This window comes from Cynocephalus volans, chromosome 16 (assembly GCF_027409185.1).
Source record: "Cynocephalus volans isolate mCynVol1 chromosome 16, mCynVol1.pri, whole genome shotgun sequence".
NCBI classification, from domain to species: domain Eukaryota; kingdom Metazoa; phylum Chordata; class Mammalia; order Dermoptera; family Cynocephalidae; genus Cynocephalus; species Cynocephalus volans.
This window is the reverse complement of record NC_084475.1, coordinates 25,498,979-25,643,157: the sequence shown is the minus strand read 5'-3', so window position 1 is coordinate 25,643,157 and position 144,179 is coordinate 25,498,979. Positions and strand designations below refer to the sequence as shown.

The window sequence follows — 144,179 nt, the reverse complement described above, 5'->3', positions numbered from 1 at the left end:
GAAGTTTGTGGAAAAAGAGAAATAAAAGGTAAAACGAATCTTTTCTATGAACTTTTTGGAGTACCCTCGTATATGTAAAGAAAGCAGAAGAAGCTGTTCCAGTAGAATTCCTCAAAGGATCCCAACACTCTTGATCAATGCAGCTTTCTTGAACTTCCCAACACCACAGAAAGACATTTATTTATAGTGATCTCAAACACGACCTCTGTTTCACTGCTATGAAAAGAGATGTCTGCTCAACAGTGTACCCTAGGGTGCAGGGTCTCCTAAATGCCCAGGCTCTCACCGCTGCTTAAAAAGTTCAAAACAGAAAGTGACCAGTCGTAACCCTTTGTTCTGAGTTTCTGTTGTTGCAGGAGGCGGCAGGAAGTCATGAACCATGAAATACTAGACTGTCCTCAAAATTATCAGTTGAAACTGAACTATGGGCCCCAGAAATGAACTGTGAGGAATCTCCACCCAAAGAGGATCTGAGATCTCCACACCTACCTGTCCCAGTTTTATGTCATGGGTCAACCATGACATTAAGTCATGGACTGTATCCTATCCTAGCCAAGGGCTCAAGGTTTAGCCCATGTGACGACTTCCTGAGGTTGCACTGTTGCCCAAAGGTCACATTCCTTCCCAGGTCCAAATGCACATTTAGCTTCAGAACTGACCAATGAACTATGTCCCATAGTCAATTAATCCAAATTGAATAGGCTCGTATTCATCATTTACAGGAGAGAACCTCAATGAGAACTTGGGCGGAAAGTAAGGCAGGAACTCAGGGAGACACTGCTTTGTGAGAGATCCCCAGTATTCTCCTTGCTGGCAAGTAGTAAAGTCTTTTCCTCCTACCCTGGTCTTGGTGGTACAAAGTAAATATCATAGACACCATATTAGATCCCTAATAATTTCAAAATAACAGAAGGAGAAAAGGAGCTAACATTAAGCACCCAACATTTCGCCAGAGATATGTCCCCTGTACCTTACACACGTTATCTTCAGGAATTCTCTCAGAAACTCTTCACAATAGGCATCGTTATTAATCTCATTTTATAAAAGGAGGAACTAAGACTCAGAGAATTTAAGTAACTTGGCCAAGGCTGCCAAGCTCCTAAAGAGCAGACTTAGATTCAAATCTGGGATTGCTTTGCTCCAAAACCCAGAGTTGTTCCACTGCACACGTATAACAGCTCCTTACATGGCCCTGGGCTATTAGTGCCTTTGACTTTCACCCATAAAACCACCTCATAAAAATTTGTGCCTCATAAATATCTCATATAAACAAAGTAGCCCGAGGTGATTTCTTAGGAACATTATTGCATTATGCTCTGTTGCCATTTACAACCCAGAAAATGTCCCACAGCCTTTACTCCTAATAAGGAAAAAAAATGGGATACAAGTTCTCTGACTCCCAAATAACGTTGAATTGCCCGTGACAGTCAGAATACAGCCAAGCCACCCCCAAGAAGCCCTTCAGCAAGGGGGAGCTACCAAGGCCAACTCTTTTAAAGTTTTTCTTATCACAGCTGTTTTATTATTCATATACTTTTAATAGCATCTCAATGATTGTTTTATAGGCCTACTATAGCTTAAGTTAATGCTAAAGACATTACAAGTAGCTCCCTTTTAAATTTTTAACAGGAATAAAAGTTTACAAAAAAGTACATACGCTGCTGAAACAGAAAGACCTGGTACCCAAACAGAGATGAGGAAACTTTTATAAGTCGGCTTACAGATTTTATTGGGCCCACCAGTATTTGATGTCCATTACAGCTACAAAAACTGAAGTCTTGGTGACTATCTAAAGCCAAGTAGGTTATGTTTTCTGACTTAAAGGCCATTTTCAGGAATTATTATAAAAGAAGATGAAAAAAGAAAACATTGCATTTTTCTCCTTTTCATTAGACAAGATAACCAAATGGATCCACACTTGGGGAGGGAAGCCCTAGACAGGAGGACACTGTCAGTATCAAAATGGCACAACTTTTGAATAAATCTACTTAAACTACCAGTTGACGTGCTTAGTTTAGAAAGGGCTAATTGTTACCTCTTACTGAAGGGAAAAGAGTTTTGTTAAATGTATCAATAGTGCTCACACACTAATAATTGAACCCTAAATCTTTCCCGTGGTTCCATTAGACATAGTCTGTCATACACGATGATGAATTTAATGCCTCTAGCTTTTATGTATGGGAACTAATAGCAGAATCCCTCCCAGATCGAGATGGTTGGGTTCCTGAAGACTTTTCCTGGTAGGAGAATTCCCAGCTGTACGACTGGAAGACCTTTTGAGAAAAGCGGGTCTCAGAGAATAAGATCCTGAGTAAATCTTTTATACATACTTTTAAATTTATTAATATACCATGATAAATCCAGCCAGCACACTGTAGTCAATAACATTTTTACACATCTTAAATTAGTAATAATGGCCTCTGTTCAATTAATCTTCATTCCCTGTCTCTGGGCTCCATCAATATTTATTAGGACCTCCTTCCTTCAAGTTTCAAAGGATGCTAATGAATTCAGTGTGCTCCTTCAGATAAACTCCAGGCTAAGGGGCGGCTTTCCCTGTTGGTAGTTTTCCAGCCAGATGCATTTCTACCCTTCAGATTTTATAGCTCAGAGCTGTGGTCATCTCTCTCCCCCAAATGGTTACCTGTCTTGGCCTTAGAAATGCAAGGACTTGCTTTTTAATAGAAAACACCCTAGAAAACCTGAATTGCCTTGTTCGTTACAGCTGATGAGGTGGTTCTTTATTCCTCCCCAGTCTCAGAATTATGGATCTGACGTCCGTATGTGCCCTCCTGCCTCCTCACTACACCATAACCATCTGTGGGGGTCTGTCCAGTTTTACTTTCCCTGTTTCCTTCTGCCTCACCGTGAAAACTCCAGCTTTACCTACTGCGATGGTTAGTTCTATGTATCAGCTTGGCTAAGCTGTGGTCCCCAGTTATTCAGTCAAACACTAATCTAGGTGTTGCTGTGAATGGTAGATTGTTTTGGAGATGTGGTTAACGTCCGCAGTCAGTTGACTTTAAGTAAAGGAGATTCCCCTCGACGGTAAGGGTGGGCCTCATCCAACCAGTTGAAGGCCTTCAGAGCATAAACTAAGGTTTCCCGAAAGAAGAAGAACTTCTGCCCTAAGACTACAGCATCAACTCCCGGCTGAGCTTGCAGCATTCCAGCCTGCCCTACAAACATCAAATTTTGGGGGTTTTTTTTGTTTTTTTTTTTAAAGATGACCGGTAAGGGGATCTCAACCCTTGGCTTGGTGTTGTCAGCACCACGCTCAGCCAGTGAGCAAACCGGCCATCCCTATATAGGATCCGAACCCGTGGCCTTGGTGTTATCAGCACCACACTCTACCGAGTGAGCCACGGGCCAGCCCCACAAACATCAAATTTTGAGCATGTAAGTCCCCACAGCTGCACGAGCCCTGGCCTGTGCATACACCTGCCTTCCTACCTTCTCTATTCTTACTGCTGCCAATTATCTCAAAGCAAGGAACCCAGGAGTCGCCCACCTCCGAAGGGGAATCTCAGTTATTCCGTGGTAAATTTTATATACAGATATTTCGTGAAAGGGGAATTTTAAGTTGTGTAGATATTGGTATCGTTTAGCCTCATTTCCTCCGTTTCCAAGCTGGCTTTCCATTAGAACAGACTGCCTCATTACTCGAATGTAAGGCAACACTGAGAGGATTTGTGTTTGTGTCACTCAGCTGAGACAGGTGCCAGCTCAGCCAGAAACCTGTTTTCTCCGACCAGAGTAGAGCACCTCTGGGGAACCCTAACCAACTTCCTCGTCCAAAGAGCAGCGGGAAAAGCCGGCCCAGCTCTGGGGCTACCCCACCCACAGGCAGGAATTCACCGGAGGTGGCTGGGGCTTCTGGAGCTGCACCCCATGCTCCCACGTTTGCAACAGAACAGCTCAGTAGTCCTAGGAGCACCTGCGAGACGTAAGCCTGAGACCGGGTCCCACATGCAGTCCCGTACTTCCCACGAGAAAGACTGGCTACCAAGCACGTCTCCAACTTGCTCTCAGAAATCTACAGAACATGTAGCTGTGCAAGCAGAAGTCGCATTTCTCATGCATTTGGACGGGGCGGGGGGGGGTAATGATAGATCTTCGAAATCTAAACCCCTACTCAGAATTTAAAGGATTTCCTATAGGAAAGAAAGAAAATAACCCAGAAAAATGTCATATTGTTCAGGATTCAAGCATTTTATCAAATAGTTTGGTTACCGTTTCTGATAATATCCTTTTCTTCAAAATTCTTAAGGCTACTAACCAGAAAGGAAAGGAAAACATAAAACTTGGCTTATTTCCAACAGAAGAATGCCTACGAATAATTATTATTACCAGGGCATTTAGATGAGTGATTAGTAACTTGAAAACCCACCAATAGCAAATATCACTAATGAGAACATTCCACCGTGATGTCACTTGTCAGGTCTTACAACCAGAAACTGTCAGGAGAGTCTCTCATGGGAAGAACCATCGGTCAACCCCAGTTGACTAAAAGATCCTTCACAGAACTGACCATATTGAATACCAGTGCCACCGGTCAATGTAAATGAAAGGAACTTTTAAAAACTCCTTCAGTCATTGGTAAGAACAAAATATCACAGAGAAACAGGGCAGAGGTGAAGGACTCATAACCTTCAGTCCCCTGAGGAAACGAGTGTCCACACCGGTGACCACCCCTTACTGCAGCCTCATATACGCCCAACACCATCCCCCTGGAGACCCCTGACCTCTACGGGGACCCTTGACAAATGGACTTTCTGTGCCCAGTGTGGATGCCCTGATGGGGGAAGAGGGGCAATCCTTCACCCCCACCCCACGACTATTGTGGATACTACTGGAAAAGGAAGGAAGCACAGGGCTGCAACAATGAAGTCTCAGGTCTCGTGCTGCACTTTCCTCCATCATTTTCCTCACCGGGAAGAATCTCAATCAGGAACTGCTTAAGAATCCAACTGGCTTGCACAAGGCTGAAGAAACCGCCATGCAGGAATCAAATGCAATTGTTTATCTGCAAAGCCCTGAGCTTTCAGCAATCCATGTAGCATGATTTATATGAATCATTACTACGAGTGAAACATTATCCTTTGTTATCCAAACACAAGTAAGTCAAGCTCCCCAACCTCAGGGGGCTTATATCTGGTACAGAAGACAGACAAGTCCACAGCTAAAACATGGTGGGTCAAATTTGCTTAATTTAGGAAGACGAACCCGTAGAAAACCGCAGGTGGAAACCGTTAATTTCAACGAGGAAAACTGAAACTGAATTTGGATGGTTTCCCCTAGAAATTCAAAAGGAAAGAAGTTTAGGGGTTACTTGGAACTCAGGGAAGAAAACAATGTAAAGAGGCTACACGGAAGGTAGAATGACCCCAGCAACGTGGCAGCAGGTAGAGGCCCCAGGAGAAAGACAAGACAAGACTGAGCTTGCTTTCCTCAAGCCCTCAGTAAAAGACCAGAACACACAGCAATCTCCCATAACGTGCTCTGGGACAGAAAAAGAAATGAACTGGACAAATGCTTAGGGCAAGCAAGACTGATGGGGCCTTTTTATTTCCAGGATATATAAATCTTGAGAACTGAACTTGGAGGACCGCATTTGGATATTAAAGAAACGGAGACCTGAGGACTTGGCAACATTTGGATTTCACACATAAAAATGGTAAAGTAATAAATGTTTAAATGACAGTGGGAAAAAAAGTATGGAGTTTCGAGTTTCAAGATGGCGGCGGCTGCCGCGGCTGGCGCGGAGTAGCTGAGGTGGAAAAGGGGGCCACTGGGCCTCAGGCAGCTGGGAAACTTGTGGACCTTCCTCTGGCCATCTCCTAAGGGAGGACTGCTGCTGCTGGCCGGTCGTGGGGGCTCAACGCCACTTTGCCCCCGGCAGGAGAGGCTGCCTCATTTACAGACAACAGCTTTGAAGTGTGGAGCAGGAAAAGAACTGTTTCTTAGCTGCAAAAGCGAGTCTTGAAACAGGGAACACGGCGCCAGGGCTGCTGTGGATGCAGCCAGGATCCCGGAGGCTGGGGCTGCACTGAAGGCGGCCAGCTGCCCTATTCAGGATTCGAGGTTTCAGGCCGGCATTAAAGAAGATTCCTGGGAGCGCCCGAGCGGCGCCGCGACTGAACAGCCCGAGGCGGCAGCGCCGAGAACACGGAAGGCAACAAACCAGAGACAGAGCGAGCGCCCGACCTGGCACAGCACTGTGAGTGATCCCTGGCACAGCTCTGTTCGGGGGGTGGATGCCCACGCGGCTCCCGCCTGCACCACCAGGCCACTCACTGCCCCGGTGCTGCCTCCATTTTCCCAGGTGCGGGCAGCTCCGCCCTGCTCGGCCATCACTGAGCCCATTTGCTTGGCCTGGCGCGGGGCTTTCCGGAGCCTGTGGGCCGGCCTCCTCTCCCACTCCCTCCGCGGTTCTCTGGCGGGGCTGGGGGTGTGGGGCGTCCCGACCAGTATTGGGAGGGCTAGGAAGTACGGGCCGGCCGACTGTCACTCCACCACACCCTGGACCCCGCCCCGGTAAACTTCCTGTTACTGGGAGGCAGATACCATCTCTGCAACCACCAGTTTGGAAAAAAGCCTAACGAATTTCTGGTTGGGAATAGTGTGGTAGGAGAGTTCCCAGGTCCGCTTGAACCTGCCGGAGAGCAGGCTGCAGGCGGGCACTAGACTCGGTTTATACCGGGGGGATACAAAGGTGAACAAGACCCGAGAAAGATCTACACAGTGCTACAAAGGCACCCAGAGAGACCGGTCGTCTGTGCCTAGCAGAAACCTGGTAGACTTCCTGGGCGAGGCGGTGCTGAGCAGGGTCTTGAAGGCCCAGCTGATAGACGAGGGGTGCAGAAGACACGCCCCAGCCCAGCACAGTGTGCACAGAGTGGGGAGACGTGCGGCCAGGGAGGTGGAGACTCGACAGAAACCACACACCCGGTGGGGTCGCCACTGCACGATCTGACATCCTGGGCCAGAGCACATGGAACGGGGAGAAGTCCTGTACAGAAAGTGAAAGCTCAACAGAGATCACACACCCTGTGGTACGTGATCCACCAGCCCAGCAGAGTACAAGCTGACCAGAAAGGTGGATCCCCGGAGAAGCCCAAGACCCGAGGCAACCACACACACAAGACACTAGAGGCCGACTGAGCAGTCACGGCGGGAGCCATACCAAATTGGCAACGACAGCAACATCCTAGTTAGTCATTAGTCTCAAACCGGTGGACTGTGAAACCCCCTGCCACAATGAATAAACACCAAAAAAAAGACACCAGAAATACAAAAAATCAAGAAAGTACACCACCAAAAGTTAATAAATCTCATACTCTAGATCCTATAGAACAAGAAGCCCTTGAAATAACTGACAAGGAATTTCGAGTGATAATTCTAAGGAAACTGAATGAGATACAAGAAAACTCAGCTAGACATCATGATGAAATGAGGAAAAGTATACAGGATCTGAAAGAGGAAATATACAAGGAAATCAATGTCCTGAAAAAAAATGTAGCAGAACTTGCTGAACTGAAGAAGTTATTCAGCGAAATAAAAAACACAACGGAGAGTTTAACCAGCAGGCTTGTCGAAGTTGAAGAGAGAACCTCTGAACTTGAAGATGGGCTGTTTGAAATAACACAAGCAGACAAAAAGAAAGAAAAAAGAATCAAGGACATGGAAGAAAATCTGAGAGAGATATCAGACAACCTCAAGCGCTCAAATATCCGAGTCATGGGTATTCCAGAAGGGGAGGAAAATGGAGATTCCATTGAAAACATATTCAACAAAATAGTGGCAGAAAACTTCCCAGGTATAGGAAAAATCACAGATCTTCAGATCCAGGAAGCTCAACGATCTCCAAACGTATTCAACCCAAAAAGGCCTTCTCCAAGACATGTCATAGTCAAATTGGCAAAACTCAGAGACAAAGAGAGAATCTTAAAAGCTGCAAGAGAGAAGCGTCAAATCACCTATAAGGGAGCCCCAATCAGGTTAACATCAGACTTTTCATCACAAACCCTAAAAGCGAGAAAGGAATGGGATGATATTTTCAAAATACTAAAAGACAAAGATTGCCAGCCAAGAATACTCTACCCTGCAAGGCTATCCTTCCGAAATGAGGGGCAAATAGTATATTTCTCAGACAAACAAAAACTGCGGGAGTTCACTACCACAAGACCACCCTTACAAGAAATCCTCAAGGGAGTACTGGGTTTGGTTCCTGAAAAATAACTACCACTGCCATAAAAACCTAAGAAAAATCTAAACCCGCTAGTACAATAAAAATGGCATTCATGAAGAGAAAACAAGCTAACAAAAACACTATCTACAACCTAAGGAACCAACAAACAAAGAAACCAAACAGTAAATCAGAAAGCAAGAAACAAAAGTACACCTAAGACAACCAAACAACCAATAAAATGCTAGGAATAAATCAACACCTTTCAATAACAACTCTTAATGTTAAAGGCTTAAATTCCCCAATTAAAAGACACAGACTGGCTGACTGGATCAAAAAGCAGGACCCAACTATATGCTGCCTACAAGAGACCCACCTCACCCATAAAGATTCACACAGACTAAGAGTGAAAGGATGGAAAAAGATTTACCATGCAAACAGAAAAGAAAAACGAGCTGGAGTGGCTATTCTTATATCTGACAAAATAGACTTTAAACTAAAAACCATAAAAAGAGACAATGAGGGACACTACTTAATGATAAAAGGACTGATCCATCAAGAAGACATAACAATCATAAATATGTACGCACCCAATGTTGGAGCAGCCAGATTTATAAAACAAACTCTATTAGACCTAAAGAAGGAAATAGACACTAATACCATAATAGCAGGGGACCTGAACACTCCACTGTCAATATTAGACAGATCATCTAGGCAAAGAATCAGTAGAGAAACACAAGATCTAAACAAGACTCTAGACCAATTGGAATTGGCAGATATCTACAGAACATTCCACCCAACAACCTCAGAATATTCATTCTTCTCATCAGCACATGGATCATTCTCCAGGATAGATCACATATTAGGTCACAAATCAAGTCTCAATAAATTCAAAAAAATTGGAATTATCCCATGTATCTTCTCAGACCACAATGGATTAAAACTAGAAATTAATAACAAACAAAACTCTGGAAACTATACAAACACATGGAAATTAAACAGCATTCTACTTAATGACATATGGGTCCAAGAAGAAATCAAGCAGGAAATCAAAAAGTTTATTGAAGCTAATGAAAACAATGATACATCATACCAAAACCTGTGGGATACTGCAAAAGCAGTATTGAGGGGAAAATTTATTGCATTAAACGCTCACTTCAGAAGAATGGAAAGATGGCAAGTGAACAACCTAACACTTCACCTTAAAGAACTAGAAAAACAAGAACAATCCAATCCTAAAGTTAGCAGACGGAAAGAAATCATTAAGATCAGAGCAGAACTGAATGAAATTGAAAACCAAAAAACAATTCAAAAGATCAACGAATCAAAAAGTTGGTTTTTTGAAAAGATAAATAAAATTGACAAACCATTAGCATGGCTAACAAAAAAAATAAGAGAGAAGACTCAAATAACAAAAATTAGAAATGAAAAAGGCGATATTACAACTGATTCATCTGAAATACAAGGAATCATTCGAGACTACTATAAACAACTATACGCCAACAAATTTGAAAATCTGGAGGAAATGGATAAATTTCTGGACACACACAAGCTCCCAAAACTGAACCGTGAAGACGTAGAAAATTTGAACAGACCAATAACAATAAAGGAGATTGAAGCTGTTATCAGAAGGCTCCCAACAAAGAAAAGCCCAGGACCAGATGGATTCACAGCAGAATTTTACCAAACATTCAAAGAGGAATTGACACCGATTCTTTACAAACTATTCCAAAAGATTGAAACGGACGCAAATCTCCCAAACTCATTCTATGAAGCAAACATCATCCTGATACCAAAACCAGGTAAAGATATAACCAAAAAAGAAAACTACAGGCCGATATCCTTGATGAATATAGATGCAAAAATCCTCACTAAAATACTAGCAAACAGAATACAGCAACACATACGAAAAATTATTCATCACGATCAAGTGGGATTCATCCCAGGGATGCAAGGTTGGTTCAACATACGCAAATCAATAAATGTGATACACCATATTAATAATCTCAAACACAAGGACCATATGATCATCTCTATAGATGCTGAAAAAGCATTTGATAAAGTTCAGCACTCATTCATGACAAAGACCCTCTATAAGTTAGGTATAGAAGGAAAGTATCTCAACATAATTAAAGCCATATATGCCAAACCCACTGCCAATATCATCCTGAATGGGGAAAAGCTGAAAGCTTTTCCTTTAAGAACAGGAACTAGACAAGGATGCCCACTCTCACCACTCCTATTCAACATAGTGTTGGAAGTACTAGCCAGAGCAATCAGAGAAGAGAAGGAAATAAAGGGCATCCAGATTGGAAAAGATGAAGTCAAACTGTCCCTGTTTGCAGATGACATGATCCTATATATCGAACAGCCTAAAACCTCTACAAAAAAACTGTTGGAAGTGATAAATGATTTCAGCACAGTAGCAGGATACAAAATCAACACACAAAAATCAGTAGCATTTCTTTTCTCCAATAGTGAACATGCAGAAGGAGAAATCAAGAAAGCCTGCCCATTTACAATAGCCACCAAAAAAATAAAATACTTAGGAATTGAGTTAACCAAGGAGGTGAAAAATCTCTATAATGAGAACTACAAACCACTGCTGAGAGAAATTAGAGAGGATACAAGAAGATGGAAAGATATTCCATGCTCTTGGATTGGAAGAATCAACATAGTGAAAATGTCCATACTACCCAAAGTGATATACAAATTCAATGCAATCCCCATCAAAATTCCAAAGACATTTTTCTCAGAAATGGAAAAAACTATTCAGACATTTATATGGAACAATAAAAGACCACGAATAGCCAAAGCAATGCTCAGCCAAAAAAATAAAGCTGGAGGCATAACACTACCTGACTTTAAGCTATACTACAAAGCTATAATAACCAAAACAGTATGGTACTGGCATAAAAACAGACACACTGACCAATGGAATAGAATAGAGAATCCAGAAATCAACCCACACACTTACTGCCATCTGATCTTTGACAAAGGCACCAAGCCTATTCACTGGGGAAGGGACTGCCTCTTCAACAAGTGGTGCTGGGATAACTGGATATCGATATGCAGGAGAATGAAACTAGATCCATACCTCTCACCGTATACTAAAATCAACTCAAAATGGATTAAGGATTTAAATATACACCCTGAGACAATAAAACTTCTTAAAGAAAACATAGGGGAAACACTTCAGGAAATAGGACTGGGCACAGACTTCATGAATACGACCCCAAAAGCACGGGCAACCAAAGGAAAAATAAACAAATGGGATTATATCAAACTAAAAAGCTTCTGCACAGCAAAAGAAACAATTAAAAGAGTTAAAAGACAACCAACAGAGTGGGAGAAAATATTTGCAGAATATACATCTGACAAAGGATTAATATCCAGAATATATAAGGAACTCAAACAACTTTACAAGAAGAAAACAAGCAACCCAATTAAAAAATGGGGAAAAGAGCTAAGTAGGCATTTCTCTAAGGAAGATATCCAAATGGCCAACAGACATATGAAAAAATGCTCAACATCACTCAGCATCCGGGAAATGCAAATCAAAACCACATTGAGATACCATCTAACCCCAGTTAGGATGGCTAAAATCCAAAAGACCCTGAATGATAAATGCTGGCGAGGCTGCGGAGAAAAAGGAACTCTCATACATTGTTGGTGGGACTGCAAAATGGTGCAGCCTCTATGGAAAATGGTATGGAGGTTCCTTAAACAATTGCAAATAGATCTACCATACGACCCAGCCATCCCACTGTTGGGAATATACCCAGAGGAATGGAAATCATCAAGTCGAAGGTATACCTGTTCCCCAATGTTCATCGCAGCACTCTTTACAATAGCCAAGAGTTGGAACCAGCCCAAATGCCCATCATCAGATGAGTGGATACGGAAAATGTGGTACATCTACACAATGGAATACTACTCAGCTATAAAAACGAATGAAATACTGCCATTTGCAACAACATGGATGGACCTTGAGAGAATTATATTAAGTGAAACAAGTCAGGCACAGAAAGAGAAATACCACATGTTCTCACTTATTGGAGGGAGCTAAAAATTAATATATAAATTCACACACACACATACACACACACACACACACAAACCGGGGGGTGGGAAGAAGATATAACAACCACAATTATTTGAAGTTGATACAACAAACAAACAGAAAGGACATTGTTGGGGGGAGGGGGGAGGGGGGGGAGGGAGAAGGGAGGGAGGTTTTGGTGATGGGGAGCATTAATCAGCTACAATGTATATCGACAAAATAAAATTAAAAAATAAATAAATAAAAAAAATAAAAATAAATAAAAATAAAATAAATAAATAAATAAATAAATGACAGTGGGAGTGCAAAAGAAGGAAATGACTTTGACGTTCTGTAACCCTGAGCTAATAGAACAAACCAGGATCCGCGCTTTCTTTCCTGGTCTTGTGGTTAACTCATGCTAGTGCCTCTGCTTAACACACTTTCTTAGAGTTCACTCACATGCTACAGCCTTCAGGAGGACTTTCTAGCTATTCCAGGAAGGCTTAGGCAATTGTCTTAGGCAGTGCATGCTGCTGTAACAAATTACCGTAGACTGAATGGCTTAAATGATAGAAATGTATTTCTCACAGTTCTGGAGCCTGGGAAGTCCCAGGTCAGGGCACCACAGTAGTCACAGTCTGGTGAGGCCCTAGTTCTGGTTCCTATGGCATCTTTTTGCTGGTGGAAGGGGTGAGCAAGCTCTCTGGGGCCTCTTTTATAAGGACACTAATCCCAGTGATGAAGGCTCAGTTCCCATTACCTAATCACTTCCCAAAGACCCCACCTCCTAACACCATCGCATTAGAGGTTAGGGTTTCAACATAGGAATTTAGGGGGGACACAAACATTCCAAAATTGAGACCAATGCATTTAGACCAAAGCAGTACTCCTCCTATGCTCTCAGGTACTTACCTTAATTAATTCTATTATTCAACTGTCTACAAATGCTCATTCACTGGACAGTCTACCCACTAGACTCAAGAATAGGAGCTGTGTGTCCTTTTATGTGTAACCTCAATGCCAAGCACATTAACTAGCGCACAGCTGGTGCTTAATCAAAGTTTCTGTAAATAAGGGATGGGAGAGAAAAAGATTTCAACTGGACTGTGAAGGAGGGTTATGCTCTGATTTAAAAAGAGATCAAAGACATTCTAGGGGGAGCACAGGAAGGAAGGACATAAAAGGAATGGCCAGGTTCAACTTGGTGGCCTGAATAAATAAACTTATCTCTGCTCTCTTCTGAAATCCCACTGAATGCAAGAAATTTAAGAAATTTTTAAAAGAAATGTTTTTAAAACTATAAAAACACACAGGACAAATACGAGCAGAGATGTCAACACATTTTTTGGAAAATGAGGAGTAGGTGAAAAAATTAATGTCATTGGAAAGGATGAAGACCAAGACGAGAGAGGGAGACGCCAAAGAGCAGCAAGAAATGCTTGTCTTAGAAACGTGGCCCTGAGGGAGAGAGCCTGGAGATCCAAGGCCCAGAGCATCAGGGGAAGGTGGTTTGAGTCTGAATATGGAGCTGCGAGAGCCCAGAACCTTCCTCCACCCAATGACACCATCTACCCCTGTGGCAGGAGATTAGAGAGTTGTTCTGCAGAGATTGTGAACCAGAGTCTCCAAACCCTAGGACACCAGACCCTCAGTGGTCATGCTACATGCTTCTTTGATATACCATATATCAACTCTGTGTACACCATACCCTTACAGCCCCATCATACCAGATCCTTCAACACCTTGAGCCACAGATCCAGAAGTTCCCCAAGGGAAGGGTCTCACTAGAGGCCAATCACCAGTAGAACCACCAGTTGGCAAATCCACTAGGTATTCAAGTCCACCCAGAACTTTTAATCACCTTTCTAGTGACTCACTATGAAATAAAATTTTTGAAAGTAAATGCTCTGTTTATTCCCCCTTTTAATGCAATCTAATTTATTTACAACCTGCAGATGCCTAGTATTAGTTTTAAAATATGCCTTAAAGACTGTAACCAAACAGAGAAGACATCCAGAGAAAACAGGAGAAGCCTGACCTGAAACGATTTATTGTGGGTCAAGTATCCCCAGGGGAAAGCACAGAACTAGAGTCCCAAATAGAACAGGAGATAGTTTGGTTTGTAATAAGGAAATTCCCGTAATCAAAAACCAGAGTTTACTTTCTAAAAAGCTTAGAAAACCTCTACAGAGACTATAAAGTATCATCTGTGTAAAGATCGATCCTTCCCTAATTCTTAATAAAAAAAAATAAGAATTTTTTTAAAAGATCAAAAGAAAATTAATCCAATTCCAATCAAGGAAAAGTGATACAACTTTCTGCACTAAGTTTCAAAAGTGGCAGTAAATGAAAGAAACAGAAGATTCTCAAAAGACTTACAGAGTCTCTGGGTCAATTGGGAAAATGCTCCCAACTCTTTAGTTCCTCCCATTTATAGAATTCACAGCCTTGTCTTTTGCCAGGTGATGCTGCTGTACCTTGGAGTTAGGCTTGGCCCCACAATTTGCTCTGGACAACAGAATATGTTAGCAGATGTGATGCAAACAGAGGTTGTCAGTGTGCTAGTGTGACTTGGCTTGGCCTTTCATGGTGTACTGATTCCACCTGGTGGCAGGTCCCTTCCATCCAGGACCCTATAGAGCAGATACGGAACATCCTCAAACCAGCCAAGCCCAGCCTATACCAGACAAACCATAACTTTATTGCAGACTCCTAAGCATGAAAATAAATATTTATTGTAAGCACTGAGATTTTGTGGTGGTTTGTTGCACAGCAAAAGCTGTTACAAGCTCCTAACTTAATCTCCATCTTTTGGAAGCAATACCGGGTACTTCGAGAAGTTCTTGGACAAACAGGATTAAAAAATAATGCAAATCTTTCATGAGCTTCTTGAAGTAAGTACCTCGCATTAGGGAAAGAAGGTGGGCAGACAAAGTTCTCAAATTCTCACTTGCGCCTGCTAATTTGGAGAGAAGCATATTGAATGCGGGTGTAGATAGCACAGGAAAAGGTAGGGAGGAAGCCCTCGAGAGGAGCATTTACCTGCCCCCATAAGATGTACAGAACCTCAGGGAAGGCAAGTAGCTCTGAAGCCTGGGGCTTTCACCCTCCTTGGGAATGGAACACCACCGGCAGTCAGTGCTGGCATAGGACAAGCCAAGACTACAAGAGCAGCTTTGCACAACTGCAGAACGCTCCTCTGTCCCCCAGCCACGTCCCCCAACCCCACACGCTCTGGCTACACAAAAGTGCACAGAATACAATTTTCAGTCTTCAGACTACAAGTCAGAGAGAAAGACAAGCAGGTTTAGAGGAGGTAGAAAGCTTGAGAGCATTCATTGATACTATGTTGATATTGATGAGAAAGCGGACAGAGCCATTCATGCCAAGCTTGACTCAGATGAAAAGAAATGGTGCAGCAGCCAAACCTACAGGAGAGCACGAGAAAACAATGCAAAAAAAAGGAGCAGGACAGGGAAGGGGAAAGAAGAAAGGGGGAAGGAGAGGCAGACAAAGAACACAATTGAAAAGAAAATATAATCTAAGGCAGAGAGAACTAATTCTCTGTGCTTCTTGCCACAAAAGAATTTAAGAAAAGCATGAAACAATCCAAAGTCAAAATGAATAAATAACGGAGTGAAGTGAAAGGGAGGATTGTGGAACTAAGAAAACAAAACGGGGATCAAAGCAATATCATTATAGGAATAATAAGTGGGGACGGTGAGAAGAGAAACACCAAAAACCAAACGGCCCACACAGAACAAAGGCCTGGGTCGGTCACAGCAAATGAAGGCAAAGCCACAAAAGTAATTGAGAAGATTCCACAGAAACAAAGACAACGCTGTGTGTCCTTAAGATAAAGAACTTGATAAATGGAACAAGAAAAGATAGTAAAAAGCAAAGTAGAAGAAAATTCCCGGAGCATAATGGAAGAACTAAACCTGAGGTACGAGGGGCACAGACTGATAGAAAATGATTCCCACTGTGACATGTTCTCAAGAAGATGTGAAATTCCAGCAATGACAGCAGTTCCTTCAGGCATTGGGGGTGGGGGCAGGTACCCCTGAGTGATGACAACGAAGCCGTGGTCAGGCTTCCCAGAAGCAATGTCCGTAGGAAAAGACGAAGGGGCAAGGCCTCGAGGTCCTGAGGGCGAGGGGCACCTGCAAGCCTGATGTCCACAGCCACGTGATTCCTGCAGCATAAGGACGAAGATGGACCTTCTCCAACAGAAAGTAACAGGAGGAGCGTAGCACCCACTCATCATTGGGGGATGAGAAAGTGGGACCACAAAATGCAACCAGTCAAAAAGATAGATGGAGAAGCTGGAGTTGAAAATGATGCAACATGAGAGAAAGTGTGACCCAGGGATCCTACAACTAGACAAGTTGTCCCTGGTTTTCTGTGAGGCTACGAGGAGAATCAGGGAATAAAACACTCATACGTTCTTCCTGAAAAAGGAAGCACTAGGCAGAGAATCCAGCTCAATAGGAGAGGAATCAAGATTTTTAATACAAGGGACAAGAAGCCTTGATAAAAGAGCTGGCGGTGGGCCCTGGCCCGTCTACAGGCACCGCTCGGAGATATTGTGGCTCGGTTCCCGACCACCCCAACAAGGCGGATATCGCAATAAGGCCGGTCACATGAATTTTCTTTTGTTTTCCAGTGCATATAAAAGTTATATTTACACTATAACTAGTAGTAGTCTATTAAGTGTGCAATAGCATTATAGCCCCCAAAAAAGAAAAAGTACATGCCTTAATTAAAAAACACTTTATTTTTTTTTTTAAAGAAAAACACTTTATTGCTTAAACAAATGCTAACAATCATCTGAGCCTACAGCAAAAATCTTTTTGCTGGTGGAGAGTCTTGCCTCAATGTTAATGGCTGCTGATGAATCAGGGTGGTGGCTGCAGCGATTTCTTAAAATAAGAGAACGATGCAGTTTGCTCCGTCGATTGACTCTTCCTTTCACAAGAGACATCTCCGTAGCGTGCAGTGCTGTTTGATAGCATCTTACCCACAAACGTCTTCCAAAATTGGAATCTATCCTCTCACACCCTGCAGCCGCTTTATCAACTACGTTTATGTAATATTTTAAATCCTTTGTTTTCATTTCAACAGTGTTCACAGCACCTTCACCAGGAGTGGACGCCATCGCAAGAAAACACTTTGTTTGCTCATCACTGAGAAGCAAGTCCATCCATCAAAGTTTTATCATGAGATTGCAGCAATTCTATCACAGCTTCAGCTCCACTTCTAATTCTAGTTCTCTTGCTATTTCCATCCTATCTGCAGATATTTCCTCCTCTGAAGCTTTGAATCCCTCAAAGTTATCCTCAAGGGTTAGAATCAACTTCTTCCAAACTCCTTTAATGTTGACATTTTGACCTCTTCCCATGAATCACAAATGTTCTTAATGGCATCTAGCATGGGGAATTATTTACAGGTTTTCGATTTACTTTACAGATCCATCAGAGGAATCACTATCTATGGCAGCTATAGCCTTATGAAGTATATTTCTTAAATAATAAGATTTGAAAGTCAAAAGTACTCATTGATTCATGAGCTGCATAGTAGATGTGTTAGCGGCATGAAAACAGCACTAATCTCCTTGTGCATCTCCATCAGAGCTCACGGGTGACAAGGCACATTGTCAATGAGCAGTAATATTGTGAAAGAAATCCCTTTTTTTTCTTTTTTTCTTTTTTTTTTTTTTATTTATTTATTTTTTTAGCAGCAGGTCTCAATGGTGGGCCTAATACATCCAATAAACCAGGCTGCAAACAGATGCACTGTCATCCAGGCTTGGTTGTTCCATTTATGGAACCCAGGCAGAGTAGATTTAGCATAATTCTTAAGGGCCTTGAATTTTTAGAATGGTCAATGAGCATTGGCTCCAACTTCAACTCACCAGCTGCATCAGCCCCTAACAAGATGATCAGCCTGTCCTGTGAAGCTCTGAAGCCAGGCACTGACATCCCTCTAGATTTGAAAGTCCTAGATGGCATCTTCTTCCAATATAAGGATGTTTTGTCTACATCGAAAGTCCCTTGTGTTCAGTGTAGCCACATCCATCGGTGGTCTCAGCTGGATCCTCTGGATCACTGGCTGCAGATTCTGCACCAGCACCTGCTGCCTCACCTGGCACTTGTATGTTATGGAAACGGCTCCTTTCCTTAAACTTCATGAACCAACTTCCGCTAGCTTCAAGCTTTTCTTCTGCAGCTTCCTCACCTCTCTCAGCCTTCATAGAATTGAAGAGAGTCAGGACCTTGCTCTCAATTAGGTTTTGGCTTACAAAAATGTTGTTTTGATCTTCTGTCTGGTTTGATCTTCTATCCAGACCACTGAAACTTTCCCCATATCAGCAATAAGGTTGATTCACTTCCTTACTGTCCATGTGCGCACTGGAGCAGCACTTTTAATCTCCTCCAGGAACTTTTCCTTTGCATTCACAGCTTGGCTCAGTGATTGGCACAGAGGCCGAGCTTTCCACCTATCTCAGTTTTCAACATCTTCATCACAAAGCTTCATCGTTTCTAGTTTTGATTTAAAGCAAGTGACGTGTGACTCTTCCTTTCACTTGAGCACTTAGAAGCCCCCGTAGGGCCTAATTCCACTATCGTTGTGTCTCAGGGAAGAGTGAGGCCTGAGGAGGGAGAGAGACGGGAGGCGTCCAATAGTCAGATTAAAGACCACTGATCACAGGTCACCATAACAGATACACTGGTAATAAAGAGGTTTGAAATATTTCAAGAATTACCAAAATGTGACACAGGGACATGAACTGAGCACCTGCTGTTAGGAACGGGGCACCCAGACTTGCTGGAAGCAAGGTGGCCATAAACCTTCAATTTGTAAAAAATGCAACATCTGCAAAGCACAGTAAAGTGAAGCACAAGTGATGTGGTTACAGAAGAGAATGTGACTAGTCGGCCTGGACAATTTAAAGGCAACTGGATGAGTAACGAGAATTCAGCGGTGGTGTGAGGTGCGGAGGAACGCATTTGTCCTCATGCGTCACAGCGGCAAGTCCACGGCCCATCCAAACCTGAAAACTGGAATTCGAAAAAGCAAAAGGAGCCCAAACTTTTCATCGTCTTTTTTTCCCTTAATTTCAGAAAAATATTTTAGGAACTGTAATCACCAGTGGGAAAGAAACATGGCTCTAAATTTCAGCAGTTCCTGCAGTCTCATTTTAGTTCATTTTCTTCTGTTAAATTCAAGTAAAATTAAATTTAAAATATTTTTAAATATAACTTTTAATTTTATAAAAGTACTTTCGTTTATATGTAGTTATTTCTCTCTTTTCTCTGTGAATATAACCACAAAGACGTGAGGAAGAAAAAAAAGATTTGGAAATGATGTGCACCTAATATAAATGAGGGTTACTTTAGATCGAGGATTGGCAAAATACAGCCTTCAGGCCAGAGCTGGCCCTAAATAAAGTTTTATTGGAACCCAGCCATGCCTGTGTGTTTACACAGTGTCCACGGCTGCCTTCTGCCTACAACTGCAGAGCTGAGTTGTTGTGACAGAGACCACCTGGCCTGAGAAGGCTAAAATATTTACTATCTGTACATTTACTAAAAAAGTTTGCTGACCCCTGCACATAGATGGTGAAATGTGGGGTGTTTGTTTTTTGTTTTACTTTCTTTGTTATTTGTTGCATAACATTTTTTAGTGATCGTTATAATTTATAATAAAGCAATTAAAGCCATTTTCGTATTTTAAAAAAATCACCCCTCACTTGCATATCGAGGTACTATTCTGCATGCACAGGACTTAGGCCTCAGGACTAGCTCACGTGGAACTTCATTCCCCTGGAGAACAATGACTTTGCATCTGAGAAGTGGCTGTTTCTGTGGAGAAGACTCAAAACAAAGAAATATGACAGCTCTGGAAATCTGGGACAGTCAGGTGCCCGTCTGAAGAAGCCAGTTATGTCACTGGTTTTGGCAAACAACTTGAGAATGCTGTCCAAATAATAAGACGATGGGTAGGGAAAGGCAGGGGAGGAAACAAATCTTTTTTCTATTTAGCATTTGCTAAAGTAACAACCTTCAGCAAATATCACATAACTCATTAAAAAATTCCTCATTTACTGAAACTAAAATGGAAGTGGCCCAAGAATCAAAAGAAAAGCAAAGCTAACCAGTCCTGCTCATGTGTTTAAAATCTATTTCTTAACTGCATGCTAATTTTCCCTTGCCCAAATAAAGGCCTTTTCTCGAGGATTCAAATGATAAAATGTTTCAGTCTACGAGATCCAAAGAAGGGTAGCCAGAGTCTGTGAGACCCCATCTGATCCATCTGGGAGGGACCCTGTCAGACTGAAAACTGTGAGACAAGAAAGAAGCTTCCCACAGGGGCCACCACTCTGACCTTTGCCCTTCAGCCTCTGGATCACCCTCTCCACACAGCTTGTCCTCCAGGAAAACCTCCCTGACGATTTCAGCAGCCAAAGCAATCCCAGCGTGGGATGAACACCCATCTCTGTTCTGCATACCATCTCACCCAGTATAAATTATTAATTAATCACAGAGCACTCCAAGGACACAGAGGCATAACTCTGCAGGATCAGCTATCAGCCCTTAGAAACAAGGAGAAAGATTAAGACCCATGAATTAAGACCTTTCATAATTCAAGATGTTTTCTGTCTTAAGATAATTAATAATGTTGATTTTATTCTCTCATTGAATAAATGTGCTTATTTCAAGAACCGTAAATCTCTCCAAGTCCAATAGCAATCAGAATTAAAAGGTTTCCAACAGAAACCTTCTGCTTCCTTTCTGATTAGAAAGCAACTTTATTTTTTAGGGAATGGAAAAATCTATATTAAGGACTATTTTTGCTAAAAATGCTGACTGATCAACTAACTCTATCTAATATCAGAGAACTACAAACAACTTTTCTTCATACTTCTCCAGCTTCTTACACAATCGAAAGGCTTAAAATCGGTTTTAACAGATAAAAATTAGGGCCGGCCAGTAGCTCACTCGGGTGAGTGCGGTGCTGATAACACCAAGGCCACGGGTTCGGATCCCATATAGGGACGGCTGGTTGGCTCACTAGGTGAGCGTCGTGCTGACAACACCAAGTCAAGGGTTAAGATCCCCTTACCGGTCATTTAAAAAAAAAATAGATAAAAATTAAATTAAGTTGAACATGCAATACAAGTTGAAGTTGTCTATGAAAAATGCTTATAAATTCTTACCACAGGGCTGGCTGGTTAGCTCAGTTGGTGAGAGCCTGATGCTGAGAACATCGAGGTCTCCGTACCAGCCAGTGCAACCCCCCCAAAAAAAATCTTATATGAATCAAAAAGATAGAAGATATTTCTTCTGAAGATTTTACAATTTTTGCTCAAGTATTACAGTTTCTCTTTATTTTTTCATTCGTCATCCAGGTGTTCAGTGAAATCCAGGATATTCTCTCAAATACACATAATATTCCACCACTCGTTCCAATGTAAAACTCCTACTAACAAACAAAACAAAAAACCCTAGACCACGTGACAATTAATCTTTTTAAAGAATAAAGAAAGGAAACCTTAGACGTATTATGAAATGGCTTCCCCTGACTGATGCACAAAGTGCTGCAGTCCAGTTAGGGAGCCGAGTCTGTCTACAGAGACACATTTTCCCACCAACAGTCAGGGAAGACCAGCTAAGACATTGAGAGCAATTCAGATGCAAACAACCTGTGAACCATGATCAGAAACGTAATCCCATTGCTAAAGCCCAGACAGTCTATGTCCTGTTAATCAAAGAAGTCAAATTAAAACATCCCCAAAGAAAAAAGAAGCAATGGAGAGAGGCTTTGGGGCTTCAAGTTATAAAGAAGGTCTACATATTTAATTCGATTCTTCACAGATCTAGACTTTTTTATTATATGCTGCTGTGGTTTGAATGTATGAGTCCCTCCACAATTCGTATGTTGGAACTTAATACCATTATAGTAGTATTAAGAGGTAGGGACTTTGGGGAAGTGATTAAATCATGACTGCTCTGCCTTCATGAGTGAGATTAGTGCTCTTACAGAAGAGGCTGAAGGGAGGACCCCAGTCCCTTTTCTGCCCTTCTGCCCTTTTCCTGTGTGAGGACACCACAGCAAGGCTCCGTATGAGAAACAGCTCCTCCCTCATCAGACACCGAATCTGCCAGCCCTTGATCTTGGACTTCCGAGCCTCCAGAACAGCGAGAAAATTAATTTCCGTTCTTTATAAATTACCCAATTTCAAGTTGTTGGGTTTTTTTACAGCAGCACAAATGGACTAAGACATATGCTGAGAATTTGGATGATGTGCTGTAGACCCTGTATTTTGTTGTCTTCCTCTAAAAAGTGTGACATTTTATTCTTATAAGCACTTACCAAATTACTAACATGTCTTCTTTATCCTATCAAACCTTGGGTTTTGGCTTTGTTTAGGCAGGTGTATTTTACCTTTGCTCTCAGTCCTACAGCATGTCACTTATTCCTAGGACATAGTTCTTCCTCCTAAGGTGACTCTTTCTGGGGTCTCAAATAAATGTCTAGCTCTACTTTTGCTGGATCAGAACTCTAACATCTCCCTAACAGATATAACTTCTAAAATTGCTGTTCGCCTCTCAGTCCCCAGCTGTTCTCAGCTGGACTCTGCAGATTCGCATTCATTGCATATGCAACTAAAGATCTGGCCAAGAAGCAGGAGACTCCTAGATAGATTTCTGGTGCGGTTTCTCCTCAACTGCCTCCTGCCTGCTACCTGCAAGTTCCAGCAGTCTTGCAGAGCTCACCTTCTGTCTTCCTTCCCTCCACCCTGCCAGACTGCCACTCTCTGCCTGGGCTCCACTTCCCTACAGTTGGGAAAATGTCTCAGGTAAACAGTCAGCATGGGCTAGCCAGTTGTTCAGTTGGTTAAAGTGCAGTGTTGGTAACACCAAGATCAATGGTTCAGATCCCTACACCAGCTACCAGCCAAAAAAAAAAAAACAGTGAGCGTGGACATGAACCTCACCTTTTCCCTTCTCCTGAGAATCGCAGTCCTGTGACATCCATTGTCCAATGCCCGAAAATAGATGTTCAGATATTCTGCCCAGTTTTATAGCTGTTAATGGCAGAAAACTAAACCTGTCTTGGCAAGAACTGGAAGTCCTATGTATTTTAACACTTGAATAATTTTCCTTATTCTAAGAATAACAAAGACCCCTAAGCAAAATTTTTCAACAACTTGCTTGAAGTGGGTCCTGGGCTGGGAACGAGAAGATCAAGTTACTCCTTCAGTTCTTTCACTGCCTAGTTGTCATTTAAGGTCCCCGAGTCTTGGTTTTCGACTCTGTGAGACAAGCTAAGCTACGTGATCACCAGTGTCTCTTTTAGTTCTGCTCCCATTAGAGACGTTGCAGTAACGACACGCACTGCTCCCGGCATCGAATCAGCAGCTCCTTGTGAAGGGAAAGTCATTTCCAAAGCTCTGAGTTCATGAGAAACTCGCAGACCTCCGGGCTCTCCAGCCGTGCTCTCTGAGGCTCCAACGGCAGCGCCAGGAGGTTCCAGTCAATGCAGAGGGCGACAGCCCAAGAGCAGGACACAGGAGCACGGCATGGTGGACCTAGTAAGACTCCAGAGCCCAACTGGCCCAATGTCTACAGTCACCTGCAGTGTGGTCCTGTCACTTCTGAACCTGTTTCCTCAGCTGTGGAATAGCTACAATCCTGCTGCCTCGCAGGGCTATTCTGGGGATGAAATGAATAACGTGGAACACCAACCTCTTCGCTACACGGATAGGGGGCAGCCTGTCAGCAGCAGCGTCCCCAGGGTGGCACTCACGGCCTCTTCCCTTCCTGAGGAAGTAATCAGATTTTCACTGTAAGTCAAGAAGAATTGGGAAGACCTTGATCAACTAACATCATCTCACGGAGGGATGGAATACATCTTTCAGATTTTGAAAAATGCAAAGAAGCATCCTGACCCTTGCCTCCTCAGTCTCTCTGCCTACCTTCCAAAAGTATTCTCAGAACTAGAGAGGCAGGGTTTTAGGTCCTGGGGAGGTCCCCAGAGCCACTCACGTGGCTCAGCCACAGAGAGAACTGAGAACCTCAGCTGCCTGGACTGAGCCACAGTCAGATAGATGTATGGAGGAGAATCTGGGTGCGGCAGCGCCCCGCGTGGCCAGAGCAGCAACTGCAGAGCTGCCCACGGACACCAAGATGCTCTTCCCCACGTGAAAACAGAAGGTTGCAGAAATTTCCTTTTAGACTGCAAAGGTTTCAAAAGGCTCATGGATGGTCCTTAAAGGAGATTGGCTGCAAGAGCGTGATAATGAGCTGTTTGCCAGTCTAGTGGGTGGGCACCTGAGCTTGTGTTCTAGATAAGTCCATGCTTCCTCCCATGGGCCTGCAGACCAGAAACAGGGCTCAACAAGTAAGGACTCAGTTAGGAAGTTTCTCCTCCTGGGCTTCACTCGGTCCAGGGTGGTCCTCAGGGGGGTCTCCGGAGTGGTTCTTAGTTCTCAGTCATTCTCTCTGGGGCTGATTCCCATGAGTGGCTCCGGGGACCTCCCCCAGGACCTAGTTTTGAATAAATGTGAGATGAATTCAATGAGGACAGAGGTACACACGATGGAGGCATGACTTCTTAGACAAGAGGGTGTCCACTGAAATGTAAGCTCATAAGGGTGGGATTTTTGTCTGTTTTACCCACTGCTCTATCACCGGCATTTAGAACAATGCGTACCATGTAGAACTTAATAAATATTTGCTTAAATTGAATATATTTGCTTAAATTGAATGTTAAGTGAATTGGGCGGAGGGGGAGCAATACCTCTTGAAATGTGTCACATGGCTGTGTCCCAATCCCTTTACCAACATATATTTACCAACAGCTCGAGGAAAGACCTAGAAGGCTTGCTTACCAAGTTAGCCGACAACACCAAGCTGGGAGAAATAGTTAATATGCTGGCTGACTTGTACCAAGATACCAAAAAAAAGGAACACAAGCAAGAATACTGGGCTGAAATCAACAAGATGAAATGTGATTCACACAAATTCCCACACATGTTCTTTTAAAAAATCAAATGTACAATGTCAGGATGGAGAAGGCCTGACTTTGCAGCAGTCCCCAAAGAACGCCTCGAAAGTTTAGTTGGCAGCAAGGCCTGGATTAGCAACATGTGACATGGCTGTCAAAAATACGCACTCAGTGGCAGATCACCTCAGCGGAAGGAAGCGTCCAGAATAAGGGTAAAGTGACGGGACAGTCTCAGGTGCCACATAGAGAATGTCACACTTATCTGGGGTATCACAGGGGTCATGTGGAGTGGGCCCAGAGAGGAATGGACAAAACCATGAGTGAGGAACCAGGAATATGTGTCACAATAGGGACAGCTAAAAATAAAAACACTACAAGGCCAGCCCCGTGGCTCACTCGGGATAGTGCGGTGCTGGTAGCGCTGAGGCCATGGGTTCAGATCCTGTATAGGGATGGCCGGTGCGCTCACTGGCTGAGCGTGGTGCGGACGACACCGTGCTGAGGGTTGCGATCCCCTCACCAGTCAAAAATAATAATAATAATTAACAATAATAATAATAATAAAAAACACTAGGGTTGTTGTCAAGAATAAGAGACTCTCAGAGTGCAGCCTTGTAACACCAAGATTAAGGGTTCGGTTCCCTGAACCAGCCAGCCACCAACGAATAAATAAATGAGACACGTGGAGGGACATAACAGTTGTCCTCAAATATGTGTGGAACTGCCCCTGGTGCCACGTACATCTGATCCACAAAACTAGGACTCACAGGTAGAAACTACAAGGAGGCTTTGGAAGAGCTTTCTAATGATCTAGAGCTATTTAGAAACAGAATTGGCTGTCTTAGGAAGCTGTGGTTCCTCACCATGGACACGAGACAGGACAATGACAATTGATATCTGTCAAGTGTCTTCTGTACCTGAGGTGCCAGACCACGAAATTCACGTAATTTCATTACTTTCTCACAATCCTCCTTGAGATAAGTATTTATTATTAATTCAGAATTTTTATATCCAACACCATCTCTACCTGTAGACGTGTGTTGTATTAGTCAGTTTTCTGTCACTGATAACAGAATACCTGGCTAATTTATAATTAAACCAAATGAAATTTATTTCTTACCATTTTGGAGGGTGGGAAGTCCAAGGTCCAGGTGAGGGCCACCTTGGGTCAGAACTCTCTACAGAGTCCCATGACAACACAGAGAACCACATGATGAGGGCTGAGCAAGATGGTGTTAGCACACGCTCTCTACCTGTCTTTATAAAGCTCCCAGTCTGCTCCCTGATAACCCACTAATCTGTGCATGTATTGATCCATTCATGGCAGCATAGTCCTCGTGATCCAACCACCTCTGAAAGGCCCAACCTTTCAAATACCGTAGTCGGATTTCTCACCCTCTTATCAATGGGGATCAAGCTTCAACATGAACTTCGGGGACATTCAAACCATAGCAGATGGTTAATTGAAAAAAGTAAGTTGAAGCAGGGAATCGTAAAAGATGATACATACATACCTTAAACATTTAATTTTAGTTTAACTCATATGAATGTTCCAACCTTGATGTGGAACCAAGGCCTTTCTTCGAGAATAGACCTGCTGGTTGGAGTCTACATGGTCTTTCATAAACTCCACCTCTATGCACAGACCATGATTTCCAGTTTCCATCTTTAAAGTGGAGCGAGAATTTAAACTCCTGTAAGCAACCCTCTGAATGGAGACTTACCAGGCTTTTACCATTTTTCCCAGGTCTTTACAACCATACCCTCATGCAAAAGCGAGCTTTTTTGTCAATTCACATACATCAAGTCTTTACATTGCATTCAATCATTATAGAGAATGTAAACACAAGTGCATTTCTTTGGGTTTTCATATTTTATCAACTTACATAATGTCTAATTGAATTGTGTATCATATTATCAAGCAGAGCTGGCATGGACAGGTTTGGGGAAAAACACGACTGTGGGTGGGCCTGCCCCTCAGCCGCCGGCTGTGACTGTGGTGGCTCCCCTGGGTGCTGTGGACTCCTATCCGCTCACGGGGTGGACGCAAAGTGGGCAAGCTGCAAGATGGCTCGGTGGAGACCTGTTAAGACATCACCCACACTGTTGTTTAGTGCTAGAGTGTCCTGGCCTCACAGAAGCTAAGTAGTTCACCAAATGTCAGAGAGCGAAGGAGCCTCTCTGCTCCAATCTACGCCATCTCTGCTGGGGGCCACGGCAGGGCGTGAGGAAAGGCTGGGTGTGCAGCTGTTCCCTCGCCCTGTGAGAAGCCTCCAGAACGCGGAGGCAGCTAAATGATGTCCAAGGCTCCCCCAACTCGGAATCTGTGAGATTCTCTGCTTTGTTTTTCCGTAGGGTTTTGTTGGGGGGGCGCTGATAAGTTGCTCTGTGTTTTAAATGTCCCATCCCATCAGTGTGTCTGCATGTGTTGGGGGACATTAGGGGACAACATCAAAAGTCTAGACCTCAGGGCCGACCCGTGGCCCACTCGGGAGAGCGTGGTGCTGACAACACCAAGCTAAGGGTTCGGATCCCCTTACTCTCCAGCTGCCAAACAAATACATAAATAAAATATTTCAGCAAAAATAAAAATGGAAAATATGAGTAGGTGAAGCAACTAAAGCAAAATCTTGATAGCCGTTGAGTCCAGGTGATCGATACATCAGGACTCATACTATTCTCTTTTCTTTTGTATATATTTAGGTCGTTTTCATTACGAGAAGAGTTCAGACTTTAAATGGGAGCCCCCGTGGTGATGACGTGAGGATCGAAGGCCATGCAGAGCCCTCCCGTCGCCCGGGTCAGCGGTGGGGCCTGGACGGGAAGGACGGGCCTTCCCGGGCACAGAACCTGCTTCCTGCCCAAGAAGGTCTGGCGACATCTTGAGGAGAGGAGCACAGACAAAGCTCAGAGCTCAGAGGAGGGGACCCAGGGCCGTGAGCTCCATGCCCAGTCGTCACTCCCGCTGTCACATAAGTCCTCGCGTGGAAGGAATGAAACAAGCCGTCCCTGGCCGCTGGGATTCGAGCCCACAGGGCTCTCCTGGGCAGTGCCCTGGACTCTGTTTCCCCAGTGATGCTGGGGCAGCCTTGAGCTGGGGGCCCTGGAACCTTCGAAGTGGAGCAACACCCCCATCTCACAAATGAGGAGCGTGACTGGAAGGGGCCCGTGACCTACCCGGTCCCGTCCCTGCGGCCACCCCTCCCTCTTCCCTGCCTTGCCCTCTGGCAGGATCCATGTGGAGGGAGCTGCCCTCACCCAGAGACCCCTCGGAAAACACGGGCCTGGGGCTCCAGCTGGCTCAGAAGAAAAGAGCCACAAGCTCCACCAGTGAGCCTGGGAACTGTCACCGCCGCGGGCCGTCCCTGGCTGGGGCAGCCTGGCACTGTGCCTCGGGCAGCCCCGCTCCTGCCCCGCGGTACTGACCCTGCCAGCAGCCGAGAGAGCAGCCCTCAGAGGGGCACATTCTAATGGGAAAGACAGGGAGGAGCCCGGAAATCCCCAGCGGGGAGTTCATGACAAGGAAGACGGGACGCCTTGGGCCGATCATAGTGACATGCTGCCACCAAGTGACCGCTCTGCACCATCACAGGCTGCTGCCCCTTCCTGAGCACCTGCCTCGGCCAGAGACAGAGGTAGCACCACAGAGCAGGTGGCCACACACAGCCCTTCCCTTCTTTTACTTAAAACTGTTGTCACTTAAGGGCCGGCCCGTGGCTCACTTGGGAGAGTGCGGCGCTGATAATACCGAGTCAAGGGTTAAGATCCCCTGACCAGTCATCTTAAAAAGAAAAGAAAAAAACCTGTCAGTTATATTAGTATAAATACATTCACATGGCACCAAACTCATAAGGTCCTAAGTGGTCCTTGTTGCTGCCTCCAGGGCTAATGCAGATTCAGGTAAATGCTCAGCTAGGGTCTCTACCAAGTCCTTAACCCCATGCCTGCAGACTCACCAGCATGGCCACCTATGTCATAAGGGGCTCTGTTCCCAAATGCCCAGCTCTGAACCCCGCGCCCCTGCATTTACCACAAATCCGGGCTGATGCAGCAACACCTAAGACCTAAGACTAAATTCTGCAACTCCTAGAACCTGCCTAGTTCTGAACAGTCCTGAGCACCCGCCCATGGGGTGAGTCGTGACCAAATCAGCCTCAGCTGCTCTGAGAGCCCAGGTGTTCCTGCATGTGAGAAATTTGAGCTGGACAGACACAAAAACGTCCTCCTAATGGGCAGAATTGTTACAACCCTGAAATGGTGGCCAAGGGAACTAACAGAATTTCCTCTGGAAATCTTTGCAAATTGGATTAAGTTATAAAAGTATGCCATGTGTAATAGTGCATCTACAATGCCATGAAAGACAAGGCAAAATCTAATTAATATGCGAGCCTGCGGACTGCCTTGCATTTGAAACGAACATTGACATTGCCTATATGCATTTTGCTGTGAATAGTCTATTAGTTTATATAAGGCGTGCATAGTATACACCTATTTAGGTGAATGCTATGTGCCATACTTTACGCTGCTCTTAACATAATGGTAACTTGAAGATAATTAGTCAAAATATTTAAATTTCCATTTCATGTTAAAGGAACCAAAATATTACCTGTTTTTCATTAATTGATAGTTTACATAATTAATTGGATGTGTTGCAAGTTTTAACTTTTTTCCTCATTACATAATGAGCCATTTTGAAATCAACCAAGGAGCTGTCCTTTTGTTTTTAATAAAGTGCAAATGGAAGGAATGCTAGTTGGCAGTATTTGCTTTTAGGAATCGATCAAATAATTGTCTTAGGAAAATTGAAAATGGAAAAGCCAGAATATGTACAGGAAGGAATCTAGGATTGCAGAATGTTAGAGCTGATATCTGAGAACTGAAACCCTAGCACAACTTCCTTATATGTGTGATAGGGAAACTGAGGCCCAGGGAGCTGGTGTGGCTTGTCAAAGGCCCCCCTCTGGTCTCCGCTCCACCACACACCCCCTCTGGGGTATTCTCTGATTTCTCATCATCACACAGCAGCTGCCCGGCTGTGAAACTCCAGGACATCAGCCTCTCTCCAAGCCTCAGTTTCCTCAGCAGGAAATGAGGAGGTTAGACAAGAGGACATCCGTGATGCAACAATTTCCCCAAAACCTTTCCCACAACGTGTGACACTCGGCACGCCATATGCATGATTCAGCACACAGATTTGCAGTAGCACCTGTGAAACAGAAACCAGCCGCGCCCTCTGGGCACTGGTGTTCAGCGGGGACCTTCCCGTCCTCATCAGTCCGACCATGACCACGGCTGCAATGCAGTTTCCTCCCCAGCTGGGCGTGACCCCAGGCCGCCTTCCCAGAGGCAGGTCCGCGTTGGTGGGAAGGAGCGAGAGTCTCTGCCGCTGGCTGAGGCTTCTTGCCCAGGTAATTCGCTTCTGCAGGTGTGTGCGAGGACATTCAGCAGCTCGTCGTGCAGTTGAAGGAAAGAACCCACCCCGTGAGTGGCAGCTGTCTCCAGCAGAGCGGGCAGAGGGCCAGGCAGGGCCCACACCGCCAAGGCCCACGAAGGAGCTCAGGCCTGGCTCCGCTCCTTCAGGGCCGCCTTTGCACTGCCAGAGAGATGCGGGAAGCCGAACTTCTGCCTGAGCAAGTCTGGAGTGACATGTTCCCCACCGGCCCTGCTGCGAGTGGCAAACAGCCCCGGAGCAGCCCGGCACTCTCAGCATTTGAAAGGGCTCCCACCTACCACCCTAATCCCACCCAGCTCTGCCGTCCCTCCGCGCACATCCTCCCATCTTCCACCACCTTTCCCCTGACCTTGCTCCCAGCTCCCACAGTTAAAGAAAAAATTATTCAAGACACTTGTTAAGGACGGTCGACTTTATTTAAGAGGTACAGGGACAACTGTGATGGGGTCTTGCCGTGGAGGAGAGACGGTAGGCTAGACCCTGATTGCAACAGGGACACGTGGGGGGCTATAGCCAAGGCGCAGGGAAGCCGTCAGTGGGGGGAGAGTTAGCGAAAGGGAACACGAGGATGAGGGTTTCTGGCTAAACTGACTTGACAGGATTATTGCTGAAGGTGACGAGATGTTGACGGGAGCGATAAGAACACATTCCAAGGGGGCAGGGTTTCTGATGAACCAATTTAGCAGGATTCTTGCTCAAACTGGATCCTACAAGGACAGAGAGGGAAGCCCCAGGTCGGGCTGGTCAGAAAGGACTCCGGAGGGAGGGCAGGTTGACCAAAGTTTTGGTCAGAGGACAATCTTTGTCACCTCCCTACCTTTCTCCCAGGTTTGACTGCCCTGCCCCTCTCCCAGGGATTTTTGCCTGAATTGCCAAAGGATGGTTGAGACCCATAAACGCCAGCTTTTACTAGCCAGTGCCTGAATGACAAGGGTAATGGAAGCCACCAGCAAACGTGAAACACAGGATGCTGGGGTGACTCACTTTCTGTCGCCAGAACCAGGGTTACCCCAAGCCTCAGGCCTCCCTGGGGACAGGTACTTGGCAGTGCTGAGTCCTCCCCAAGGTCTGAAGGGGCCCCGCATCCAAGAGTACATCCGTGAAAATCTGTGACCCCACCCAAAAAAGGGAGCAGGTCCCATTGCCCGCAGACTTTTGCCATAAGTGGGACAGACAGCCAGGAGGTGGCAAACCAGGAAGAAAGCGTGCCACTGGATGTGGACTTGTGGACGGGGGTCTGCAGCTCAGAGCCCGGTGCCCCGGCCAGGAGAGAGAACCCTTCCCTCCGGGCAGGCGGCACCTTCCCTCTGCCCAGAAGAGACCTCCAAAGCTGCATGCTCTGGGGCTGCAGCGGCCCTTTTGAAATGTGTTTGTTTGAAGGGACACTTTCCCAAAATACACACACAGAGGCCTGCGGCACCCTCCGCCCACAGGAGCCTCCTGCCCCTAACCTCGGTGACACTGCGCCCCCCAATGACCGGAGCCCTGCAGGGCTCACAGACCCATTCCCAGGGTTCAGCTACCTGGAAGTGAGCCGCCCCCAGGCACACAGGCAGGTGGTGGCCTTAGAGTGACCTGAACTCAGGTCCTCCCCCCTGCCCCCCTCTGGCAGATTTCCTGTGACATCTGCTTTTCAGACCAAATGCATCTTCATCACGTGGGGCAGGTGGGAAACGGAGGGAGGAGAGGTTTCTGGCATCCGTCCCCACATCTGCCCCATGCCCGGGTTCTGCCCGGGGTCCTTCCCAAGGCCACCAGCTTCCTCTCGCTTCCTCTCGTTTCCTCCACCACCATGGTCCTGGCCACCCACATCTCTTGCTTGGAAAACTGCAGCGGCCTCTTCACAGGTGAAAATATATGTACACAGTACACAGTTGGGTTTACCTCTCAGAGTCACTGGGCAGGCTAAACACAATAGCATGTGTGGGGCTGGCAGATTGGCTCAGTTGGTAGAGCCTGGTGCAGATAACACCGAGGTCCAAGGTTGAAACAGCATGTGCGAAATAACCTATCCGAAGGCCTGGCATTTCTAGGTGCTCAAAAAATGTCCTTTTGATATAAAAGGGAAACAATACCAAAGGTCTGTTAAATTGTGAAATTCGTCAATGCAATACAGCAAAAAGAAAGTACACTGCGGCAGCCTCCCGACCCGTCTATCTTCATGCTCTCTAGTATCCCTGTAGTTTGTTCCCACACAGCCGCCAGGACCAGGTTTTTCAAAACATGAGTCTTGGGCCGGCCCGTGGCTCACTCGGGAGAGTGTGGTGCTGAGAACACCAAGGCCCCGGGTTCGGATCCCATATACGGATGGCCGGTTCGCTCACTGGCTGAGCGTGGTGCTCACAACACCAAGTCAAGGGTTAAGATCCCCTTACCGGTCATCTTTTAAAAAAAAAAAAAACATGAGTCTGATCACACCTATCCTAAGAGGAGCAGATTAGCTGCACCCACCACTGCATGAACAGGATGAGGACCCAGTGGCTCCATCCCGTCAGGGGACCTGAGGCTTGTGCCATGAATAGTCCTGACCCAGCCATTGGTGAGAGGATTCTACTTACATGGTGCATACAGAGTTGGCCAATTCTTACTCTAGACCACTATTGCACCTGTGCCTCCGAGCCCTTCAGGCAAGGTGTGGTTGGAGCACGCAAGCAGTCAGAGAGCCGGGGCATTGTTGAGCTCGCAGGTGAGGTTGTATGAACTGATTTGCACCTGCTTGCTAATAAATGCACGGTTAACAAGTGTCTATGTGGGGCAAAATTTGGTCTGAGCCCACATTACTTATCCACCATTGTCCACCATTATCCACCCCCAAAAAAGAAACTAACCCTTGTACGTGACCACACAAAAGGTCGTGTTTGCAACAGAGCTGGGGGAGGCCGGCCTGTGGCCCATTCGGGAGAGTGCAGTGCTGATGACACCAAGGCCACGGGTTCGGATCCCATATAGGGATGGCCAGTTCGCTCACTGGGTGAGCATGGTGCTGACAACACCAAGTCAAGAGTTAAGATCCCCTTACCGGTCATCTTTAAAAAAAAATTTTTAAAAATAAAAAAAAACAGAGCTGGGGGAGATGAGGGTCCCAGGAAACCCCTGCTGCTGACGAACCTACAGTTCCTGGAGGAAGTGCTACCCAGAGACAAGCATCTAAGATTTTAAGTTTAAGATTGTAAGTTCGTGACTCCAGGAAAAATCAATCGTGTCATAGCTACACTTTTCAACTCTCAAAAACTCTCTTGGGAGTGTAGCATGTGAACACATGCTGTGTCTCCTGCTCTGCCTGTCTCTGTCATTCATCCGTCCAACATGTACATCGTGAGTCCCTACGCCGTGTGGGCTCAGTCTTCTCAGAAGTAAGTCAGCCATGAACAAAACAGACCAAATCTCTGCCCGCGTGGAGCTTATGTTCTAGTAAATTCTGCAGGGTTTCTTGGGTTATACGCTTAACCTAATTGCACTCCTTCCTGTACAGCTGTGATTAGAGCAGAGCTCGGTCAGTGTCTACAGTGGACAGTGTCGCTCCACCCAGATCCCTTCAGACCCTTTTGATTTTTCTGTGCTCCCTACCTTCCCCTTGGGTGGCCAGTGATCAATAACTATTGGACCTAAGTATGCTAAAGCACAGCGCTAACCCTCGTTTCAGATTTGCTCCACTCTGAGATATAACCTACACTCCAGAGCTGCCCCCCTGGAAACCGCTCCACTCCTCGGCTTCCTCCTCTGTCTCGTGCCCTCTACCCCTTACTGGTCTCCCCTGGAAGCACTTCCAGTCACTTGAACACAAATTCTCATCTCAGGTCTTTTTCTAAGAGCCAATTTAAGACAATATCAATTTTAAATCTATTCTTGCCTGCAGCAAATGCACCCGTCCCGTCACACCAGCAGAATTACTCAATGCCTGATATGTCTAAGCATCAGGCTGAGTTTGGGCAACACCAATATGAACATGTTGGGGTGAGCAGGACTGAAGCCATGTTGGGACCTAAAACCACATAGGCTTTAAAAGATTTTAAAAGGACACAGTTTTTTTCCTGGCGTGCATTTCTCTGAGTCCCCTCTTTTCCCATGGTTATTTGGTATTTTGGACCTTGGTTATGGGATAAGATTGTTACCGGCATCCAGGTCCCGCTGCTCTCTGCTCAGAAACAAAAGACTCATCAGTCCCAGAGGCTGGTGTGAGGCGGGAAATTTATTACCAGAAGTCTGAGGAAATAGACTGGAACTATCTCCCCACTTTAGGATTGGGGGGCAGCTTTAAAGAGAAGCCGAGGAAATGGAACATGGGAAATGACAAGCAGGAGGGAGGGGGACGTGCAAGAGGCAGACTCTGGTTTCTGCTCCCGTCCTTGTCGTTATCCCGGGGTCCTGCTGCAGGGTGGAGTCAGCACTGCTCCACTGAGGTCTTCCTTGGTTTCTCTTGATGGTATATGCAAGTCTGCAGCTCCAGGCTGACTGGAAAACAGCTTTACACACACGCAACTAATGTCATCTTGCCCCATAACCAAGGTTCAAAATGTCAAATGATGCTGGGAATAGAGGGAAGTCAGAGGAATGCATGCCAAGAAAAAAGCTGTTTCCTTTTAGCATCTGTTAGAGCCCATGTGGTTTCAGGTCCCAACATGGCTTCAGTCTTGCTCACTCCAACAAGGTGACATTATTTACATGGAGGCAAAGTTGGAGCCTAGAGCTGCAGACTTGCACATACCATCTCAGGGAAACCAAGGAAGACCTCAGTGAGGCTGTGCTGACTCCACGCCTCCAGCAGGACCCTGAGATAACCACAAGGACAGGAACAGGAACCAGACGTGTCTTGGCGAGACTGCACCTGGCCCCTGCATGTCCCCTTCCCTCTTGCTTGTCACTTCCCACGTTCCGTTCCCTCAGCTCCTCTTTGAACCACCCCCCCACACACACTGACACCCTAAAGCAGGGAGATAGTTCTGGTCTGTCTCTCCAGACATCCAATAATAGACCTCCTGCCTCACACCAACATTTGGGACTGATGACTCTTGTTTCTGAGCAGAAAGCAGCGCGACCTGGATGCCAGTAGCAAACATGACCTAGTCCCAGACGGGACAATTCCCATTACAGTTCAGCAGGACACAGACTCTGTTCAGAGAAGTGCACTCACAGAAGGGGTGTTGGAGGGAAGCCTTACAACACTGAAGTCACGGGTCTGGAGTCCCACACTGGCCAGCTCCCAAAAACACAAAAAAATGAAAATTAGAAAAATAAGGTGACACTGGCAGGTGCCAGGTGGTGGGGAGCGCATAGGGTAAGAGTGACCTGGCTGGGCTGTCGGGGAAGGGCTGGCACAAGGATGCAGGTGCAGGACCCTCGTTCCCCACCCTCCACCCCACGCGCCTCCTGCCCCGTCGGATGAAAGGCTTAACTGCTCGTCTGCTTTCCTTCTTGCCCGACGAATCCCACTCCCCTCTTCCCTCTGTCTGTCCTTGACAAAATTCATCCTGGAAGACAAATCCCTTCTTCTAAACTAGCCTCAGAGCGTCCTGATAAGTTTCCAGGAGAAATATCTTCCTTCCAAGGGAAGGAAAGCGAGCAGCCTTCGTGCGGAAAGGACTGTTTGTGCCAGACCCTGAAGGGTGGGTGAGATTTTCATACAGACTCATGGGGAAAGGAAGCCCCGGTGAGGAAAAGCCCAGGAAGCAGGAAGGGCAAAGCGAGCAGTCGCGGCCTTGGCTCAGCTGCCATCGGAGGCGAGGGGCGCAGGAGCAAAGCCTGAGAGCTGGAGGGTGGGCTGGCGTGTGCGGGGCCTGAGGGGCCAGGCTCAGAGCTGTGGCTCTAGCCAACAAGCGGGCAGTGCGGGGAGACATTTTGAAAGAAAAGCCATTAGTTTTGGAGGCTGATTCATTGTGAGAAGGGAGAGAGGCTCAAAGACCTCAAAGAAAGCCAGGGCGATTTGTGCTCATAAGAGAACCGTGGGAGTGGTTAAGAGCCCCCCGTGCACGCTGTGTGGCCGTGGCCTTGTTCCCTCCCTGTTCCAAGCCTCAGCTTCCTCCTCGGAAAAATGGCAATTACAGTAATACATAATGTGCTGATGAATCTTACGTCAACTACCCTGGGCCACACTATGCCCGTATACTTGGTCAAACATTATTCTGGTCATTTCTGCAAGAGTGTTTATGTTTTCTTTTTGTTGTTTGTTTGTTTGTTTTATCTGCAAGAGTGTTTTTGGATGAGACTAACATTTAAATCAGTAGACTGAGCAAAGCAGACTGCCCTCCCTAATGCGGATGAGCCCTGTATCAGTCCATTTCTGTTGCTTACAACAAAATTCCTGGAACTGGGTAATTTGCAAAGAAAACAGAATTTATTGCTTACAGTTTTGGTGGCTGGGAAGTCCAAAGTCCAAGGAACACGTCTGGTGAGAGTCTTGTCTTGATGGTGATTACAACTCAAGGAATCACATGGCAAATATGGCAAAGCCGGGAAACGTGCTCTCCTGTTTAAAGCCCTTAGAACCATGCCCATGAACTAGGGCATGGCCTTTACAATCCAATCACCTTCTCAAGGCCCCATCTTTCAGTCCTCACAATAAGATTTCCCACTCTCTCAACACTGTCACAGTGGGGACCAAGTTTCTAATACCTAGAACTTTGGGGGACACAATTTAAGCTTCAATGAATTGGGGGAGAGGGACATTCAATCCACAGCATTCTGCTCCTGGCCCCCCCCCCCCAAAACTCATGTCTTTTTCACATACAAATACATTCATTTTATTTCAACTCAAAAGTCCAAAGTTCAAAGTCCCATCTGTCAAATAAAAACAAGTTATCTAACTCCAAGATACAATAGAGTACATATTCCCATTTGAAAAGGTAGAAATAAGCCTAAAGAAAGGGGTAACAGGTCCCAAACAAATCCAAAGCCCAGCAGAGCAGGCAACAAATCTTAAAGCTGGCAAATCTGTACCTTGACTCCATGTTTGACCTCTTCTGCACTCTGATGTGGGGGTTGGGTCCCCAAGTCCATGGGCAGCTCTGCTCCTATGGCTTTCCTAGTCTCTGGCCACACTTTAACTCTCCCAGGCCAGCATTGCATGCTATTAGCTCTACAGGCCTGGGGTCTCCATGGCAGTCCTGCTCTCATGGCTCCACTAGACATGGCAATGGTGGGTGTTTTCTGCTGCAACTCTGACCCCACGTTTCCCCTCAGCATTACTCTAGTGAAGGCTCTCTGTGGTGACTCTGCCCCTGTGACAGATCTCTTCCTAGGTCCCCAGGCTTTTCCATACATCATTTGAAATTGGGGTGGAGACTCCCAAACCTCCTAGCTCCATGACACAGAAGCCACCAAGGCTTCCAGCTTGTGTCTTCCAAAGCTAAAGGTCAAGCCACACCTGGGGACAATTTAGGCATGGCTGGAGCAGCTAAAGCTGCTGGGGCACTGGTGTGGAGAGCAGCATCCCAAGGTGGCCTTGGGCAGCAAGCCCATGAAGGGCACCTCAGGCCTGTTCCTGGGACCATTCTGTCTCCCTAAGCCTCTGGGCCTGTAATGGAAGAGGCATCCTCTGAGATGCCTTCAAGGCCTTTTTTCCCTTCTCTTGATAATCTCTTTCTTCTGTGCTCATCTCCTTAGCAAAGGGTCACTGGGTTATATCCTTGCTTTTGTGGCCAGGCTGAAAGTTTTCCAATGTTTTTCCCTCTGCTTTCTTTTGAATTTTAAATTCTGCCTTTACCTCATTCCTTTTCTGCCATAACTCAGCACAGGCAGTTGCAAGTAGCCATGCAGCTTCCTTAATGCTTTAGAAATCTCTTCCACCAAATACCCTGGCTCAGCACCGTGAAGTTTCACATTCCATAAAACTCTGAGGCATGACCAGAATGCAGCCAAGTTCCTTGCCAGTTCATAGCAAGGGTGATCTTTGCCCCAGTTTCCAATAAGTCCCTTCTCATTTATATCTAAGACCTTCTCAGAATGACCTTTACTGTCCATATTTCTATCAGCATTTTGCTCACCATCATTTAACCAGTCTCTAAGAAGTTCCAAACGTTCCCTGGTTTTCTTGTCTTCTAAACTCCCACCAGCAGCAAGGCTTTTTCTAGCCACCCCTTCAAATTCTGCCAGCCTCTATTCAACACCCAGTTCCAAAGCTACTTCCTCATTTTCAAGTATTTTTATAAACAACACCCCATTTCTCTGGTACCAATTTTCTGTATTAGTCCGTTTCTGTTGCTTATAACAAAATTCCAGGAAGTGGATAATTTGCAAAGGAAATGAAATATATTGCTTACAGTTTCTGTGGTTGGGAAGTCCAATGTCCAGGGAACACATCTGGTGAGAGCCTTGTCCTGTTGATGACTTCAGCAACTCAGGGAGTCACATAGTGAATATGGTGGAGCAGAGAGAGAGAGAGACACTCACATGCTCTCCTTTTTAAAGCCCTCAGAACCATGCCCACTAATTAGGGCATGGCCCTTACAATCCAATCACCTCCCCAAGGCCCCACCTTTCAATTATCACAATAAGATTGCCACTCTCTCAACACTGTCACAGTGGGGGCCAAGTTTCCAAAACCTAGAACTTTGGGGAACACAATTTAAGCTTCAATGAGTTGGGGGGACAGACATTTAATCCACAGCAGGCCCCATCCCATCAGTCGAAGGCCTGAATATAACAAGACCAACCCTCTCCCAATGAAGAAAAAAAATCCTCCAAGAGTCTGCTTCAGGCTTTATCTGCACCATTGGCTCTCCTGGGTCTCAAGCCTGCCAGCCCATTGTGCAGAGTTAGACTTGCCAGTCTCCACAATCACACCACTCTGTTCATTTCTATATATACACACATCCTATTGGTTCTGTTTCTCTGGAGGACCCTGACTAATACACACACCTCATGACATTGCTGTATAAATTAAATGAAATTATACATGTAAGGCATTTAGAACAATGCCTAGTACACAAGTAGTAGTCTGAGGGTATAGATATGTGTAAATCCATTTGGAATGATAATTATCACTTGGATTTCTCTAATCAGGAATCTGCACTCGAGAGGTGTTCAGTCAGCAATAATCAGAAGAACAGAAATCATAGACCCACACTCCTTTTCCGCGGCATGCTGAAGCCTATGCCAGTCAGCCAGCCCAACCCTCACCTGACACCCCAGCGACTGTCACCGACAACCCACAAGAAAATCGCAGTAAGTTTTAGCCCCGTAAGATTAGAATTTAACCTGCAGAAACTGATACACTGTTTTGTCTTTGTGACCTGATAGAAAAGCAAACATCAAAGTCGTCATCGTTTCCCTGACCCGTAGCAAGTTAAAGTCATACATCTAACCTGGCCATGCCACCCGACCGCACAGCCAGCTCCCAGAGGACTACACAAATCCCTGTCTTTCAAATGCTCTCTGAACCGGCACTTTTATCTCCCTGCTGCTTCCCTCATTAAAGAATTAAATCAAACCCTGACACCTTGTTACTGTCTATTTGTAGGAGAATCGTGTTTCTATCACTCCAGAGGGAGCCGTATCAAGAACTTCAAATGCCAGCGTCTAGATCTGCACCAGGAGGCTCACGATTTCACATGAGAGACATTTGAAATAACGTGTTCATGTTGCCCAAGAAATGTGATTGGTGCAGTGTTTCCCAACCATCTTGGGTACAGCAGTCCCCTCTCATCCACAGGGCATACGTTCCAAGACCCCCAGTGGATGCCTGCAACTGCAGATAGTACCCGACCCTATGTACGCTGGGGGTTTTTTGTTTGTTTGTTTGTTTGTTTTAAGATGACCGGTAAGGGGATCTCAACCCTTGGCTTGGTGTTGTCAGCACCACACTCTCCCGAGTGAGCCATGGTCCGGCCCCTGTACACTGTGTTTTTTCCTATACATACATGCCTATGATGAAGTAAAATCTATAAATTAGGGACAGTAAGAGATTAACAACAATAACTAATAATAAAGTAGAAAAATTATAACAATACCCAGAATGGCATGCAGTTTAAAACTTATGAATTGTTTATTTCTAGAATTTTCCTTTTAATATTTTCAGATTGCTCTTGACTGCAGGTAACTGAAACCAAAGAAATCCAAATCTCAGAGAAGGGGTGACTACTGTATTATTTTCCCCCTTAAGGAGACTTTTTAGACATTTTACCCCCCACCAACCTCCTCACCATGAAATTTTAATACGACAGATACACTGAAAAATCTGTTTATATACTGTGGCCTTTTGGAGGGTCACAAAACATTGTGATAGCTTGTATTTTTTCACAACTCTGCAAGATCCCATGTGCTCCCACTGGGGCACTATCACCCCCAAGGGAATTTTAAGCTATATCCTACCACCCATTTGACCTTGGGGAAGTTACTTTCTTTCCCATAAAGCTGCTGTGGGTGCAGAAAGCGGGGATGTTTGAAGTGTGAGGATCACTTCCCAGATGTGTTCGTCTGGGCAGAATCATTAGACTCTAACCCCCACCCACACCACCCTCCCCTACACACACACCCATCCCCATTTAGATTTTTTTTTTTTTTGCTTTTTTTCATTTTAAAAAAATTGCTAACTATAAATTGTTCATTTCAGTGGAATGTCACACACTGACAGAGGACAGCCCCAGCCCCTCCAGGTGCCCGGCTTCTGTGCCTGGGCTTCCTTGACTCCCCTGGAAGTGACCACTTCTGTCGGGGAGACGGTTTCTGTCCCACAATGGAACAGGCTGCAGAAGACCAGAAGACTCCTGCTACAACAATACTGCTATCAAACAATTCTACGAACATAACAACGGGCGTGGCAGTGAGGAGTCACAGCTTCAAAGCCAATCCTCATAAAATTTAGTCAAAGTTACTCAAAAGTTATGTGATTTTGTCCTTGAAGATTGAAATGGTCTCTCAATGCAGATTCACAGAGCCCTGGCTCCACACAGCTGCGAGGAACAGGCCCTGCTAGAGGCGGGTCCCTGCTCTGTGGACACCCCGTTAGGGACGAGACTTACGCCAGGGATCAACCCCCTATTCAACCAGAAAGTTGTCAGAGCAACTAGAAGGCCATCCGCGGTCCCGATCCTACTGAAAGCACGGGGCGAAGTGTATTTGTTGAAGTGACGAGCCAAGCCAGGGAAGGAAAGGACGTGAAGTCAGCCGGCCCCGGGTGCTCAGAGCGGGCCTGTTTGCTGTTCTCCCACCTCCCGGTCCTTCCCACCAGCTGTCTCCTACGGACTTTTGTAATCCATTTATGTCCTCTACAGGATTCCGCTTAAGTCGGATCACTTTCATACAGGGAACCTTCTTGAGTGCCTACTGAGCCCACCCGTACTCTACATGCATTTCCAGGACAAAGTAGAAATTGATACTGGATTTCCTACAGTCAGGAGAATGTCACTCCTAAGTATGAGCTAAAGAAAAGATATGAGTAGAAAAGTACAACTACTACCTGGGGTCAAATGGTATAAAACCTTCCTGATGTCCTAGATCGAAGCATTTTCTTTTTTTCTTTCTTTGTGGCTGGCCAGTATGGACATCTGAACTCATGGCCTTGGTGTTATAAGGCTGTGCTCTAACCAACTGAGCTAGCCGGCCAGCCTAAGAAATGTTTTCTAAGTCACTGAGTGTCCCTAGTGCCAAGGCTGAGAACGTCTGGTTTCTCCTCAAAGCACATTCACAGGGACGGCTGGAGTTTCTGTGGCTTTGACATCCAGGGGTGCAGGAGTAAGGCAGCGACCTGCTTTGCACACATGGCGCTCAGGTCAGATGCATGAACTACTGCCAACTCTGAGGACAGGATTTGTAGCATTACTGGCTACTGAAACCTCCCACAGAGCTTAATTCTGGCCTAAAACAATGCTCCAATGTCCTGACTTTTTCCTAAAGTAAGATCGGATAAAACTGTTTTTAAAACTTAACTACCTATAAACTAACTATAACTAAAAACTAGAAAAATTTGTGAATTTGGTTAAGTCACAGACCTCCAACCTCAGTGGAAATAATCACTTGGGATTACTTTATCCTGATAAAGAATTAGTGCCTGGAGGGAATGGGAATGTTAGCCACAGAGGAGCTTTAAACCAGGAATAACAGAGCCTCATTCCTTAAAGGGCTGGCACTGCACGTGTCCTTTCCAGCAAGACTATCCACCTACTGATGTTTTTAAAGTCCAGAATTCCTTTTGGGCAGTTGCCTTCGTCTGCTCCATAATCCTCCTGTTTCCTGGAACCTTGTCAGAATCAGGATGTGCTTTAAAACTATTTCCCAGACTGTTTTTGATCACCTTACAGTGAACACAGTCCCTCAGCTGTGGAGTAAACTAACATTTATAAAGCAAATGTATTTCACAGGACCTAGCCTCCAAAGCCCTGTAGTTTCAGGTATAACCTAACCTTTTAAAATTACATATAGAAATGTTGAGTTTGCAAAAGACAGGAAACTTTCCCCAGGATAAAGTCTCTGTTGTAGATATAGAAGTGTATCACAGCAAAGTTGCTGGCTCAAAGGGTAGATGTCCTTGGTGCAGGTTAATCTTATTTAATTGTTATGTAAACATACTAAGGAAATTGCTGTAGGGAAAGAAAATGTTTGCTAAGAACAAGCTTTTGTTGGTGGATCGACTTAACCTTTTGCAAATTGCATTATGGAATGTCACTTGGTTATTTCACTAATGTTGCCAGCTTGTATTGTTAAACTATACTTAGCCATAACCCCACCTATGTTCCTTTTCTGTAACTTCCTGGTCTGGAGAATAAATATGGGAAGAGAACCCCAGTTCATGGTTAATTTCCCAAAGGAGGAATGCCTCTCCCTTGAGGGTTCCAGGAAGTTAACCCCTTCTGGGTGTCTCACTGCTCAAAAGAGATGGGCTTTGAGCAATCCTTTTTGCATCTCCATCACCCCGAGTGAAGCAAAGCAACAGTCAACACTCCACACCAAGCAATAATAATAAGACCAAGTTTGCTCTCCAACATCATTGGCTGCTTCAGCAACATGCTTAAACCCATCAGGAAGCCCCTCAGAGGAAGAGGTCTGACACCAGGGGTGTGCAAAACAGTCTCACCCTCAGCTTTAAGTTCAGGTGGAGTGAAGCCATGCAATCAGAAGAAAGAACAGGACAGGGGGCCCTTTTTGACCCACCGCCCTCCCTGGAGGGAGTTCACAGAAGTGTCAAGGAGAAAGGGAAGGACCTGAAACAAGAGGTGGGGCAAGGTCATCAAAACGTCACAGAGGCCCCACTGGTGACCGTGTGCTGAGCAAACACAGGTCAGGTGTGGGACCCACAATCACAGGTCTTATTTACAGAAAGATACTAAAGAAAGTTTGCTGCCAGGACCCCTTATTGTGGAGAACGTCTCATAACCACACCCAAGAAAGTGTCCATACATCTTTACAATGGCATTTGTAATGGTATTTCCTTCCTATTAAACTAGTGCTGGTAAATGTTTAACAACTGCCTTTCCCAAAACAAGTCTATGTGTGTATAAGCACATGCACATATGTGTACACCCAAGATTATTATAAGCCTACTAATATAAAAGATGTGTGCACACAATTACAATTTACATAAAATAATAAAGTGTGCATACTCTTTACTGTAATTTTCACATAGCCAATTGATTCTCACACAATGCTTTTATCGGCTTTTGCCAAATTCTCCCCCATAGCCAACCTGTGGTTGCAATTCAACCTTGACTTGGCAAATAGCAGTTTAACAACCAATTCATGAGATTTCTAAAAATTTAGCAACCTGCCTGGGAGAGTCTGGATGGAAGCTCTAACGAGAAGCTCTCATACACCCTCAGAGCTGGCTCCAGGCAGCCCTTGGTGCTGGCAGATGCCCCTTTGGTGGCAAAGGGAGAAGCAGGGCCAGCAGAGCAGTAGAAAGGATTGGAACAGAGCCTGGCTGGTTAGCTCGGTTGGTTAGAGAGTGAGTCCGAGAACACCAAGGCCCGGGGTTCGATCCCTACACTGGCCAGCCGCCAAAGAGAAAGAGTTGGAATGGACTTGGGTGTGCAAGAACGGTCAGAACAGAGCTCCCACCCGAGTTTTCATCAGTCCGCAGATGAACAGGTGCTCTGAATCCCCTGGGGCGGTGGCAGGAGCTTCCAGTCCACTGTACAGCACATAGGGAGCTTGGAAGTCACCACTCTGTCCTGAGAAGTAAAAACCTGAACAAACCCCACCGCTCATCTTAGATCTTTAAGAAAAGTGACGTCACAAGGCAAATCGCTGTCCCCAAAATTGGAGAGACAGGTGAATACAGAGAACTACAACTTATTGGAGCAAAAAAGAAATCTCTACAGAAACCAGTGCTGGGCAGGGAAACCCGAACTGTAACTGATGAATTGCTGGATGCTCAGTGTGGATAAGTCTAGGAAAAAAAACTCCATGGGAGCCGGTCACAGGGAGGATGGGGACACGCTTGTGAGCTTTACCTCCTGGACTTCTACCAGGATCTCATGGTGAACATTGAAGAACATCTCCTCCTGCTTCCAACAAGGGAAGAAAAAAGAAACCATTTTTTAAAATTTACTTATTTATTTATTTATTTAGGTGGCTGGCTGATAGAGAGACCCAAACCCTTGACCTTGGCATTATAAGGAAACCATTTTTAAACGCCAGACCATTCTGTTTTTCTTAACAAGACCTAACCTCACAACAAACTATTTCACCAGAGGCTGACCTGCTGGGGTCTTATCACAGCCTAACTTATGTGGGGGAAGGACTATGTCAACCCCAACCCTAGCCATCCTGTCACACGTCACACCTAAGGGTGGCAAAAACCCAGAAACACATGCGAGTTCACAACCCAGTTTCCCACACATTAAAAGACTGAGACCTAGTCACAGGACTATAGAATACTTCCCCTACCCCCACGTCTTACCACCACATTGCTAAAGGTCCATTAATTTATAGCAGTTTCTTTTGTGGAGTATACCAACATTTATAAAGCAAATGTATTTCACAGGTTCTATTTTCCAAAGCCCTGCAGTCTCAGTTTTAGCCTAACCTTTTGGAATTACATATAGGAATGTTAACCTTGCAAAAGACAGGAAACTTTCCTCAGGCTAAAGTCTTTGTAACACAGCAAAGTTGCTGGCTCAAGGACAGACTAGTTACTTGACTGATATGTAAAACACTGGGGAAATTGCTGTGGAGAAAAACAGTGTTTGCTAAGATCAAGTTTTGTTGGTGAATCAACTTAACCTTTCGCAAACTGCATTATGGAATGTCACTTTGTTATTTTAATGATGTTACTAGTTTTCCATTTGCTAGCTATAATTCTGCCGATATCCTTGTGTTTTTGTAATGGTTAAATGAACTGAATTTTCTTGTAAAACTTCCTTGTCTTTACAATAAAAGGGAGAGGCTAACTTTGGAGGCAGCTGCCACATTCATTTTTGCTCCTACTAATGGAGAAATTACTGAAATGCAGTCTGTCCATGCCTCAATGCGTACACAGTGCTTGAGTAGTTGCATAATTCTTTTCTTCGTACCCGTTACACAGGGAAAAGAGGTGTAACATATTTTACCTTGCAGACTATGTCTAGCTACTAAGAAAACAGTGTAAAACAAAATAAAGGGCAAAGAACACAGTTTGGAGAGACAGGGCAAGTATCAGAACCAGACTCAGACATGGCAGGGATGTTGGAATTATCAGACTGGGAATTTAAAACAACTATGATTAATGTTCTAAGGGCTGTAATGGATAAAGTAGGCAGCATGTAAGAATAGAAGGACATGTAAGCAAAAGATGGAAATTCTAAGAAATAAGCAAAAAGGAATGCTAGATATCAAAAACACTGTGACAGAGACAAAGAATGTCTTTGATGGGCTTGTTAGTAGACTGGACATGACTGAAAGAAAGAGTCTCTGAGTTTAAGAATATCTCAAAAGAAACCTCCAAAACTAGAAAGCAAAGAGAAAAAAAGACTGAAAAAAAAATACCAGAATATTCAGTAACTGTGAGACAACTACAAAAGCTGTAACATACACATCACGGGAAGACCAGACAGAAAGGAAGAGAAGAAATATTCGGAAAAGTAATACTGAGAATTTCCCCAAAATTAGTCAGACACCAAACCACAGATCCAGAAATCTCAAGGAACACCAAGCAGGATAAATGCCAAAAAATTGCACTTAGATCTATCATATTCAAACTACAGAAAATTGAAGCTAAAAAAAAATCCTAACAGAGACAAAGGGAGAAAACACCCTACCTATCAAGGTGCAAGATAAGAATTACTTCGAGCTCTGCACAGTGGCAGTGTCACAGCCACCAAGGTATATCTGTGCAGCGATTATTGCTGATTGGAAACTTTTCCCACCACCTGCCCCACCATGATGACTTGCAATCTAGTTGGCATTACAGTTGGCATTGGCAATTTTTGATGGTCTCTACAAAGACTGAATTTTTTTTTAAAAAAGGAAGAAAGAAGGAATTATATCTGCCTTCTCCTCAGACAGCATTCAAGCAAGAAAAGAATGAACTATTTAAAGTGTTGAGAGAAGGGGCCGGCCCGTGGCCCACTCGGGAGAGTGTGGTGCTGACAACACCAAGGCCACAGGTTCGGATCACTATATAGGGATGGCCGGTTAGCTTACTGGGTGAGCGTGGTGCTGACAACACCAAGTCAAGGGTTAAAATCCCCTCACCGGTCATCTTTAAAAAAAAAGAAAATAAGTGTTGAGAGAAAAAATACACACCAGCCTAGAATTCTGTACCCTGTGAAACTATACTTCAAAAGTAAATGAGAAATAAAGACTTTCTCAGACAAACAAAAATTGAGGGATTATGTGACCAATAGACCTGTCTTGCAAGAAATGTTTTAAAAAGTTCTTTATAGAGAAGGAAAATTATATAGTTCAGAAAACTGGATCTACATAAAAAAGGAATAAGTGAAGATAGAATGAAAACTTTCATTTTTCTCATTTTTTTATTGTATTTGTATTTATTTTTGTGGGGTACAGTGTGGTTTTTGTTGTTGTTTTCTTTTTTTGTTGTTTTTATTTTTTGTGGCTGTTGGTAAGGGGATCCCAAACCACAACCTCGGTGTTATGAAGCTGTGCTCTAACCGACTGAGCTCCCCACCAGCCTCGGTGTGTTGTTTCAATACACCACGTACGGCACAGTGACTCACTTAGGGTGGACAGCGTACTTTTGTACCCATCAATCCGCCACTTCTCCCCCCTGTTTTTCTTACTCTTAATTGATCTAACAGATAACAGTTTCTTCAAAATAATGATGACAATGAATTTGATCATGTACGCTTTTGTACAAGCTAAATAGATGACAGCCCTGATACAAGGGACAGAGGAAGAAATTGGAATAATTTTGTTTTTTTGTTTTGTTTTGCAGCTGGCTGGTACACGGAACTGAACAGGATAATTTTGTTATTATAAGATACTCACATCACCTGTGGAGCAGTAGAGTGGTTTGGGGGTTTTTTGGAAAGAGAAAAATTTTATTAACTAACCTAAAAATAAAACTAGCTCTTAAACTCACCTACTGTTGCTTACAGAGTACTTACAGAACCATCTCACCTCACTGTTACTTTGTAAAAGAAGAAATCTGTAATCCATAAATCCATGTTAAGAAATAAGCCACTAATAAACATAATATATTTATTATTTCTATAATATTTGTTTCATGTTGTAAATTTTTTAGAGCATTATACATGAATTAATTTCCATCAAGCTTTTCACATTTATGCTGTTTGTAGGATTTCACTGCAGTAAGAACTTTCACATGACTTTTAGAGTGGCTGATAAACATTTAAACTTTCCTGTATTTTTAAAACTAATGGTGTTTCTATCCAGTGTGCATTTGCACATGTTTTTGTCAATATATGGGCCAACTGATGGCTTTTCCACATTCCTCAGATTTAGGACTTTTATCTAGTATGAGTTTTTCATGCTTTCGAAAGGAATTAGAACAACTGAAAACTTTTCCACATCGTTTACATTCATGGAATTTCTTTCTAGCGTGAGTCCTTCCATGCATTCAGAAGGAACTGGGACAGTCAAAGGCTTTCCCACATACCTTCCACTTACACGGCCCGTCTCCAGTGGGTGTTATCTTGTGTCTTTGAACACTTGTGAGAGAAACGAAGGTGTTCCCACATTCTTTACATTCATCGGGTTTCTCTCCAGTGTGAGTCCTTCCATGAATTTGAAAGGAGCGGAGGTGACGGAGGCTTTGCCACACCGCTTATGTGTATTGGGCTTCTCTCCGTATTCCTGACTTCCACGTGGGTCCAGCGTGAGATGGGATGTGCCTATTAAGGGATGAGCGACACATGCCAACTCTTTTACACAAACTACATTCACATGGTTTTACCCCAGGAGGAATTTTTCTCATTCAGATTAAGATTTGGAGGGGCTGTCCAGTTAGCGCAGCTGGTTAGAGTGCGGTGTTATAATACCAAGGTTAAAGGTTCAGATCCCCCACAGGATAGCCACCTAAAAAGAAGATTTGGTGTGTGGCTGGAAGTTTCTCCACAGTGACGACTTTCTTTACTTTCCCTGACTCTGTCTACAGCATGATTGCTTACCTTAGATTTTTCCCGTGATTTTTGTACCAATCTTCATTTTGGGGTCCCCATTTCTTTCCTATAGAAGCCAAGTTTGTACAGATTTCCCCCATGACATCTCTGCAAAGTTTTTTTCTGGGAAAGATCCAGCATAGCCCACTCTCCAGGGTGAAGTTCTCAATCACATCTTCAAAGGCCACTGAGTCCATTTCTCGGCTTCTGGGGTGTCCCAGCACCCTCCCTGCAGCTCCCACAGTCACTGCAGGCACCAGTGCCACAGAGTCTATGGCAGAGCACCTGAGGTCAACAGGCAGGTGACTTTTTTGAAAGAAGCCTTGGATTGGTTGTAAATATGTATTGAAAACTCTAGGACATCCGCTAAAAATAACTTTTTTAAAAAAAGAAGTGCACGGGCCGGCCCATGGCTCACTCGGGAGATCGTGGTGCTGACAACACCAGGTCAAGGGTTAAGATCCCCTTACCAGTCATCTTTTTTAAAAAATAATTATTATTAGTAGTAGTAGTATAAATAAATAAGGAAAAAAAGAAAGAAGTGCAACTGATATGCTCAAAGAGAAAAAATGGAATCATATAAAATGCTCAATTAAAACCATAAAAGGCAGAAAAAGAGTGGAAGACAACAGTAGGAACAAGGATGAGGCACAAATAGAAAACAACAACTACTACAGTAGATATTAACCCAACTATATCAATAATCACTGTGAATATCAGTTATCTAAATAAACTAATTAAAAGACAGAGATTGTTAGAGTGTATCAAAAAGTACATGTTGTTTACAAAAAACCTGCTTTAAATATAAAGACACATAAATTAAAAGTAAAAGAATAGAGATAGGTATACCATGCTAATACTAACCAAAAGAAAGTGGGACTAGCTCTATTAATTTCAAACACAGCAGAATTCAGAGCAAGGAAAGTTATTAGGGGGCTTCCAGTTAAGATGGCAGAATAGACGGTCCCCAGCGTCACTCTCTCCCACAATCAGCCAATTTACTAATGTTAAAAAGCTACAACAGCCAAGCTGGGGCCACTAGAGCTCAGGGAAGAGGAGAGACCCACAGAGCATGAAGGTGGCAGAAGCCACGATGAGAGAAAGAAAGAACCCCTCCTACCATTTCGAATCCCGGACACTTCAAGGCTGGCCCTGGTGAGCGCACAGAGCAGGAGATGGCAAAAGCCACAGCCGTGCCCTTTGGATGCAGTTGCTTGGAGGCTGCAGGGGAGAAGAGGGCCTTGGTGGTCCCCAGGCCAGCAAGACCACTAACAGGGTTTCCGTGGACCCACATAGCAGCGAGGAGCCACAGACAACTGAAAAAAGGAGCCACTCAGAGGCTGGTGCGTCATCACAAGGGACTGGCACGTGGTCCATCCCATGGGAAGTGTTTGGATCATGGGCAGTGGGGTAGACGGGCCCACCAGGAGAACATGGGGGCTCAGCACAGGACCACTCAGAGGAGACTATATTCCCACTCAGAGAGAATATAGAATTGCATGGGGTACAGTTTGATGAAAAGACTCAGGCCCAGATCAGAGTTTCCATGAGTGTTCCAGAACTCACAAGACCCAGAAGTCAACCATTAAAACCTGAGCTGCACAAAAAGCCTTCCCCAGAGAATGAGCAGCAATGAAGAAATTTAGTTCAACTACAGGGTTCAAGTGCTGGTCCCCACAGGAAGTTCCCCCATCTTAGAAGTAACCAAAGGACAACAAATTAGTTCCAGTGCAGAGTTTAAGTGGTGGGAACAGCAAATAATCCAACACAAAACTGAAAGAAAAAACAAAGTAGCCACAACCAGAGACAAAGTTTGATATTAACTAGTAACAGTCTCACATCACCAAAGAACATCTATAAAACCCAGAAGGACTGGAAGCCCCCTGGGATCCCAAGCCAGAGAAGGGATGGAGACCTTGGCCATGTCCCCCCAACATCCACAACCAGCCCAGTGATGACCACCGAGCTGCCACAGGAAGCACCCTGGGCTCCCAAGCCTGGGCAGTGGGGGACTGAAGGCTTCAGCTTTGCCCTCCTGACACCCAGAGCCAGCCCAGCAATGACCACTGAGCCACCACTGGAAGTCCTCTGGTCTCCCAATCCAGGGTGGTGGGGGGCCAAGGGCTTCAGCCACATACCCCTGACATCTGTATCCAGCCCAGCAAACACAAAGCCACTGCTAGAAGCCCCCTGATCTCCCCTGCAGGAATGAGGGGGGGCCCACAGGCCTCAACCACACCCCCCTTCCTCCTTCTCCCACCCTATTTCCTTCCCCTTCTTCTCTCCCCCTCCCCCCCAACTGCTCTGCAACATCATCTTAGAATGTAAGAAACCAATAATGTTAATAAATAAATAAACTTTTTTAAAAAACAAGAATTATTATTAGGGATAAAGAGGGACTTTACATAATGATGAAAGGATCAGTCCTCCAAGAAAACAACAGTCCTTAACATGTATGTGCCTAATGACAGAGCATAAAAATACATGAGGCAAAAACTGACAAAATGGCGAGGAAAAATGGATGAATCCACTATTATAGTTGGAGAATTCAACACCTCCCTATAAAAAATGGGCGGACCTAGCAAGCAGAAATATCAAAAAGAACAGTTAAACTCAACAATACCATGAATCAACTGAATACAATAAATATCTGTGGACTATTTCAACCAAGAACAGCAGAACACACATTCTTCCCAAGCTCACATGGAATACTCACCAAGATAGACCACATTCCGGGCCATAAAACACACCCTAACAAATTTAAAAGAAGAGATATAATACAATATCTGCTCTCAGACCCCAATACAATAAAACTAGAAATCAGCAACAGAAAGATAGCTGGAAAATTCCAAAATCCTTGGAAACTAAGTGACACAGTTTTGGTTTATTGAGGGACGAGCTGAGGAAGCAGGGCTTCACTCTATTTTTTTTTTCTTTTTTCTTCTTGGCAGCTGGATAAACTAAATACTTTTAAATAGAGTCTCAAAAGAGAAATTTTCAAAGAAATTTTAAAGTATTTTGAACTACATAAAAATGAAAACACAACTTATCAAAATTTATGGGATGTGTGAAAGCAATACTTAGAGGGAAATTTACAATATTAAATGCCTATATTAGGAAGGAAGAATGATCTAAAATCAATAATCTAAACTTCAAACAGAAAACTAGGAAAAAAGAGAAAATTAAATTCAAAGAAAACAGAAAAGAAATAATACAAATTAAAGCAGAAAGCAATAAATAAAAATAATGAAATCAAAGCTGATATTTTGAAAACATTGATAAAATTAACAAGGCTTTACCAGGCTAATTAGGAAAAAAAGAGAAAGGGCACAAATTACTCATCAGAATGAGAGAGGGGACATCACTACAGATCCCATGGGCATTAAAAGAATAACAAAACAAGGCTAGCTGGTTAGCTGGTTGGTTGGAGCACAGCCTTGTAACACCAAAGTCAAGGGTTCCCATACAGGCCAGCCACCAAAGAAAAAAAAAAACAGATAGTAAAACAATGCTATGAATAACTCTATGATAACCTAGAAGAAATAAACCAATTATTTGAAAGACACAATCTGTCAAAACTCACAAAAGAAGAAAAATACTACTGAATAGGCCTATACCTATTAAAGAAATTGAATCAATAATAACTTTCTGAAACAGAAAGCATCAGATAGGTTCACTGGTGAATTATACCAAACATTTAAGGAAAAATTATACCAATTATCTACCTTCTCTTTCAGAAATTAGAAGCAGAGGGAATACTTTCAAACTCATTCTGTGAGGCCAGCATTACCTACTGGTAAAAACAAAGACATTACAAAGAAAACTACAGGACAATATCTCTCATGAACACAGATGCAAAAGTCCTCCACAAAATACTGGCAAATCAAATCCTGCAATGTATAAAAAGACTTGTACACCACGACTACGTGAATGTTCTCAGCAGCATTGCTCATTTTTTAAAGAATTGGAACATTGGTGCAGCCATTATGGAAAACAGTATAGTGGTTTCTCAAAAATCTACAGATAGAACTGCCATATGAGCCAGCAATCCCACCACTGGGTGTATAACCAAAGGAAAAAATAATCAACATGTCAAGGGACACCTGCACTCCCATGTTTATCGCAGCTCTATTTGCAATAGCCAAGACATGGAGCCAACCTAAATGTCCATCAACAGATGACTGGATAAAGAGAATGTGGTAAATATGCTCCATGGAATACTACTCAGCCTTAAAAAAGGGATGAAATTCTGTCATTCACAATAACATGGATGAGCCCAGAGAAAATTGTGCGTGAAATCAGCCAGGCACAGAAGGAGAAATATCGTATGGTCTCGCTCATATGTGGGAGTTAAAAAAGTTGATCTCATAGAAGTAGAGCGTAGAATAGTGGGTGCTAGAGACTGGTCAGGGGGTGGGAGAGCATGATGGGGAGGGGGTGGTCAATTGATACAAAACTGTAGAGACAGGAAGAATACGATCTAGTGTTCTGTAGCAATATAGGGAGACTACAGTTAACAACAAATTACTGTATAACTTTCAGGTAGTTAGCTGAGAGTATTTTGAATGTTCCCAACAGGAAGAGGTGACAAATATTCGAGAGGAAGGAATAAAGGGAAGTCATTGCCTAATGGGTACAGACTTTATGTTTAGGATGACAAAAAAGTTTTGGAAATAGATAGAGATGGTGGTCACAGCATTGTGAATGCCATGGAATTGTGTGTTTGAAAACGCATCATATGGCAAACTCCATGTTACTTATATTTTACCACAATAAAAAAAGTGAGGAGAGGGAAAAAAAAGTGAAAGCAAAAAAAAGAAAAAAGAAAGAACTGAAACAATTCAAATGTCCACCAATGGAACACTGGAGATGATATTTTGATACAATAGAATACAGTATACAGCAAAAAAAATAATTGAACCATAGCTGCAAACTTTAACATGGATGAATTGGATCTTAGGAAATAATGTTGAGAAAATAAAGCAAATTAACAAGCTTCAGAAGAATACACACAGTGTGACACAATTCTTGTAAAGCACAAAAACAAGTAAAACAAGCAAAAGAATATATCGTCCAAGGGTACGTACACATAGGTACATGTTCCTATGAAGGAAAGCAGAGATGACTTTCTAACAAAGTTAGGATGGGAGTTACATTAGAAGTGGTCCCTCCAATACCTGAAGACAACTACTGTTTATCAATGCACGATGCAAATGTCACCTCCAGCTGTCCCCGCCTTCTGCTGATCCTTGATCAGAAAGGCCTTCCCAGATGGGGTTTCAGTGCAGCCTGACACTGGATGAGCAATGCATACTATCTCCAGGCGACATATTTGCAGCTGCATGCCGGCATTAGCAGCATTTTAATCTGTAAACAGGGATTTGGATGTCAGCCCCATGAGAACAGGACTTCAGGAGTAAAGGTCTCTGCTTTGAATCAGACGTAAGACAACCCCTTCCTGGGGTACCTCCCCCACCCAGAAGAGTTTCCTTCGTCTCTTGCCCTGTGACTTGGACTCAGAACCAATCTGAAAAAGAAGTTTTTCCTGACAAATTTGTGCTTTCCATTAATTGCTCTCACAATTCTTATTCACATATCCTCCATTGTTGGGGGGTGTGAACAACCTTGGAAACTCGAAGTGCGAGTGTCAGGCATCCCAAGTACCATTCGCTCCATTGCCGCTTTTGCACCCCTGTTATGTGTAAGGGGCTGTGCCAGGGGCTACAGAGAACATAAAGACAAACATGACATTGTCCGATTTTTCAAGGTTATAACCAAATGGAGGAAACAGACCTGTAAACAATGAACAGTAGTGCAAGTCATGATATGACTGGAACCCTTCCCACAGGGGATAGGAGCTTGGCTCACAGTCATTCTGTGTCAACATGGGCACATGACCTAATTTCTCTGGGCTTCACTCTTCTCATCTAGAAAATGAGGTAAGAACCATGCTTATACGGTTAATGAGAGGAAGGACTGAAACATGCATGTGAAGGGCGTGCTACGGGACCTGGTGGGCTGTGGATGTCCTGTAAGTGAACGCTCTTATCTACAACGTACTACGGAAACACACTGAAGGGACCGACTCAGTACACCACATGCCCTCAAAGACAAGCAAGTTTTACAAAATTGGAGACTCAGGTAAAGGCAACAATTTGGAGACAGTACAGAGACGTGTTAAGGGAATTCCAAAGTGCTTGAAGGGTACACAGCCTTCCAAAATCAGTCTGCAAAGGCAGCAGAGGACTGCAGAAGACTGAGAAGGACATGGTTAGGATTCAGCCGTGACTCCATGGACAGTGTAAGAACCCAAATGCCCCAAGGGATCACACCCTGATCACATAAGCCCTTCTCGGCCACACCCCATCATGGCGCTGGTTGCCCTTCTCTTCCGTACTCTCCTTCCCACCAGTGCGAATCGCACACCAATCAGCTCACCCCAAGCCCCATGCAGTATGCTAAGTAGGGATTGTATTTTAAGCCAATCAGCCTTCCCTAAAAGCCATATATATATGTGTGTGTGCCACCTAATAAACGAGCTCTCTCCGGTGGATCGTCAACTGGTGTCGACTCGTCCTTTCAGACAGGACGCTAGCTCCCGGGCCTAGACAGAGAGCTCAGCACCCAGTCTGTTCTGAGTCAGGGCGCGCTTTCTCTTTTCTAACATAATCATTTCCCTCTGACACTTGACCCCTTGCATTTGAAATAAGAGCACTCTCCTGGGCTCTACTGGTCACTACCCCACATTTCCAGGCACGTAATACTAACCAGGTTCTGAGTGGAAGACTATTTACCATCTGTGCATTTTATTTCAATAAATAATAATACCCTCCTCCAGCCTGGCATAATAAATAAATCACTGGCACCTTGTTCTTCCAGCTGCGTAAATTCTATTTTGCTTCCTCTTCGAGTGACAGAGGGTAAGAAAATACAATGCAAGTATGCCTTAATTATACTGTCAGAACGCAGTTTTCTATAGCATTTATCAGGTTTACAGGGGTGGAAGAAAACAAACATGGGGAAAAATCACATTTGCAAAGGTTTAAAGATGTGTAAAACTCATTTTTCATAAGAAACAGATGTACCGTAACTAACTAGAATGACAAGTATTCTACAGTGACAAGCCCTGACTGAACCACCAGCAAAGCCAAGTTGAAAGCTGAGGGCGACATGGACAAAAATAAAGATAAGTGGGGGCTACTAGGAGAAAACAAAGATCTGACTTCACCCATAGCCGGCAAGACTGGGCCAGGGCTTAGAACTCATTAGGTTTGCTGAAGCTGATCAGAAGCAGAGGCGGCCCCGGCAGCACAGCTGCTCAGAAGAGATGGTTCAGTCAGGCCGCTCTCCATACGGCCACCCGCGACAGTGATGCTGTCAACATGGAAATCTGGTCACGCCCTGCCTGCAGGGCCCCCCTCATCTCCATCCTTCTGACTTCATCTTCCACCCCTCTCTGCAGCTCCTCCAACCGGGCCGCCTAACACAGCTTTGTGCTCCTGCCTTAGGGCGTTTTCAGTAGCTTTCCCAGGGCCTCGGCCACAGATGCCCGCTCAGGGCTGCAGGTGAGCCCACCCTGTGAATCCGGTCTCAGCCCTGCAGCCCCCAGCATCCCCACACCCCTTACTCTGCACTCAGCACTTTGTAGCATAATATAATGGGCCTATTTATTATACTCGTATTTGTTCTTTTCTATCTTAAAAGTCATTTTTAAATTTTAAATTTTACAACTTCGATTTTTAAAAAATCTATGAAATCTAAAAAATCTACAAAAAAACTAATTTTTGTAATCAAAGTCAAACACACCAAGGTCACGAGTTTGGATCTCCGTGCTGGTCAGCTGCCAAAAAACAAAACAAAACAAATCAAAGCCAAACTTTGGTCTGTACCAAACTCAAATCACTGTGCAATTTATTTATAACTCTGAGCTCTAACTAACTGATCTAACCGGCCAGCCCCAGAGAGCAATTTATTTAAAACACCGTGGGGCGTGGGTGCCCCGAACACCCCCTCTGACCCAGAATGTCTGGGATGGGCCCAGCCATCTTCCTGGTCTTCTCTCTGTTAACAAAACACTTAGATGATGCTGACGCAGCCCGGAGCTTGAGGACTGCTGTGCACAGGGGCCCTGGGCTCGGCAGCACGGAGGTCTCGGGCTCCTGCAGGAGCAGCTTCGAGAAGCGGGGGTGGCAGAGCCTGCTTGTCCTGGACGAGGGAGAGAACGAAGGCAGACAGAGGAGGCCGAGGACGGCATTGAAATAAAGCAGGGGAGGTGTCGGGTCAAGGGAGAATCTGAGATTTTGATTTCATTGTTATTTTTTAAAGAACTGAGGTACTACTGAGCATTCACTGATAGGCTGACTCCCCAAAATGTAAAGCACAGCAGGGCAGGGCCTTTGTTTTGAGATCTGGGACTCGGGGCCAGGTCCACATCCAGGCTCCATCCCTTTCTGTGGATCAACTATTTAACTTCTCACCCCCGACTTCATGTACTGAGTGGAAATGATGATAATATAAGTACGCTAGGTTTTCTGGAAGGATTAAATTCGTGAGTATGCAGTGCCCAGCACAGAGTACGGGGTCATTACTTCTGTGCGGCATTTCCAGCCCCAGCACACCATGCTTGATACATTATTGATTGAAAAATATTACCAGCTGATTGGATGAATGAACGGATGAATGAACAAACAAATGAGCAAAGGAACGAGGAAACAGTCCGGTAAAGAGGAATCTGTTTGTTGGAACACATAATCGATTTGGGGGAGATGCTATGAGCACTGCAGGTCCTGGACCTTCCCCTCAGATGTCGTCCTGTCCTGGCTCCTCTGCTCTGCCTGTGCCTCTCCGTCTCTTTCGAGCTCCTCCACCTCCTACTGTCAGAACATCCCAGAGATTAGTCCCAGGAACCTTTGTTATTGGCCTGTGTCCTAGTAGATTCCACCATGTTTTATAGCTTTAAATACCATTCAGGGGACCCATAAACATGGATGGGGGAAATATTCTATTTTCACTAATCTCTAACTGAACGTTAGTATTTCTTTTATTCATGAATAAAGTAGCTGGTATTGCTTCGCCAATAGACAAAAGTGGCTTTGTCACCAATAGAAATTACAGTTGTTTCAGATGTCTAAAAATATCACTTATTTTTTACTACTTTGAGATTATGGTAGTTACTAGACATACCAGCTCTGTTATTTAATGTAATAATACAGGAGCATATTATACTAATGTATCACAATTTTTTCCTTCTTTTTTTAATGTATCCTAATTTTTTAATATCTAGTTACATTTTAACATGGTTTTCTTTTGTAATCTTTCGTATTTTATTTTTTACACTTAAAAGCATCATTTAGAGGAGAGGGCTGTAGGCTTGCCAGACTGCCCGAGGGGCCCGTGGTCCTTGATTTAAATGATAAGGACTAAATGTCTTTTTTTTTTTTTTTTCTTTTTAGTGTCTGGCCGGTATGAGAACCCACACCCTTGACCTTGGTGTTATCAGCACCACACTTCAACCAACTGAGCCCAGTACAAAATTTCTCTCTTCAGCTCGGACTTCACTGCAGCTCCAGCCTTGTAAATTCAGTGGCCTCCTCGACGTCCCCACTTGGGAGGCTAATGGCATCTCAGTGCTGGCAATGCCAGGCCAGCCCTGGGGCTCCTCCCGCAGACTCGCTCCTCTCCCGGTGTCCTCACGACAGCTCCCAACTGTCAAAGCCAAACACCAGGACCACGTTACTGTGCTGCACTTTCACTCACCCTCAGACTGGCATCCAAAATTCTCTAGTCAATAAGCTTCAGTAACACAAAAAGTACTCATAAGCCAGATCTTCCTCAGAAAAGGTATATAGATTTTTACCATTGAAGAAAGGGGCGCAATAGGACTGGAATAGCTAGAAAGCTCCTCTTCAGCAAATTTCCAAACCAGAAGTGTCCCTTAGTAGTTACTAGAGATTGATCTTCTCTCCCCGCCCCCAGCTGAAAATTCAGAAGTTCCTATTGCCTGTCCTTTCGAGATCTACCCTAGAGCAGGACAGATCGGGTTGGGGGACGAGTGAGAGATGGAAACAAACAAGACGACCCTTTCACAGGTTTCCCCAGCCCCAGCAGCAGGACCTGCACGTGCTCACAAGCCACAGAGCATCCTCGCTGGGGAGCTGGGAGCAAATCTGCAGCCTGGCTCTCCGTGGGACACCAGAGAGCAGGCCCGGGGCAGCACAGTGACCACCCACGGCTTACACAGTGGGTACAGAGAGTGCAATTTCCTTCCCTGAAAACAGGAAAGACACTCCAGCCTGGCAGTCCTGTTCCTGTTTTCTCCGTGGAACTCAGCGAGTACGCGGCGCGTGAAACAGCCAAAATAGCCAATGACACTATCTGCATGTTTACCCTTGAAGGTCAGTCTGGGATGGGATTAATTGTTGACAATTAGCTCTTTTGGCAAGTGTTTCTTCAGGGGAAGGAGACAAGCGTGTATTGAGTGCCCGCTGTATTCCAGGCACTCTTTGGGTGTTAACTATGCGACCTCATTTAATCCTCATAATGAAATGTGGCGGCTCTTCTAATTAATCCTGGGTGGCTTTCTCCTGGTCACTCCACCTGTCTAATCTGTCAGCTCACATTTCTAGCTCCAGTTTGGCTTCTGAGGCCACATCTGAACTAACTTGGGCCTCCTTCTTGACTTCGGTACTTGAACGCCCCTGAGAACCACAAACGCTTCACCCTGGTCTGGGCTCCTGAAAAGCCTTCCACCTGGTGTCCCAGGTCCTGTCTGACCTTTGAGGTATCCATCCTCCTCTATTCAAAACCTCCCCAGGGCTTCCCGTGGTTCTTAGAATACAATGCAGAGGCCTTAAGGGAATGCCTCGGGACTTTTGCTTATGTTCTGCTGGTCTAGCCACAAAAGAAAGCCTTGCAGGTCCAGGTTTCTTCTTACATCAGCTTCCTTCACAGCCATAGAGACATAACAGGAGATTAGTTCTTACATTTTTGCAATTTCACACTTTTTTTTTTAAAGATGACCAGTAAGGGGATCTTAACCCTTGACTTGGTGTTGTCAGCACCACACTCTCCCAAGTGAGCCAACCGGCCATCCCTACATAGGGATCCGAACCCATGGCCTTGGTGTTATCGGCCCCGCACTCTCCAAGTGAGCCACCAGCCGGCCCTTTGCAATTTCACAGTCTAAAATGAGGCCTTGGCATCTCTTTGTAGGCTCTTGTACCTGTCATGTGGCTTTCAGTTTAGTCCAAAAGACTTTAATTTGGTAGCCCTGTTTTAAGCTTTGATTTATATTCATATACATACTTTCTCCCAAACACACTCACAAATGGGATTATAGGACAGACATTGTTTTGTACTTTTTTTCATATGTATTTTGCAAAATTCTTTTATATCAGTTCTTACAGATGTGCCTTGTTCTTCTAACTGCAGTTTACTCTCTGGTGGTGTAAATGTACCATATAATTCACTATTTCCCCTGTAAGCTGCCTTAATGTTTTTCTTTTATTAATGCTATAATGAATGAATGATATAAATCTTTGTACAGGTGTGTTTAGGATTTGCATGAGTATTGATACAAGACGGAGTTCTAGAAGTGAAATGTTGGATCATATGAGTTGTACATTTTTATTTTTTTATTTTTTATTTTTTGAGTTGTGCATTTTTAAATGATCATCAGTTTGTCAGGTCCGGTTGCCCTAAACCAACTTCTAAGGCTGGAATAGGTACCACCGGGCACGTGGCCCAGTGTGGATTCCAATAGGAGAGGAAAGCTTGAAACAGCAATGCCCGGGCAGCAACTGGAGATCAAAACAGCGCTAGGACCAGAGGACGGGGCTGGAGGTGCTGATCTGGAAGCTCCCTCCCAGCTGTTGCTGTGGGCTGTGCATCTTGTAAGAACCACAACATCTGGAGGAAGAGCCACCCTCAAGGACTGGGCAGGGGGAGAGGAGTAACTTGAGCAATGAAGGGAACCAGGGCAGAGAGAATGTCCCGCTCAGGCCAGCGCCACTGGCTGTGCCAGGGGCCAGACACAGCAGGGAGCAGGCCCGATGAGGGACGACGGCACGTGGCAAGGAGAGGGGTGGAAGTGCAATCTCGGAATCTTACCAAACTCCGCGGAGAACGTGCTCGGATCTGCAGTGCAGAAACCACCTGTCTGCTGACCGTTCACCGAGAAACCCTCTAAACCAGCCCTGAGGCACGGAGGGGTTCAGGGCCCTCTGCAAGCAGCTGTCAAGAGCTTGAAGCCTGTTTTCGGAGCCGCGGTGGCCCCGGCTGGCCTCCCCAGCCCTGTGAAGGGCCTATGGGGCGTTCAGTGGCTCCTGACCTTCCCCCTGTCACACGCCAGGCCGCGCCCACCCAAGCTCCTCCTGGGCTGGGACCCACCTCAGCAGGCCTGCCAGCCGCTCCCCCGGAGCCCCTGATGGGCTCGGTCCCTTGCCGTCGCTTCGGAGTCCAGTCCCTCCGACCCGCGCTGCTTCTGGTGAATGCGGCTCGAGAGCAAAGCGGCGTGCGGGGTCGGAGTCCGGATTTCAGAGTCTCCCTGCGTGGCCTCAGCTTTTGGCTTCACACTTATGAGCCGAGTGGTGTGGGCCCCATTCCCCGACGCGCTGAGCCGTGGCTTCCTCATCGGAAAAGGAAACAACAATGTGCCTGCCCCAGGGCTGTGGAGAGGACACAGTGTGGGGATGCGGGTGGTGAGCTGGGCACAGCACGTGCCCTTCCCAGCGTGATGAAGCTCACCGCGGGCAGGCAGGGGGCAGGCCGGGGGCAGGAGGGGGACAGGCCGGGTGCAGGCCGGGGGCAGGTGGGGGACAGGCCAGGGCAGGCAGCGGGCAGGCGGGTGACAGGCCGGGTGCAGGCGGGGGACAGGCCGGGGGCAGGTGGGGGGCAGGCAGGGGACAGGTGGGGGGCAGGCAGGGGACAGGCCGGGTGCAGGCCGGGGGCAGGTGGGGGACAGGCCAGGGGCAGGTGGGGGACAGGCCGGGGGTAGGCGGGGGACAGGCCGGGGGCAGGTGGGGGGCAGGCAGGGGACAGGCTGGGTGCAGGCCGGGGGCAGGTGGGGGACAGGCCAGGGCAGGCAGCGGGCAGGCGGGTGACAGGCCGGGTGCAGGCGGGGGGCAGGCGGGGGACAGGCCGGGTGCAGGCCGGGGGCAGGTGGGGGACAGGCCAGGGGCAGGTGGGGGACAGGCCGGGGGTAGGCGGGGGACAGGCCGGGGGCAGGTGGGGGGCAGGCAGGGGACAGGCTGGGTGCAGGCCGGGGGCAGGTGGGGGACAGGCCAGGGCAGGCAGCGGGCAGGCGGGTGACAGGCCGGGTGCAGGCGGGGGGCAGGCGGGGGACAGGCCGGGGGACAGGTCAAGGGCGAGCTCGTCCAGCCTGCCTGGAGTGGGGTGGCTCTAAGGGGAACTGGGGAGCTGTCTGACCATCTGTGCTCGGCTGCCTGGTCCATGAACTGGGGACAAAGCACAGCTACAGCCATCGTGAGGATTCCGCAGGTAATGGCGTTTAGAACAGGCCCGCACACAGCACCGCAGAGGTGCCTGCTCATGTCACCGTCCTCTCTCCAGAGACAGAAGAGTGTCCATCCATAGCAGGCACTCTGTCTACTCAAAGGCCTAATGAATCATCTTTGTAAGGATTATTAGAAACTGTCTTCATTATTTTGCACAATCATTAGAAAACCTTCTTACAACAGAAGGTGGCACCACATCACACTGACGGAGAACTGGTGTCGTTCTCTGCGGAGGGAGAGGCTCTGAGAAGAAAACTGTGAAAAGCCGGGCTTAGCTTCCAAGGATTTCACAGATCATTAGAGGAAGCGAGGAAAGTAGATCATTGCTGGCAAGTGCGTTTAGCTCTGGGGACAATGGCACTCTGCTGTCTTGTTTAATCCTCACAGCCACAAGTAAGTCTCAGCCTGCAGCAGAGGAGACCAGGTTCATGGGGTGAATCCCCACAGAGGTGTCGGACTCCCCACGCCTGCTGCCCTCCCTCCAGCTGAGATAGACTTGGGTGCTCAGACCTCTGCACACGTGTAGCCTTAGCCTTTGCTCCTTCAGCTAATCTGGATTTGGCATATAGAGCTGGCACACTGCCTTGTGCATCAGTCCATTTGCTGTCACTTATAACTGAATACCTGAAAGTGGGCAATTTATAAAGAAATAAAACTTATTTCTTCCAGTTGTGGAGGCCGGGAAGTCCAGGTCTTCAGGGCACCCCTGGTGAGGGCCTTCTTGGTGAGACTCTGCAGACTCCCGGGCTGACGTGGAGTGTCCCGTGGCGAGGGCAGGGCGTGGGCAGGTTTCCACACACTTCTCCCGCTCCTCGTGAGGCCCCGTCCACTCCCCGGAGCCCATTAAACCACTGACCGACGTCCTGGGCGTTTGCACTGAGGGCTCCGCTCTCTCATGGCGCTTTTCACACACAGGTCTCAGGCCTTAGCAGGACCTCTTTGATCAAGACTATGAGATTTCTGTGCAGTGAATCTTTTGATTAATAAATTTAGAATAATTTATAACTATATTCTTATTTATAACAACAGAGACAGTGAACCCTCTGATGGTTCTTACTGGGTGCCGAATGCTGGTCTAATTGCTTTCCATGTGACTCGTGGGCACTTACAGGTAAAACAGTCCTCCCCACTGTTGCCTGATTGTTACCTGTGTCCTGTGTAAGGGACACTAGACTGCCACCCCTCCCCCACCAACAAAGTCCTGCACTTCTTTGCTGTGTTTGAAACCCCATTCCTTGAGCCAGGGATTGGGATAAGCGTGCTGAGGAGCAGGGACTGGCAGGGATTCGCCTGGAGAACAGGTTGTACTGCTCGGGCAGGGCTGTGTGGAGAATATTCCAGGGGAACAGAAGTAAGGGACGCCTCCAGAGATGCTTAAAGAGCAGGACCTCCCCTCCCTGCTCCCAAACCGCCCCCGCAGACCCCCACCCAGGCCAGGGCGACTCCATCCATCAGGGGGGGATGCTCTGTGTGACCTTTGGCAGTTTCTCTCACATTCCACATCGCACCAGCTCAGAGGTCTTTGCTTTGTTCACCTGTGACTTCCAGGTGCCTGGAATAGTGCGTGGCTCGTAACTGGCTCTCAGTGAATACCTGCTTGGGACCCGGAGATGCCAAAGGCAGACAGGAACAGTGGCCAGTCCCTCCCGGCGACGGCCCTGGGCTGGACCTGGCTGTGTGGCCCGGGCCGTGGTGTTTGGCTTCTGAGCCTCACGGGCTATTTTGGGGTGGACGAGGCAGGTGATTCACTAGTGTTCCCTGAATGCAACTCCCGCTGCAAGTGACAGCCCTTTGCAGGCGGCAGTGCTGCCTGGGGCACATCCGTCCCTCGCCAAGGCTGTGCTGGGCACAGTCTCCACGCCCTGAGCCCTTCCCCACCCGCCCCGCTCCAGGGGGCTGCAGGGGCCCAGCTGTGGCAGCTCCTTTGGGATCAGCCGAGCCCATTTGAGTCAACAAAGAGGCAGGGCCGTGCACCAAGACTCCCGCTCACTGCCTGCAACACAGGCGGGCACAGGAGCTCTGGGAAGCCTCACCCCTGCCCTGCAGAGTGACACATACCACACATGCTCGGCCGGGCCTCTCACCCACACTCCCAGCAGCTTCCATGTTTCCCTGACTCCACACCGCCTCGGATGGAGACAGGTGAAAATGCCCGTTTCACAGGCCGCAGACCCAGACTGCGGGTTATGGCACCAAGTTAAGAGCAAGTTCACATTCAGTGAACAGGTAGAAATCAGTGTCCAAGCTGATAACTTAGAAAGGATTTCTGATATCTACCCAGCACCTACTGTGCGCCGGGGCTGCTGCAGATGCTTGTGAAGCACCCACAACAAAACAGACAGCACTGCCTTGGGCAGTGAACAGCTGCCAGCCGAGCAGGGGACAGGGGCCACCAGTGCAGGAAATAAGCAGTGCACGGTTAGGTTCTATAGGGCATGAGCACTATGGGATTTTTATTCTGGAAGAAATATGATCACAAAAAATAAAAAATGTAAAGGATTCAGTAAACAAATATTTGTTCACTAAATATGGGAAGAAACAGAATCAGAGCAGACCTCAGTCTCATTTTGGTAAGTTTAAGAAAAGTGGGGTCAGTGTGCTGCCCACTGAGGGGAGGACCGTCACATTTTATCTTACGTCCATGGTGTCCCGGGCTTTAGAACAGTCACACTGAACAATGACCTGCCCAGGTGTGTGTCCCCTCCACAGCCCCACCCTCTTCTCTTCCAGGCTCACAGTGAAGAACGTGTGGTCCAGAGACACCAAGTGACCGCTCAGGCCCTGCAGATGGTCTGGCCACAGGAGGGGAGCCTGGCGTCAGCACCCTGATGCTTTGATGGTCTCCAGTCACCCCCTGCTGAAAGTCTGGCATCCCCCGGTTGGCCTGGGGCGGGTGAGGGGAGACGTTTAGCTGTGTACGGCTGCTGTCACCGCAGTACACAGTCACTCGGGAAACGATCGAGCATTTATGGTAGCAGTAGCTGACTCACTACGTGTCCTAAGTGCCAGACCCCACTCCAACTGTTTCACAAGCATCCCCATGAGATCCTTATGAAACTGTAAGAGGCCCCGAGAGGCTGCGTAAACGCTCAAGATCCCAGTCTAGAAGTGGGGGATCGGGATTAGAACCTGGCAGGCTGACTTCAGAGCTCTCAGAAGAAACCAGAACATGTACATACAAACACAGAAATGATAATACGGAGGGTCTTCAAAAAGTTCATGGTAAGATTCATATTATCTTTTAATTCCATTTTTTCATAAACTTTTTGAAGGACCTTTGTCTGTAGAGCTGACCCTGGAATAACACAGGGTTAGGGGGGCTGATCCCCCACACAGTGGAAAATCCATATAACTTTTAACTCCCCCAAAACTTAACTTCTAATAAGCTACTGTTGACTGGAAGATTTACTGTTAACATAAACAGTTGATTAACACATATTTTGTATTATATACCATATTCTTACAATTAAGTAGGGTAGAGAAAAGAAGGTGCTAAGCAAATGGTAAGGAAGAGAAAATACACATATGGCTCCACATGGCACTTATTGGAAGAATCCGCACGTGAGAGGACCCGTGCCGTTCACGCCATCTTGTTCCAGGGCCAGCTGCATTTCATATTGTCCCACATGAGAAGCTCATAATATCTGATGGAATCACTTAAAGTAAGTCAGATTACGGTTGACCTGATGTCTTTATCATGCTGTCTTACTGTCGCCCCTGCATCAGTATGTCACCTGCATGCAGTGACTTTGGCTCCATTCAGAGTTCAGCATCCGCCAACTATCTAACCAATGATTTAACACCAATTGATAATCCTTGCTCGAGGGATCTCAAAATCATGCTTTTCAAATTCTATTATACTTTATATTTGCTGCTGGCACTGTTGTGTAAGGCATAGCCACTTCTCATCAACTGGGGCTATTTGGTTACCCTGAAATGCAATTCCTCATGGACAATATAAATGCTTATTTTCCCCCTTTTAGGTTTTTTTCTAGAGTTTCCTTTTCTGGGAATCATTATGGACTCATGAATTTTCATAGATGTATCGGCGGAGCCCCAAATCTGAAAGGGCATGGCATAGTGTTCGCCTCTTCCAAAGACACTCACCCGATAGTGCAATAGGTAGAGACATTGATTTATCAGACTACCCGAGGTGCTGATGGTGGCCCGTCAGCTAGCAATCCGCACTGCCATGGGGTACATACGACAGCTACACAGTGAACAGATCAAAGGAGAGGTGTAAGTTGTTCACATGCTTATGTGTAGACCCTCACCTGACTCAGAGCCCACAGACCTGGCTGAGTAGATGAGTTAACCCCTCCTGGCACCAGAGTAGCTGACACTAGTGTTCTAACTACAGTTTCTTTTTTTTTTTTTTTTTAAAGATGACCGGTAAGGGGATCTTAACCCTTGACTTGGTGTTGTCAGCACCACACTCTCCCGAGTGAGCCACAGGCCAGCCCCTAACTACAGTTTCATGCTCATTCCTTGACTCGGGGCTCCTGTCTCCTACCGTCTTCCATTTGTCTTACAGGAGACCTTCCTTTCCTTGGGTAATACCTTGGCCAGGGGTAGTTTCCCGGGGGGAGGGGAGCTCTGGTATGCATGGGGAGGGGGATAGGCCTATGTCCAGCATTTACCTTACAATAGATGTTGTGTGTTTCACTCTGTTATGAACATCATTCTTTCCAGATCACTTTATATACTTCAGATACAACCTCAGGCAGGTTTAGAAACTTGTTCCTAGGGGCTGAGCCTGTGGCGCACTCAGGAGAGTGCGGTGCTGGGAGCACAGCGATGCTCCCCCCGCGGGTTCGGATCCTATGTGGGAATGGCCGGTGCCCTCACTGGCTGAGTGCCGGTCACGAAAAAGACAAAAAAAAAAAAAAAAACAGAAACTTGTTCCTAGCACAAGAAGTCCTAGTTGCAACCTGTCGGGTTCCTGTTGGGGGGGTGGTGTTTAGGAGCTGAGATCTGGGCGTTCAGAGCTCCTACACACCTGCTGTCTGTGCTGCCCCCAGGCCCGGCCCGGCGCACGACAGTGTCCTCGACTGGAGGTGGCTGGCAAGAGGATTGGGTGGTCTGGAACAGCCCCACAGAGGAGCTAAGACCTGAGAAATGACAGAGAACCAGTCCAGGGACCAGTCCAAGTGCAAGTGAAAATGCACTGAGGCCAGAACGAGCCCAGAGGCCAGGAAAGAGTCCAGAGGGCCAGCACGGAAGAGGAGGACAAGAGGAGGGAGTGAAGGGCATCCTGCCAAGTCCACTACTGCTTTGAGCCGTCCTGCTATAGGGAATGACATGGAAGCCTGAGTGATACCCCTTGTTCTGCAGGCTACGAGGGGGTCCCATGTGTGTGGTACAGCTCCATGGAAGTTCTTCTTTGTTCACCTTTGGTTGCTTGACAAGGCTTCCCAGAATTAACAGCATAACCTTTTGGCTTAGTACGGCTTTGGGAAATTCCCTGGAGTTTCTCAAAGGACATGTTAAAATACATCAAAATTAACTGGTTTATTTAAAGGGCATTGTCAGTGCTGAAGGTGTTTCTGATGCATGTTCCCAGTATGGGTTGGCTCCATTTAATTTTGTCATTTATCTTCCTTGTTAGTGATGTATGCATGGATCCATCGTGGCTGTGGTCGTGCTCTTGTACCTGTGGAATGAAGCTGTTACGTTAGGTTTCTATTTACCTTCCCCCAGGGAGACGGTGGGTCCGAGTGCAGTAATGTTTACAACTAATTGATCATCAACCAGTTACAGATTTCTTTGTTTCTCCCACTCCCACAGTTTCACTTGATTTGCCACATACATGTTGTTTCCCTAGTAATAATAAGAACGATGTATTGAGTTTCTGTTAGTTTGAGTAGGATCATTTAACTTTTCACTTTGTTCCTTGCACTGTTCCCAGAGTCAATTGGTAAAGAAATTAGAAAGTTTTACTATAAAGATGAATAGGTAAAATAATAAAAATATATCAAAAGGTTTTTGATATTAATAGATTTTGTTTAGATTAGTTTATAGTATAATTGTTTGTAATAGTAGTATAAAATATAATAGAACGTTATAATCAAGTTTCATTATATAAAATCGTGTTGTATATGTTGTGATTTTGGTCATAAATTAGAATAATAAATATAAACATAAGATATTAAATTGTTAAATATAAGTAAGATTTTATAAGAATTTAGAATATAAGTTTATGTGTAAGTTTAAAAGGTCAGGGCCGAGCCCGTGGCGCACTCGGTAGAGTGCTGCGTTGGGAGCGCGGCGACGCTCCCGCCGTGGGTTCGGATCCTATATGGGAATGACCAGTGCACTCACTGGCTGAGTGCCGGTCACGAAAAAACGACAAAAAAAAAAAAAAAAAAAAAAAGTTTAAAAGGTCAAGAATTGTGATTCAGACCAAAAGTCTGACGCTCTCTAATGCCAAGCATGCTGCTATTGTATAGTTTCCTGGCCACAAGCCACAGGCTTTGGGGTAAACTATTGATGCATGAGAGGGTGCTTTTATCACAGCACGAATGCTTTGGAACATTCTGATTTTTCTTTTTCTATAGAGATAAAATAATAAATGTTTTGATTAAATGATAAATCATCATGTAAAAGGTTAAGTAAAAAATATAAATAAAGCAAGATTCATGTGGTTGATGTCCACATTTGCACTAGACATCTGTGGTCCGTCTCTTTACTCGCCGATGCCACACCACCTATTCAGGTCCAACGAATCCTGCGGAGCTGGTCTCCAGCACTCCACCAACAGACAGCAGTGACACCAGGATCTCAGCACTTTGCAGTCTGTACTGGGTGCATGAATGGAAGTTACCTGGAATGACTGGTTTTTGATCAGTTTTGAATCAGGCTAATGAATGCTAACAGAGCAAACAAGTGACAAACTACAGTTAACAGAAAAACTCAAGCTGAGGTGTTCTTGCTGAGGTTTGCGTAGTTTCGTGTCTGTGATTGTGCTTATTACACTACGTATGAAGGGCATGGTCCTTTTCTGCTCATAAATTGTTTCTAGTGAAGTTCATGGAATAGAATTAAATATCAATATTCCCCAGTGTTCCCAAATAACACAGTACTTCGATTTCCAGATGTTGTACCATGTGGTTTAAGAGCCGAGACACTACCTCAAGCTCTTGCCAATATGTGAAATAACTGGGTAGAAGTGGGCGAGGCTGAGAATATGTTAGCTCAAGATGTGATGTGGGGCATTTGCTTCTAGACTTACAGCAAATTCTAAGGACAACTTACAATTGGGGTACATCTCTAAGTTCTTTAAACTTAATTTCACATTACTATTTATTTATATTAAAATAATATATACTATTCTATTTTTATATTAAAATATTTATTTATATGTATACTAGTTATTTATATTAAAATAATATAAAAATAATAAAATTTACTATAATAATAATTTTTAGAATTCTGAGCCAAGCGGTTTGACCTATTAATGAGAAGTCTGACCATTATGACAATATGTTATGTAAGAAGAAACCCTATACCAAAAATATTAATCCCCATTAATAGCAGATTTGTGTGTGTGTTGTTAAATCCATCCCAACTCTAAACTAAAATAATAAAGTTTTATGAAATCTATACTTAACCACATAGAGAGATATATGTGGGACAGTATATATCTGGAGACAAAAAACATAAGTTAACCATCTCACTGTCCACATACATAACTGATAAAAATGCTAAATGTATACATTTGCATATATAAATATCTTTTTGTGACTTTATTTCTATATAATTTTAAACTCAATAATAATACAAAAACTTCCATAACAGTTTCAGCACTAACATAGCGCCTCATTTCCTTTATTTATTCTCTCATATTCACATATATTTTGCATTCATTTTTTTTTTAACTGAATCATTTGGGAGTAAATCACAAACTACATACTTCTTTATTCCTAAACACTCAAATGTGTATTTCCTAAGGACATTCTCTTACATAATCACAGTACAATTATCAAGCTCAGGAAATTTAATATTAATGCATTACTATTACCAAAATTCAAATTTGGTCAATTGTCCCTACATTGTGTTTTATAACAAACATTTCCTTTGGTCCACGACCTCCTATAGGAAGACGCATTGAATTTGTCATGTTCCTTTAGTATCCTGTATGGAATGGTCTTTCTACCTTCTTTATCTTTCATGACCTTTTGAAGAATACAGGCTGATTATTTTATAAAAGATTCCTCAGTTGGGCCCACTGTCTCTTTATGATTAGATGCAGGCTATGCATTTTTTGCAGGAATAACAAAGTTATGTTGTGTCCTTCTCAGTGCTTCATATCAGGAGTGTCACTTTGTCCCATTTTGGGTGAACATTTGGTTGAGGTGGTGTCTTCCAGGTTTCCCCATTATAAAGTTTCCATTATTCCTATTCTTTGATTAATATGTAATTTGTGAGGAGACACTTAGAATCTATGCAAATGTCCTTGTCTCATTAAATTTTTTCAGATGCTAGTTTTAGCATCCATTCCTGATTCTTGCCACGATGGTTACAAAATGATGAAGAAAATATTGGACTGTTCTCTTTTCCAAGGATGCCAATATTTTTCCAGCAGCAGCCTTATTTTGCTGGCCATCCAAAACCATCCGCCATTCCATCATGAACTGTGTCCTGTTTTTTCATCCACAAAAAGAGACAAAGTGTTTCCCACAAGAGAATGACCAGCACTGAGGTGCTCAGAAAATGAAGCCTAAAGTATTCAAATCTTGGGCTGGGTCCATGGCACTTTAAGTTACACAAGATCAACTCCACTGATCACACCAGAGAGACGCAGTTGGCATCACTGCAAACCCTTGTTACAGGTAAGAATTGGGGAAAATTTACACGCAGACCCAGCCCAGTGCGAAACGTTTCTGCTGTCCACTCACATGGCAGTCTTTTTCCCTGAACATTGCAGGCAGATACCAATACTATGAAAAAGGAAGACTTTTATCTCTGGAAATCTCATTTTCCCAGACTCAAGAATAGGCTTCCTGGAAGACGTTGCCATTACCGTAACCCATATCAACGTTTGTTCTTCCCTCTGTTATTTAACCTTATCCTACTAGATGTCATGGGAACATACTACCCTACTAGACACTCACTGAACCCCAGGAGGTCAACTCTGGGTTGTCAAGAACCTGCTTCAAAAGGCCGGCTGCTGGCAGGTCTCTCCTGGAGCCTCGCGCACATGGCTGCGCACACATGGTGCTAAACACTTTCCAGGCGGCACTTCATTTAGTCCTCGTGGCAGACTCATACCATAGATGCAACTATAACCTCATTTCACAGGTAACAAACAATTACAGGGGTTACTGGTAAGTAACTTGCCTGCCAGCTCAGCGGTGCAGAGGTAAAGCCTGGACTGGAAGCTGGTCTGAATTCAGAGCCTGTGCTCTAAACGTCTGCGTTGTACTCACCTAATACAAACCCATAGATGTGCTCAGCAGAGCCAGGAGCAGGGTGAGCGGGGCAAGGCGCCTAGGGTGCAGAAGGAGGTACCGACTCTCACGTGTGGGCCCTGCACTCGACCTGGACAGTGAGTGCCCCTTAAATTGTGCACCCCAGGCTCTTTGCTAACTTCACCCTAGCCCCCGCCCTGGTTCTGGAGGAGAGCTGGTGAGTGCAAACTTGTGCTCCCTAACGACTTGTTCTGGAATGCACACATACTCCCTGGCACGCATGGGAATGTAGGGATTTCCATTTTCTTCCTTTGTGTACCGTTGGCCAATGGACAGCTATTCAGCCTGGAGTCGCTGTGTTCCAAGCACTCTGCTAAGCACCGGGGAGAGCAGAGACAAGGCGGGTACAATGCCTGCCTCCCGCAGCTCGCAGTTCCAAGCGTTCATTTCAGTGGAGCCAATGTGGCAGGCCAACACTTGTGCCTCCTTACGAGTCACCTCAGCTAAGCATGGGCAGAGTCTTTGAGGATTTCAAAGTGCACTGATGAATTAAACTCTGCTTTCCTGCCTTTGCCCTGCTTGTGGTTTGCTTTCCCCACTAAGCACAGTGAGCGCTTTGGGAAACTAAGTCAGTGGTGCTACCCTGGGCTTGCTTGCTTTCCAGAGCACAGCTTCGACAGGACTGGGTTTCAGAGGCCTGGGCTCTAATTATGGCTTTGCCACGTACTTATACTCCTGGAAAAGTCACTTAGTCTCCTTGAGCCTCATGTGTTTCATCTGTGAAATGGAGATATTGATATATCACGTGAAGAGTTGCTGTACAGATGAGATGAAAACAACGTAAGTTTCTAACACATATGTGGTAGGGCTCAGCAGACACGGTTCTCTTCCCTTCTTTCTTTATTGCTCTGCCCTTGCTGTCAAGATCATCCTTCCCAGGTGTCTTGCTGAAAGTTTTTACTTTCGTTTGGGTTCAAAGGATTCGTTGGTAAAAGAAACTGCTCATCACACTAATAAGCCAGTTTATGATATTTACTAAGATACAGCAAGAAAGCAAAGAAAGTGAGATTGTTCAGGCATATTTTAAAAAGGAGAAAAATAATTAAATAGTGTTTACATCACCATGTTGGGGAAACACCTATATCCAGATCCAAGCAGTGCTGGGAAGTCCCATGAACAGCGACCTAGAGTCCCAGCTGGGATCGTCCCAGGCAGTGCACCCACCTCACAGGTGAGACTGCAGAGAGTGGTTTGGGGAAATCCTGCTCATATCACCCAGCGCAGATGGATAACATGGGCCTGTGTGCAAACATGCAGCTGCGGTTATTTTATTAACACTTAGATCTTTTCTCACAAGTATTCAGGATGTTCTTCAGCCTTGAGAACTGGCCAGGTTCCAGAGGTCCAAGACACTTCAGGACTTACTTTCCTTCTTATCTGACGGGTACCAGGCACCCATCCCGCAGGCCTGCTCACAGTTTCTGAGAGCCTGGCACGGCCTACGCAGGGTCATTTTTCAGTCAGAGGCCTAGCAATGCCTCTGAAGCCTGAACAAGACTATAAACCTTAATTTCCCCAACACCAGGATTCCAATTAAAGTTATTCGGACAGCCAAATAATTCTTTAATCACAGACAGGCATTATCCAGGTGGCAGATTCCATGGCCAGTCTTTGGCTGACGTAAGTGCTCGGACGGGCCTTTCCTAGGACCTAGTGTATAAGTGGGAGTGCTGAAAAGAAAAACCTAACTGCAAAGAAAATGTTGCTGGAAAAAGAGACCTCAAAGTATTTCCTATGTCAAATACACATGTTTTTATTGCTTTTTTCCTCTTGGATGATCCAAATAAGTGAAGTTGCCTAATCAGATTAGGCCTTGAAAACTTCCCAGGACTAGATTTTATTATTATTAATATTAATGTTATTTGATTTGCTTATTAAACTATTCAAGATGTATAGACAAATGTTAATCTGCAATACATGAAATGTTCTTCAGAGAGGAGGACAGCAGAGGGCAGATAAAAATCAATCCATTACCCATAGTGTTACTTTTTCTACTTTCATATTTTTAATAAATATGGAAGGTTTTTGGTTTTGGTTTTCTTTAATGAGTTTGTACATAGCCCGTCCATGGGTTCTCAGTCTTTGTAAACCAACTCTTGGAGGACAGAATAAGATACAAGAATCATTTGACAAAAAGTCCATGATTTGGGTACTACACAATGATTTTAAAGTTTAAAATTGAATTTGAGGGACAATACGATGGAAATAGCTCACAGGGGTTAAGAGTCAAGTATCTTAGTTCTTAGCACAAGGTATTCCTTACAAATAATGACTTTTCATGATTGAAGAATTATTTATAGTCTTGTAAAGTTGAAAGGGCCTTTTATATCATTTTCTGATCAAAATTTCTATTTCCAAATTGCGCAAAATGAGTCGCAGCTTGTATCCAGATACCACCATTGAAAGTGATAGCCTCATAAACCAAATTAATTCTGGTGCTGTAAGGGAAGAGTATGAATTTTCATTAATTCTAAATGTTCCTTAAATATAGTCTTCAGGGATGGCTCGTTAGCTAATAACACCAAGGTCAAGGGTGCAGATCCCCACACTGATGAGCTGCCAAAAAAGAAAAAATTCTAATATAGTCTTCGGATACATACCATTTTAAATTAAAACTTCTCAGGATATGACACTGTTTGGGCATTTTAGTATCATGGTTGTATATGCAATTTATCCTAATTAGGTTTCAATTTTTTCTAAAAGGCTGGTGTGGTCAGAGGATGGAAGAGGGGGTCACTACATCTTTTAATCAACGCTGTACAGTGCTCTCGCTTGCACAACGTCACGCCCTCGGATATGCTTGCACTCTTTTCAAATATTTGGCTATAGCCAAGGGGAAGAAAACACATTGGTTTGCTGCACTTTAAAAGGTTCCTATAACCATATCTGCAAGAATGTGAGGCATTTGAGTCAAGTTTCTGCAATAGCAAACATAAATGGTAACATGAAGATTTTTGTATTTTCCTCCAGAAAATAAGGATCATCCTTAAATTGACTCAAGTTCGTAAAGTTCAAAATATCGGGTTGCAGCAACTGGTTTCTTCCAACAATTTCACAGTGAAAGTTGTCCACATATCTGCTTTCTATTTATCTGTACCTCTCGATCACTCCCAACTGGACGTTTTGCCTTTGGTAACACAGTGACGACTAATTATGCATTTTGCAATTACAGGGACGAACTAATAAAAATTCCCAAGTCTTATCAGTCAGAGGCACTAAAGAGCTAAAGCATAAAGAATGTTTGGATGGTGTTGAATTATGTCAGGCACTATTTCGTGTGGGTTTTTTTCCCATTTGTTTTCAAGTGTGCAAGTATTAACCCGTTTTATCATCTTAGCAATCCTTTAAAATGGGTGCTGTTATCTCCATTTTATAGTTGAAGATTCTGAAGCACAGACAGCACAGCTACTTGCCCAAATTCATATGACTCGTAATCAGAGAGCAGCACAGTTTTCCGTAAAGGGCCAGGTAGTGAACACTTTGGTCCCTGAGCCATGCAGTCTTCATCAGCTCTGCCCTGTGGTGCTGGCAGCCACAGACAACACCTGAATGAATGGGCCATCAGGTAGAGGCAGGATCTGAACCCACACAGTACGTTGCTGTGAGCCCTCAGCCGTCATATATATATCTGCAGTCTATATCATGATAAGCAAATCATGCTCTTTATAGAAACTCAACAAAGTATAAATAGGAAAGTAGCAACCACCCACAAAAACCACAACCCAAAAATAACCACTAGTGATAGTTGGTATTTTTTTTCCATTCTTTTGCTAGTGTTTTGCAGTATTCAATTTTTTAATTCTAGTTTCTCACTTATTTTCAGTGTTTCCACAGAAGCCACACTGTTACAATTATCAGATACCTAGTAGTTCCTTTTAAATGTACTAGGGGAGGGCCGGCCCGTGGCTCACTTGGGAGAGTGCGGTGCTGGTGGCACCAAGGCCACGGGTTCGGATCCCACATAGGGATGGCCAGTTGGCTCACTGGTTGAGCGTGGTGCTGACAACACCAAGTCAAGGGTTAGGATCCCCTTACCGGTCATCTTTTTAAAAAAATTAATAAATAAATAAAATAAAATAAATGTACTAGGGGAAAATGCCTATTTTGAAAGAATCCCAGAGCCAATACTTTCCTAAAGTAAAGAATCCTTTCATTAAGTGAACAGTCTATCACCTCTCGTTTATCTGCCATGTATCTGCATTTCTGTGAGTTGGGTTTCTGAAAGCAACCTAGTCTAAAGCAGGGATGAAGTGAAAAGACTTTGGAGTGAACTAGACCTGAATATGACACTTCTCATTGTCCCTTTATTAGCTAAATGACTCTGAACTGGTTCATCTCCCCACATCTCAGTTTGCCCGAGTGGAATACGGAGTTGTTCTGGAAATAAGCCGAGACCATCATTTATCTCATACATACCTGGCACAGAGTAAGGGATCACTTTGAAACAGAGTAAGGCCAGGCCTGTGAACCAAGCTGACTCCATTTTTCCTGCAGAGGACACTTTGTTACTTTTCCACTCCTCAGTCATGAGACCCCTCAGGGCAAATGATTACCCCAGGGGCTGCCCTGACAAAACAGACTGAGATAAGAGAGGAAACATATTTACTGAGTTGCAAAACCCCTCCCCAAGGCTTGTTTACTATAATTGTAGAAGTTACAGATTAACCGTAAGATCCCTTTAGGAATTCCCACCTGCGCCCAAAGCACCAAGGTGACTGCTGCAATGACTCTCCTGGGGTGACAATGATGAACACCACTGCCATTTTGGACCTACTGAGCATGCGCCCATGCTGCAACCAGGAAGAACAGAACGGACCACCTCCAGTGACGCTGGCCTGTACCCCTTAACTCCTTTCCCTATAAAAGACTGAACAGCTCCCCTGGAGGGGCCAGCTTTACTGTTGCTACCCCCCTTATGCATAAGTCTATCTCTTTTAATAAAGCGTTGCTGCTTTACTGTTGGGCACATTGTTTATTTCTATGACTTTGGAATCCAAGAGACTAATTTAATCACTGGCAAAAACTGGAAAGCTTTGGACACCAGAGAAGACTCCAGCTGCAAGAGGCAAGTGGCCACTGGGACTATTCTGCTCCCGTGTCTCTGCTGCTGGTAGGTCTCTCCCGGAGTCCCTGGCCTACATTCTGACAAGGCGATGCTTTATTCTCTTTACCTTTCTCTGGTTTTCCGAGCCCTCTTCTGCTGTTTGTTTGGATCGTATCGACTGCTGTGTAGGTGCACCCTAGAGGGCTCCCAGCTATGCTTTGTTTCTCTGATTTAAATCTAGTGGGTACTTTTCTTCTTTATGCCGACAACAGTGGGGAGAACTGCTCTTATCAATTACTGTCAGTGGAACAGATTGGCCCCGCTGATTGGGACCAGGCTAAACTGGACCCCACTGCTCCTCTTTTCTCTTTGTTTGTTTACTCGGTTAAACATTTAATTGAGTAACCGGAAATCTGAATAAATCTTCCAATCCTTGCACCAACTTTTGGACTTTCAGGTCATAGGTTTGATGCGAGAGGGCAGCCGAGCCTGGCCTGTCGGTAACAACTTGATGGCAGTGGGCACTTGTGCTTCCTGCCAACCCCCAGCACCGCCACTCCTAGTCTCCTACACCACACACAGAAGTTTCATTAAGGAACTATAACGTGTCATTTTCTGTTTTATGTGCTACGAGAGCTTTCTCCCCAGGTGTGAAAATGGAAAGCCAACAAAGGCGATAATGGGAAAGATTAATGGAGTGGGCGGGCCAGAACTAGAAGCTTCCACTCCTCCACCCCGCCCCAGCTGCCCCTCCTGCCCTACCTGCCCCTCCAGCCCCACCTGCCCCACCCCCACCAAGAGTCAGCCCAAGTCACTGAGGAGACTACAGGATTGTAGAAGCTGCCAGACCAAAGCAGTGCCCAGGTCCCTACAACAGCAGGTGGCATTCTGAAACCAGCAGAGGCTGTGTTCGTTCTCCCAGGCACGGAGGAGCTCGAGGCCGGACATCTGAGAAGAATCCGGAGCCCAGCAGCAGCAGCAGGAGCAGCAGCAGGAGCAGCAGCAGTAGCAGCAGCAGCAGCAGTAGCAGCAGGAGCAGCAGCAGCAGCATGGAACTGCAGCGCACAGCGGCCCGCGGCGCCGAGCACAGCAACGCAGCCTTCCAGGTGAGCAGCAGCAGCATCTTCTGTTTAAGACCGAGTAAGAGGAAACAACGTGTTTTTCTTACCCTCCTGGCAAATTTCTTAACTAAAGCCCTGGGATTGTTGAGACACAGTAAGATTTTGAATGGCACACTCCAAGCCCATTATTTTTTTCTTCTTGAGCACTTTTGAGTTGACAAACCTGAAAGGTCTCTTTTAGCTGGATGTGTTTTGATCCCAACTTGCCTGTCACTGAGAAACAGGACTGCCTCCTCCTGCTGCTTTTATTTTCCCTCCTTGGGCTCATAGCAGGTATTTACCTGTAGGCACCTTTGCAAAGAGCTGTGAGAAGGAAAGAATGGGGGGAATTCATCTTGTGGACAAAATTAGCACCTCAGGTTTCCTTTCTCTTACACCAGGGCCCTCAGCCCCTTAGATGGCGGCCCAGTACCTGCCCCAGAGCAGCTGGGTCGCAAACCAGTCTTGTCATCAGCCAAAACTCCCTGAGCGGATGGTGCTGCTCAGCTCAGGGCTGGGTGCTGTAGAGCCTGGAGGGTGGCCTGTCACAAACACCGGGCTATTCTCCTGACATGACAGTCAGCATGGGAGTTCTGGAGAAGGTACAAAGCCACATGAGCAGGTGTGAGCAGGTGTGAGCAGGCCCTTGGCCCTTCATGGTCACCACATGGGCAAATCAAAACTTTTAGGTGCTAGCAAAGAAAGGAAAGAGCAAGGTAAAAGGGCTTTGACATGAGTCCTGTTTTCCCCACGAATTACCGTAACTTCCCTGAGCCTCAGTTTGCTTATCTGTACAATGGTCACAGTGATGCTAATATCATAGGCTCTAAGTGTCGGAGAGAAAAAACTTCCTCTACCCTCTTCTATTCAGTCCCTGAGGCCTGAAAATTAAAATGGCAAAAGACAGATTAACAGAAGGAAAGGCATCCAAATTTTATTAATATTTTAAATTTCACATGTGTGAGGGCTTCACAGAAAAGAGGTGGAAAATCCAAAGAAGAGGTCAGACTCTGGAGCTTATAAACCATTTTAACAAAGGGCAACACGTTATAGAGAAGTGACTAGACAAAAGAAAGGGGGGTTGGGCTTTTGGGCCAATAAATTGTGGAAAGGTGACTGGAAAGTCCATGGTCACTATGGAACTGGTGGAAGGCAGGGCTGCATCATTAAGGTCATCAGGTTGCTCTTTTCTTCCTTGTGTGGGAGAGGGGAACACCTGTGCAAGGAGACTTTATTCCCTGCTTTTAGGAGGATGGGGGGAGAGCAGAGAGCTTTTTCTCTATTGTCTTCAGTTCAAAGTTTCCTTATGCCAAAGTGCATATTTTGGGGGTAGCATACCCTGATCTTCTCTATAAGGGTCAATAAAGGAAAAGGCACAAAGCACAGGGCCATTATACTCCCAGAGAAGGGAATGGATGGCATGGGATGAAGTCAAAGAGAGTAAGGCAGTGAGGATAGGTGTCTGCGATGCAGAAGGGCCCAGGTCATCACAGCTGCCGCTCACAAACGTCAGGAGGACACACGGCGGCAGCCCTGCTTTCTGTCTATCACTCTCTTCCGTGGAAACAGCATCCCCAGGCCTGATCAGGGCATCTCCTGCCCAGCAAAGCACCATACCAGTAACACCAACACCAACGCATGCTGACCAGATTATCTCTTCCAATGCTTGCTTTTCAACAAGAATTTCTGGAGATACGTATTTATTTAGCAGAATCACTAACCATCCCCTAGATATAGCCACTGCTGAGAAGGGATACCAACCGAGAAAGAATAATACACCTTTGTTGCCCTCGAGGAGCAGGACAGGCAGAAGCAAGCAAGCGATTACAATATAATGTAATGTAAAACAATACTGGAGGTTTGCACAAAGTGCACTGTAAATAAATGTATAGCTGGAGCTGGGCCGACTGGGGAGTCCATGGCAGCATCACAGAGAGAGAGAGAACGTCAGTGAAGCCTTAACAGATGGGCAGGGGTTTTCCAGCCAAGGCAGGAGCGGGAGCGGGCAGAGCACTGCAAGCAAAGAGAACCGTGTGCGCACGGGCCCAGCGGCCTGGGAGAGAAGGGTGCATGGGGGTCTGGGACAGAGGTGGGGAACAGGGTGAAGGAACGGGCAGGCCGGCACCAGGTCCCCAGCCTTTGTGTGTGCTAAGGCATCTGAGAAGGAATCGCTCAAAATTGACATGACCAATTTTTCTTAAGATCACTCTGGTGCCCTATTGACAATGGATGAAAGTGGCACACAGTCAGGAGGTTGGGACAGTAACGCGTACCAGCAAGAGGACACAGACACTGGGTGGAGGCACCAGGACTGATGAGAGGCCCCTCCACGGAGGAAATGTGGGAGTCCCGGCGAGGGTGTAAGAGCTGCTCTGGGTCTGAAGCTTTGTTTTCTCCTCTGTAAGACAGCACAATCATGGTACCTATCCTGGGACTGTTGAGAGAATTAAGTGAGCGGATCATAGATGTAAAAACGTGTGCAACGTAGATACATAAATACTTAAGAAAAGCAGTGCCTGGCACATAGTGTGAACATCATAATAGTAGCTTCTGCTGCAGCGGCAGGTTAAGGAGAGTGAACACTCAGCATTTCTGACTTGGATGTCAATCTGGACATGAAAACTGGAACTCCAGGGGTAAGTCTGAAGCAAGGAAGAGAAGGGGTGCATCTGACTCTGCTGGTTGAAATTAAGATGAAGGTGGAGATGAAGTAGGAAGCCCATAGGATACACTCACCTGGGGCTTAGAGGAGGACACACATTTGGGGGCTGTTAGCAGAGAGTCCAGTGAGGGCATAGATAAGGCCGCCTTGGGGGGAAACCTGGGAAACGCTGGTATTTAACGGCCACAGGGAGCGATAAGGAGCAGGGCCAGGAGGGAAGGCCTGGAGAATCCAAGAGAAAAGAGAACTACAAGGTCAACAGGAAGGACTCCTGTGGGACACAGGAGCCATGGAACGAGCCCGCAGGCCCATCTGATTGGCCAGCTGGGAGGTTGCTCGTGACGCCAGGGTCAGGGGAGGAGGGGAGTTTGAGTTGTGCGTGGGAGTTAGACCAGGAGAAATGAAGGCAGGATGAATGTCCTTCTGGCAGGGGCAGGGGTTGAGGACAGGTAGGGAGAGAGGCTCAGGGGAGGTGGGGGGTGCTTTTTATTTTTAAAAATAAATTATTGTGAAGTATACAGAAAAATACATAAAACCAAATATAGAACTTATTGTAAAGTGAACTGCCACCCAGGTCAAGAAACAGAGCATTGCCGTCCCGCAGAAGCCCCAGCCATACACATCTGTCATGTACACCCCCCTGCCCCAGGGTAACCCCAACCAGGGGTAACCACTGTCCCAACCGCATGGTAATTGCTTCCTTGCTTTTCTTACTTTATACCTTAACGTCTAAATATGAATCCCCAAGCAGCACTTTTGTCTGCCACCCCCCCTCTTTTTTTTTGGCAGCTGGCCAGTGCTGGATCCGATGCCTTTGACCTTGGTGTTATTAACACCTAACCAGCTGAGCTGACTGGCCAGCCCCTGCTTTTGAACTTTATATAAATAGGGACATACAAAACGTATTCTTTGCTTATTTTAAAACTTTTATGCGGAATTGAGCAGGATGAATTCTTTTGTATCTGGCTTCTTCTGCTGGGCTTTCTATTTGTAAGATTCGGCGTATGTAGTACTGCGTGTGACTGCAGTCTGTCCCCTCGCACGGGCATCACCACATGAACACGAGTGCATTTCGGAAAGCTCCTGGAAAACAGAATCGAAAGATAATGTGCACCTTTCCATGAACTTTTCTAAGTTCCCTCACATTCCACGATTGATACATTTTACTGTTAGTGGACATGGGTATAAAGTTTGGTGTTTTGGGAGCTTCTACAAACAATGCAGCTAAGAACGCTCTTGCAACATGCCTCCTGGAGCATCCGTAACAAATTTACTCTGGGATTGTATTTAGGAATGGAATTGCTAGATCATCACAATATATGTGTACATACACACACACATGTATATACACATAGACATGTATATACACACACACATATATACACACATATACATACACACACATATATACACACACACTTGTATATACACATACACATAGACATGCATATCCATACACATAGACATGTATTCACATACACAGACATATACATACATGCACACACACACACATATACACATACACAGACATACATACACGCACATATATACACACACATATATACACATACACATAGACATGTATATACATACACACACACACACACATATATTTTCAACTTTACTAATCTAGTAAAGTTGTCAAACTGGTTTCTTAAATAATTTCACCAGCTTACACTCCCACCAGCTGAGTGTCTCTCCTCCATATCTTCACCAATGTTCAACTGGTTTTGGTTTTTGTTTTCGCGGCTGGTGGGTACAGGGATCAAAACCTGGACCGTGATGTTATCAGCACCACACTCTGACCACCTGAGCTAACTGGCCAGCCTCCCTCAACCTGCTTTTTAATTTCAGCCATTCCTGTTAAGTAGCAGTATATAATTGAGGTTTAATTTAAATTTTCCTATGTTATTGGTCATTACATGCCAACTTTATGAAATACCAGTTCAAGCTTCTTGCCCATTTTCTCTATTGGATTTTGCCTTTTATTAATTTGAAAGAGTTCTTTAAATGTTCTGGTTACAAGCCCTTTGCTAGTTATGATTTGTAAATGTCACCTGTCACTCTCAAGCTGTCTTTCACTGTTTAAGGGTACGTTTTGATGAACAAGCCAGTCATATTGTGGTCCCATTTACCAGTTGTTTCTCTTTCCTATCTTGTTTTAGAAAACTTTTCGTACCTTGCAAAATCATGAAGACACCCTCCCATATTTTCTAAAAGCTCGTTCTTTCACACTGAGGGTCTCTAGTAACCCTGAAACTGAGTTTAATGTGTAGTGCAAGATGGGAGTCAAGTTTTTTGGTTTTCCACATGAACATCCAATTATTTCAGCATCACCTTTTTAAAAAGACCGTCTTTTTCCCACTCAACAAATACATTTGTCAAGTGTCCATATTCGGGGGAAGGCTTTTGGGAACAGAGCAACCGAAAGATTATTCCAAACTGAAAGGAGGTAGGGAAGGGAGAAAAGAAGAAGAGATCAAAGCTGACAGCAGGAGAGTCACAGAAAGCTCAGGATTTCTAAAGGTGAACACTCAGGCAGGTTTTTTTTTTGTTTTTTGTTTTTTTTTTTTCTTTATTAAAATACTGAGTTTATTTCACATGTATATTTTTGTCTCCCCACCATCTGCATGTCTGACCACTACTACTATGTCCTATCCTAACAGTGCATACGTACTTAAATCCAAGCCAAGGGTGGAGTTCCATCTCAAAAACTAAACAGGCATTTCAGACAACACATTCTTGGCAGTGGAATCTGGATAACATTTATCAAACACGATAGCAAAAGTTCTCACTCTGCATTATAAAGGGGGCAGCCAAATATCAACTGTTACGGAAATGAAGACTGAAAATTTTAACAAATTGTTTAAACTATTTTCTTAAAGAGACTTCCTCCACTCAGGCAGGGTTTTGAAAGAACACTTTTATTAAAGTGTGTCCCTGAGTGCCCCACCTCACGTTTCCTCCTCCCCGTGAATAAAGCAGCGATGTTGCCCCAGGTGGCCCCAGTGGCAGAGTCTGTGCTTGCTCAGAAGTCAGTTGGGTGGGACCTGCTTACAAAAGACTTGCGACAGGACTAGACTGGGGAAATGGGCCTTCACTCTGCACAATCACGGAGGAATTGCCTTGGTGAACCAGCCAGGCAGGTTTGGAGAGTTCATTAAATGGAGGTCAAAATTTGGGAGGTAAGAGAGGTGTAAATCCCAGTAGGGATCACAACCTGCTGGAACACTGGCACAGCCTTCTCTGCCAGATACTTTGAATACAAATGTTCTGAGGTTGGAAGTAATTATGCAAAGTAAAGAGGAAGAGTATTGTTTCTCCTTAACGCCCAGTGTGGGAGGTCAACATGAACCACACTCAAGTTATTGAGTAGTCTTTCACGTAACCCAGGACAAGCTTGGCTCCTACATGCTGAGTTTCTCCCCCAGGACTGAACACAGAAAACACATGACAATACCTTGCTTTTGTGAAGCAATTGAACAAAACTCCCTACCCTTTCCTCAAATTTGAACTTTTCTTGTTTGTTTTTTGGGTGGTTCAGGGATCTAAACCCATGACCTTGGTACTGTATGGCTGAGCTCTAAGCATGTGAGCTAACCATTCAGCTCTCTTTCCTCAAATTTGCATGCTTGTACCTAGACTTATTTCTAGTGGAAAACAGCGGAGCTGACTATAGCCCAAGTGACTTCTTTGACATTTCAGAAGGAAAGGATTTAGGGATTTAGTTTTTTCCTCATTCAAACATTCCTGAAATGGTTCCTGTTAAAAACGAGGAGCTACCTACTCCTTAGTGGTTGAGGCATTGGAAAGTAAACAGGAAATCATTAATAATGTGGATAGATGAAGATACGTTTTTGCTGAGGACTAAGGCAGAACGGTCTAATAAATATGTAGCACAGGCACGTATGTAATTTAAAATTTTTCTAAAAGCCTATTAAAAATGTAAAATGAAACAAGTGTAACTAATTTTCACTATATTTTAACCTAATATACTAGAATATTTTACATTCTTTGAAATATTTTACATTCTTTGTTTGAAATCAATATGAAATCAATTTTACATTCTTTGTTACAAAATCTTTGAAATCCAGGGTTTATTTTACATTTATAGTTTATGTCAACTCTAATGCTAAATATTTATCAGAAATACTTACTCTTTTAGATCTTATAAAACTTATAGTTGAAAACGGTAGATTTGTAACCAAACTGTTAAAATTAAATTCAGGTCCTCAGTTACACCAGTCATATTTCAAGTACTCAGTCATATTTCAAGTACTTGTGGCTGGTGTATTGGATGGTTCCAATAGGTACACATGTTTTGGTTTTGGAGTTTACCAAACAAACAAAATATCTGACTATCCCTGCCTTTTAAAAAGAACCTGACTACTAAGTTTATGTCACAAAATTAAAAGTGAAGTAACAACCTTAGATATATTTCTGTAAGACCAGTAGTAATATTCCCTCTTTCACTTTTTTTTTTTTTTTTTTCCTCCTTGGTCCCTTTTTTTTTCTCAACTTTGTTGGAAGTTTTGTGTTTACTGATTCAATCTCCTTACTTGTTATAGATCTGTTAAGATTTTCTATTTCTCGAGTCAGCTTAGGTAATTTATGTATTTTTAGGAATCTGTCCGTTTTCCCTAGGTTATCTAATTTTTGGAGTACAATGATTTATAGTATTCTCTTAATGTCCTTTTTATTTTTATAAGATTGGTAATAATGGCCTCTTACATTTCTGGGTTTTAGTTATTTGTATCTTTTTTTCTTTGTCAATATAGCTAAAGATTTGTCAATATTGTTCTTTTCAAAGAACCAACTTTTGGTTTTATTGATTCTCTCACTTTTCTAGTCTCTATTTCATTTATCTCTAATCTTTATTATTTTCTTCTTTAGGTTAAGTTTGCTGATCTTTTTCTAGTTTCTTACAGTGGAAGGTCAGGTTGTTGATTTGAGATCTTTCTTCTTTGTTAACCTACAGAAATACAGCTATAACTTTCCCTCTAAGCACTGCTTTAGCTGCATCCCATACACTTCAGTATGTTATGTTTTTATTTGCACTTTTTTTTTTTTTTTTTTGGCAGCTGGCCAGAATAGGGATCCAAACTCTTGACTTTGGTGTTATCAGCACCACATTCTACCAAGCGAGCCAAGCAGCTGGACTTCATTTTCACTTTTATCAAATTATTTTCTAATATCTCATATGATTTATTCTATAATCCAATGGTCATTTAGAAGTGTTTAATTTCCACATAGTTTGCAAATTTCTCCATATTTCCTTCTGTTATTTATTTCTAATTTGATTTTATTGTGGTTGGAGAAGATTCTTCACAAGGGTACATCAGAAAAAATTGGTGAAAAATACAATTAAAAGATAATATGAAAGAGGTTTTTTGGCTCATGATTCTGGAACAGCTGCATCTGGCACAGGGCTCTGGCTGCTTCTACTTATGGCAGGCAGTCAGTGGGTGCAGTCAGGGGAGGTGCCAGGCTCCTTCAACAACTAGCTCTTGCAGGAACTAATGGAGTGAGAACTCACTCACTACCCTCTACCCCAGGGAGGGCATTAATCTACTCATGAGGGATCCACCCCATGGCCCAAACATCTCCCAGTGCTACCACATTGGGGACCAGAATTCAATTTGAGCTTTGGGGGAACAAACATATCTAAACCGTGTCAGTCTCCCTCTTCATGTTGTACAGTACTATGGGTTTTGCCAAATGCATAATGTCATGTATTCACCATTACAGTATCATACAGAATAGTCTCAGTGCCCTAAAAATACTTTGTGCTCTACCTATTCGTCCCTCCCTCCCTTCTGCCCTGAGACTCTGGAAGTCACTGATTTCTTTTTTTCCCCATTACCTCAAATATTTATCATTTCTTTGCATTGAGAACATTCAAAATCCTCTCTTCTAGCTAATTAAAACTATATAATACCTCTTATGGCTCGCTGACAAAACAGACAAACAAAAAACTATACAATAAACTTTTGTTAATTATAATCTCCCTACAGTGCTACAGAACACTAGATATTATTCCTCCTATCTAGCTGTGCTTTGTATCTACTAACCAACATCTCAGTCTCTCCCCCTCCCCCTGACCCATTCCAGCCTCTGGTAACCACCATTCTACTTTCTTCTGTGTGATCAACTTTCTCAGCTTCCACGTATGAGTGAGAACATGCAGTATTTCTCTTTCTGTTTCTGGCTTCTTTCACTTAACATAATGTCCTTCAAGCTCATTTATATTGCTGCAAAGACCTTTGTCACTTTTTTAGGATACTTTTTCAAGTTATTTTCTTTTCTTTTTTTTTTTTAAATAAAGAATGTAATGTTGCATGTGCAGATGGGCTGGATGGATTGTCACAGTCGGGACAGTTTTATTTATTTATTTATTTTTATTTTTAGTCAACTGGTTGGTGCTGGGATCTGAACCCTTGACCTTGGTGTTACAACACTGTGCTTTAACCAACTGAGCTAATCAGCCAGCCCCTCAAGTTATCAAGTATCTTTAGTTAAGACTAATACCAACTTAATTTCAGTAGCATACAAAAACTTAGTATAGGTCAATTCCTTTCCCCTCTCTTATAGTATTATTGTCATGCAAATTACATCCTAATACATTTTAGGCCTGTCATCTTTTTTTTTGGCAGCTGGCCAGTAAGGGGATCTGAACCCTTGACCTTGGTGTTACCAGCACGACACCTTATAATTACTGCTTTATGAAATTTTATTTTAAATCATATAGGAAAATAAATGAGTGACAAACACAAATCCATTCTATTTACCTGTGCAGTTATCTTCACCATTGTTCTTTATTTCTTATGTGGATTGAGTTACTGTACAGTGTTCTTTCATCTCAGCCTGAAGGATTCATTTAGTATTTCTTGTAGGAAAGGTCTGCTACCAGTGAATTCCCTATTTCTGTTTATTTGGTAATGTGTTCTTCTAATTTTTGAAGAATTGTTTTGCTAAATATAGAATTCTTGACTGGCAGTCTTTTTCCTACAGCATTTTGAATATGTCATCTCACTCTCTTCTGGCATTCATGTTTTCTGATGAGAAATAAGTCATTAATCTTATTGAGGATACCTTGCATGTGATGAGTCACTTCCTCTGTTGCTGTTTAATGTTTTTCATCAAATTTGGGAAGTTTTCAACTATTTCTTCAACTATTCTTTTGCGCCTTTCTCTCTCTTCTCTCCATCTGGGGCTGCCACTATGCATATGTTGGTATGTTTGACGGTGTCCCACAGGTGTCTGAGGCTCTAAATCTTCTTACTGATAATCCCATTCAGGACATTGTTCTTGTACTTTCATTTAGTTGACTTAAAATCTTTAGTAAGTCCAACATCTAGCTTCCTCATGGACAGTTTCTTTTGACCGCTTTTTCCTTTGTATGGGCCATTGCTCTCATTTCTGTTCATGTCTCATGATTTTTGGTTGAAAACTGAGCATTTTAAATGTAACATGGCAACTCTAGAAAACAGATTTCACCCCCTTCCCTAGGGTTTATTGTTTCTGTCATTTGTTGCTACTGTTGTTGTTGTCACTGTCTGTTTAGGAATTTGACTGAACTAATTTTATGTATTCTAAATTATTTGTTATACGTGGCCACCAAAGTGTGTCTGCTCGGTGCTTAGTGGTTAGCTAATGGTTGGGCATAATTTTTTAATTTTTTTCATAAGAAGGAAATCAAGCAATAGAAATTAAGTTTTTTAATTCCTGGAACTAATAAATCTCAGTCTTTGCTGAGGGCTCTGTATGCATGCTGAAGCTGCTTTCGGCGCTCGGGCAGGTAGTTTACAAGTAATTCTGTGCTCACCTTGTCTTCCTTCTGTTCAGTCTCAAGATGATCTTTCTCAGGTCTTTTCCAGGCATGAGCACAATCCTGGGTACGTGCCTGGGCTCTTAGATCCCTAAGAATGTCACAGCTTTTCAAAACCCCTTGTGGACATCTCATTCCCCAGATTTTCCTTTTAGTTTTTGCTTAGCTTGTAATTTTCTCCAACTGTTATTAACATCTCGGGCAGCTGCGTATGTTAAACAATTGCCCTCAGAAAAATAGTACTGGGTGAGCTCTAAATCAGATCAAATAAAAACAAGCCTTGTAAGAGGGATTTTCTAAGGATCTGCAAGACAAGTCAAATAATGGCACTTATCTGGGAATTAAAGATTGGGGGAGGTCCAACCCCATTTTTCCCACTCCATAGACTGCTAGTCTGCTAGTTTTTACTGTGATTTTAGGGTGGTTATTTTTTTCAAGGCTATGATGAGTCTGGGGAGAGTGGAATAGAACTGGGACAATTTAAGACACTACAAAACTTGTGGTTCTGATATTCAGTCATTTTACTTGAAAAACACTCTGTGGATTGCTGCCTTTGGTTTTTACCAAGGTCTGAAGAAGTAATTTTGGCCGTCTGCCAGTGTGGTGAATGGTACTGTCCACACTTCTAGGCTGGAATGCACTGGATGATGAGTCAGGAGCAGAGTGACGGCTGAGGTTCTGAGGCTCCCAGCCATTGCCGTAAACTAGGGAAAGAATTTAGGCATCTAGGGCTAGCCACTTGGTTAGAGGGCAGCCTTATAGCCACAGGGTCATGGGTTTGGATCCCCATACCAGCCAGCCCAAAAAAAAGGAGAAAAAGGAGATCAAATGCTATTTTTCTACCATGAATGTCCCAAGAGAGATGTTCTTCTGACCCCAAGAGGCTTCTTTTGAGGCTCTACATATTGATTACATGTAGTAAGCCCTGGTTTGCTATCCATCCTGGGCCTAGATGGATTGCCATATGCAGATATCATGTCAGTAATGATTCAAATCCCCTGACCAGCCATGGGCCACCAGCTTTAATTGGCTCACAAGGCAATGTGTCCTGCACACACATCTCCAACCTTCAAAGGGTAGGCTGCTGAGGTTTTCAGAAAAAAATGGTCTAATCTCAGGAAAGAAACAAGATTGGTTTCCAGGCTCTAGTTTTATTTTTCCTATGGATGATAAAACCTGCACTCCATAGTCCCTTAATTTAAAATGAGGGTTGTGGTACCTGTTGTCCATCTCATTCAGACACTGCTGATGTTGAATGGAGAAGCTGCACCCTGAATGCTAGCTGAACTGTTATTTGCCAAATTGGGGGGTGGGGTGGGTGGGGAATAGGGCTGCCCAGCTAGCTAGGTTAGAGTATGGTGTTGATAACACCGAGGTTCAGATCCTTGAACTGGCCAGCTGCCAAAAAAAGAAAAAAGAAAAAGAAACAATCAAAGGTAAGAGTGCCTGAGATTTTATACAGGAAGAGTTGCTGTGAGCACGAATCTCAAGTGTCCATCATCCCACAGGTGTGGAACACTGTCTTCAGATTACAGACACAGGCAGACACGGTGCAACATGATTTTCACTCAAAGCCAGGATTCTGGATCCGTGGTAGCAACTAATTCAACTCCACATGAGGGCTAGGTGTTTGATCCAGAATCCACTTATGGCCTTGGCATGACTAATTCTCTTTTCTTTATCCTTTGAAAGGACATTTTTAAAAAAGAAAGAAAGAAAAGGATGGGATGCATGTCTTGTGTTCTTTGGAAATATAGAGATTTTATAGAAAAATCCCATGAATCACATGGTTAAGGAGCCTCCTGTGGCTGTTCAGGAACAAAGCAGATGATTGCCAGCAATGGCTGAGTCAGAAAGCAGGGACATGTACCTGAAGCCTCCTCAGTCTTCTTCTAGTCTCCTGGTTCTGTAAATTGAAGCCTTTGTTGTTTTCGCTTTGTTTCCTCTGAGAGCCAAGATTTTGATATAAAGCATATTTATTGATTCAACAAAAATTTACTGAGCTCTGACTCTGTGCCAGGCATTATGCTTAGGAGCTGTAAACAGAAAGCTACTGTTTGGCTAATATCAAACATGACAAACTAGCACAACCGTTTGTGAAAAGTGCTATTCATGGCATAAGCAACTGACTTCATAAGAAGGTGACTTAGTTTGTGGGGGTCAGGGAATATTTCCCGAATGCTTTGAAGGAACACTTACAGGCTTTCACTCTTTCACTCATTCATTCAACAAATTATATTGAGCAACTGCTCTTTCCTAGGTGTAAGGAAAATACTCAGTAGGACACAAAGGATATAATTCCCCAAGCTACCATGTCAAAAAATATTTTTTCCCATATTACATTATGCAGAGTAATTAAGACCCTGATTGGGAAGGCGCAAGAGGCAGGAGCAGGAGACAGACAGGCTGCTGAAGAGACGCAGCCCGGAGCCAGGGCCAGTTCTGATTTACCTCCAGGCTCTTTGCTGAGTGCAAAATTGTAGTTCCAAGAATCCAAAACCAATGATAAGTTAGGTTAAAACTAAATTTCTAAACTTCTGTGAACTCAGGAGCATTCTAGAATAAACTAGCCAGTCAGATTATATGTGGTTGTGACTAAAGTAATGGCAAAAATTCCTCCATGAAACATGGTCAGAAAGCAACCTGTTAATGTAAAGCAAGGCCCTTTACACCATGAAGAAGTGTCAGCCTCAGCCCCAAAGGGGCCAAAACAAGCAAACCTGCTCTCCTTGCAGACAATCCACTTGCCTCACTCTCTGGACCTGCTCAAATTTGGGAGAATACCAAAGTCCCAAACAGCACAATCTAGGAAGTTGTGCAGTTGTTCACTGATAGGCCTTACCTCCCTGTCAGTGTCCCTCCCTTTCAACCGTACCATTTTACAGCTTCACTAGCTTTTAAAGAATTTTTATTTTTCTAATTCAAGTTACTGAGCCCTGAGTTTCTCATTCACCAGACTCCATTGGCTCAAGAACATGTGCAAGAAGGAAGTTGGTTAGGGAGCACAGGTCTAATTTGTGCAGCCAGGGAGGTCTGAAAGCAAAATTGCATAATTGAGGGCCAGACCCATACAGATAAAGCAAGTGGGGAGCAAAGGTCAGTGTGTTGGATACAGCAAGGATGGGCTAGAGGGACAAAGGTGGCCCCAAAGACATTTCCAGGAACCAGCAAATGTTAGGCTTCCTACTGGCCCGTATCACCACATCCTTGTTCCCCTGCAAAGCATGACGTCTTTAGGTCAGAGAAGAGGAAGAAAGACGTGGGGGAGGAAGAATTTAGAAAGCTCAGGTGGGGGTAGGAGGTGCCTGTAAGGCTGCAAGTACTGAGTGTGTTGTGAGTGGCCTAGACTTTGGCTGAAATAACAAGGGGCCTCTGCTAAGGAGGAAGCGGGAGAGGGAGGAAAGTGATGAGCTCCTGAAAAGGCCAGACGAGATGCAGAGGGGTCGGGGCGGTCGCAGGCCGGGGCCTGAAAACTACATACTGAATCTTTATAGGAAGGAGAAGAGTTGAAGCTTCAGAGTCAGACGGCTGGATCGACCAGGCCCACCATTTAGGCAAGTTACCTAACTTCTCTGTACCTGTTTCTTCATCCAAAACAGGTACACTAGTACATCGCATCAGAGGACTATTGGGGAATTAATGCAAAGCACTGGTGCCTAGCAAATGCTCAAATGTCTGCAGCTATTAATCAAACCATTTAGTTGGGTTGCTGTTCTGGTACACCAAACCAAATCTTGAAATCCAGGTGTGAAATCTGCCTGTTCTTATAGCAAATATTAGAACTAGAACCCATTGATGAAAACTATGGAAGTTGCCAATGTGCAGTTTGAATTGTCATCATGTCAGCAACACGTAAAATCTCAAGTCCCTCAGGTCCCTGCCAGCCCAGGAGAGCTTGGCTCTTAACATCTGTGTCTCATCAAAAGACTTTCTAATGTTATTTTTCAAATATTTGGCGTCATTCTGATCTTTTTCCTATTTAGACAACTGCATTTCTTAAGAAACGTTTTATATACTGCATTCCATGTGTTTCTAATTAATTGACATTTACATAATCTTTGGACAAAAGAGCTTACTGACTAAGGTAATTTTAGAAACCACCAAAAAGCAACTTTTTCCCAAATGTACAATTGAGGTCAATTTCGCTGGACTGGTAGGAAGATCCCAAATTGTGATATCTGCTGCTAAGCCAATGACTGCGTAAGCAAAACATGACTACTGAAGACATTCCAAGATGAAGTTACAAGATGACAACGACGTCCATGTCCCATTACTCTACCTTATCTCTTCTTTCTTCCTCCTCCTTCTTATTCTGTCTTATTCCTATAACAGACTTTAATAAGGAACTGAAGCCATGTTTCCTGTTCTTAATTTTAGAAATAGGTCATTTCGTGACCTATCTGACCAGATTGCTTCATAGACAGGTGTTGTGACGTTCTTCATATGTTTTTGTGCGCCGTAAACAATATACAGAATATAACGTTTCTTAATCTCTCAAACTTTGAGGATCAGGAGCTCTAACAGAGAAGGGCTTCCCGCCGTTGGCCTGGTGTGCCCATGGTGAAAGCATTTCCATAAGCAAAACAATCTTAATCACCTTGTAGGCTGATTTTTGATCCCTTCAGACAGACTGGGGATTTGCCTATTAAAAACAAACCAGAGAAGGAACTGAGAGTAGGGAGAATCTCAGTTTCAACTGATAGATTCAAAGGCAGTACACACCTGTTTACTTTTTTTCTCACCTATAGGAAGAGAGTTTGCTGGTGAGAGCATTTCCAGTTCCCTGTGACTAAACAGGTTGCATCTTCAGAATTTTGGACACAGTCAAGTTCATTCCAATTAACCTGTAGAAGCAGCATCTTGAACTTTTAGTACTCCTTATCACAACTATAATTAATCAGTTGTATAATCTATGGTTGACAGCTTTTCTTCTAAACTTCCTGAGTACAGAAACCATATGTGCAATCCACGGCACCCAGCATAGCATCTATCCCATAGTAGGTACACGATAAATATTTGCGGGAGGCATGAATAAGAATGCCCAGGACAGGCCCCAGGGAACTGGAGAGCAGAGAAGGCTGATATGGCACAGGGAAGGGAGAAGAGCAGTCCAGGTGCTAGGAGGAAACCAGCCAAGTGTGGTATCACAGCAGCGGGGTGTGGCAGCAGCGGGGTATGGCAGCAGCAGGGTGTCGCAGCAGCGGGTTGTCACAGCAGCGGGGTGTCACAGCAGCGGGGTGTCACAGTATTTTAAACAGGAAGTGGTCCAGTGTGCATAATGAAAACTGGGTTTCAGGGCACGGGAACCATTGACTTTTGCAGGCATGATTTTCGTGGAGCAGTAGGAGTAGAAGCTAAACTGGGACTGGAATGAGCTGATGAGTAAATACTGTATAAGGCAAGAAAATGGAAGCAGTCAGTGCAAACAGAAGATGGGATTTTAATGGGAGGGGAAAGGATGTTGGTCTATGAATTCTTGGCTTCAGGGCAAAAAACAATTGCTAACGATGCAAATATTAGGGAATCAAGGGAGGAAGATGTTGAGTAACATCGTGTGTGGCTGGCACAGAGAGACGAGGGCAGGTGTTGTCACATTACTGCTCTCAGGACCAGTTTCTCCATGGGTGACCTCAGACTTCTCTGGTCTTCTCCTTCCTAAATGTATGGTAGAAGTTATGGGAGTGTCTTCCTCTATTCAAACAAATCAGCCTAAGTCAGAAAAAGAAACAATAGCAAGAAACAACAACAGGAAATTAGAACCAGGCTGAAACATTAAGCATAAGAGAACATCATATATTTCTGCCTATATTTCTTTTGCTCATCTGTGCCATTTGTAAACAGATAATCAGGCTTCTCAGAGAGTGAGACTAAACCCTGACCATTGCTTCTTGGGATACATTAATTCCTTTTTTCGTCCTAAATTCAGCCATGGTCTATTAGGATCATGCCCACTGCATTTTTTTTTTTTACCTTAATGAGTCACTGAGTCATTTTCAGTATATAGTTGGGTTTTGTTGGTTGTTCCATTTGATTCAATCTAGTCCACTAATTGATTTGCTGAGTATGTTTGGCTGTTCTTAGCTCCTGTCATTATATTTTATGTTGTGCTTTCAAAAAAATCCTTTTACTGTATGGTTTTCATGTTTTTTATTTTTGCTTGGTTTCTTCTGAAGACTTTTTTGTTTTGTTTTAATGATTCCTTTTCTAACTAGCTTAAGACTATAAGTAATCATGAAATTATCTTTTCCACCGCCTGTTGTTTTCTTTCCTTCTCGACCACTTCACTTTAATGTTTACCTTCAATCTTATGCTGCTACTGACGATCTCTCGTGGTGCTCAGAAGCTAGAAGATGAGGAAATTGGTCAACTTCCCCACCTTCTACGCTTGCATTCCCTTCCCATTCACGTAGTGTTCTCATGACCTTTCCTACGCTGTCAGGGGTTACATGTTTATAATCTGTTCTGGAATCATAATCCCTGGAGTTGTTTCAAACGTTTATTAAGTACATTTAAGACTCAAAAGCTCGTGGAAACCATATTCTGTTAGTACTTGCATGTTTCAACATGTTTTTAATCTGATGACTACAAACCTCCCTTTAATTTTTATCCTTTGGGCACAGAATGACACCTCTTTCCCCTATTTGTGATACTTCTATTCGTATGGGGTTTCTTCCACCCCGGCTTGCAAAGGTCCCCAGGGAGAATGTTGCCAGTGTTCTGAAGCCACAGGCACTTCCAGTGCTATCGCCACTTGCAGCAGTGCACAGAAGCCTGACTCCTGGCCCCGAGTTCAGACCTCCCTCGGCATTCAGAGGTGGCAGAGAATGGTGCCAGGGACATGTGGCAGCAAGCCCCAGGCTGGTCATGTGGGTCCTTCCTCAAGTGCTGCTGTTCCTGACCCAGCCTGTGAACTCACACAAGCAGGCAAGAAAGCCAGGAACATCTCCAGAGGAACAGGCTAGTTAGTGCCCATTAACTCACCTTAAGGATTACACAAACACAAGACTTGAGCCAGAAGGTTACATGAGCCAAGAGGGTCAAGAAGAGTAGGTAAAGATCAAAGGCTTCCAGAGTATTGTCTTTGAAAATGCAATCATTTCTAGGCAATGCCCATGCAATCAGAAGACAATATAAAGAAATGGCCTTAAAACACTTGACATCTGTATTAGTCCATTTCTGTTGCTTATAACAAAATACCCAGAACTAGGTAATTTATAAGAAAACAAAATTTATTGCTTACAGTTTTGGAGGCTGGGAAGTCCAAAGTCCAGGGCACACATCTGGTGTAGGCCTTCCTTAGTGATGGCTTCAGCAATACAGGGTATCACACTGCAAGATGGCAGAAGCAGAGAGAGACTCTCACGTTCTCTCCTTTTACAGCCCTCAGAACCATGCCCATGGCCACCATTATTAATCCATTCATTAAAGCATGGTCCTCAGAATCTAATCACCTCTCCAAGGCCCCACCTTTCAATTACCATAATAGAATTTCCCATCCTCTTAACAGTCACAGTGGGGTCTAAGTTTCTAATACATAAAACTTGGGGGACACAATTCAATCCATATTGATATCTGTAGATTGTAAAAGTAAAAAAAATAAAGGGGGGATTGATCTCAAACAATTCAGAAAGATCAGATTCACTAAACGGATGTTGGCTTTTATAAGCCAGATTTCAACAATAAAGGGCATGTCTATAAATGATCCAGAGCAAGCAAGTGAGAAGCAAACTATAAAATTAACATCAAAGCCAATGAGCACTTACCGTGCGTGGCACTGGACGCACCACACAACCCACCAGGGAGGTCCTGCTACCACTCCCATATACGGGTTACGAGGCCTCAAGAAATTAAGCCTGAATTTGAACCCAGCTATGACCACAGATGCCAAGCTTTTAATCACAACACAACTCCAATTAATACAGATAATTTATCGATTTTTCAAAAAAACAATGGTCCTAAGGTTTATTTAATTCCACTTCCTGTGACCTATTTATATTGCATTTTGGAATTTTAAGTTACCATTTGAGGCATTTGTTTTAGCCTATTCATTCCACATTCAGAAAAATGGATCCAGAAAGGTTACATCACTTGAAGAAACTCAGAAAAACAACAGAAATTGGAGATATACTTACGACACCTTCATTTGGGCCTGTAAGGATTAGAACACTAGAATATAAGGGAACCTTCTTAGAGAAGTAGAGAAAGCAGTTTCATACCATTTGGTTTCTACTCGGTTCTACAGATACCATTTCAGGTGCTACTATAAAGCTCAACAACCTCTAGAAACATCTTTTCCACTTATTCAGTTATTGGGCACCTCTATGTCTGGCACTGAGCTGTGCATATAGTATTCAGCAGAGAATGGGGACAGAGTATCCTCCTTCTCAGCCTAGAGTCCAGTGGCTAAAATACAGATTTACAGATTTGCACAGTCCCAAGTTCAGTTGACACAGTCTCATTTTTGTCCCAGGCATGGGGATCCATGACAGCATTTAAGGCACCCCTGCTTCTCAGGAAGCACCACATTGACTGCTCCTGGGAGAATTGCTTTAAAGGTGTGCAGAGATGTGGAAATCGGATGATAGACAGATAGACAGATAGTGAGATAGAAAACAAAATAAGCAACTTTGGTCACCAATCTAAATCTGAGCTGATAGTGTAAAACCTTCCAGTCAAGTCATATTTTCAGACACTTCACAGAGCTCACTATAATGTGTCAGGCTCCAGAGTCATTTAAAGATCTCCATGGAGACTCCTCAGGGTCCTTGTCAACATCACATTTGACTGCTGGGCAATCCCATCTTTCATAAACCTACATGATCGATGTCCCACCAAACGTCAGGAGAAAGGTCTCCTGGGTGGTCAAGGTTTCCATTCTTGCCTCAGGCCTCAAAGCCAGGCTGTGCCCCTCAGCAAGGCCACTCAGACAGACAGGGCAAAGCGGGCTCTATAAAGAAGAGGGTCTTCTCAGGTCACGGAGTGACCTGCAGCAGAGAAACCGCAGCCACAAGAGCTGACAGACGGGAGCCGTGTTGTGCGGTCAGAGCGTGGTGGGAGAAAGAGACCACGAAGACAAGGCATGTCCCCAAGTGAAGCAGTGTCCACTCGTGTTATATAAAGACAGAGTCCACTTAACACAAAACCAGTGTACACAGTGGGGAGGACCACTATTCCAGCTGGAGAAACAACCACCCATTGCAGTTTAAAAGCGGCTGCAGCATTTCTAGAACTTTCAATACGTCCATTACTTCCGCTCTTGTCTTTCTTTTTTAAAACTTGTTTTCTATTAGCATATTCATTGTTACAAATCATACTTGAAAAGACGAGTCGACACCAGTTGACGATCCACCAGAGAGAGCCCGTTTATTATGCAGCACACACACACATATATAGGGCTTTAAGAGGAAAGCTGATTGGCTTAAAATACAATCCCTACTTAGCATACCACATGGGGTTTGCCAGGGAGCTGAGTGGTGTGTAATTCGCGCCGGCGGGAAGGAGAATACGGAAGAGAAGGGCAACCAGCGCCATGATGGGGTGTGGCCGAGAAGGACTTATGTGATCGGGGTGTGATCCCTTGGGGCATTTGGGTCCCTACAATACTTATTCCGTGTGCCCTTCCTTTATCCAATCCCCCTCTCCCTCCCTTCTTCCCCTCCCGCTCCCCTCTAATAACCATGGATTTGTTCTCTCCATCTGCACTCTTGTCTTTTAATATCTAGAGTTCAGATCAGTTTTTCTAAATTGGAATTTAATCTGTAGACATATTACTATGTGTTTTGATATTCGCAAGTCCCAAAGGGTCCAACTCTACAGGCACAATATTGTCTGGGGATGGACAGTCTGAGTCCAAATCCCACCTCAGCCTGTGCAATGCTTATCAAGTGATTTATTTATCTTTGCCTGTTTCCTCATTTGTAAAAATGAGGATCACAGTTCCCGCCTCATGCCTCTGAGGATCAAATACAAAACTTTGTAAAGGGTTTAATGCAGTGTCTTCTACCTACTAAAGACTGTATCATTCCATGCAAAATAAAAGCAAAAATCATAAGGGAGAAGTTGGTTTCCTCCAGGTAAAAGTGGGAAGGTGGGTAGGGCGGGGTTGGCGTGGAGTCGGTGTGAGTATGCTGCTCAAGGTTTCCAAGCGCCAAGCTTCTCCCAGCTCACGCTCTGCCATGACTGGAGGCGGCCCTTGTGTTCACGCCCAGATGGAACCTTCCACATGCCAGACAGCAAGGTAGAGGAGAAGAGCAGCTCAGAGATGGGGCCTTTTTTCTAGGTGGTCACGTGTCAGTAGAAGTTTTTGAAAAGGGATACCACAAAGAAGGGGGCAAGGGAGTAATTTTAATAATTTCTAGTGTTCAAGAAGTTATAATATGGTTTAGAAACTGAATGAGAGGAAGAACTTAACAGAAAGACCTCTGTCCATCTGTCCATCTGTACCTCCCTGCAACAGCCACTGCGAATCTGTAGTCACTCAAGAAGCAAAGAAAGAATAAGGTCAAAGAAACAAAGAAGAAGCAAACCCCAGGCAAAGTGTACTCCTGGCTGCAAGGATCTGCCCTTCAAAGGGGGCTCAAGTCAGAGCCATCTCCCCTTAACACACTTAACTAAAGCTAACTAGAGAGGTCAATTAGAACATGCTGCACACTGCCTGGAAATCTCGTGCACAACTCCCATGACTTTCTTACCCATTCGGTGCAGTGATAGGTCTTGCCCTATTGTGGTTGTAGGTTTTAGGTATACAAAGGTATCTAGTAACCTGAATTGCTAAATAGATGGAAAGAAACAATGTGCTAAGAAGTAATTATGGGCCGCCTATTACAGCCCTGTGACTTCGATTTGAAAAGAGGCAGGAAAACAGGTGTCGGGTCATTTGCCAGGCACCAATCAACACCCACAATAACCCCAGTATTTCCGTCAGAAATTCTCAAGTGGGAGGTATTGTTCTTCCTGAAAATGTGAAGAAACCAAGGTGTGTACTCTGCTGCGGGCAAAACAATCCCATTACACAGCAAAAAATATATTCAGAGGTGCTCCTGTTGCCATTTAAAGGAGTGCCAACTCTACCCCCCAAAACACACACACACCCTCCACTATCTTCTTTTTTTTTCGGGGTGCGGGGGGATGGCTGGCTAGTATAGGGATGCACCCCTGGGCCTTGGAGTTATCAGCACCACACTCTAACCCACCCAGCTAACCAGCCAGCCCTTGTTAGCTTTAAAAGGCAGGATCCGTCCTTGTGCTCCACGAGTACGTTTCCAATCCTGCCGCCGGGTGGCAGGAATAATCAGCATCAAGAAGCTGAAGCTCCTCATGGAACCAGAAAATGTCGGGGTTCTGGAAAGGCCCACAGGAACACCAAATCAGAACTGTGCTGTATGGACAGGGGTGCTGAGGCTTCCAAACATGTGACCTGCTCAGTGTCACACATGTCATTAGGGACCCTGAGGACTAGCCCTCAGTGACCTGCATCCTGTTATTCCACCAACTCGTGCTTGGTTTTTTTTTTTTTAACTTAATATTGAGGAAAATTTCAGCATCCATCAAAGTAAGAGGATAGTAGAATGAGTCCCTACGCACCCATCGGCCACCTTCAGCCATTAGCAACATTTGGCCATCTCCCATACGATCTATATTCTCCTTTCATACTGCATTTTTACACCAAGTACCAGAGCACTACATTGCTGTCGTCGTGCAACCTTAAAATCACCAAGTTCGGGCCGGCCCGTGGCTCACTCGGGAGAGTGTGGTGCTGATTACACCAAGGCCCCGGGTTCAGATCCCATATACGGATGGCCGGTTTGCTCACTGGCTGAGTGTGGTGCTGACAACACCAAGTCAAGGGTTAAGATCCCCTTACCCGTCATCTTTTAAAAAGAAAAAAAAAAAATCACCAAGTTCATTAATTCAACAATAATTGTCAGTGTCTGCTATGCGCAGGGAACTGTGCTAAAGGAAGATATAAACAACCGTAACACGAAAAGAAAGGATGGTGACAGTGCCTGTGTGCATCAGTCACGTGTGTGCCGTAAGGCTCTCGTGTTTCAGTAATTGGAAAATATGACACAACTTGGAATTGCCATGTATTCTATATTCCTAGGGCCAGCCAGAGATCTCCAGTCATCCACTTGGTCTTTTTTCAAAGACAAGGTCAAAGCTATGGGGTAGCAGGGACATTTCCTGACTTGGTCTAGAAAAAGTCAAGCTGGAATGAGATGGGGGAAGATTAGTCACCTCAAAAAAGATGAAAGAGAAACAAGCCAGGTGTTTGTCACATCTGGAAACAGCCGCTGAAGGGTCAGAATAATTCGCCAAGAGCAAACCTTACTCTGTTCTTTAAAGTAAAATCAAGACAGCCTCACAAAAGAAGGCATTTTTCTTATGTTCATTACTACTAGAGATTGCTTTAAACCAAACAAAACACATTTCAACATCTCTTAAATCCAACATATAAGATGAAAATTATCCAGCCTATGATTTACTACATTTCATTTCATTTTTGAAGTTGAAAACCTGTGTGACGGGATAGAAAGGAGTGGAAACCTGCCCCTCGTGGCGGCTCTGCTTGTTAGACAATTACCTGGCAACTGCCTTCCTTCCTGTCTCCCTTAATTGAACAACACCAATCTTTTCTATCAGAACAAAACAAAGCAAAAATTATCTGTGTTTCTGTATGAGCTCAAGATTCATTGGCTGTTTCCTGAATCAGATGCCTTGTCTTAACACCGAATCTTTGCCTGGCTCATCCTTCAAAATTCTTCCAGTTATCATTCATTGGAGAATGTTCATTTTTTGGCTCTGACATTTTAGTTTTGCAATCTGTACTTTTTTCTTAGAATGAAGACACCTTTCTTGAAAACCAGAACACATCAGGAAACAACTCGACAAGGAGTAGAGGCGTGCAAAGCAGGGAGCACGTAAACACCGAGCAGGTATGGCTGGACAGTGGTGGGGCAACTAGTGCAACTGGGGCAACCATGGTGACCGCTGCATACCAGGCACCTGACAGCTGGGGACAGAAAGAGTGGCAGTCAGCAGGCGCTCGGTGGAATGAATTAAATGGTAATTAGAGTGCATAAGGCCGAGTGCTGATGAAAACACACATGCCCAAACAGAGATTTTGTTTTTGTACACCTGTCCTCAAGTCTCCCTGATGGGAAGAGTACTCAGGCTTTCTACTATGGATTCCAAGCTACATCCCAAGGCAAAAGCACTGGCTTAAACAGAAGCATATGGACTTTAAGGTAAATGAGGCAGACACGAGGAAGGCTCTAATATGGTTCTAAAACTGTCCATCAAGCCTCAGGGTTCCTTAATGACACCTAAGTTTAACACCAGTCTGAGGAGCTCTGTTTTATTTCATTTACATATCGAATTCTGGGTAGGATTTCATTTAAAGAAAGCCTTCTGCTGATAAAAAAGTGAGCAAATTACCCATGTAGATCATCTTTTAAAAAGTGATTCTAAGCATACTATTGTGCCATTTGCGAAGAGTTTTCTCATGATAAAAGAATAACCTTTTTAAAGTAGAAAATTTGGAAAATTATTGCAGCAACATTTGGAAGACAAAAAAGAAAAGACCTGTAATTCAAGGAAAAAACTGGTGCCTAAAATCTTGGAACTCAGCCTTTTTTATTGCAAACACATGCCCACATGCCTGTGCCGTCTATGTTGGGATTGAGCTATCCACATTACTTGATAACTGTCTATTTCACATGATATGTTGCAAAAAGTGTTGATGTTACTAAATATTATTCAACAAACAAAAAAGAAAACAATACTTATGTCCACGTAAAAACTTGTACACAGATGTTGATAGAAGTTTTATTCATAATTGAAGTCCTTCAGTAGGTGAACGGACAGACAAGCTGTGGTCCGTCCACACGATGCAGTGTCTTCAGCACTAAAACAAAATGAACTAAGAAGCCATGGAAAGACATGGAGAGACCTTAAGTGCATATTACTGAGTGGAATAAGCCAATCCAAAAAGGCCACATACGGTATGATTCCAGCTATAGGACATTCTGGAAAAGGCAAAACTATAGAGACAGGAAAAAGATCAGTGGTTTCCCGGGGTCAGGGGAGAGGAAGGCACCAACAGGAGGATTTTTAGGGCAGTGAAACTATGATACTACAGGGGTAGATACATGTCATTATACACTTGTCCAAGCCTCTAGAATGTACAATACCAAGAGTGAACCTAATGTAAACTGTGGACTTTGGGTGATAATGGTGTGTCACTGAAGGTTCATCCTTGTAACGAATGTACCACTCTGGTGGGGGTGCAGACAGTGGGGGGGCTGTGCACGTGTGATGTAAGGGACAAACTCTCCGTACTTTCAGCTCAATTTTGCTGTGAACCTAAAACTACTCTCTAAAAAAAGTATATTTCTTAAAAAATTGTCTCACAAAAAACAAAACAAAAAAATTTTAGATATTTTACAACTGTGCACAGGAACGTGAAGACTGCTGGATTTGGCAACAGTGGGCCTTGGGCGCCCTTGGCAGAAGCCAGCAGTAGAAGCCGCATTGCAGTGGGCTGAGAAGTGAGCAGGTGTGGGGGTGGGCACAGGAAAGTCAGGGCACCTCTTCCCAGTGGTCTGGCTGTGAGACGAAGGACCAGGGGCAGGTGTCCCGTGATTGTGTGGTCGAGGGGCTTTTGTTGTTTTTGTGGTTAAAAGATGAGAAAGGACTGAAAAAAGAAAAGAAAGCAATAGTAATGCTAGATATTTTACCGACAGTAGGTAGCCTGGGGCACTTTCAGTGTGAGAAAGTAATCATTGTGATCATTTACATCAAATATTTACATTGACTGCTGGCCGAGCTGAGTGTTAAAGGGAAAGAATAAGAGTCATCTGTGCCCCTGTCCTCAGCACTGCAGCTGGGACTCAGCTGGTCTCTCTGCCCATTATCCTACCTCCTTCCTAGTTCCCGGGGTCCAGCCCAGAAAACAAAGGTAATCTGAGTCAGAAGTATAACGGAGCTTGGCACCAAAGGACTGTGTGATATTTGAGGATCCTTTCAGCTCAGAAATATGCTAATGATTTATGTCTATGATTTTTGTTAAAGAGAATCAAAGGCCACGTGGGATATGACAGAAAACGAAAGCTGGGACTTGGCACCTCTTAGAACAGTTCAGAACTGCTCCACACCTATGCGCCCCCTCCCCAGCCCTCTTAGTTAGGCGTTTGCAGAGTGGAGAGAGGCAGGAAATTCTCTGCCATCCTGAGAACAGGATGGCTCATGGACATTTGGGAGCTCAAACTGTACCTGGAAAGACTGTCCGTGACAGATGGCCCAGGTCTTTCCTTAGAGAAGGGCTAGCTGAGTAAGGGAAATAGTCCCCATTAGCCCACCCAACGGCATCCTAGTTCATCAGCTCTGGAGGTGCCAAGCCAGTGTTCGTATCTGCAGACCAAGCTGCAGGCTGCCCGGAAAATACAACCAGCTTTGGTCTCAGTCCCTTGGAAACTGGGGCTGGCAGAATACAAAGGGAGATTTGTGCAGCCTCTGGTTTTAACTTCATTCAACACTGAAAACAGAGCTGGGGTTGAATGATTACAAGGCAGACAGGAGCAGAAATATGAGCCTGTTCCATTAAGAAAAAGAGGAAACACCAACCACCCCTTTGCAAGGAAAGGGGAGAGATAAGTGATCCTGAGGAAAAAATGTCTGTGCAGTAGATAATAGGAGCCATCTTCTTGCATAATAATTTAAAAGGACCTATTGAAAGTTCTTTGCCAGAATTCTAAGCAAAGGAGACCAGGATCCACTTTGCCCAAGATTCTCATTATTCCGTCTCTGCTCCAATGTTTGATTTCCAGGACGAAGAACAGGTCACTATAGAGCAGGATTCTCCAAGAAACAAAGAAGACATGGAAGATGACCAAGAGATGCATCAAAAAGGGTATAGGTTTTAAACCAGAGGAATAACCACACCCACCTCTTTTTTATTATTGTATTAACATTTACTTGTACATATTTGCACACACACCTCTTATTTGGTTTTACCACTTTGTTTTATCCCCACCTAATTTTCAACATTTATTATGATTTATTGGACATCATGACCACCACCCATCCACCTATCCCCAACATCTTTTTCAGAAAAATTAATGGAGCTCTAGAATGATCAATGTGGTCAGTTCAAACTGCTGATGTCCTGGGAAGTCAATATCTAGCTTTAAATTCACCCACGACAGTTTTCTAATTAAAAGTGTAAATTACCAACTAATTGCTCCAGTCCAGACAAAAGTAGTTAATTCATCTTCTCAATGTCAATCAATAGCAATTGATTTCTCAAAACCCAATCCACTTTAAACCCCAACAAACTGTTGCTCTTACCTTGTCGTATCCTGAAGGTATTTCAAATCCTCACAATCCCATAAAGTAAGAGAGGCAAGATTATTATCTTCCTTTTTTGGACCAAGAAAATGAAGCTTAGAGAAGTGACTTCCCTGAGCTAGTGAGGAACAGTGGTCACTGACAATTTCAGCTTCCGATTCCTAGTCCAGGATTGTTTGCTACTCTGTCATAGCACTACAGTATTTGTTTATTTCCTAAATGCTTACTTAAGTTTGATCTAAATCCTGCCTCTCTGAGGAACTTTGTTTTTACCTATCAGAAGAGATCTCCCGAGTCGGTCAGAGTTAGGGTTGAGAGCTCTTGTCACATACACACCACCAAGAATATTTACCACCTCAGAAACCTCCTCTAAGTTCCATCCTTCATCTTACTTTCTGAGTCGCTGACCCCAGGGACTGAGAAATTCTCTTGGGTGATTAGAGGTACTCAGGTTTCACTGATGTTAATGGGACTGAAACAACCACTGGGGGGTTAGGAATTGTTCAGCCTACAAAACCACAGAGCTCAAGTGTCCCTCTGCAGCTGCTTTATGCAGAGTCAGATTGCCGTAATGGCTACACACATTCCCTGCAATTAAAAATCAGATAAAGTCAACCTACAGTAGATGAACATGCCCTATTAAATGTCACCTTCCACCACTGCCACTTTTTAACACTATATCCTCAACCAAAGATAATGCACCATTAGCTTTTCCTAAGTTAGACCATGAAAAAACTTAGTCTTCACTACACTTTTATTCTCCCGATATCTTCCAGAGCACTGTTTCTAATTCTCAGTACACAAATTCATGCACATACATAACAACGAAAGTTTCAGAAATGATTCCTATCATTACAGGTGATACATTCTGATACTTCCTATTTTTTCTTTTTTAACAGTGGTTATCATGCACTGTGTGGACTTCACACCCACTAATGGGTCCCAACTCACAGGTGTAAAATACTGCTCCAGATAATCAATATGCCCTCCCATTTCGTTTATCTGTTAATTTAATAAATGCCTCTTGAGCACCCTTACTGTCCAAGGTCCTACTCCTAGTGCTGTGTGGCTCACAGACGTCAATCCTCCAAGAAGCCATGGGTTCGTAACAAAACACAATCAAAGAAGACAGTAAGAATAGCACGCAGAAGAGTGCCTGTGTCTGAGGGGCTGCGAGTGGTCTTTATAGAAGCCAAGGACAGGAGCTGTGTCCCCAGGCTTGATGCAGTGGCTGAGACTTGGATATGCAGACAAGACTGTTACAAGGAAGGCGAGTGGATACACTGAGCAAGGGGAAAGCAGGTCTCCCAGTAGGGCTGAGTCCCTTCAGATCCTGGAGATTGGGACTCATCTATGTGGGACGAGAAATGGTCCTTTTAGAAATGCTTTCTGGTAGCCTTGACATGGCAGTGGTTAAATTTGCAGACAAACCCTTCCACCCAGCCTCAAGAGGGTGAAGGAGAGACACCTACTGGGAAGGCAGATTTCAGCACAGGCATGGAGGGGACAGGGAGCATCCCTGGGGAAGGCGAGGACAGCCATTGTGAGTATGGCCCCATGGCCTCTCCAGACTCACTCCCGGGGAGGGACGGCCACCATCCTTCCTGGAAGGCATGCTCAGATATGCACGTTGCTCACACACTACCCACCCACCTGTGACAAAGTCCTGGACAGACACAAAGACATGCCAACCATTCCAGAACTTTCTGAGAAAGCTATATTATTACCCATTTGTTAAAAGCCCTCAAATCCATAAAGTCCTGCTTTACATGTCAAGCATACCCAGTAAAGTCTGTCGATCTTGGACAAAATAGTGATCAAAAACAGAGAGCCACCAACTGGGTCAAACTTTGTGGAACCAGAGGGGATGACAGAGTTCCTTGGCTTTTTTTTTTTTTAAACAATAAACATGTAATAACCGTTGGTTAAACGCTCATAGAGGCCCTCACAGACTAGTCGGAGACATTCTGCTCCTGCGGTTTATCTCAGATTTCAGTCAGTTATCCACCCGCCCCCCAGCTCTGCTCCCAGGAGCACATTTTCTGCATCTCTCCGATGCTTCAGCATCACTCCTTGGCACACCCATTCAGTGAAGTTTGATCCAAGTCATAGCTGATTTTAGCCCACAATGAAATGAGTTTTCCATTTCTGTTTTATAAGACATACACTTCATGAATTGGCTTGCTTGTTTTACAAAACCTACTCTAGCCTAAGCATGCTGGTTTATTTCGTGTTTTGGGTGTTCACTTCTGCCTGCTTTTTTGCTTCTGTATTACAGGTATTTGGAAAGGAAGTATGATACAGTCTGTGATTTTTGTAGGAAACACAAAACCACTCTTCGGTATATCATCTGGGGCATTTTATTAGCAGGTAACTATCAAAGGGGAATAGGAATACAACTGTCTCTTTCCAAGGTTCCCCCAAATACTAACTTTATGTGGGAAGAATATAAACTTTTCCTTTCCCTGAACCTCACTGAATCATCCAGAGACACAGAGAAGTAAATCAAGGAGCCCCTAGGTCTTGGGTCACAGCAGGGGAAGCCTATGCACGTTGTTTCTCTGGCCTGACTATGACGCCAGCCGCTAATTTTTTAGTCACCCACTCTCAGGGCCTTTGTTATTGTGATGTGGATTTGACAGGGTGCATTGGTTAGCAAATCCATTAAACTTGGGTAATTGGCAGACATGGTAATAATCACAAGGTAAAAACCTAATTGCAGGGGACAACATAAGCAATTAATACTTTATGTGAATATAACACAAGGAGCCTAAGGCCATCTAGCCCACTCAAAGCAAAGGGCTCCACAGCCCATTTTAAAGAACGCTCCTAGGGGGCCGGCCCGTGGCTCACTCGGGAGAGTGCGGTGCTGGTAACACCAAGGCCACGGGTTCGGATCCCATATAGGGATGGCCGGTTCGCTCACTGGCTGAGCGTGGTGCTGACCACACCAAGTCAAGGGTTAAGATCCCCTTGCCGGTCATCTTTTTAAAAAATTAAAAAATTAAATAAATAAATAAAGAACGCTCCTATCTATAAAATGTAAGCACACCCACCCAAGCCCACAGACATTAATCCAAGACTGATGCACTGCTGAGGTCAGTGGTTTTGCTGACGCTCAGACAGCTGGAACAGGACACAGCAGGGTTGGTAAACTTTCTCTGTGCTGGATCAGATAGTATTTTAGGTTTTGCAGTATTTTAGGCATAAGGGCAAAACTATGTAACTCTACCATTGTGGTTAAAAGCGGAGCTATGGACAGTACACAAGCAGATGGGCACGGCTGTGTCCCAGTACGGTTTTATTTGTGGAATACAAATATAATTGTACTTGCCACCTACAAATACAAGTGGCAGGCCAGGTTTAACCTGCAGATTGGTTCCTTGCTGACCTTTAAGAACAGGAAACCTCGTTCTTATCCAAGAATCTTCTCTTCAAAAGCAGCTACCTTTGATAATTACTCCCGCCCCCTCTCCTTAGAGATTCTGTGGCACATAGAGACTGTTGGTAGATCTGTTTTCCTACTCAAGCTCAGGCCAAATCTGAGCTGCAAACTGGAAGAATCAATACCTCTTTGCAGGTGGCTGCTTCAACATATGGCATTTCTCTGATAGTATCTCACCCGCTGAGTCTGAATGCTAGGGGAAAAGTAGTTAGTATGAAGGGAGAGACCCAGTGATCAAGCATCGAGATTCAAGAACTCAGAAGGTCCAGTAAGAAAAAAGACCTAGCACCCTGTCCTCCTGGCATTCATGGTGAGAACTTTAAGGACTTGCTTTGAAAAAAACCCAAAACCCCTGTCAGAGAAGCCAGTACCCATATCGAAAGCACTTCTCTATGCGGTGGTTTTGATTAAACCTCCCCTTGCCTGAGACAGCTCGAGGCTGGAGGGTGGTGTCCAGCTGATGCTGGTGGTGCTCAGTGTCTACATTTGCCTCCTGGATAGGTTACCTGGCCTTGGTGATCGCAGCCTGTGCACTGAACTTCCACAGAGCCCTTCCTCTCTTTGTGATCACTGTGACGGCCATCTTCTTTGCTGCCTGGGACCACCTGATGGCCAGATATGAGCATCAAATTGATGAGTTCCTGTCTCCCAGCAGAAGGCTTCTGAACGGCCACTGGTTCTGGCTGAAGTGGTAAAGGCAATCAGTTCTCTTATTGCAGTTGAAAGGGATGTTCGTCTTTCCCAACACTGTCCCAAAAGTTTGTTCTGAAATCGCTTCCTTTTATGGGATACTGGAGCTAGAAACAACCTAGGGAGTAATCTGCTGTAACGCCTTCATTTTACAAACAAGAAATCAGGACCTAGATGAGGCAATGACTCATTAGAGGTGTGTTCAAATGTCCCTACAAACTGTTTTAATTTTAGGTGCTATTAAATATTGTCTAAAAGATGTTAATCTAATAACCTTCCATGTGCTGTGTTACAGACACCTACATACCTACATATCAAGAAGCAGGAATACAGAATTGTGCAAGGGTTTAGTCATAGCAAGGATGGCTTTAGCTCTCCCTCTGATTTGTAAGTGGAAGGGCATCGTGACCAATTGGTAATGTCTATCCTGGCACAGGATAGGGAACAACAGCACAAATGCCATCCAATCTCAGTACCTGTTTATTAGGAACTGATTTATATATACAAAAAGAGACTGCTGGCTACATGTTTGCAAAGAGTTTTCATTTTTTTGCAACTTTTTTCTGCTTATGGAAGTTATACATAATGTCTTTAAAATGTATTTACAAAATGGGGATCAAAAGACATTCAATTTTTTTTTTTTTTTTTTTTTTGGTGGCCAGCGAGTGCAGGGAGACTTGATCCTGAATCCTTGGCTGTCCTCTAACCAACTGAGCTAACTGGCCAGCTCCAATCTTGAATTCATTTTTTTAATTTATGTTTCCTCTACAGTTGACCATTTTTACTTACAATTTTTTTTGCTATTTTAAATGTTATGATGAACATAAATCTTTATATCCATTTCCGATTAATTTAGGTCAACTTGTTTCTCATTATTTGCATTTCTTTATTGACTAGTGAATCCAAATAAGTTTTTCAATTAGGCTGTCTTTTCCCCTAATTACTCTCCATGCCTTTTGCTCATTAAAAGCATAAGGTTTTTAAATTGCTTAAAAAAAATTAAAATAAAATAAAAATTGCTTTGATGTCAAGGACCATTAGCACTTGACTTTTTGTGTAACCAGTATGTTAAAATCATAACTCATTAACTGTGATCAAAATACAGCTTAATTTTTTTCATTCACCATATGGGATAGGTAGTGGGAGCTCTCTGCCGTCTGCACCGTGCTCAGCCACTGAACACACCGGCCATCCCTATATAGGATCCGAACCTGCGGTCTCAGCACTTCCAGCGCCGCACTCTCCCGAGTGAGCCACGGGGCCGGCCCATGCCCCATACTTTGTATAAAAATGCCAAAGCCCATAACCATTCTGCTCACTCTTAGTTAACAGTCCGATGGTCACAGACATATTTTTAATATTAAGTATGTCTTGTTATATAAATAACAAAAACTAAGAACTTGGCCAAGTGTGCCATCCTTCCTCGCTGACTGGGGCTTGCGTTTCCTCTTCCTGTTACCTGATCCTCTACCAGCCTCAAACCCAGTAGAGAGGGCAGGACTGGGACAGTTCTGACCTTGCGGGGAGGCTTTCTGCTCTGGGCACAAGGCCTTCCTCCTAAGGAGGAAGGGCCTGTGAATTATTAAAAGTCCACTCCATAGGACCCCATGTCCTGCAGTGACCACTCAGGGCTTTTCCCTCAGCCTCTCTCTGTGAGACCTTCTCTCCCTCCAGGTGGCCCTACTGGGTAGGACTCAGGGTGGGTTCTTTCCAGTGAGGCCCACATCGGATCTACTGGGAAACTTCACACATCCTTGGCCTACGTAACCAGGATTGTGGAATCCCAACAGAGTGGCTTTTCTGGCCCTGCCATCCAAGCAGTGAGTCAGCTTGTCATGCCCGCTGGACTCCCCAAGGGAGTCAGAAACCAGTCTAAAGTCTGATCTAGCTCTCTGAGGCTCTAGTCAGGTTTCCCAACTGCACAAAACACATTTCAAGTTCTTCCCTAAAGGGAAAAAGGCAACACCTCAACTATCCCTCCAAAAGGAGGTAAGAATCCCAGTAGCTCTGTCAAAGCAATCACCAGAGCCCCCCTCTCCAGACATCCTTTCTCCCCTACCCCTTTATTTATCTCTGAACTAACAATAGGACCAAGGGTTGCAGAATGCGATGGACACATTGCTTAACTTTTTGGCTATTAGCCTTCACACCCTCAACAAAAAGGATCGGCTGCAATTTCCTGGTGCCAGTGTGTGTTACTCTTGTTCGTATATTTTTGGTTAGTTTAGGCCTGATTATGACTTTCAAGTGAGCTCAACAATGATGCCAGTGCCCTTCTTCCCTGTCTCGTAGGGTGATCTGGATCTCACTGATCCTGGTGGTTATTTTCTGGCTGACCTTTGACACCGCCAAATTGGGCCAACAGCAGCTGGTGTCCTTTGGTGGGCTTGTAATGTACGTTATCCTGATATTTCTATTTTCCAAACACCCAACCAAAGTAAGTATAAAATTGACTTCTTGGAAATTTTTTCCTCTTTTTTTCCCATGTGTAAATTGCTCAAAATAATAATTGTAAGAGAATCAAATATTACTCTTTTTTTTTTTTTTTACTTTGCTGTAGTTATTTAAGGTAGCTAGGGTGCCCTTCCTCCTGAACTTGCATAATTTTACTGTCTCATGTTTTATTCTCAGTAATTTTCCTGTTATACAAGCAGTGGGACGTTCTCTGTCTGTCAAGTCCAATTTCTATTCATGTACCCCCTCCCCCATGAAACACACATACACAGAAAACTCATCTATTTCGGTCCAGATTTCCCTAGACCAGTTAATCTGATATTCTATGATTGGGACCTGCAGTTTATCAAAGTTCCATTTGCAGTTTGGGCTTTTTTACTCCAAAACTTTGTCCTTATACAGTTTTTTTTTTTTTTTTTTTTCTTTTCTCATTAAACCCGATTCTCGTTCTTGCTCTGTCATCCTGTCACCCATGAAATGGGCAAGATTTCTGAGACGCTGAAGCTCTCAAATATAACTCACAGTGGCAAGCTCTGGAAGACCTTATTGGCTAAAGGACTGACCCAAGAAAAAAAGCATTAATCAAAGACCAAGTTTACCTAACATGATCCAAACTTTTTGCCGTGTCAGGGAGAACATCCCTATTTCTGTGCCTCTGATCCCATAGTTCTTTTCAGGCCACTCATCTCTGCACCAAAAATAAAAGCAGATAACTGTCATTGTTGTACATCCTGGGTCTGCACTAGAGTTAGTAAGTTCCTGTCACAGTGAAATGAGAGCTCCTCAAGAGGGCAGAACTTCACCTAATCCGCTTACAAATTGTCAGATCAACAAAGCTCGGACACACAGAGAAATCTGTTCTGCCTTTTCATTTTCCAGATAGGGGAAATAATTATATGTATCTAATATGCACAGAATGACTAGGATAACCAGTCCCTTTCTCCTTTGATGGCCCTTCTTGGACTACTCTTTGTGTCTAAGTTATCTATCAGTACATAATGGTTACATAGTTTGCTGGGTCGGAAAGTTTCAAACTCGGGTTTAGGGAGACAAAATGCAATCCTGAGTTAAAGGCATGATTCTAGCAAGGGATTCTCTGCTCACAACTGTGCTGGAGTACCAAGCAAGGTGGGTCACAGGCCATACCTGAGAAAGCTTCCAAGGAAATAGTGATCCTTTGGACATTTATGCCAAGGTCAGCATTAGTTTCCTAATAAGAAATATCTCTTGATCTTTCTGTACAGGTTTACTGGAGACCTATATTTTGGGGAATTGGGTTACAGTTTCTTCTTGGGTTCTTAATTCTAAGGACCAGCCCTGGATTTATAGCTTTCAACTGGCTGGGTAGACAAGTTCAGGTAAGTTTGGTTCAGAAGAACACTGCTTTTCTGGTGTTTTTACCATTTATATGTACTTCTCAAGACGTGTCAGGAATTGGTTTTTTTGTCTGCATTAGCTGACCCAAATTTTAATTCCATAGCATAAGTTAGATGAATAATTGATATTACTGCCGCCCTTACCCGTGTCTCCCATTGCCTCACTCCCCGCCCTGTTGTTCCCTTCATACTGCCCATGGGGTGTCACGCTCCTAAGATGGTTCCATAAGAAGAAAAATGGGTTTCCCTCTCCTCCAGTGGTAACTGGTGCCACCCTTGTGCCGTCTGTGGCTTGCTGGAACTAATTACCACACTCAGCTCATTCTTCAGCAACCTAGAGTCAGACTGAATGTCAGAAATAACAGGAAATCCGTGTGCAGGCATAATTCAAAAATACACTCCCACGCCATTCACTGGAGAGAACGGAGCTGAGAACATTCACATCCCAAGTCTATCCAGCCTCTCTGCTGGGTCCCCCTCCTCTGCAGAGCCTAGTGTTCCTGGGGACAGTAAGCACCACTTCAGTGGTCATCATGACCATCTCTTTTTCTTTCTTTAACTCAGACTTTTCTGGAGTACACCGACGCTGGTTCTTCATTTGTCTTTGGTGAGAAATACACAGATCACTTCTTTGCGTTTAAGGTAAAGTCAGTCTCTCTTGCAGGTAGTCTTTGCCTTTTCAGTAGCTTCTCAGTCTTCGCAGACATTCAGGTAGAACTTAAGTGACTGAAAACTAGGTATGTACCTGCCGGGCTTGTTGTAGGTTGGTGACATGTCACTGCCCTTTTTCATTTAAAATGTTGTCCGAAGTCACATTTTACTTTACTACAGCATTAAGGGAAACATCTACAGGAGTTCAAAATACTCAAATATGTGGTTGGGGGCTTGTAGCATCGCCTGAGATACTTATGAAAAATCACATGGGGTAAGAATATCTGGGACTTCGGGGAAAAGAACATTATGTTCCAGGCCGTGAAGAGGCATGTGGCCACCAATGGCTTCCAGGTCCAGGATCAGTGACAACTCTGTGCTCTGGGAACCTTCAGCCCAAGCAAACTGGGACATCTGGTCAACCATAGTCTGTTTTTCCAGAACCATCCCCACCCTAAACCTTTCTCATCTCTCCTTCAGCACAGCCTTTGCCTATACGGTCTGGAGGATGGGCCTTCTCCCAACCAAAGGAGAAGCATGATTTTACAGGGGAAAGGCAACCTGGCCCCATGACTGGGCACAATCGATGCCTTCGTGGGTCTCCCACATGCACCAGGAAACTCACTGTCTTCTGGGAGGTCCTCACACACTTGTTGATGAGTCAGAAAGAAGCTTCTGGGTTTTTCTTCACTTACATTTCTAAATTGTTTCCTCACTTAGAGACTCCAAATTTACCTCCAAATTACCCCAACTTCAGTTAGGCCGATTTTTACGCTCGATCTTTTTTTGAACTGCTCATTAGATGCTTTGGGCTGAAATAACTAAGCCATCTCTGAAAGGTCAAGTGTTTTTAGAGCAAAATAGAAAAATGCTCCTATAGTGAATTAAATTCAGAATTGGAAAAAACAGTCACAAAGGAGGAACTTGCTACCCAGCGTAAATAGGTGTCTTCAGACCTTGTCTGTCCCCTGCCCCCTGGGGCAAGTCGCCTCTGTTCTTTCCTGCCAATGCAGAATCCCTGTGGTAACATTTCAGAGACAAGCCCCTTTAACTCCCTCAAGCTTTCAGGAAGGCTCTGTCTACCCATTAAGCCAATAAAAGGCTCATAGTGAGTGAGCTCTCAATACTGGCACAAAATGTCTTTTAATATATATTATTAATAGATTTTCCTAAATTAGATCCTGTACAAATTTTCCTCGGTCATTCTGTGCCTCTGGTGGCAGCTTGTGTCTGGCCATTGAGCTTAGGAAAAATGGGGAAGGGGTGCAGCAGGGAGAGACCCGGCCCACAGTGCAGCGTGGTCTGCGCAGGGTAAAAACCGCTCCCTGTGGAAACACAGGCTACAGTGAAGGCCCCCAGGGCGCACCAGAAAAATAGGATCTAGTAAAGAGAAGTTTCTTTAATACAAAACTAAACTAGTTTCCAATATGTAACCACTTTCTTAGTGATTCAAAAATCTATAGGTTAAACAATTATTATTTTTAAAATGAAGGAATGAACGCTCACTTCGTAGGAGGCACCGTGCGCACATACCTGCCATGCTACAGCTGGGACGAATAAGGAGCTGAGTTTGCTCACGATTAATCTCGAGGTTGCTCTGCTAATTAGAGGTGAAGCCCGTGTCTTTTTAGTATCAGGACATCAAGAATATTTGCTGGTGGCCTTCAGTTTGTTGACCTCGTTATTATAAACTCCCCCCAAATTTTGTTCCTTCTCTAAGAAAAGCTCATTGTAGAAGAGAGGGGGGAAAAAAGAGGTCAAGTTTCCTATTAAATATACTCCAGCTTATGCAGAACAAATGAGAATAAGAGACTGCAGATGGGAAGGTGCCTGATAAAAATATACAAGAAAAGTTTCCAGGATTTTTATGATGTTTCACAGGCAGAAGAGGAGGCAGAGAGCAGACCTGAGATAAAACCTGCTGATACTGCTGGGGACACCATTAACCTGTGATATCTTTTGTCCTTCCCCCACCACCCCCCAGGTCCTGCCAATCGTGGTTTTCTTCAGCACTGTGATGTCCATGGTCTACCACCTGGGACTGATGCAGTGGATCATTAGAAAGGTACTGGCACTGGGAGGGACAGCTGACAAGTGTTGAGCTGATTATTTCAGGCACAAAGTCTTAAATGCTTTTTATCCAGGTACTTACAAAGTTCCTTTCTCTTACTACCAAGAGCCACTACCACCACCTAAGGTATTAGATTCAAACCAAAATATCCTACATAATGTGCCACAGAGAGGATTTTATCTCAGGGACTTCTAACAGGACTTTTATTTGCAACCCACCAGATATCTTCATGAAACCACAGCAGTTACTTCGCTACCCAAGGAACTGAGGTCAGAGACCTGCCAGGGGAGAGCAGCCTGGCTCCTCTGCCTTGGTTATCCACCCTGTGCCTTACACAAACAAAGTCACTGCTTATCTTCAGGAGGTTATGAAAGTAGACACTTCTGGTCTTGGAGTGGCTAGGGAATTCCAAGCAAGAGGGAGAAGCTGCTTTTCACTCCTGAAGGACTTCCATAAGCACACAAACTAAAAACACAAAAAAAAGGCTGAAGAGTCCATCTCCTTCCTGTTCCCAGCAGCTGTGAGTCCCACACTCACGTTTGATCAGAAAACCAGGAAATCTGTAGGCTGGTTCAGAGGCACAGCAGGGCATCCAGGGCTTGGAGACAGCCACAACCCTCCTTTGGTCCCTGTAAATAAATCAAAATATATAGAGAGAGAAAGAGAGAAAAGAGAGGACAGAGAGGGAGCACGGGAATACCAGCAGAATTCAGAATCACAGACAGAGCTCCAGGGCCCGTCATTTCTGATAATTGGTTCAAACGTTCAGAATTACTGTGCTCATGTCTAAGCAGAACGAAAGGGAAAGAACACAGCAGGAAGTCCCCTCCTGAGGTGGGTACCACAGTCTCTGGTGGGAAGGCCACTATGAAAGTGGAACCATAAACTACGCTCATTTGAATGAAGTAAAAAAGGCCAGACTTCAACTACATCCCACTACTTATTAGCTGCGTGACCTCTGACCAACGACTAAACGGCCTGTGCTTTGGTTTCCCTTCCATAGAATGGGTGTAATTACAGGACTTCTCTCAAAGAGTTATCGGAAGGATTAAATGCATTACCCGGGTCAAGGGCTTAAGACAGTATCTGGAACACAGTAAAGCCTGCATGATCGTGTTAGTGATGATCATTGACTTGTACACAGCATATCTGGAGAAACTCATTTCTGTAATATTCAGAGTATATACAATGACTCAGACTTACCTCTCAATTAGAAGGGTTTGACTGGCCTGCTCGAAGGGCTGGATAACATATACCTACGTTCAGCACCATCTCTAGCCTGCCAGCTATTGTCGAAGGCCTGCATTTTAGCCCAGTTTAAAGATTTTTATCTCTGCTTTGAAGTTTTCTGTATACAAACAGTTCTTCACTGACTTTGTCCCTTTCTTCTTTTTAGGTGGGATGGATAATGCTAGTTACTATGGGATCATCTCCTATTGAATCTGTAGTTGCTGCTGGCAATATATTTATTGGACAAGTAAGTTATAATGTCAAAAAAAAAAAAAAGAAAAAAACTGCTGAAATGGATAGTGCTTCCAAAAAGTGAAATAAGAAAATATCGTGGTGTTGTCATTTCTTTTGCTGTAGAGAGAAAGGTGTCAGAATAAGGACCCCCAAGTATTGGCAATATCCAGATTCCTGAGAGAGAGAGATCCCATCCAAGAATCTGAGTACACTAGTGTGGAACTGGGTTCTTGAAAGTTTGTGAAGAGGAAGGAGGTTTGAGTCGTTTTAGTCATTTTATTAAACATAGAGTTCTCATATATAGATTCTCAACAAGTCTTTTCTGAGTCTGTTGAATTATTGAGGTCTCTGGTCAAATCTTCCAAGGCCAGTAGCTTTTCTACTTGAATGGAGTTCACGGTCTTGCAGCACAGACATGTGGCAGGCAGCCTCCCACTGCACACTGTGATGCCTGCAGCAATGAAGGGAACCAGGACAGGCTTTCCAGCAGCAGCCGTGCTGCTATGCACATATGTGAGCTCAGTCTTGTCTGAACTGGTCAACAGTCTGTCTTTGCTGAGCCTGAAAAAAATACTTTTTGGTTTTTTCTTCTCATCAAAAATAAGCTTTTAGGCTACAGTTTTCGCCTGCCTGATCCATCCCATGGATAAATGCTCTTTTGCCTGAAGTGCATTTAAGCAAAGATGCCAAGCAGTGTCCCTCAAAATAGCAGCATTCCTGAGGGGTGGATAAGAAATGGTAATCAGCTGCTCATCGCTCAGGATATGCAGCTTTGGACAGAAGGGAATCACACATCACGGAAACCAAGTGTGAGTGCTAGCCGGCACCACTACCCAAGGACACTGGACTTGAAGCAAAAAATCAAGTCACCCAGAAAAACACATGGCTCCAAAATCCAGGCTTACAGCTGCTCCAGGCAGGCAGAGTCTTCTTGTTGGTAATCCAGACTCACTAGCCTGGAACATCGTCTTTAGAGCAGGGGCCCATACTTCCTTCCCTAGGAGTTGAAATTATTATAATTACAGTCATAAAATCTCTCTGGACTAATTAGGGCACCATCTTGCATTGATTGCTTCTACCTGAGGGGTAAGAGGACTCATATACTGGGTTTCTAAGGCTCGACACATTTCTAGAACTATTCTATCTTACAGAACTATTAGAAATAATGAGGAGGAAATTGTAAAATCACACACAGGCTTCTGGGTTAGCTCAACTTGATACTTACTATGCTGAAAGTGCAGCTATTATTTATGGAGAGTCCCACACTGCAGGCTTCCCGTCCTCCTTAATGGAATTCAAGCCTTTACAACCACACTCTGTCCAGTTCCTTTCCACCCATCAGAGAGGGGGCTTTGATTCTCAATTACGAAAGGGCCTGTGGGTACCTGTCCTTGTTATTGACAGGGTTTTTTTGTTTTGTTGTGTTTTTTAACAGTTACATCTCTATTTCCCTGAGGTGTCAGGAAATAGGTTTAGAGTCTGTCAAGAAAGAATTGGAAGATAGGAAATCACAGAGGTTTAAGAATCACCAGTCCACAAGTCCAGGCCACTGGTCAGAGTCACTTGGCCAATCCTTAGAAAAGCTCACCAAGTCACCAGATTCCAATCCTAGGCTAGGTGGAGGCCCTTCTATGACTAGCCTCACAGATTTTGCAAAATGTACGCACAATCACATATGCACACTGACCTAGAGTTCAAATGGTGCAAGTTCTCAAACTTGAGCCTGAGTCAGAGTGACCTGCAGGGCCTGCTCAGACACAGACTGCCAGCTCCATGCCCAGAGTTTCTGATTCCATAAGCCTGAGGATTTGCATTTCTAATGAGCTCCCAGTTGATGCTGATGGAGCTGGTCTGAGGTTCACTCTTTAAGATACTGCTTTGAAAAGTGAAATTTTTAGTAGATTAGCATGCCCCCCTAAGATTTAAAAAGGAACATTTAATCCAATCACCCTCTTTTGTCTCTAGACCGAGTCTCCACTGCTGGTCCGACCATATTTACCGTACGTCACCAAGTCCGAACTCCACGCCATCATGACAGCTGGCTTCTCTACGATTGCTGGAAGTGTCTTAGGCGCGTACATTTCTTTTGGGGTAAGAATGTGTGGGAATTAGCTTATGAAAAATTCAACCTCTGCTTTCTTTGCGATTGCTTTTTTCCTTCTTTCCCATTGCTGATGGAAAAAGAGGTCAAGAGGGTGTCCTTTTTGCTGTCTGGCAAAAGTTGGTCACAGCTGCTTTGGCACTTGGACACTGTGACCTCAGGGAGTTTTGTGGCTTCACTTTCACATCCCTGACACCTAAATGTGAGTTATATCCAACCACAGCGCAATGAAATCATAGGATGGGGTTACTTTGGCTGAAATTTTGAATCTGTTTTTTTAAAAAAAAAACTATTACTGACATTAGTAAAGGTACTCTAGACTGGGGGCCAACATACTATGGCCCATGGACCAAATCTGGATAGCCCCGTTTTTGTAAGTGAAGGTTGATTGGAAACCAGCTGTTCCTATTCATTTGCCAGTGGCAGCTCTTATGCTACAGAGTTGAGTAGTTGTGGCCCACAAAACCAAAAATACTTATTCTCTTGCCCTTCACAGAAAGTTTTCTGACCCCTGGTCTACAGCAGTGGTTCTCAAACTTTACTGCACAGTATAATCACCTGGGAAATTTTAGAAGCCCTAAAGCCCAGGCCTTATCCCTGAGTAATCAAACCAGAATTTCTTGGGATGAGACCCAGGCAGCAATATTTTTAGAACTCCACGGATTGCAATGTACAGCCACGTTTGAGAGCTGGGTCTATGGTATAGGGCTGGAGAATATTGTGATACCTGGTACATAGCCCCCCAGGCATAGAGCTTACAAGCCACACCCAAGATACGACCCCCAGTGGAGAAATTTAATAACACAGTCAACACTGTGTGGCTCAGTGACTAGGATTTCTTACAAGATAAGTGAGCTTCATTCCAAGTCTTCATCCAGGCCTTGGAGAGCCAATCAGTCGGAAGAGAGAAAAAGAAAGGGACAAAGCCTGTCTTACAAATAAGTAGTTTGAATGGCCGATTGGACTCATGTTTCAACCCCAGATGATTCACTCTGCCCCCACTGTAGTAATGCTGCCTTCAACAATGTGCTAGGTGTGGTGGAAACAAGGAGGGAGGTGCTGATTCTGCAATTCTGAAAACAGAGTTAGGAGAATCCAGAAATAATGTGAGAGTGGAGGTGGGAAGAGGAAAGAGTCGACTTGCAATGAGGAAGACAGAAAGAGTTCACAGATGAAAGGGACTCGGGATCAGTGAGTATTGTGTAAAGGCACGAGGGATTTCAGGAGAGCGACAGGAAGCCGGGAGGGGAATGTGCACACTGGCCCATGGATCATGAGACCATTCTTCATTGCCCAGCACACCCCAGACAGCCCCTATCTAAACTGATGATGTAATGAAATATGGGCTTTAGGAACTATTTGAATATTTCAAAAGGACAACAGGGAGGTGAAGGAATGTTCTTTGAAAGTTCCTACAACACAGGATTAATTCTCTTCTGCAATAATCGAATTTTGGTTTTGTGCCTCTTCCCAAGGATGAAATACCCCTTCTCCCTCTGACTCTCGAGGTGATGCCCGTTACTTAGCCCATTGAAGACCTCTTCTAAAGGTCTGAAGAAATATTGTTTTCTGGCGTAGAATCAACTCCTGCCCCGTATCTTCCTCTGGAAGGCTTTTGGACCACTCGTCTGAACATGAAGGAAAAGCTCAATGTGTCCTCCGTTCTTTTGAAATTGCAGGTTTCGTCCTCCCACTTGTTAACAGCTTCAGTTATGTCAGCGCCCGCATCATTGGCTATTGCTAAACTCTTCTGGCCTGAGACAGAAAAACCTCAAATAACCCTCAAGAATGCCATGAAAATGGAAAGTGGGTAAGTGGGACACAATCACCTCATTAATGACCATACAAGTTGGGGCAGGGGAGTCCAAATTCAAATCACAGCAAAAATTTGATAACCAGAGAGCACAGCAAATTATGGTACTAAAGTAAATTTAATTAGACTTCACCTAAAAATTCTTGCTTTAACACTTCAAGAAAACCTTTCCAAATACCTGAATGTCAATACATCTCCTTAACTGTTTATTATAAAGATATTTCATTGTAAATATAGCATAGAGTTCATTGAGCCTTGGTTTAAGACTGTTGGAAACCCATAGGATGAAAATTTCAAGAGTTTTCTCATAGATAATAAGAAAGCCTATTCATTTTCCATGAAAAAGAAAGAAAAAAGGGTGAAAAAGACAAAGATTTAGGATGTTCAGAAGTATGTCATTAAATAAGAGAATTCATCAATCAACCCATGTCTGAGATTTATCTCTCGCTTGTATGTAGTTGGAGTCATGACGATGACTGAAAGAGCATGTTGCTAAAAATACATACATATGATTCCACTTATAAAGTTAGCAGATATGCAAACTTCCACAACATATTATTCAGGGATAAAGACGTAGAAAAATTGTAAAGAAAGGGAATGGTAAACAGACTTTAGGGAGGCAAATACCTCTGAGATCAGAGGGGAGGGGAGGAGACTGGGCAGGAGCACAGTGGGTTTCACTCTTTTTTTTAAAAAGACGACTGGTAAGGGGATCTTAACCCTTGACTTGGTGTTGTCAGCACCACGCTCAGCCAGTGAGCAAACCAGCCATCCCTATATAGGGATCCGAACCCATGGCCTTGGTGTTATCAGCACCGCACTCTCCTGAGTGAGCCACAGGCCAGCCCTGGGTTTCACTCCTTACATGAGGTGATGGATGTACAGCCTGTCCTTGAATCAATCAGTTTTTTGTACCATGAATATTTTATATTCTCTGCTACCTACTTTCAGTAAAAATAACTTTTAAAGCTGTAATATTTTTATCATTTCCCAATTTTTTTAATTGGGAAATTTATAAACACCCCAAATTCAGAGAGTATTATAACAATTAGACACCCATATGCCCATCACCTATGACGGCACTTCAAAAAATTTGTGGAAAAATTCATATTATCTTTTAATTCTATATTTTCCACGAACTTTTTGGAATACCCTTGTATCGTCAACAGTTATAAACCCCATCATGATCTCACGGGATTTGGGTATTTTGACCAAGGCATGGACCTGAGGGTTTGTCTCATCACATGAGCTCTGATTATGCCACTCCTGTGCCTACAACATCCACCCACTGACAACTGCTTGGTAATTCTGGAATTGCTATTTTTTGAAAAAGTGACTCAAGGAATCTGCTAGAAGCTGCAGCACAGGGAGCCTCCTCGTCCATCTCCCTGACAGCAAACATCGTTGTGAATCTGATCGCCTTCCTGGCCCTGCTGTCTTTTGTGAATTCAGCCCTGTCTTGGTTTGGAAGCATGCTTGACTGCCCACAGCTGAGCTTTGAGGTATAATTCCATCATGCTCCTGCCCTCTGTTTTGTTTCTGCCTATCTTTGTTTAAGAATAAAATCGGTGTGTGGACAGCCTTCCCCAATTCCCTAGAGTGTGCTCGTACAGACCAGCTGTCCACCCCCACTTCTCTGTCTCCTATCACCCTCCTTCCCCAACAGTCATTCATTCTCTCCTGACCCCTCCCCCAAGAATCCAGGTTACTTCAAACGACCCAATTTCAGCTTTGACTCCTGGTGGATATAGACAGGCAAGGGAATGTAAAGGGATTTCTGTGCCTAAAGGAGACACAGAGCGGGCAGCAACGATCTTGTCACTGAGGATGGGGCAGAAGAACTAGAAGCAAATCCCTGTTCTAATAAAGTATCTCCTTTTGGTTTTTGCAGCTAATGTGCTCCTACATCTTCATGCCCTTTTCCTTCATGATGGGAGTGGACTGGCAAGACAGCTTTATGGTTGCCAAACTCATAGGCTATAAGACATTCTTTAATGAATTTGTGGCTTATGAGCAACTCTCAAAAATGATCCATTTGAGGAAAAAGGCTGGACCCAAATTTGTGAATGGTGTGCAGCAATATATATCGGTGAGTAAATATTTTGATTTTTTAAATACACTTCTTCATCACATATGTTTTTTAAATAGTTACTTGTGCCTGTGCATGTCAGCCAGTATGCCAGGCACTTGGGATATATCAGAAAACAAAACAAACCAAAAACCCTTTATCTCATGGAGCTCAAAATGTCCATAGCACCTCATAATTTTCAGTTATGTCGAATTAGTCAATGTGTGTGCATGCACGCAAAGAAACACAGCTAATGCTTATCACTGTGATCGTTTACTTTCGAGGACTGCAGATGCAGACCCAGAGTCACGTGAGCTGGGACTGGAACCAATCAGTCAACAAATATTTACCGTATGCCTTCCATGTGCAATGTGCTAGGTACGGAGCCACAGCACTTGACAAATCACAAGGCCCTGTCCTCACAGGGCTGAAAGTCTAATGATCATGAAGACCTCTTCCTTCTAGCTGGAGGGACTCTTGACCTCTGAGAAACTTCCTAAATGCAACCTAGTCGCTGGACATCCTCAAGACATAGTAAGACACCATTGCTACTCTCCAAGTGGATGAGGAGACAGAAAAAGCTCAGAATCTGTGATATGACAAGTACCCCATAATTATGTCAGGACTTTAGGTCAATAGTCTGCAAGATGCTCAAATCGACCTGGCCTTTGGTGTGATGAGGAAATCAGGTGAGGTCATATTTGCAGCTGCATCTCCAACTTTTTCCCCCTAAAGAACAGAATTGTCACACACACACACACACACACACACACACACACACACACACACACACACACACACACACACACACACACACACACACACACACACACACACACACACACACACACACACACAGTTTTTTTTTGTTTTTGTTTTTTGTTTTTTGGTTTTTTTTGCAGCTGGCCAGTATAGGGAACCAAACCCTTGACCTTGGTGTTACAAGGCTATACTCTAACCAACCGAGAAACCAGCCAGCTCCAAATTGTCACAAATAGAAACTCTTAGGGAAATGGTGAACATTCCTGATCACCACCATTACTCATTGAAACAACCCACTTGGAATTAATGTCTCAGGCACCTTTTTGGTTTTAAAAGGAAAGGGGAGGAAAAGCATGCTGCCTAGGGTTGCCACTGAGCCCGCTCACCCTGCACACCAGCAGCATCCCTCCCAGCCTCCCGAAGACCAAATATGCAGCTTTACTCCTACGTATTACACAAACATAGCAGCCTAACCCAGGACAGTACTGATTTGGATTTTATGGTGGGGGCATTGTGACCCACGCTCTGGATATGAACAGGGGTTCTGTGCGTCTCCTGTTTCTCATGTGTTCATTCTTCAGCTAACATCACACTGGAGCTTGGCTGATTATCCACATTGTTTAGATGCCACCAAAACTAGTTTGTTTCCCTGCCAAAAGTAAACAATAGGCTAAATTAAGTGAAATGTTTTCTATCCCCAACTGCCAGTTGTCAGGAGAAAAGAGTTTTGTTAGTGAGCAAAGCGAGCTTGCAGTTTTGGCGATGCTAAAGCAGTTTTGTGAAAAGGTTGCTACAAGGGTAGAGACAGAACAGTAGAGCTGATTGGGGCTGAGGGTGAGCCCAGCTAAAGGCAGGCACAAAGAAGACACTTGGAAATATGAGCTCAGTGGCCTCTGCTACTGTTGAGTCATGATGGGAAGAGCATTTTGTTTCTCCAAATTTCTGATTTCCAACCAATAAAATGAGGACGAGCCCAGCAATTTCTGTTTACCAACCAACAAGTGGGGGAGGATGTCCCAAAACTATCCTGGAAAACGTGTCATGTGACTGAAGCAGACGAGGTGAGTCCATGAGGCAAAACCACATATCAGTTGCATTTTGCCCATTGCTGACCTCGACCTAAGATAAGAGGTCAGGATCATAGGTGATCATAGGTGATCACCAGAATGAGCCTTTATTTCATCTCTTCTCTATCTTAAAGATAATACTTTGCATGTTTTTGGTTTGTTTATATGTAACACACACCATGGTATAGAATTCAAAAGGTACAAAAAGGCATAGAGGAAAAAGTAAGTCATCCTTCCTGTTTCTCTTCTACCCAGCCCTTCTCCCTGGAGCATATCATACTCACTGTTCTTAACCTTGCTCCTTGCCCTTAGTAACATGTCCCAGACAGTTTCCACATCAGTGCCTGTGACATAGTATTCCATTGTACAGCATCTTAACCAGTCCCTTTCTGATGAGCAGTGCTGCCGATATTTTGCTATTAGAAGAAGTGCTACAATGACCTCCTTGCACCTACGGCACCTGAGCTCGTGGGCAAGGACAGCTGTGCAGGGTATTATTGTCAGCTTCGGAAACTGCACTGGGGTGCATTGCCTCTCCATCACGTGATCCCGCATATCTGCAGGCAAAGGCACAGTGGAATCGTCCCAGCCTCTTCCTCTTCTTCTAAAACTGTGCATGGCCACATCTGTGTACCCGCTTCCCACAGATCCCCAGACAGGAGAAGGAGGAATCTCAAGCCCTTCACCCATCTCTCCCTACAGCCTCTTACTAAGCAGGCCTGGTTTTGAAGGCAGTTGAACCAAATGAAAAGCACTGAAAAGAGCAGGGGACTAGGGTGAGCTTTTCCAGGAACGGTGGACTGACCACGCCAATACTGAAACATTTTTTCCTGCCTGCTGTACGCACGCTGATTGAAAATATCAACAGAGGAGTTCTCAGAAACCACGAGAGAGAAGAGGGGCCTTTATAATCAACAAACTACTCACTGTGACCACTCAAGTCTTGAATGTGAGCTTTTAAAAATCCAGTTAGCAAAATTAAAAAAGGTACTGTGACTTTTAAATGTAGCATTTGCTTGGTTTATTCTTTGAACCAAATCATAGTTTTCAGAATGTTGGAAAGGAAGATTATTGTCCCAATTGTGTGGGTACCTTTGCCAGATTGGGTGTGTCTCTGGTGAACAGGAGTCCACTGACTCTTCCGAACCTCCTAGGGTCAGGCCCTCAGCGTGAGAAAGAATGATCTAGCCTAAGCAGCAGCTCCTGACCAGGGCAACACAGTGAGAGGGCCGTCGGCGAGCTTTTACCAGCTCCCCTTCCATCTTCACCTGCCCTGTGACAGGACTACAGTATCCATTCCCTCTGTCCAAGTGGGCACCCTACCATTGCCCTGTGGTGGTCACAGCTGAGGTCCAGAGGAAAGCAAGCTCACACCATGGCCAGACTCCTGGGAAGCTCCTGGGATAGCTGAGAATTTCCTTTTTTATCAATATAATTCCTTTTAAATCACATCCTTTTTATTGAGTTATAATTTATATCCCAAATAAAGAGCACATTTTATAACCACAACCACAATCAAGATATAAAACATTTCCATCACACCTAAAAAGTTCCCCTCATGGCCCTTGGTAGTTAACACCCACCCACCTCCCCTCAAGTCCCAGTTCCAGGCAACCGGTGATCTTTCTTTCACTGTAAATTACATTTATCTGTTTCATATAAGTGGACCCCTTTAGCATTCACGTTGTTGCACGTATTAGTTATTTTTTCTCACAGAGCAGTGTTCTATTTTATGGATATTCACAATTTATCTGTTTGCCTGTTGAGGGACATCTGGGTTGTTTGCAGCATGGGGTTATTATGAATAAAGCTGTTATAAATATTTATGCACAGTCTTTCTGTGAGCATGTCTTTTTATTTCTCCTCGGAAAATTGCTGGGTCATACAGGTAGTGTGTGTTAAGTTGATAAGAAATTGTCGTACCGCTTTACAAACAGGCTGTGGCATTTTACATTCCCACCAGCAATGCATAAGCTCCAGTTTCGTCACATCCTGACCAACACTCAGTATTGTCAGTCTTTTTAAATTTTAACCATTTTAGTAGATGTATAGTGGTATCTCGTTGTGGTTTTAATTTGCACTTCCCTCATGATTAATGAGCATCTTTTCATGTCTTTCTTGGCCATCTGCATATCTTTTCTTTATCCATTTTTCCTTGGGTGTGTGTGTTCTTTTTTTGGAGGGTGATGGACAGCTCACTGGTATGGCGATCTGAACACTTGACCTTGGTACACATTCTTAATAAGTCCTTTGTCAAATAAACATAATGTATATTCTGAGACCAATTTTGTATCTCCAGCAGCAAGCACTGTGCCTGGCACATTAGAGCATGTGGTCGGGTCATATGGAATATTAGAAGTTATCACTGAGCATGAGGTAGCATTTGTAGAAGCCAAGGCTACCAATTCCACGTCCTTTATAGAGAGTCTCTACACAGCCTGTTTCACCTTCCCTCAAAATTCGAGGGTAAAAAGGATCTAGGAAGTAACGTGTATTTGACACCATGTACTGTGCATTTGTCAGTATTGATTCTACAGTCAAAATATGAAGCCCAGCTGGGATGTCAGAATTTTTGAGCTGGGTCAGATCATGTTTATGCTTGCTTTCAGATTCGTTCTGAGACAATCGCCACTTACGCCCTCTGTGGTTTTGCCAATTTCGGTTCCCTAGGAATAGTGATCGGCGGACTCAGTAAGTGAAAAGAATACTCTTCAACAACAGATGTGACATAAATATACTTTCTTTTTTTTTTTTTTTTTTTTTTAAAGATGACCGGTAAGGGGATCTCAACCCTTGGCTTGGTGTTGTCAGCACCACGCTCAGCCAGTGAGCAAACCGGCCATCCCTATATAGGATCCGAACCCATGGCCTTGGTGTTGTCAGCACCGCACTCTACCGAGTGAGCCACGGGCCGGCCCCATAAATATACTTTCAATATCATCTCACTCTGTAATGTTATTGATGTCGAGGGGAAAAAAGCCCTGCAATGGTAGTAAATCCTCTGGGGTCTATTTTTTTTCCCTGTTCTGCAATATAATTCTCCTAGGCACACAAGCTAGCCTCAGGAAGAATTTGCTCATGCAAACAGGTGCTTCTCCCAACTCAGTGGTGACCCAGAGGTTTCTCCTTGCACACCAGCGACAATAGGTTTATTATAGTGGCCACCTGGAGGAGGATTCTGAGAGCAAGTGGAAGTTCAGTGGAAAATGCTCTGACTTCTCAGTGATGTCTGCCACGTGCACAGAAGCAGTTGGTGGTATCTGGGTTGCAGATTCTCTTTAGCTGAGCCCTCCTTGCAACCCATTTGCCTTCCTGTGCTTTCAGTACACCATGAGCCCTTTGGATGAAATTAGGACTTGTTTCTTTGGTCGAGAATGGATGCCTGTGAGCCTTTTGGTGTGGAAACCTTCTTCTCTTCCACACCAGAGAACTTTTCTGGATGTGGAGCTCATCACTAAGCTCTTGGACCTTGAATTTCACAGCTAAGTTTTTTTTTTTAAATGTCAGCTGACCTAAGATCCTAGCCCCAGAACAATTTTCAGAGGCCAGGAATTTGGACTTCTTATTAATAGCCTCCACATTAATCTCACATGCCTCTTTCTATGTTGCCCAGCATCCATGGCTCCTTCCAGAAAGCGTGACATCGCCTCAGGGGCAGTGAGAGCTCTGATCGCAGGGACCGTCGCCAGCTTCATGACCGCCTGTGTTGCAGGTACTGCACCCTGTCTTCTGTGTCCTGGAGGCCCCAGGATGGCAGCATTCAAGGGGGGAAGCATCTCCAGCAAGCACTTGCAGCATATTCTGCTGCAGAAAGCTGAGTCAGAGCTGCTGTAAAGCATGTCATGAGTTAGATGTGTGGAGTGTGGCGGAGAAGCTAGGAATAAGAGGGTTCAGGGACTTCATTCACTACTCCAGTGTTGTCTTCTAGGCATACTCTCCAGCACTCCCGTGGACATTAACTGCCATCACGTTTTAGAGAAAGCCTTCAACTCCAGCTCACCTAGAAACACAACCAACGTGGTATCCTGTTGCCAAAGTCTATTGAACAGGTATTGTATTCTCGATTATAGCTTCTTTAGACTCCATTATTAATTGTCAAGTCAGGCCCACAGACCCCATCTACTTACTGTTATTGCTTTATTACTCGTACTTTATTTAAAGCAGGAACGTGTATGGCGATTCTAGCCACCTTTCTCTTGATTTTCCTCATGTTAGACTAGGAACTATACTAGCTAGTGCTGCTCAAGCATTTACTATGTATCCAGCTGTGTGTTAGGTACTTTGTATGAATTAGTTTGCTTAAACCTTGCAACCACTGTACAAGCTGGGCACTGTCGCATTTGTTTTGCACTCAATAAAACTAAGGTTTAAGGAGGCTATGTCTACTCAAGCAAAATTAGTGCAAACGCAATCAAGATACAAAATTCATGTCTGTCTGCCCACAAAGCCCGTGCCCTTAACTGCTACACTTTCAAAGGGATCAACCTTGTCCTGATAACATGTGATGAGCTATGGTGGAGGAGAGGCCACGAGTGACCCGGCTAGCCACCCCCATCCTATACAGTTTTGGTTTTGTTTTGTTTTTAATTTTATTTTACATTCTAAGATGGTGTTGTGGAGCAGTTGGGGGGGAGGGGGAGAGGGGAAAGGGAGGCGGTAGGGTGGGAGGAAGAGGGGGCAGGGAGGGGGAGTGTGGCTGAGGCCGGAGGCAACCCCTTCATTCCCGCAGAGAACCTAGGAGGTTTCCCGAGGCAGCTGGGTTGTGGCTGGGCTGGATACAGATTTCGGGAGAAAGTGGCAGAGGCCCTCAGCCCCCACCCCCGGAGCCCAGAGCACTCCTAGTGCCGGGTGGCCATCAGTGGGCTGGATGTGGATGACGGGGGTGCATGGCTGAGGCCCTCAGCACCCCACAGCCCTGGTTCAGGAGCCTGGGGCACTTCCAGCAGTAGCTCAGTCAAGGCTGGGCTGAATGCAGACCTCAGTAGGGCGTGCTGGAGGCCCTCCGTCCCCTCTATCCCATGTTGGGAGCCTGGGGCACTTCTGGTGGTGGCTCAGTCATGGCTTGGCTGGATACAGACCTCAGCAGGGTGGGACTGAGGCCCTCAGCCCCCTCCCCTCCCAGCCAGGGTTGGGAGCCCAGGGGGCTTCCAGGCCTTCTAGGTTTTTTTGTTTGGTGAAGTGAGAACTTTAGTAGTTAATATCAGAACTTTGGTCTGTGGGTTTTTTGTTTTTTCTTTCAGTTCTGTGTTTGATTATTCACTATTCCCACCATTTAAACTCTGCACTGGAACTAATTTGTTGTCCTTTGCTTACTTCTAAAATGAGGGAACTTCCTGTGGGGACCAGCACTTGAGCCCTGTGGCTGAGCTAAATTGCTGCTTTGCTGCTGATTCTCTGGGGAAGGCTTTTTGTGCAGCTCAGGTTTTAATTGTTGACCTTGTAAGCACTTCTGGGTCTTGTGAGGTCCAGTACACCTGTGTTGTGTGGAAACTCTGGTCTGGACCTGAGACTTTTCAGCAAACTGCACCCCCTCTAGTTCTATATTCCTGACCAGTCTCCTCTGAGTGGTCCTACGCTGACTGGAGGGCAGATCAGCTGTCCTTGCTATATCCCAATGTTCTCCTGGTGGTCATGTCTCCCCCACCTCCCACACTCCAAACACTTCCCGTTGGATGGGCCATGATTTAGTCCCTTACAATGACTCACCAGCCTCTGAGTGGCTCCTTTTTTCAGTTGTCTATGGCCCCTCACTCCTGTGTGGGTCCACAGGAACCCTGTTAGTGGTCTAGCTGGCCTGGGGGCCACCAGTGCCCTCTTCTCCCCTGAAACCTCCAAGCAACTTCATACAAAGGGCACAGCAGTGGCTTTTGCCAGTTTTTGCTCTGTGTGCTCACCAGGGTCAGCCTTGAAGTGATCAGGCCTCCAAATGGTCAGAGCAGTCCTTTCTTTCTCTCATAATGGCTTTTCCTTTTTTAAAAGATGACGAGTAAGGGGATCCTAACCCTTGGGTTGGTGTTGTCAGCACCACGCTCAGCCAGTGAGCTAACTGGCCATCCCTATATGGGATCCGAACCCATGGCCTTGGTGTTATCAGCACCACACTCTCCCAAGTGAGCAATGGGCCAGCCCTCTTCATGGCTTTTCCTGCCTTCATGAACTCTGTAGGTCTCTCCTCCTCTTCCCCTGAGCTCTATTGGACCCAGCTTGGCTGTCTTTGCTATTTAATAGTTGTAAATTGGCTGATTGTGGGAGACGGTGATGCTGGGGACTGTCTATTCTGCCATCTTGATCAGAAATCCTGTGTCCCTGTACAGTTTCTATTTCCAAAATCAATATTCCCACCCCAGCTGCTCTCCTTAATGTGCAAACATTTTATTTTATAAGAATTGGTTCTTTCCTTTCTTTGTTTATTCTGGGAAAAACAGGTGGAGTCTTTGAGGCCACCTACAATTGGAGAGCCAAAACTAATTCTCTGGTGCCTCTGTCCTTAACCTACGCTAACCTATGGTTAGGAGGGAGGAAATTACCTTTCTGCCCTGTGCTACTTTTAAGGTGTCATCTTCTACTCACCTACTGATTCTGCCATCTAAAGATCAGCTAACTGAATTATCCTGTTTTCCACCAGCACTGTTGCCAAGGGTCCCGGTGAGGTCATCCTGGGAGGAAACCACAGCCTGTATTCCTTGAAGGACTGCTGCATACTGTTGACCCCATCAACACTCAACTGCAGTTGGATCTCCTAATACATTTTGAGCTCAACCACTTCCCCAGTGGAACTCTGAGAACAGATGCTGAATTTTCTGCTTTGGAAAGAAAAAAAAAAAATTACTGTCCACAGATTAATACTTCCACCATGGGTCTACGGCCATACCACCCTGAACGCACCCGATCTCGTCTGATCTCGGAAGCTAAGCAGGGTCGGGCCTGGTTAGTATTTGGATGGGACACCATGGAATCAGCTTTAATTTCAAGGAAAGAAGAGAAACAGGAGTGAACCCTTCCAAATGACATCTTCCTTCTCTCCTTTACTCCCCAGTGCACTCCTCTCTACAGAGAATTACTATGATGTCCCAAAGTGAGACGTCATCCCCAGTCCCAACAATGTTTTCTGATCTTAGAATTTCGAGGCATTTCACCAGAACACAGGCATAAATGGTCCTTCCCCACAACCGGGCTACAACTCAGCCACACCTACTTAGTGTGCAGGAATGCGTCTGCAGTCCAGAGAACTAGTTTTAAACACATCTCAGATGAGGTCACTCTGCATTTACCCTAGCTTACCTGAAATAGCCTGAACTTGAACCTCACATGTAGGAAGACTAACCATCAACCAACTACTCATTGGTTACCCTCAGCAAGTCCTGAGAAAATCAAAAGTCTCTCAGGACAGTGCATATACCATGCCAAAACAAGGGCTAAATTCCTTGTGCTTAGAGAGTTTTATCAGTCAGCTTAAGCTAAATTAGGCTGCAGTAACAACCCCAAAACCTCGGTGGCTTACAAATTTTTTTTCATTTACATTACATGTTTGTAATAGTCAATTTTGGCTATAATTCATGTTGTCTTCATTTTCAGGACTCAGGTTAAAGGAACAGCCCCTGTGTGGGGCATGTTGTTCTAAGAGAGGAGAAAGAAAGGTGAGGAACAACATGATGGCTCTTAAAATTTCTGCTACGGAGTGACACCCTTCACTTCCATGACATTCCATTAGCCAGAGCAAGTCCTAGGTAGGACAAGCATGATGTCAGTGACCACAGATGAATTATCCTGCCATAGGAAAGGACAGTGAATATTTTGCAGAAATAATATCATATGCCACAAGGGTACATAATATCCCTGTCTCCCTTCAAAGAGTCAGCCTGTTACAGGACATAATTGAAGGCCTATTTGTGTGCAAATTCGGTTACATTCTTTTTGACAAAACTGGAAAACAGCTATTCTCAGCCAGAAAGCCAAGTAAAAACCAGTTGAGGAAGAAAAAAGTCCTGGCTGAGATCTGAAAACCTTTCATTAATACTTCCATTGACCAGGAAGGTGTCAGTATCAAGCTTGCTTACTGGGTGACAGTGCCTTGGAAGAAAATTCCAGAGACAGTGGTGGAGTGCTCTTTAATGAAATGGTTATCGCCATTGCTTTTAAGAGCTTAAAGGCCACAATTCGTGAGAAGACACAAACTCTGATTCAAAAGGTGATTCACAAGAAAGACTCTAAATGTGAAAAGGGTCTTGGAATAAATGCCTTAAGTAATTTATTTTATATTTTCCCTTCTGTTTATGCACAAGAGTAATTTTTTTTTTTAATTCACATGTAAATAGTGGATTTTTTTTTTTTTTTTTTTTTTAGTGGTGGTGGTGGTGAAAGAGGAGGCTAAATACCCAAAGGATTTTTTATCCCTGAAATACAATATACTCAGATATTTCTAATTATTGAAAATTTGTATAAATTATCTTTGGAACTAAATGTGCCCTTTCCGTCTTTAGACTTTATTTTAGGAAAATATACTTGCACATTTTCTCCCATTCTCTATGTTTTGGTGTCAGGCTTCATAATAACCTATGGGAAAGTATGCCAAAGGCGCCAGTTATTCATACGTTGGTTCTCTTTTGTCTGTGATGGCTATTATTTTCTCTCTAATCATTTTTAACTCTGCATTTTTCTATTTCATTTTATTCTCAAGAATCTCTTTGCTGCTTCTATGTGCTTCTCTGGACAACTACTTTTTAAATTCTTTCTTCAGACTTTACTATTCCTTGAATGTTTGTAGCTCTTCTCTGAGCTTTTTTTTTTTTTTTTAATTTTAAGGAAAACTTAATCACTGCTACCTTGTTTAAGTTTTCTTTTCAAATTATAAAAAGCAATAACCCCTTATAAATAAAAATGAAGATTGCATGTGTATGTATATACACATACATAGCTTTTTAAAATATACGTACTGTATATACATAGCTAAATATTTTCCCCACCTTGTTCACTCTAGCTCTCTTTCCAGTAACATACCCCTCGTATTATCATTGTTAATTGACTACATACACACCTCTCTCCTTGCTTATACGAATGTATATAAGAATGTGGAAGATTCATTGTTGGCACACAAATAGAATGAGTCTATTTATATATTACCTTCAATTTCCTTCTTTTCAATTGTTGATATACCTTGAACATTCCTACCAGTCATTGTATATAGTTCTAGCCCTGTTCTTTCCTTCTCCCTACCCTGTGTGTGTGTGTGTGTGTGTGTGTGTGTACACAATTTTACATAAATAAGACAATATACATGCTGGGAGGACAGGCCGACTTAGACATTTTATTTTCTACTTGCTTTCCTCCTCCTTTTCCCTGCCCCTGACAAACCAAAAACCCAATTAAAATAACCTGATATATAGCCTTCTGTAATTTATTCAATTTCAGGCCATATTTTATAAACATATATGTATACTGAAGATTGGGATGGTAGGTTTACAAAACCAGGGTAACATTTTTATGCAAGTTACTTCTGTAATAATCCTTGTGGATATTTCTTCAATTCCACTGGCAAAACTTTAATTCATTTTTTTCAAAGGTTTAAGAATCACCCATGGCATATTATGTACGTGTATTGATCAAATCATTCCTCTGTGGACATGCACTCACTTTGTTTCCAGGTTTTGGCTCTGGGTTTGGTTTTTATTTTTGTTTTTGCTTTTTACTTTGAACAGCACATGTACATTTACTTTACATGCTGCTCCTTTCATTTCCTATAGCAATGCTGTCTCACAGAAATACAATGCAATTCACATGTAACTTAAGATTTTCTAGTAGCCACGTTAAAAAAGTAAGAAACCAGTAAAATTAATTAATAATGTATTTAATCCATTTTATCGAAGATATCATTTCACTGATGTATTTTACATTCTTAACCAACTAAGTCTTCAAAATCTGGTGAGCATATCTCAATTGAGACACTAAATTTTTATTGGCAATACTTGATCTGTTTTTAGATTTCATAAAATTTAAAGTCAAAAAGTAAATTCACATACCCAGGTTATTCTAAACATCCTTAAAAGTTTTCCAATGACTGTACTTAGTTCCTCCATACTTCAAGTATCGGTGGCTTTCGTACTGGACAGAGCAGTTCCATAGAATGAGTTTCTAGGTGAACTGAAGTGTGCGTATATTTCTGGTATTATTATGTGAAGCCATTTTGCTTTATATAGATATGCATTATCTTAATTTTCACCTGCTTTGGTATTATGATTTTGGTGTGTTTTATTCATCTACCTCGGTATGCAAGTGTAATGGTTCTTTTTAAACGTGACATGTTCACGTAAATCCCATGCTGACTCCTTCTTAGTACTGTCCATCCTTCAGCTAAGAAGGGGGCATTATTCCTGAGTCATGTTATAAGAAAGGATAGTGAGGCTAAGGACCAGGCAGATGAGCTAGTGAGCACTTTCAGCTTGTTGCCTCCAGAAACTTCATCATCACACCCTGTCAGTATTGTGGGTGGCTCTGGGCTGGCTGGATGTTTCCTTCCTCGCAATGAAACCACTCAGTGGAGGTTTTTGGTACATAGTGATGTCTTCACCCCTCTTTAGCAAACGTAGAAGCTGAAGGGCAGAAATGGTATTCCTCTTCTCAATTCAGAAACTATGGTTCTAAACAAATTCTCTGACCTCTAGAGAAGCCTTTGGGTCTCAGCCAAGAATAGATTGGAGTCATGAGATATGGAGAATTTTTTCCCCGACTGGTAAAATCGACATATCCAAGAAGTTAGGTCTGAAAGACAAGTTCTCTATAACTATGCAGATTATTAACATGCACTCATTTTGCAAATGCTCCCACCTAATTGTTTTTATATTTCTTTAGTTTAAGTAGGCTGGTAGGGCACTGTGAAGAGCTTAAGACGTGCACTTGCTCAGTGAGGCTGATTTCCAATTACAGAACAATTCCAGAATCAGGCATGATTATAAAGGAGGTATTGAAGACCAGCAAGGACACAGTGTGCTAGGAAGGATTAAACTACCCTGAATGTACTAACGCATGGGAAGGGGAGGCAATCATTCACATTTAAGTAGGCAAGGAGCACAGGACTCAAGGAAGATCTGTGTCTCATACAGGTGCACCCCATGGTGCTAATGAACCACATGGTCCTGAGAAAGACTACTTTTTACAGCCTTTTACTTAATTTTAAGCTCAAGCAGGAAGAAAAGTGTACACTTACCCATTCTTTTTCTGGCTCTAAAGACAACAAAAACTTGTGATAGCAATTATATTTTCCTTTCTATCACAAGGGTAATGTGACTGCCCCTGGTACTTTCACAACCCTAGTTGTTAGAGGATTACTTTGCATTTTCATTTCAAGAGTCTGGAAATTAAACAATGAATCTGCATCAAATCAGCCCTTCTTAACCAATACACATTTTGTAAAATGGAAGGACAGTGACTGGTATTAAGGATACAGCCTGTAGCCACAGAACAGAGGCAAGTATTCAAATAACAACCTTGAAATTTAGTCCTCTGGCAACTGACAACCAATCACTTTACCATGAAAAACCAGAATTAGGAAAATGATGTCTTAGAAGTCATGTTAACATGCAGAATCAGGGCCTACATCTGTGTACTGAGCATGCTTCCAATAATATTCATTGAATAAAAGGATAGAAGAAGTTTAGGTCATTCAGAAACGCTCACCTCCTCTCAGCCCCCAGTCGTGTAAAGCCATCAAACCCAAAGATTACTTTGGCTAACAGCAGAGATGGGACAGTATTCCCTAGTTTAATCTAAATCCCTTCAACTGCAGGGTACCTATCTCATTCCATAATAGCTTGCCCATATGTCTGTCTGACCACTAGACTACTAGTTCCTATGTATCTCCAGTACCTAGTATCTGGCATCCAGTAAACATTCAATGAATATTTGTTTATTCAATGAATGAATGAGTGAATGAAGATTGCAAAATGGTTAACCTTCACAGTTTATTGGGTCACTGTTTTAAAATCTCATAAAAAATTCAAATAATATGAAAGTGTATCATTGAGAAACTGGAAATTTTCCTCCCACCTCAGTCTCATTCCCCACAGTCAGCCACAGTTCATACTTTGGTGTCCCTGTTAATTTTTTCCATATATGATCAATAATACAGCAAATTACAACTACCAAAGTGGAGTGGACAAGTCTTCTTTCAAGCCCAATGCCTGAATCGCTTTCACCTTTTCACCTTCCTCTTGGCAAGATCAGGCAGATGATTTTGTTTGTGTCATTAACTGTTGTACAGTGATGAGCAAACGAGTTCAGGAGACTGGCCTTCTTGATTATCTGCAATGCAAGTCTGCAGTTTATAAGTGTAGACTCCATAGAAACTAAATGGAATCATTAAAAGCATCTAAATACCCAACATAGAAAGGTATACTATAAGTTGCTGGATTCTTTCTGCTTATATGAGCAACTGTTCCGCTATCATATTTGGAAAAGCTCTGCATATATAGGAATAAACAAGCTGTTTTTCCTCTGTTCTCACACTACAACAATCAACACACAAGACTTCTGTAACCAAATGCATAAGAGGGGTTTCTGTACACAGTGAGCAAGCAACCAGTTCTACGGTGGATACTACCTAGGTGTCTTCTCATGCCATTCAATTCTGACACTACAAGGATCTTCAAAAAGTTCATGGAAGAATTTGTATTATCTTTCAATTCCATTTTTCCATAGAACTTTCTGAAGTACCCTCATATCTACCTGGAGATATCATCAGACCTCACAGGTTAAGGGCTCAATGCCACAAGACCGTTCCCCTCGCCCCAACTTTTGACTTTTGATGCAGTCACAAGCCCCAGGTTGTTTTGCCTGTGCTTCTAACCAGCCAGCTATAAACTGGGGTTCCCACGACCCCCTTGCTGGCTTCAATTAATTTGCTAGAGTGGCTCACAGAACTCAGGGAAACACTATGTTTACGAGCTTATTATAAAGGTTATTACAAATGATACAGATGAAGAGCTGCACAGAGCAAGGTACAGGAGAAGAGGTGCAGAGCTTCCATGCCCTCAGCAGGTATACAACCCTGCAGGAACTTCCAGGTGTCCAGCTATCCAGTAGCTCCCTGAACCCAATCTTTTTGGGGGGATTTATAGGAGCTTTATTACGTAGGCATGATTGGTTAAATCACTGGCTATTAGTGACCAACTTAACCTTCAGTCCCTCTTCTCTCCCTGGAGGTTGTGGGGTGGGGCTGGAAGTCTCCACCCTTTAATCCTGCCTTGGTCTTTTGGTGTCCAGCCCCCATCCTGAAGCTACCTAGGGGTTGCCAGCCATTAGTCAACTCATTAGCATATGAAAAAAGAAAAAAAATACTTTTCACTTCGACGATTCCAAGGATTTTAGGAGTTATATGCCAGGAAACTGAGAGGAAGACAAAATATATTTTTCACAGTATCAAAACTCTTACCGGAAATGGAGAACAAGTTTTTGCTACTCTGTCAGGAATGGAAATGCGATTCATCAGTCAAGACTCCAGCTCTGGAACGGAACTGCCAGGATCAAATCCTGGCCCCGCCAGTCACTAGCTCCACCACCTTGGAAATGCATGTCAACTCTCTGGGCCTCAGTTTCCCCATCTGTAAAATGCAAGTAAACACACCCATGTGACTATCACCCCAATCAAATGTAGCTCACTTCCATCATCTCAGAAAGCTGCCTGGTGTCCCCAGTCAATCTCACCCCGTCCCATCAGGCAAACTGGGCTGATTTTCTTTCTCTGTAAATTAGTTTGGATAAATGGTTCCAGTAGAACTTTATATAAACGGAATCATACAGTGCACCTCTTTTGCCTCTTGCTTTTCTCATTCAGCATAATGTATGTAAGTTTTATCCAGTAGGTCATTCTTCCTTTATTGCTGAGCAGTATCCTGCTGTATGAATATTCCACATTTTGTGTATCTATTCCACACTTTTTTTGAAAATTTACTTTGAGTATAATCTATTCTACTTTTGATGGACATTTTAATACTCTTGATGGACATTGTTTTGTTTTTGCAGCATATTTGTTTCTGAAAAACTTCTATTTGCCACCCATTCTTTAGGTGTTTCATTATATTTAAACTTAGGAAATATAAATTGGCATGTGAAGGTATGGTTTGTTCCCTTGCCTTTTCTCTCTGAGTTGCGCAAAGCCTCTTTATTTATCTGTTCTGCGCAGGGGTTTACAGACAACTGTTGGCTTCGGGCCACAAGCGGGAAGAGCAGTAACAGGGAAGCCAGCGCACCGTGAGGTCACTCGTGGTTGAACAGAGTGCTGGTGAGCTGGCTCCTACTCTACATGGGACACTTTGCTATACTGCATTTTGAGAAAAATCACTTGGCTTCTCTAAGTTTCCAATAAAAGTAAGAATTACATTAGCATTTGACCTGAATGAAAAACATGAATGGGGGGAAAAAAAAAGAAAGAAAAGAAATGCAGAAAACCCTTGGTAGTTTGAAAGTATTGCATGTGTGGTGAGCTCTGCTCACTCCAAAGACAGATTTTGCCTCAAACCGTTTGCAAGTTACAGAAGCGTCCATCAGCTGAAAATTTTGTTACTCGGTTGTAAACGTAATCCTGTTTACGGGAAAGTCTGGCCAGTTCTTGAAAGCATTGACGCAAAACGAATGACTCTAATTCTCATTAGAATCCACTCATCAAAACTCAACCTGTAGCCTGTTGTGACGCGGACATCTCACACACTCGAGAATTTTTTGCTCTCTTTGACTGTCTTTTCATCAATGTCTGGCCACAGAAAACAGGTTATGCCAAAAGTGAGGGTTTCCGCATCAACTTGAACCAAATAGAACCAAGCAGAAGGAAACAAGATGTTCTTGGGGACTCAGGAGAAGTCCTCCATCACAGTCTGACTTAACTGTTGTTCCCATGGCAGCAGACGAGGAGCCCTCAAACAAGCTAGATGCACAGAAGCGGATGTGCTCACAGGAGGCTGCAGCTGGATGCTCGAGTTTTCTTTTCTCAAATGCTACTGAAGTACTCAAAAAGATTTCAATCAAAATTCCATTTAGAATTGGCAGGGGGGTTGCTTTTCTGTGGTCTTCTAGACGACCATGAGGATGAAATTAATTTCTTAAATGCCTTCTCCTCCCTTTTAACAGTAATACCAGGAATATGCTTGAGGGGGATTTTATTCAGATTATAGTATTTTACAAGTGCCTCTGCTCAGGTGTTTAGCACAGACACCGTCCAGACATCACTCGCAAGGAGCTGCAGAGATTCGGAGAGTTTCCCCAGCAACTGGCCGAGAACCTGCGTGGGTCTGGGAGGACAAGGCAGAGTTTGGGGCTCTGGAGGTGGCTCCCCAATACCCTATGTTGTCCCACTACAATTGTGTTGGGAAATAGGAAAGCGATTTTGTCTCTGCTCCTTTTCATAATAGCTTTTTTGAGATACTTCATCGTAAAGTATTATTTGTTGTAGAAAAATATTCACAATCTTAAGAAAATAAAAACTGCATAGCCATTCGGTATGTATGTGTGTGTAATACTTTTCTAAATGAAATCATTATTGTGATTTATTTTGAGGCCAGCTTTTCCCCTCTCCTTTATTTAATATGTCATGAACATATCTCCATGTTAAATATTTTTCTATATCACCATTTTAAAATGTCTGCAAAGCTTTCCGTTATGTGGATGTACCATAATTTAACTTATCCCGTATGGTTGGCAATTATAGGTGTTTCCCACTTTTCATTATTATTAACAAATGTGCAATAAATGTTGTAGTCAAATTTTTGCACAAACTCATGCTTAGTTCCTTGCCTGATGTACAGAAAATGAAAGAGACACATAGAGATTTGTCTCTCCAAAGCATATATCCTATCTTATGCTAGGTCTCTGGGCAAAGCCAAATAATGACCGATCATTGAATGGACAACATATTTCCAGTACAGAGTCATTCTGCCTCCAGTTATCAAAAGCCCAAATTCTGCTGGCAATCAAGAAGGTAGTTAAAACTTGACAGCAAGCCTGGGCTTGTGTAAGACTTCATACACTAACCACTGACATCCACTTTGTAAAAACCTTTGGTAAATGGTATACCAGGTTCTTTTCATCTGTTTAAACATGAATTTTCAAGTTCTACAGTTGGAACTAAAAGTGATTTCTTTATTTCTTCAGTGGACTGTTATACTGCCAGCACAGATTCATTGGGTATGAATAAACAAAAGCAAGTTTGAGTGCTTATGCCCAACCATCCTTAGACTTAGTCCAGGAAGAAAAGAGGAGTCCTAGTCCACAAAGAATCAAAAATTATGGTTCCCACCAGTACAGCCAGATACAGGCTGACAGCAGAGGAGGGCTGAGCACTGTGTACGTCCCGGAGAAACAGGATCTGTTTACCTAGTCAGGGGATGACCAGAAATTTTACCAGCGAAAGAAGAATACGGAATTGTGTGACGTGTCCCCTCAGCTTACTCAGGATAGCAGCCATAAATTCTCCTTTGTGGGGAGGGGGGTCGACTCCCTACACTCGTGGTTCACAAATTACAACATACTGTACATACGGTTCTGTACCTTTCTCTTTCTCGCTTACTGATATATCCTGAGGTTCTTTCCGAATCACTGCACACTTTCTTTACTCTTTTGTACATATCGCATGTCTTTACTATAATTTACTTAGTAGTCTTCTATTTATGTGGTATACCATTTTTACAAAAAAAAACTGCACAGTGAATAGATTCTACACATGCATTGATACATGTGCAAGTATACTTGCAGGACATGCTTCTAGAAGTGGAATTGCTGAAGCTTAGGGTATGAGGATTTGAAATTTTCAAACATATTAACTAATTACCCTCCAAGAAGATCTGACTGATTGAAGAGCAGCCATGCACGGTGCAGTATTTTATTAAACTTTTGGGGGTTTGAATAATGCAAAGAAAATGGTATCTCGGTGTTTTTTAATTTACATTTCTTTTGTCCAATGAGCACCTTTTTGTATGTTTAAGAGCCGTTTGCATTCTTCTTGTAGGAACAGTCTATTGTTGGGCAGATTTTCTTTTCCTCAGACATTTATAGGTGTTATTTATTTATTAGGGAGCATAATCTTTTATCTGAGATATAAACTGTAAGTATTTTCCCCATATTGTCATTTGTATTTTTACCTTTTTGGGGTCCTTTTTTTGCCATGAAGAAGTTTCCACATATAAAATGAATTTATATGTTTAAATGCATGGATCTCTTTTATTCAGGCTTCTAGATTTCGTGGCCATCCCCATTGTAAAGTGATAGAGCAATTTTCTCACATTTTCTTGTAGAATTTTTGTGGTTTTGCTTTTCCTGTTTAAATCATTGATCTATTTGGGATTGTCCCACATGAATATGGCTCTAACTTTATTTTTTCTGGATGGTTAACCCAACGTCACTTACTGAATACTTGTGGTCTCGATTTTCACTGCTCATTTGAGACTTCACTTTTATTGCGTAAGTCCTGTGCATTGGGTCTATGGGGACCTTCTGTTCTGTTCCATGGATCTGCCTGTCTACTCCAGTGAGCGTCAGTTATGTGATCACTCAAGTGGGGATTATAATATCTACCTCAGAGAATTAGCCTTAAGAATTAAGTAAATGTGGAAGGTTTGGCCCATAGAAGAATTCAATAAATTTTAGCAATGATGATGAAGAGGGGGAAATTTTTGCCTATTTCACTCTTGCGCAAAGAAATGCAGATACCCAGAGTATTAGCAGAAAATGATGATTCAAAGATTAGCCTTTCCATCACACTCTGAACTAAAGGCTTCCATACAGATAGAAAGTGATGTGATCAGCGGTCTTGAGAATAGTTTTCATTTGATTTTAATGAGTTTTTCATTAGCCTCGTTTGAAAGGGAATTTCTAGGACTGTTAATCCTCTGAAGCTAGCCTGCCAAAGCAAACTGTCAGATGAAGACCAGGTTTGAGGGCCGGCCTGTGGCTCACTCCGGAGAGCGTGGTGCTGACAACACCAAGTCAGGGGTTAAGATCCCCTTGCCGGCCATCTTTAGTAAAAAAAAAACAAAGACCAGGTTTGAATCCTGGTTTAGCCACTCACCTCTAGGACTCTGTGTCTTTATCATTAAAAGAGGGATAATTACATCTCCTTTTCGTTCTGACAAAGCATGAGACAGTAACACAAGAAAGGCGGTAGCACGGTGCTTGTCATATGTTCATTTTTAAGATTTTTGTTCTTATCATGTTCTTTGTTGTAATCATTAAAGACAATGGCTTTGGGTGGATGAGGACAAATAAAAGGAAGGTAATAAACTCCAAAATTGGAAATAAAGAAAGAATAATCAGAATATTATAATCAAAGCTTATATAAAGTATACACTTTTGATTATATTATAATCAAAAAATAAGATTATTGATGAAGTGATAGAGTATGTACAGATGAATACGTACATGATAAAGCAGGTAAAATAAAATCTTGATAGAGGAATCTAAATTTACACTAAAAAACTCTTTCAAGTTTGCTGTATTTTGGAATATTTTTTATAGTAAAATATTGGAGAAAATTCAAGGCTGCCATCCTCTCTCCCTCTAGTCCTAATTTCACTGTAACTACCCAAAAGACTCAAAGGCAAAGGATTGATTTTCCTTGCATCTTTATATTTCATGTAAAGTGAAGAACTTGTTATTCACCTCCCAGCCTATTTTTCAAGCTGTCTTTGTGACTGTGATTCACTCCACTCCCCTCCCCTAAGATTTATACTTATGTCCTGCTGGTCTAACTGACAGCTCCAATTTACACACATCTGCCACCAGTATCACTAATGTTCCAGAGTCTCCCCTCCCACCCTGTTTCTGTCAGGCTGCCAACTCCCGGAGTCCAAACAGCTTTGCAGCCAGGAAACAGCAGAGGAAGAGGTTGAGGTCTAGGATTAAAAGCCCTGTTTTCAGGCCATTTTGGAAAGCCAAAGTCAACTGCAGCTTTCTCCTGTTGCTACGACACCGGTGACGCTGTAGAGTGGCTAGCCAGGGAAACTGACAGACAGGGCTCAGCATGCAGCAGTTGCCATGGCAAAAAGGAAATCTCCATGCCCATTGATGCCCGGCAGATCAAGTGGC

General features: G+C 43.9%; 1 protein-coding gene and 1 pseudogene across 1 annotated transcript; both read left to right on the top strand.

Moving 5' to 3' along the window:
- Positions 1–46,895: 46,895 nt before the first annotated feature.
- On the top strand, positions 46,896–47,052 carry LOC134365284 (U4 spliceosomal RNA; annotated as a pseudogene).
- Positions 47,053–78,267: 31,215 nt separating this feature from the next.
- Positions 78,268–131,860, top strand: SLC28A3 (solute carrier family 28 member 3). Its single transcript, XM_063080399.1, has 19 exons — positions 78,268–78,324; positions 96,098–96,134; positions 101,646–101,743; positions 104,636–104,718; positions 107,434–107,525; positions 109,102–109,291; positions 111,583–111,727; positions 112,989–113,102; positions 113,685–113,762; positions 115,756–115,836; positions 117,239–117,319; positions 119,272–119,397; positions 121,087–121,217; positions 122,554–122,722; positions 123,112–123,309; positions 127,727–127,808; positions 128,731–128,829; positions 129,046–129,166; positions 131,743–131,860. Exons 1-19 carry the CDS (start codon positions 78,268–78,270, stop codon positions 131,858–131,860), a joined length of 2,100 nt encoding a protein of 699 aa, XP_062936469.1.
- The last annotated feature ends 12,319 nt before the right edge of the window (positions 131,861–144,179 follow it).

Coding starts and splice junctions, on each gene's coding strand:
- SLC28A3 (XM_063080399.1), top strand. CDS start 78,268: ATGGAACTGCAGCGCACAGCGGCCCGCGGCGCCGAGCACAGCAACGCA. Junction 78,325..96,097: donor ACAGCAACGCAGCCTTCCAG/GTGAGCAGCAGC, acceptor CATCTGGTGTAG/GCCTTCCTTAGTGATGGCTT. Junction 113,763..115,755: donor ATCACTTCTTTGCGTTTAAG/GTAAAGTCAGTC, acceptor ACCACCCCCCAG/GTCCTGCCAATCGTGGTTTT.